Source organism: Ascaphus truei, chromosome 6 (assembly GCF_040206685.1).
Source record: "Ascaphus truei isolate aAscTru1 chromosome 6, aAscTru1.hap1, whole genome shotgun sequence".
Taxonomy (NCBI): domain Eukaryota; kingdom Metazoa; phylum Chordata; class Amphibia; order Anura; family Ascaphidae; genus Ascaphus; species Ascaphus truei.
In genome coordinates, this window is record NC_134488.1 from 24199992 (window position 1) to 24336175 (window position 136184).

At 48.6% G+C, this 136184-nt stretch overlaps 3 protein-coding genes across 6 annotated transcripts; all 3 read left to right on the forward strand.

The window, feature by feature from the left end:
- Window positions 1-6649: 6649 nt before the first annotated feature.
- TTLL10 (tubulin tyrosine ligase like 10) lies at window positions 6650-82531 on the forward strand. Its single transcript, XM_075603651.1, is given in 15 exon segments — window positions 6650-7028; window positions 14825-15357; window positions 33549-33644; window positions 35615-35783; window positions 37638-37756; window positions 41774-41894; window positions 54234-54319; window positions 57074-57245; window positions 68389-68468; window positions 68471-68541; window positions 68543-68560; window positions 77122-77262; window positions 79973-80089; window positions 80318-80411; window positions 80679-82531. Coding segments are annotated over 14 exon segments (2424 nt in total). The 5' UTR covers window positions 6650-7028; window positions 14825-14918; the 3' UTR covers window positions 81380-82531.
- A 138-nt stretch (window positions 82532-82669) lies between these two features.
- PLEKHN1 (pleckstrin homology domain containing N1) lies at window positions 82670-121577 on the forward strand. 4 transcript variants are annotated; one of them, XM_075603652.1, is made up of 12 exons: window positions 82670-83888; window positions 101188-101254; window positions 101597-101656; window positions 103073-103219; window positions 106022-106108; window positions 106560-106632; window positions 106764-106906; window positions 110566-110712; window positions 111722-111808; window positions 117170-117245; window positions 119035-119111; window positions 120290-121577. In XM_075603652.1, the coding sequence occupies exons 1-12, from the start codon at window positions 83800-83802 to the stop codon at window positions 120401-120403; spliced, it is 1167 nt and encodes a 388-aa protein (XP_075459767.1). In that variant the 5' UTR covers window positions 82670-83799; the 3' UTR covers window positions 120404-121577. The 4 variants fall into 4 exon arrangements, with proteins under 4 accessions (XP_075459767.1, XP_075459769.1, XP_075459768.1 ...); XM_075603654.1 differs by having other exon boundaries at window positions 120313-121577; XM_075603653.1 differs by having other exon boundaries at window positions 101600-101656.
- A 6186-nt stretch (window positions 121578-127763) lies between these two features.
- On the forward strand, window positions 127764-129170 carry LOC142496410 (uncharacterized). The gene is made up of 2 exons (XM_075603108.1): window positions 127764-127830; window positions 128196-129170. The coding sequence occupies exons 1-2, from the start codon at window positions 127782-127784 to the stop codon at window positions 129128-129130; spliced, it is 984 nt and encodes a 327-aa protein (XP_075459223.1). The 5' UTR covers window positions 127764-127781; the 3' UTR covers window positions 129131-129170.
- Window positions 129171-136184: the final 7014 nt, after the last annotated feature.

Here is a 136184-nt window from a genome sequence, read left to right on the forward strand (position 1 = left end):
GGGAACAACGTGATTGCAGCATATGGAATACACAGCTCTGTGCGCTATACACCGAAACTTTAACCGTGGATATGCCAAGTAGAAAGAACAGGAAATGGATCCCATGTGTGTGCTCAAAGAAAGTACAGATTACGTGGATACAGTGATGTGTAATAAAGATTGTATGGACAAAATTATAAATCATAAAGTCCTGATACGTGTGTGGTGCAGGTATAAAGCAGTGATATAAATATAAAGTCCAGGTCACTTGTATGCAGAGTAAGACGTAGAGAGAATAGGGCGTCAGATCTGTGTCTGTGAGGTAACCCCACCTGGAACTGTGTGAGCCTGTCCCGCCTGTCCGTTATGAACAAAACAACTAAGAGAACTATGATGGATTGAGTGTTGTTCCAAAGATGAGAAACAGTGTATACAGAGGCGAGCTCACCTAATCCAACATGGCTACATCACCAAAAGGCCATTTATGCCATATATAATTACATTTTAATATAGGGACGTCATAAGCTGGTTAACTATTATAGCTACACAGTATCAAGTTCCAGTCTGCTATTTTCTATCAGTATACTATCTACAACTAGCAGGCACATTTTTAAATATAAGATATAGGGCCTCATGCAGAGAGCAGTGCTAACAGGGAAAGCGGCATGTTTTGCCGAAATCTGCCTTTAGAAAGGCAGATAATGGCGAGTTTTTTTTTTTCTGAAACTCGCCGCGCGCCTGGAGAGAACCTAAATCTCTCCAGTGTTGAAAACGGCCGTATTCAGAGAGCCGCGAACGCCATCTAGTGGCTGTTCGCGCCAAAGAAATGGCGCGATTTTCAACATTTTGCTTCGCCAGCAAGAAGCTGGCGCTCGGCGGCCGGTGGGGGAGAGAAAAAAAAAAACGCGATTTTTTCCCCACTAGTTTCAACAGCGCTCATATTGCTGGTTGAAACTCTCCATATGCAGACAGGATTCTAAATGCAGTTTTATGCCCTTTCTGCATATGGAGAAAAAAACTCTCCATTAAAGCTACATTTTATTCCCCTCTCCAATTTTACATAGCGCTGCTCTCTGCATGAGGCCCATAGTCATTACTCACTATCCTTCCTATCGAAGCTAGTACTAGTACAGCGGTGCACAAACTGGGGGGCGGGGCGACTTTGTAGGGGGGGGGAGGCGCTGCTCACTTACCCGGCTTCCGTGTCCACTCTTCTCCATAACAATGCTGCGTCAAATGATGCCGTGGGGCCATGTGACGTCAAATGACCCCGCGGCTTCATTTGACGCCCGTTGCCATGGAGACGCGGCGTCACATGACGCTGTGGGTCACATGACCCGAGGCGTCATTTGACGCCTCAGGGGGGGTACGACACGGGGGGAGAGCGCAGTGCAGGAAATTTGCGCACCCCTATACTAGTATATATATTATACACTGGCTCAGCAATCCATTTGCAGATACCAGTGAGAAGTGGCACACACGATTTGTGTCTATTTCATTAGCTGGCTGTCTGTGGATAAATCACTGATTAACCTACAGTACATAGGCCAATCACCACGACCACATATCATCTGATTATACCCACTGCAGGCTACATCTAAGATCCTAGACCCTAAGTCCAGGTTTCACCATAGTGGTTACTGATACTGTACTCAGTGTGATAATTACATCGATAACGGTGATATAAACATTTATCGATTCCCTATTATTAATTGTGTTTTTTCACTTTGTTAATTCATGTCTGTATGTTTAGTCTTGTCCCATTTATTTTAAATATATACCCATTAAAGCTGCAGTTCAGTCAATATCCTGCAAGTGTGTTTTTTTTTTTTTTAATAAATCAGTTCTGTAGTAAGAAAAAATACTTTTAGCATTTTCTGTTTTAAAAAAAAACAATTTTCTTGTATTCTATTTTTAAAAGCATGCTTGTTGCTATAGCAACCATTTACATTCCCCATATTTAAAGATGTCGCCAAACTTTGCCGATCAATAGACGGGGAACGAATTGACCGGCAGCTATGCAGTTCTTTAGGTAATTAGAGATTGCCCACATGAAACTATTGAAGTAAAAAAAAAACCTAAAAAAAAAAAAACCTAAAAAAAACACAGGAGCTTGAACTGCAGCTTTAGGCTACATTTTAATTCAATCACATACCCAGAATTGAGTGCTTGTTTAAAAGGGGTTTCTTTCTTGTCTCGGCAAGTGTTTGTTTGCTCTGACCCTTTCTTTTAATCTGAATATTATGCCTTTTTGTGACCAGTGCATTGCAGGACATTTTAAGAAACAACGATGTTAATAATTAACTTTTATAGATCATATCTTGTCCAGCCCATAACACTGTAATAGCATGAGGGGAGTCACGAATATTTGCCATGCACATGCAAATACATGGTCCCTTTCTGCTGAGAAAATTATAATAAATAAACTATAGCACTACTAGGCACTGTCATACAACTGGTTAAGCAAATATTCACCCCAAATATTTTGGGTTGGCATATTGGGAAATGTATCATTTTAACACAGCTGCTAACAGGAAAATTTCAACAAACCAGTCAGTAGTGACCTCTAACACCATTACTGATTATCTCACATGAACCAGGGGCTTTCCAGATGCAGTTATACACTACAAGATGGCAAAACTGGACAGAGTGTCCAAATACAGCCGCTTATGTTCATGTTTGATTAAAGATGGCTTCGTAAAGACTTTGTAAACAATGGACAAAACAGAAAGAACAATTGGTTTTGAGGTCTCGCAAACAATCTTTGCACAAAAAGACATACGTAAAGATTGTACAAATACTCTAAAGCAGGGGTGGCCAGCTCCAGTCCTCAAGGGCCACCGTCAGGTCAGGTTTTCAGGATATCCCTGCTTCAGCACAGGGGGCTCAATCAGTGCCTCAGTCATTCTGCCTAACTGGAGTTGGCCGTCCCTGCTCTAAAGCATTTGTTTACCATGGAATTGTAAAAGGGATTTTAAAATATTTGACAATACTTACACTTGTCTTATTTTTTTAAAGGCATCTTGCAGCACATGGCCCTGTAATATGGAACATGCCGCCGTTAAAGTAGCAATCCTGACACATTAACCCATTTTTGACACCATTAGAACTGGACAGTTGAGGGCGGTTATACTCCCGATTTAAACCGCACTTTCTAGCTCTTGAAACCCCCTGGTAAGAAGGAATAGGATGAGTGGACGCGGCTGATTTTCCGCAGACTTTTAGCCGACGCTGTTCAGTCGCTGAGGGCCACTTGGCCACGGCCTTTTCGCCGCTTGCCATTTATGCCCCAGGGTAGGTAATTAGCGTTAGGGTTTTTTTTAGGGGAAGTGGATCAGGGTAAGGTTTTTAGGGGAAGGGCTAAGGTTAGGAGCTTACCTTGGCAGCGAGATGTCCCTGCAGCGAGGTGAGTGGTGGCTAAACGCCGGCGGCGACTTGGTCACGGTGAAACAGCCGCAACTAAAACTTCCTAGGCAGTTCCCGGGACACTTACCAGTTTTAGTTATTAGTGTTTCCTCTGGGCATTTAAACAGCCATCCAACAGGAAGCTGCAAATGATGATGTCACTTCCTCTCGGCCCACGAGAACCAATGACATTTAGCAGCCATATTAAATTCCCAAACCGGGAGAACACCAGTAACTAAACCGGTAAGTATATCAGAAACTGGGTTAAACCAGTCATGGCTTTGCTGCAGTGCGGACATTATTACCTGTGGCGTGCTCCACCTTCAGGTAAATTGGAGAACTGCAGCCAACCATAGTGCACCACAGTGTATTAGAGATGCGGACTTGACCCAATGTTTTGGTTCTGCCTCTAAAATAAAAATTGGATTGAGGTTCTGCCTTTGCCTAAAGCAGGCCTGCACAACTCCAGTCCTCGAGGGCCGCAAACAGGCCAGGTTTCCAGGATATCCCTACATCAGCACAGCTGGCTCAATTAGTGGCTCAGTATGACTGAGTCACTAATTGAGCCAGCTGTGCTGAAGTAGGGATATCCTGAAAATCTGGCCTGTTTGCGGCCCTCAAGGACTGGAGTTGTGCAGGCCTGGCCTAAAGTTTGTTGGCTGTGGTTTAAGTTCTGGCTTTGTTTTTTTGACGAAATAGGTGAATGTAATAAAAAAAATTTTTTTTTACATAAAACAAACAAATATATTGTATATAAAAAGACTAATTTTGAGGAGCTGTGTGTGGCTATCCCGGTGGGCTGCTCATTATGTAGCATTATTCGACAGCATAGATGGTCTGATGTTTCATCACCTTTTCTCGCACCCAATGCAATTTTGACTAATAAACACAATAGGATCAATTCAAAATCATTTGCTTGTTGTGATCTGTGAGTGCTGGGATTTTATATATTGTCTGTCTATTGTGTTCATATTGGTCATTAGCCCTAACAGCCACCTTTTGGCTAATACAGTAGGGTTAATGGCCAGTACTGTAGAGAGGGGGGAGGGATAGGTTTGGTGGGCGTTGGATTATTTGGTGAGGGAGGTTAGGCCATATGGGTGGGGGTGCCAAGGGCGGTGGTTAACCCCTTGTATACCGTAGTAGTAGTTGTACGTTTATGACACAATGGGTAGTAAGGTAGTTACAGTAGTGTTGGCTGTACCTTAGTGACAATGAAGGCATTCCTAATGCTGTGTAACATCTTAAGTGTCACGTATAAAGTGTCTGTGGGGTTAATTTTAGAGTTGAAATTGGAGGTGAACATTACAAGACGATCTGGACTTTGCACTTCAACAACAACAACAACTCTGCAGCTGTGAGAACGAAATGCTGTGATTATTTGTACTCTTCCTTTCCTGCAATCCCTGGGGAGTCTCTCCTCCTGCATCTCACTATGCCCTCCCTATTGCTTTTTCCATTTACTGTTTCCTCCCTCCTTTGCATGTGCCCATGCACTGCACAATTATTTATACACCTCTTTCCCAACAACTTCTTTAACCCTCAATAAAAAGCACCCTCACAAATCCTCTATCCACAACTTCTTTCCATCTACTTCTTCCTGCTGCTGGAAATCTCACCTAATCCTGGACCCAGCCATATACACACACCTGCTCCAACCCTCACCTCCCTGCCACCTCTTCCCCTGCTAATGGTGTTAACCTATCTGTTTTAATACGGACTAACCTTAAAACTCACCTCACAAATCAAGCATCCTAATATCCTGCACTCATAGCTATTGCCCCACTCTCACAGTCACTCCTACCCACCCTTGTGGCCAAGCACTGCCTACTGCAGCACTTATTCCCTCACCTGCTGTCTCTGTAAGTCTCCCATCATGCCACTTAAATTGTAAGCTCTTGGGGGCAGGGATTTCCTTTCCTATTGTCTGATTTTGCTGTGCTTATTGTATTTTAATAACCTGTACTGTATTCTTTGTGAAGCGCTGAGTACACTTTTGGCGCTATATAAATAAAGATATACATACATACACTATGGCCTTGAAGTGGTTAATTATTTTCGTTTTAAAGTCATTGCATTGCAATACAAACCTGGCATCCTCGTTAGAATACGCGAACGGGAGGCAGCGTCCCAGGCATGCTAGCGCTGGGGTTTGACCCGGGCATTAGCTGTATGCCACTGAGAGCCCTAACGGACGTTGTTTTTGCATAAAATGTGTGGATCTCCTTTAAACCCAAGTAAGCTAACGTCCATTACCTATTTAGATAATGCAACTTTAGTTGCCCTGATTTAACAGAGCTCTGTGGATCTGCCCCCAAGAAGTTACAAGCGTAAAGTGTGCATCTACTGTATAACTCAATATATGCAGTTGACAATGTGAAATATAATATTAAGTCACCAACGCTCTAAACGTGAGACCAAAGGAATACTATTGACTTCTGTCAATGATTACAACTCATTCCCAAGTCCACACTAAGGGGCTTATTCTATATCAGCCAAAGTGACCAATCCTGCCGTTTTCATCTGAAATTCCCCATTAACTTCCGTTAGCTGAAAACAATCCGGTCGGTTTGCGTCGGCTGATATAAAATAAGCCCCTAAATAATTACAACGCCATTACCATTATGACATAGCAAGAGATTGAAAACGCACGTATTCCATGTGCTAATTTCTAAAATAAATCGGAAAAGAAAGAACACGATATCTGCTGAAATTGAAGTGTTGAGGGAGGTACGTGGCAGGTGTGCTTCAGTGGAACGTGCGGTTCATTATATGTTGCTATAATATTAATGCGATCAAAGTAATGTAGGCAACATGTTCCCAGCAACATTCGGCAATAATGCAGGAGAATCTTTAGTTACAGTCTCCAGCATTATCCAGAGCACACCGTTTAACATTTTCACCTACTGAATACTAGGGGCCCATGCATATTTTATTACCTTATTATACCGAGGTGCAAGAACACAAAACTGACACACCCAAGATCACACAGATGGACAACAGCAGAGGCTGGGATTTGAACTCCGGTCTCTCCCGGGTCAAAGCCAAAAATATACCCACTCTTCCTGCTGCTCTCCCTTTGCAAACAAACTGAAACGGTTGTTAGGTACACACCAAAGCTGAAAGAAAAGCCTGTATCTGATCTGTGGACAGGAAATTATTCTGTCAAGTGGACATTGTCCCCAGACAGCAGTTGCTAGGGAACAGGTTGTTGTTAGTAATGAGGAGGGGGGGGGGGGAAGGAGATGCTCCACCCAGTCAAACCAAAACTGTGAAACTCCCCATGTGTCCTGGCAACCACAGGCAGCTTCAGTGAGAAAAATGACTCTCTGGATCTCTCAGTAGCACACTGGTGAAGCCAGGTTAGTGACTGCAGGAGCGAGGAGAAGACAGGAGACTCAGTGTGAGGGGAGTAGGGCAGAGCACCCCCCCTCCCCAGATGTGCCAGTTATTGGCCCAGCTGGCAATTCAGAAGAAGGAAAAGGGGGTAGGTAGCAGCTGCCCCATTTCGTCTAGTCACCCTAACACGAGGCAAGAAGGCACAAGTCAGTTAAACCCCAACATATGGAGAAAACTGTGACCTGGAGGGAAAAGCAATGGAAAGGCATTAACCACCTCTAGGATGAGAAGAGTCAAGTCCTGAGGTGAGCCTGGAACAGAGGGAGAGTGTGTGAGACTCTGGGACGAGTGGCATGGGGAAATATATAATACTACCAATAATAATAATAATAATAATAATAATAATAATAATAATAATAAATGAACCTATTACTGGGGAGAAAGATCAACACTCTGCTCTATTACCAAATTGCCTATCACAGTCTCTGTGTGTGTAAGTGTTGAGGCATTTTATCATGAAATTAGATGGTGTTTCTCGGCCACCATCTACAACAGGGGTGTGCAAACCGGGTGGGGAGGGGGGGTGCGGCTGTTACTGAGGTCCCGCGCTCTCCCCCCAAGGCCTTCAAATTAAATGCTGGGGGACTGCGCGAGGGCTCTGTAGCTTTACCCTACCTTAATTCACCTGGCTTGCTGGGTTCTGCGGAGACGAGTCTCCATGATACGTGATGTCACATGACCCTGCCGCGTCATTTGACGCCGGAGCCGAGCAGGGAAGGATACCAGGCAGTGGGCGCAGGAGGGAAACTTTGCGCACCCCTGATCTAGAAATATACTTAGCAGTTCATGGCAGATAATGTCCATCTTTCCCAGCTAGATGGGCCATTTTCGGGTACACAACCTGAACATGCAGTAAAGCACCAAAAATGTTCTCTCTCTTTGAACTGTAATATTTACACATATTCTCTCTTAGAAATTTGTTTGGCCTAATTAGTTTAACATTTTTAAATCCCCAAATAATTTGTTAAGATGCTGAATACAATGTATCAAAAGTTTGGCTTCTTGAGATGTGAAAATTCTTTGATGCTTCTTGTCAGGATCAAAAGAATACGTTCCCTGGAGCCTCAGGCATATTTCATGGCTGTTTCCATTCATGGTTTCTGAAACAGAAATTTGATTGGGGTTACATTGCTATGAAAGCCTTTGTCCCTATGATATTCTGCATATAAGGCCCTGGGGCGGGGATTTAGTGTCAGACGTTGCTCGTACAGATCCCTTCCGCCTCCCTCTGATCATATAATACCATTGTTAGGTTCATTTTACTCTGTGGTGTAGGTTTGATTTCATTATATATTGCAGGTTGTGATAACTGTTTCTGTAGCAATATTAATATTATAGTTTATTTGTAAAGCGCCAACATATCCCGCAGCGCGGTACAATGGGGGTACAGAGTTATGTATATGACATAAGCAGTTGCATATAATTGAGGATAAACATGCACAAACAGATACAAAGTGGTAATGAAGGCCCTGCTCGTGAGAGCTTACAGTCTACAGGGAATGAGGGACAATATTGAAACAAGGCAAAATGGCTGCCCATTGTAGGATGGAGTATACCTCAGGTTGGAGTATGACCCAGCGTAACAGCCGATCCAATGTCAACGATGTAACGATGTAACGATGTTCGTCTCAAGCAAGTGTAACGATGCCCGTGTAACGATGTTCGTCTCAAGCAAGAAACGGACCCGCAGGGCTGAGGTAGGAGGGTGAAAGAACCGTCCTGAGCGGAGGTACAGAGTCCTGATAGAGTAGTGAGTCGTAAGCCGCAGGTCAGGGCTGGCAGCAGAGTTGCGTAGTCGGTGTGGATGCAGAGGTCGAGGCAGGCTGAAATCAAAGGTTAGTCGAGGTACGTGAGCCGGGTCTGGTCAAGTGAAGACAATAGGAAAGCGCGTTGCATGTACTCAGCTTGAACCGAAACTTTGCTCGGCAACTTATTGCTTACAGGGCTGTCCTTTTAAAGGAAGTTGCCAGGAGCAAAAATGGATGAGGGTTGTGGGCACGCAACCAAGGGAGACCTAACACTATAGGTGCTGAAGGTGCGTTGATTACCATGAAAGGGAGTAGCACAGTATGTAGAACTCTGATGTTCACTACCAGGGAAAGGGACTCCTGGGTGATGGTACTGGGTCCTAAGGGTCTTCCGTTGATTGCTGCAATCTCTAACGGAATCTCCAAAGAGCGAAGGGGAATTACGTGCTGTTTGGCCAACAAAAGATCGAGGAAGTTACCTGCTGCTCTTGAATCCACGAAGGCCTGAGTGGAGACTGAGGCCGAACCCCATGAGAGGGAAACTGGCAGAAGAATCCGGGAAGGCACAGAGGAAGGAGGGATGGTAGTGATGTGCAGCGAATCCTCTTCCAACTTCACTGGACACAGGCGTTTTCCCGGCCCAGCAATGATCGGGCAGTCATGGATCCGGTGGTCCTGGGACCCACAATACAGGCACAAGCCAAAGGTACGCCTCCTACTTCTCTCCTGTTCTGACAGTCTGGTAGTACCCATTTGCACAGGCTCGTCATCTGGAGGGAGCGGAGAAACGAAGTTTGGGGCCAACCGAGTAGTTAGGCTCCTAACAGCACGGCACTGTAACGCTTGCGCTGCCCACGAGCAAGACAGGACCCTGGTACTGAGGTGGGGAAGTATCAAACCACGCACCTACAGCAGGGAAAGCGTGCCTGGCAGAGAGTGGGTTAGTCGATACTTGCCACGGTGTTGGAATGGAGAGTTTAGAATAGTCAAAGTCCGTTAGCCGTGGTCTGGGGTTGGAGAGGTCAGAATCGTGGAAGTCCTTATAGCCGTGGTCTGGGTTGGAGAGGTCCGCAGAGACAAGGGTAAGCCAGAGGTCAATATCAAGAAAGGTTCCAAGGTCAAGCCGGGTCAGTACATGAAGGGTTAACTGCAAGATAAACACAGGACAAGGAGCAAGGCACAACAGACGCAGGAGCTCAAGGCTACAACAAGTTATGCTCAGCAAGGTATGAGAGGAACTGCAGGGTTTATGTTGCAGACAGGAACCAGTAGCAAGGGAGGCAGAGCGGAGGTGCGGCCTCTGCGGAGGCAAGGATTGGCTGCAGGAGACAAGTGGGCTAAATGAATACTTGCTGGTGCAAGTCATCACGTGCACGCGCCGCGCGAGGGAAGAGTGGAGCGTCCGAGGGGGCGGAGCTAAGCTCCATGGCACACTAGAAGAGCTGCGCGTGCGCGCACGCTCTCTAAGCAGAGCGGGAGTGCGCGCATGCGCTGGTGCCAGAGCAGAGATAAGACAGGTAAGGAGGGAACACGTCGCAAAGGACGTGTTCCCCGATTCCTTACAGGCACTTCTCGGACAGGTGTTCCTGCATTCTGAGAACGATCCGTACGCCAAGAGAAATTAACTCCTCAACGTCCTTAGGGAGGTCCCGGCCGGTCAGCTCATCCTTTAAGTGCTCCAATAGTCCCTGCCAAAAGGCCGCTACTTGAGCTTCATTATTCCAGCCGGTCTCAGCCTGGAGGATGCAAAAATGAATGGTGTAATGGCCTACCATGCGAGATCCCTGGCGAATCCGCAGGAGTGAAGCTGATGCTGAAGACACTCGTACCATACCGTAGAGGAGTCGGGATCAGAGGATCTCTGATCGCTGGAGATAACGGAAGCAGTATTGGAACGCATCTGCAGCCTTCAAGTCCGGCTGATGGGTGCCAATGTGGGTAACGAAGTCCTGTACCGCTTCACACATCCATGCCAGTTGTTGATCGTGTAGGGCGAGGCATTGCTCATGATCCCCCAAGTACTGTCCTTGCAGGGTAACGGCTCATCCTACCTCAGCGGGGTCCATGTTTGGGCCGAGCAAAATGTAACGGTGCTCGTCTCAAGCATAAAACGAACCCGCAGGGCTGAGGTAGGAAGGTGAAAGAGCCGACCTGAGCCGAGGGACAGAGTCCTGATCGAGTAGTGAGTCGGAAGCCGAAGGTCAGGGTTGGCAGCAGAGTTGCGTAGTCGGTGTGGATGCAGAGGTCGAGGCAGGCTGAAATCAAAGGTTAGTCAAGGTACGTGAGCCGGGTCTGGTCAAGTGAAGACAATAGGAAAGCGCGTTGCATGTACTCAGCTTGAACCGAAACTTTGCTCGGCAACTTCCTGCTTACAGGGCTGTCCTTTTAAAAGAAGTTGCCAGGAGCAAAAATAGACATCCAGCCACAGAGGGCGAGCAAGAGCAAAATCCTGAACCGGAATATGAAAACCCGGAAAGGATTTTGCCAAACCTCATAGCCTGGGTCTAAGGTGGCAACATTTTGGGGCGGCAAAAATTTCCTCCCACATATAATTCTGCCATTCTCTCGAACCTACAGGGAAGCTACTTGCCTGTGTCGGGCGCCTCCTTTCTGCCGCCCTCCTGCTCCTTTGGAAATGACGCATCAGATGCCCCCATCGTGACATCACACAGCGTCTCGTTGCCATGGCATTGCATTTCTATGGTAACGCGCCACCGTACGACATCACGTTGGTGACTTTGTGGCGTCATTTGACACCGGGATTCCAAAGGAGCAGGAGGGCAGCAGACAAAGGCAAGTGCAAATTTGGAAGAGAAATGTTACATAGGATTGACATTGGGTTGTTACATAGGGTTGAGACTTTTTCAAAGTCACCTTTGAAAAAGTCACTGCAGTGTGACGAAACGCGTCAGGGTACGTTATCACGACATTACGTCATCACGCATGTGCGCGCTTTACGACAGGAGAGCGCATGGAGCTGGATTGAGGCTGTTACACTTGGAAATCGCATTACAAGCAGAGATACAGCTTTTTGTCCATCAGGAGCAGCTGAAGGTGAACCGGATAGGATATCGATCCGTTGGTGTGATCCAGGACGGTGTTACCCTGTTGGTGGTGATTATATCACAAATCGCTTGAATTTCTATTACTTTTGTGAGTCCTTAATCCACTTGTCCTCTTTTTTTACATTAAATGTACTTTTTTACACTATGGAACGTGCGCTCTCTGTTCTCTTGTTTGTATATATATATACTAGCTGAGAGACCCGGCGTTGCCCGGGAGTACAATTCCCCGCTCCCCTCTCTCTCTCCACTCCCCCTGTCTGTTTCTCTGCTCCCCTCTCTCTGTTTGTGTTCCCCCCCCTGCGCAGCTCCATTCCCCCCCCCCTACAGTGTTGTACACACACACACACAGGTTCCCCCACACACACTGTCCCCCCACACACACACACTGTCGTCCCCCCCCCACACACACACTGTCGTCCTTCCCACCACACACACACACTGTGTCCCCCCCCACACACACACTGTCCCCCCCCACCCACACACACACACTGTCCCCCCCACACACTGTCCCCCCCCACACATTTCCCCCCCACACACACACTGTGGTCTCCCCCCCCCCACACACACACACACTGTCCACCCCCCCCCCCCACACACACACTGTCTGTTCCCCCACACACACACACTGTGTCCCCCCTCTCCCCTCCACACACACACACACAAAGCCCCCTCCCCTGTTACAGGACCACAAAGCCCCCTCCCCTGTATTCTTCCGAAGGTACGGACCACAAAGCCCCCTCCCCTCTGCCAGGACTCACCGCTCCTTTCTCCCGTGCTCCTCCGATTGTCGCGCGCCTAGCCCTTCTCTGCTCTCCCTCCTCCCGTCCGGGGAGCGCTGCGCATGGGCCCCCTCTCTGCACCTGTGAGCGCGAGCCACCGGGAAGCTTGCAGCAGGGAAGGTGCGGGGCCTGTCCGGCTGAGGGGGGAGAGTGACGGCCACCAGGAGGGGGGAAGGTGAGCTGCAGTCCGGCTGACGGGGGAGAGTGACGGCCACCGGGGGAGCGAGGGGTTGGTGTGTGTGTGTGTGTGTGTGCGCTCACGGTGTGCGGTGTTGGTCAGAGGCGCACGCGGTCACGGTGTGAGGAGAGTGTGCGTGTGTGTCTCTTCTCCCTGCCTGGCTCCTCCCTGCCTGGCCCGCAGGCCAATGAGCTGTCCAGCAGACATACACACACAAACATTATTTGAGACTTACTGAATATGTATAGATATACACACACACACACACACACACACACACAAGAGTGTTATAAGATACATAGGTTGCCTCTCAAGATAAAACAAAAAGACAGCTGTCTAGCAAGTTCATGTAACATTTTGGTCCAATAAAAGATTTCAGAATCTACAAAAATGAAGTCGATCAGCTGCTGTTGACAAATTTACACAATAATATTGGTTTTAAGTTTGATCTGGAGCCCAGAGTTCTTTCAGACAATAGTTACTGCAACTGGAAAAATGATGAATGCTGAGTGTCCAGCTAATTTCTAATTTTAAGATGAGTGTATGTCGGTAGCCCTTTTTTAATCAGGAATCTGGCGCTACTGTTCTAGCTTTGAGAATAAGTAGGGTAATTTCTTCCAGTTCATTGTATTTTGCCCTTTTCTGTGTCCGTATAACAGCAAAACCTCAGATCATTCCTCCAGCAAAGGTATGACACCGTTAGCAATATTAGCATGTGAACTATCATTTCTTTGGTCAGCGAGTCAACTTATGCGTTGATAACCAAACTGTAAGGATTGTCATTTGCATTAACCTCTTTCTACAAGACTACCTGCCAGCTAGAAAGATATTTGCAGAGAAAAGTCCTGCAGGACTTGGGCTAAATGTACAGTACCTTGTTTAGTGGCCCTAAAATAAAATGGTTGTATTAGTAGGGTGAGTATCACTTGCTGCAGCCATAATAGGTTCAGATTCCCAGTAATAGCTATCTGCTTCCCCAAAAAAACACAGCAGCATAAACCCTGAATCAGTATGCTATGGAGCCACTTCCCTACGCTGCAAATTATTTTAGACCCCTTTTTGTTTAAAAAAAAAATGTCATTGAACTCTTCTGTAGCACAAGGAAGAGGTTCCATGGTCCATAAGCATTGGTTGTAGAAAAGAACCACCTTTCGAACCCATTTTTTTTATATTACCGTTATTACTGACCCCAATCTGAGTCATTTGCTTTTCTTCCTGATTCCCTAGCCTAGTGCATGTCTTATGTATTTTAAATTCAATTACCAAATTTGCCCCAACCATCTCTGCCTGGAAGCCTTCACCCTTTCAGAGAAGTAACATCTGCTCTTTCTCTTTGATCTGCCGACAAACGCTGCTGTATTCAGGTGTCTTGATTTATACAGAGAGAAGCTGTCCCTAATTGTGTTGTTGATTGTAAGCATTACATAGAGTTTTTCTCTTCGCTTAATATGTCTTCAAAGTGTCCTACTTTATTCAGTAATGCTGTTTGAGTGCAGTCATTCTTTTGGACACATTCTACTGCAAACCCATGCCACACAAAATCTTGTCTTTATCCTGAGATCTGTGATTGATGGCCCTCCCTGCCCCCAGGGGAAAAAAATAAATATATATATAGCCATGCTCAGCTTTCCCCATTAAATACATGACCTGTTTTTAAACTATTGTACTATAGGACTTTAAGAAAACGAATACCTGCTCCATTCAAAGACAAGCCTTTAGAATAACACATCTGTTCAGGGAAAATGGTCTCCTCTTGCATCAGGGGATTGAAAGAATTGTTTTGTTTTATTGATGATACTAAAGGTCTATCTAGGAGAATTATAGCGAGTGCTTTCTTTGGAAGGATTTCACTAGACAAAACTGACACCATTTACATTTAGCCACGAGAGTCTCTCTCGTAAATGGATAACCAATACAAGCAAGTGGCTGGATATTTCCTAGTTGTCGTGTTGACAATCCTGTATGATTTGGAGGAAACGATAAACAGAAGAATGTTGAAGACAGTCGAGGTAATTTTGTATAATGTATATCAATTCAAACTTGTATTATTTCCATGCTGTGGAAATCAGAAAGAGAAAATAATCCACAAAGATGCTAAAGCAAAATGAAAATAGTGCAGTGCTGATTGTGTAGGCAATGATCAGAAATGCAGTGTTGCTTTACAATGAGGAATTACCTTGGTTAAGACTGGTTTTGTTTATTGATAGTGGGGATGCAATAAATTCATTAAACAAGCAAGCAAATGACCATGACATTTTTCTATCTTGGCAGCCACTGTGTCGAGCAACATCAGAGCTTCATCTTCTACCATGATCATCTGAAGACGACCTGAATGGCACTTTAGGCTGACCTAGGATCTAACAAAATGCAGATCAAACTCAGCCCAGTAGAGAGGGACCGAGAGGAATTAAATCAAGATGTGTACAGGCAAATGGGACACCAGGTGGCAGGCTTGTGTGACACTCTGAAAAGTGGCACAGAACAAATGGAAAGTCGAGAAAATGGAGAGGAACCGACAAAAGACACAAAGGCGAGTGGAACAATATTACCAGCTACTGACCTTCGGAAAGAAGATTTGAGTGGAAGAAGTTCAGAAAGAGGGCTGCCTCTGGGAAAGTGTCCAAATGTCCCCAGCTGTCCAAAGAGATCTCTAAAAAAGGCAACTAAGCCAAGAAAAGCAAATGAGGCTAAAAAATCTGCCAGCGACTCCAGCTCTAAAGCACCTTTACTGGCAAGGAAGGAAAAAAGGAGTCAACCCACCACTAATGGAAAGGGCCTACAAGCGCCACCCAGAATGTCCAAAGGTGAATTATAGTTAAGGGAATTATGAGAATCAGAAAAATAAATTGTATCTGTAGGGTGACTGAAAGGAAACATGCTTATATTTGTGGGGTGAAGGAGGCAATCATACTGATTTTGAGTTACACACAGTACTATAGCTAATACTTAAAGTGTATAATAATAACTATTTCATATAGCACTTTTCTCCCAATGGAACTCAAAGTGCTTCACAATCACAGTGCGCGCGGTACACAGCATGTATGAATTTTACAGACACCGTCCCTGCCCAGATGAGTTTACAATCTATGATTTTGGTGCCTGAGGCACAGGGAGATAAAGTGATTCACCCAAGGTCACAAGGAAGCTGACACCAGGATTTGAACCAGGCTCCCCTTGTTCAAAAATCAGTGTAATTGTTTTGCAGAGTCAATGTCTTTACTCACTGATCCACTCATCCAGCCCAGTATCTTATCAGAATAAGGTTACCAGCTGACTCCACAAGTAGGTGATTGTGCATATCCCAAAATAATCCACTTTGCAAGTAGTACACCCAATCCACATGCAGGTCAAGGATTGGTAATCATGCCAAACAGACCTACCCTACTCTAACCATAAGCAATCTCTGGCAGTGCCCCAATGCCCACATGAACCCCATGTCTGCACACTGTACGAGTCTTCTAACATGTCATTTACACATTTGAAATGCAAATGATAAAGTCCAATGAGAGGCTTAATTTTGTTCACCAACCTTTTGCATGCCGCAATTCCAATAGCCGCCCAATTCACATCCAACCAGTTCTAGCATTAGTGACACTGCGACCTCAGACTTTTGGCCCCGTGCCTCGTTCATATGTCAGGGGGATTAGGTTTAATTGTAGAACGCAAGACATATATAAAAAAAAAATTGCCACTAAGTAAATCACACCTAACATGTTCCCAGTCAGGAAGAGACCCATGTTACTTTAACAAATCGTCTTCACATGTTGCCAAAGATGTGCTGTTTAGGTAGAAATAGATATTACTGTCTGCACAGTATCAGGCCCTTCATTCATAACCTCTCATTTCCATTTGTAAAGCAAGCTCAGTAAATTAAATCTAATTGTATAGGTCAGGAGTGGCCAACTCCAATCCTCCAGGGCTACCACCAGGATATCGGTCAACGACCGAGTCATTGATCGAACCCCCCTGGGGGGAAACAGGGATATCTTGAAAACCGGGCGTGTGGGTGGCCCTTGAAGACTGAAGTTGGCACCCCTGGTATAGGTATTGCATTTAACAGAAACAGAACCATAACTATTACGGGAGAGAAGGTCGTAAAAAGAACAAAACAAAAGAGGTATCTCTCCCCACAGGCGGCGAGAGTGTAGAATACCCAGAAGCGTGCACTTTGCTGGACTATCTGTTTGGCTTGATAACTGGACTAATGGCTAGCAGAGAGACACCTTCATATAGAGAATATATTGGGGGAGTAGCTGGGTAACCCTTTTTATTGTCAGTAGTAGTCTTAAGTAGGTTAAAAGACGGTTTCTTATATATGCCAAAATAAATCAAATAAATGGGGCAGGGTAAAACACACACTTTAAGGGGCATTAAAGGGTAATAAGGTGCAAGCCACCAAAAACATATAGCTAATTGGTGGCTAATAAAGCTCAGATGGCCATAAGTCCATTTATCAAGCCAATCAGCCCAGCGAGTGCACGCTTCTGGGTATTCTATACTCGCCCCGCATGTGGGGAGAGGTACCTCTTTTGTTAGTCCATTGACCCTGGAAGGAGGGGGGGGGCGGTGAGGATGTGGGGGAAAACGACCCTAATCAGCTTCACAGAAACTAAAGCTCAATATTTCTAAGCCCACTGATTGAAAACATGAGGAATAGAGCTGTTCACTTCTTTATATAACAAGTTGAGCCACCACAGGGACCACTGGTTAATAGGTTTTACAATGCGCAAGATCTAGTTCTATTTAGACAGTTTTTCTTCCTGTCCTGATTTCCTGGTTTTATACTTCTACATGACCTTGATGCCTGCGATGGAGCTCCCCCCTCCCAGAGTACATCTATAAACCCGTTATATAATATATAAACACAAAGGTCTGGAGGTACAAAGGCCATGACTTTTGGTAAATAAATAACATAACTTGATAAGTGCCAACTCTGCCAGAGTGCTCACCCTCCGAGTAAAGACCAATGGTACCCAAACCATGGCCTGCAACACCCACCAAGCCAGGCACCGCACAAGGCCGGCTGTTTAGCACCAGTCGGAACCCAAAGCACCCTGCTCACTTGCCAATCATAGCCACCATAGGGCCTTATCGTACCACAGAGCCCAGTCTGGCAAGGTTAACCCATACTAATCCCCCCCCACAGCTGCCACCAATGGGGCTTAACCCCCCTTAAATTAGCCCCGGTCTGCCTGACCCGTTAGCACCCTTTCCAGACCATCCTGAATCGTGATGTTAAATAAATCTAGCCCAATACCAGAGAGATGTACCCCGTCCAGCAGAAACAACCCGGGATGACAAACAACCCAGCCAACCAACTGCAAAATACATTTCCCTATCATCTTATTGATCTTCGTCCTCATCTGCTCAAGCCCTGGGTTAACCGGGTTCCCTTGCACACTTACCTATGCACGATGACAAACCAAATCCCTCGTCGCATAGATTAAATCCAGAGATTTTACCAAAACCGTATCATTGCCCCCAGCATGAAGTAACAGCACCTGTGGGGGTTTCCTATCCCAATCCAGGACCAAAAACTCTGGACACCTCTGGTCCCTCCCCTCAAACCTCACCCGCCCCACCAAAAAACACTACTTGGTCCCTTTGCAAGACGTCCATCCTCCCGTAAGGACGAATGGGCGCATGTTTTTCAGCACAGTGAACAAACAAATCCCCGCTGATCCAAATGCCCAAGGCAGCATAACTTAAAATACCAGGGGGCAAAACTAAGCGAACAACGCAACTATCCAAGCTAACAGCGTAGTCACAGAGCTGCAGTAATGGTTCGACTCCCATCGGATCACCTCAACGCCCAAATCCGACCAAGCTGTCTCGGTTGTCACCCCTATGCATGGGTGGGTAAGGAACTGAGAACTGACTAAACCCAAACTTCATAATTCATCATATGTCAGGGACATGGGATTGGACATATTTAACTAAAGAAATGGTAATGCAAAAGGTTACATCTTGGTGGGGTGGCAGTCTCAACTAAGGAAGGGGGGTGGCAGTCCAAATTAAGGGGTGAATGGGACCACCGGAGGGCGCATCAACCAGGGCCGTTCATAACAGTATTACTTTCTGATGAATTTGTCTATGACCATATTGCTGGCGAGGTGCTAGACTCTTCTCATCAAAATCTCGGACCCCTGACCACATTACCTTTATCCTGACGAAATTGGCCGGCATCATATCCCATTTGCCCGTAACTAAATGCCTTTGGCATATTTCTTGCTGATATTTACTGGTTTAAAACCAGAGACATAACATAAAACACAGACAAAGCTCAGTGCACATCCAGAAAAACTTATATACGGTACAGTGCCTAAATATACATGTATAAATAACAAATAATTAAAATGGTCTTTTAGTTTAACATTTTGGCCAAATTTTTGTAAGCCCTTGAGCCAACTGCACGGCACATTTCAAGGGTCCCTAACACTAATATAGATTCGTAATAACATGTGCATCGCCAGGAAGAATGATTTATAGTAAATCTGTCAATATTAGTTACAAAAGTTCTAAGTCTGATTGAAGCTTTTATTAACCTGTACATTACCAGGAAAAGCACTCTGTAATAGATTTGTCACAATCATACAGCAAGCAGGCAAGTTCCCCTGAGTGGGAGATACCATGGAGTGAGCTTTTAACCATTTATATGTGGGAAGGAGTGAGCTTCAATTAGGCAGGAGGTTGCCACCCTCCAATCAGCTAAGACTAGCTGAACAAGAATTATAAAACATACAGAACACCTACAAGCTCATATTGAACCCCCAAAATACCCACAACATATATATAAGCATATAAGTTTCACAGAGGAGTGCTACTGAGCATGGCAATATATATTTAAAACCAGAGACATAACATAAAACACAGACAAAGCTCAGTGCACTTTACTGGACATATTTGATATCCTTCCTTTTTTCCTTAAATACACCAATGTGGCCCTACCTGCCTTGCGAGTTGTTGACCTATGTATACTGCATGCTATGCGTTCTTCTATAATCATGTTTTTTTGAATAACTCTATTTTTACTCATCTTTGATGTTACCACCAGTTCTCCTATTCTGAAGGATCCAAAGACTGCTAATGTAAATTTCACTTGAAAGGAGCAATTAATGCATAGATGTGAAGCAGGGTGTCTCCAGAGTGGCACCCCGTTCATTCCAGGTCTGGGGACCCCCTGCTTCCTTTAATGAGTGCTCTGCAAAAAGCCGCATGTGAGAAACAGGAGGGGGATTTCCTTAGCTCACATTTGGGCTGACAGAAGGAGAGCAGAGAGGCCTGCACACAGACACTGTCTTGAGCACAAACGCTGTGCTGAGATCAAGACACCCAGACACCCAGAGACCTATATTTCCTGGACACAGAGGACCCAGGAACCTGCCAGAGACTGACATGGAGGGCCACCTGCTTAAGGTACTTCCTGAGACTTTGGGGTGCTAGACGGGTAATGGGGATATCCCTCCAGTCCTGCAGATAGGGTCTGGGGAAGTATGTTAGCCCTTACAAAGGGATGGGGGTTTGTTATTTTGTTGTTTTTGTATGTTTTGCCTGGATAAAGGAACAGGCTCAATAAAGCTAAGATAACATTTCACCCTAATCGGTCTCCATTATATGTACCGCTGCACACATCTCTTACACTCGCCCTCTACCGAGGTCTGTATCACCGGCAGCAGGGGGTCCACAGAGCTAAAATTAATGGGGTTGAGCTCTGGAAACACCCCCCCCCCCCCTTCTATGTAAAAAAAAAAAAAACGGGGGGAAAAAAACAGCATCTTGGATGTCACTTTAAATCACGTATTTTCCCATTTATTAGAGATGGGGTGCGCAAACTGGGGGGGAGGGGTGCAGCGGTTACAGGTGCCCCACGCTCTTCCCCACAACATTTATATTAACTGCCGGGGAGGCGTGAGGCCTCTGTAGCTCCTTCTTACCTGCTCTCAGCCGGTCTCCTCGGCGACGTGTCGCCACAACAACGTGGGGTCAAATTGCAACGCGACGTCACATGACATTGTGACGTCATATGACGCCACTGATGCAAGAGAGACGGTGAGGGGGGCGAGCAGAAAAGTTTGCACACCCCTGTATTAAAGCTTACTACTTTACCTGAGGGGTGGCTAACTGATTCTAGACTGTAAACTGGGTCACTGTTATCCCATCTCATGACTTTGGACCTTGACCACCCCGATCCATGTCTCCCTAACTATGAAGGTCTTTGTTGGGTCCTGCTTTCGCCATATCTGTACAAAAAAAAGGCAATCACTGATAACATCAGCCTGCCCTGGCTTTGGTTCAGCCTGCCCTGGCTTTGGTTCCGCCTGGCCTGGCTTTGGTTCAGCCTGCCCTGGCTTTGGTTCAGCCTGCCCTGGCTTTGGTTCAGCCTGCCCTGGCTTTGGTTCAGCCTGCCCTGGCTTTGGTTCAGCCTGGCCTGGCTTTGGTTCAGCCTGCCCTGGCTTTGGTTCAGCCTGCCCTGGCTTTGGTTCAGCCTGACCTGGCTTTGGTTCAGCCTGGCCTGGCTTTGGTTCAGCCTGCCCTGGCTTTGGTTCAGCCTGCCCTGGCTTTGGTTCAGCCTGCCCTGGCTTTGGTTCAGCCTGCCCTGGCTTTGGTTCAGCCTGGCGTTTTCAGCAACTGTACAAACTGCAACCAGTAGAAACCCATTTTTTTGGTCTGCCCTCTTTCCTTTCCCTCTTTCTTAATTTCCAGCCATTTCTGCTGTGCGTTGGTATATGCGGTGCTAGTGATGCTTTCGCCCTGCCATCTAGTCCGGGAAGCCGAGCTTGCCAAATATGGGGCGAGCGCGTTAAACCGGTGTGGTGCCTCGGGTGCCAGTTTCCTAAAAACTTTCCCATTTGCCTCTAGACAGAGAATCTGCTATGCCAGGGGTGCTCAACTCCTGTCCTCAAGCCCCCCCCCCCCCAACAGGTCAGGTTTTCAGTATATCCCAGCTTCAGCACAGGTGGCTCACTCAGAGGCACCGACTGAGCCTCTGAGCCAGCTGTGCTGAAGCAGGGACTGCTTGAGCCACCTGCACTGAAGCAGGGACTGCTGGAGCCACCTGTGCTGAAGCATGGATTTCCTGAAAACCTGTCCCGTTGGGGGGCCTGAGGACTGGAGTTGCGCACCCCTGTGCTACACTATTCTGTTTACCCGGCCCTCTTGTGTTCTGGGGCTTTTACTATATTTAAGCATAAACCGATGTCTTTTACCCCAATGTTCAGAATTGGGGTTTGCATTTTATATCTGGACTCTTCGTCATATTGTAGTCAAACTGTCCAAGTATTTTACCAATTAAATCCCGGGTTCTGGGTGACTTTTTTTTAAAAGTAGCTTCTGAATGTTCAGTTACCGATGTTCTGAGTCCTTCCTCTCCCGCGCCATTCCTAACTTTGTTACGTCTCTTACCTTTCCTTTCTAATTCGAAGAAATCTGTAAATGTATCATTCAATATTCATTTCTTTCTGCGGCTGGTCAAGTGGGAGCAGAGAGAAGACACTGATGAACGCCCAAATCCGGATGGGGAGCCGCTAGTATGTGGCTAAGAGTTGTTTTGGTGGAGGGTTTGTTGATACCCCCAGTGGAATTCGAGGTGCGAGTGGGGGAAAGCTTGCCTTCTGCAGCAGCACAGGCCTTCTTGGGTGTCCTGTTCATTTGAATTTGCCGGTGGGTCTCGCGGGGTCTCGACTTGTCTTCCGGGATGGACCCTGAAAACTTCTGTCAGTGCCGGATCCGGTGCATGCGAGCTGGGGCTCCATTCTCGACAGGATGGGGACCCAGGGGGGATGGGGACCCAGAAGGGAAGGGAAGGGGTGGGGGGTTGGGGGGTGAACAGACACATGGCCCCTTTTATTCCTCTTCCCCTCTTACTGATTGAGACTTTCCCCACACCTTTTCCTGTCGGCACCAAGGACGGAGGTTGGAAAGCCCGTTCATACAAGAGGTGACCTAGAAAAACGTCAGGTATTTTTTTTCCAGGTAAACAAAGGTCTCAACTATGACATCTTAGTTGAGACCTTTGTTTACCTGGAAAAATACCATATATATATTAATATATATATATCTTATGATGGGCACATGCCAGAGGGTATTCTGCACCTCCTAAAGCTACAGTGCTACTGCATTAATAATTGACCTGCTCAACTATTGTACCACTGAGGGCATTATTTGTATTACTAACCTTTAGTAAATCTGTAATCCCAGCCGAGGCAGAGGGCAAACATTGTCTCCATTCTACTCATAGAGGAGAATGACGTTTAGCGTCCCTGTGGAACTTGGCCTATCAGCTCAATCTGTGCTTTGTCAAGTGGTCACTGATTAGCCAATCACGTGCAAGAATCTGAACAGACTGCAAAAGAACCAATCTCCTTTCACGTTTTTTGCGAATACCACAATTATCATACTTACTCACCGTCAAGATGAAGAACATTTGTCTTGATTCTCTTCTACAGTATGAATATAATCATCAGAAGTAACCTGTGTCTCCCAGCTTACAACCAGCCTGTGTCATCATGACATCATATCAACATTATGACCAAAGCCAAAGCTCCAGAAGAGATGGCCACAAGGCAAGTTAAGCCTTGTGTTTCCTCTTCAAAAAGTATCTGGAAGAATAAACTAAATCATTTTCCAGTTCAGCCACCCACCACCCTACCTAAGAGACCCTTATGGTATTCAGGTAGGAGATAATTGTATATAAATAGTATAGTAGTAATGCAAGATAGCAGTGATTTTAGGGGTATTTGGTACTTCCTACTAGATTATTAGGGCATTTCACAATTTCCACATTAAATGAATAAGCTTGTTGCTATACGAAGTAATTATTGTTCTTTTAGCCTATCAAAGCGATGAGCTACTGTGTATTTGTACCCTACAAAGAAGCATTGTCATGGTCCTTTTGGTAGGCTTTTGGTGGCCTCCTTTCAAGTTTTGTTCTCGTGGCACCTTGGAATTTAGCATTGTCAGATGATAATAATAATAATGCCCCCAAGCATAATCCAGACAACCAGCTCAGCAGAACAGGTCTTCTCATTGATTGTCTATTACAGCAGTGGACAACTCCAGTCCTCAACTCCTTAAGGACTGAAGTTGGCCACTCTTGGTCTATTGCATGCCATTTTGGGCTGTCTCAATATTTTGCAAATGTATTCACAATTTTTTTTTTTAAAGAGGGGGTTGCTGGTGTGACTCCATAACAGATATTTGTAGGGAATAAGTTTTGAAATATAATGTAACTGAAGAACCAGGAAAACCCTGCCCCGAGGGAGCTACCAAAATATAATCTTCCACCAGCTCCGTCATTACCGGTACTCTGTCTTTATACAGTACAAGATCCCCCCCCCAAAAAAAAACCCAATACTACATCCAATATGACAAATGATATAGTTAAATACTATCTGTCTTCTCATAAGTAAGGGTCATTTAGTCCAATTCTTTGGCATAAGTATTTTTAAGCCTGTAACCACACATGTAATGTTAGGACCTGTAAAAAAGGGCATATCTTGGGGCGGTTAAAGGCTTAAAAATACTTTGCCAAAGAATTTTGTTAAATGACCCTTCCTTATTAGAAGACAGACAACACACAGAACCCCAGCAAGCTCATTTTAGGAACCCCTGAGCCCCCACAAAATATATATAACAAGTGTCAAAAAGGAGAGCTATTGAGCGTGGCAATTCTCTGTCGCTTATTAGAAGACAGATACGTTTTTAATTTGTCATATTCGATGTAGCATTTGGGGCTTTTTGTTTTTTATTGTACACATTCGGGCACAAACCCAGTAGCACTCCTTTTGACACAAATATATGGAGTGGTGGCTTTGGGTTCTGTGCTTGCAGGGGTTGGGTGTGTATAAGATCATTGTAGCTTTTAGAAATATCCATCAAGAAGCTGTCCAGGTTCTCCTTAGGCTGCGCTTATAGCGCGCGCGACAGCGACAAAGCGACGTCGCCGTCGCGAAAACTGGAAGCCGACAAAATTTGATTTTTCAAGGGCTGTCGCGTCCCATGATGGCCCTTGAACAAATCAAATTGCCGGAATCCCGCGCTGCCGCCCAGCGAAACATAACTTTTGCCGGTGGCGACGGCGACGGGTGACGTCACCCGTCGTGTCGCCATCGACGGCACTATAGGCGCGGCCTTACAGCTGGACACTCTCATTTCCATTGGATAGGAACTTTCACATTTACTGCTAACAGGACGACCTTTCTCATTTATCTCTGTCACATCTTCTTCATTTTAGTGATATTATGTATTTTGTTCATTTAGTGTAATTCATTGTATTTAACTGTGCACTTTCGTCAACATCACTATATATATTATTTTGGATATGAATTTAATTTGCTGGTGAACTAGTTTAATCAGTGTTATATACACAGTGTAGTTTACCTTCATACTGTAGAACTGCACATTTGGGTAATAGATAATAGGTAGAGCTGATTAGATCTGATTCTTTATAAGATCCTTTTGTAGTTACCCTAGTAGGGATACCAAAATATAATCTTCTACAATAGTTTCTTAATAATAATAAATAAATATATATACTATATATATATATATATATATATATATATATATATATATATATATATATAAACAGAAGAACAGAGAGCGCACGTCCCATAGTGTAAAAAAGGACATTTAATGTTAAAAAAGAGGACAAGGGGATTAAGGACACTCACAAAAGTAAAAGAATATTAAGCAGTTTGTGATATAATCACCACCAACAGGGTAACATCCTCCTGGATCACACCAACGGTTCGATATCCAGTCCAGTTCACCTCCAGCAGCTCTAGATGGATTAGAACGCCGTGTCTCTGCTTGTAGTGCGATTTCCAAGTAATCAGCCTCAGATCAGCTCCATGCGCTCTCCGGCCGTAAAGGGCGCACTTGCGTGATGACGTAGTGTCACGGTGACGTACCCTGACGCGTTTCGTCACTGCAGTGACTTTTTCAAAGGGAATAGTAACATGGTGGAGGACTCTGTCTTTATAGGCACACCCACAAAGAGGGGAGTGGTCACAGGAGCGACCAGAGGCCAATGGCCAGTGCCTATACAACAAGGCTAAGACACTGGAGATTAGCCAATAGGAACGCTGGAACCATCCCTATATATAAAAAACAATGCATTACAAAATACAATATATTAGTAGGCATATAAACCGCAAATAAAATTTAATAATTAGAATCATATTGCATATAAACGGACTAATTGACAAATAAAAATAAAAATAATTGCAACACACAATAATAAAATACTTTACATATGTATGTGTGTGTACATGCGAGTGGACACATATAGTCATGTCCCACATGCACACACATACACAAATGATGAAGGACCCACCATTATAATATCTATAATCAGAAAATGATAATAAAATATATATATATAAATAATAATAAAAACATGTCCATATGCATATACAAATATACATAGCCCAGGTCACCCATCATTCCATAAACGTAAAAGTACAGATAAATTCCATTTAATATATAGTGGAATACATACATGTGTAATGATGTATATAAAGGAGAAATGATCAACTCAATAAAACCACATGAGGAAACATATAGAATACTTATTCCAATATAACAATAGTACAAAATCTTATACTCCAAAAAGAAAAGGAATAAGGGGGTATTTTTTACCCACATGAATTCAGTGTTATTGACTTAATCATTGGTGTAGGCTTCAAGGCTAGAACTATATATAAAAAAACCTTAATGTGTATATTAATATGTTAATATATTAATATTAGACTTGGAGTAGAAGAAGGGGGGTTGGGGAAAGGAAATGGGAACAGAAGGGGAGAGTGGGAAAAAGGGAATGAAGAGGGAAAGGGGAAGAGGGGAGAGGAAAAAAATTAATTTCGGCGGCCATTTTTTTTCCGCGACCCCGTTTATAACGCGGTGGTCGCGGGTGGCCCCCCAAGGACCGCACTATAACGGGGTTAAGCTGTATATATATATATATATATATATATATATACACATACATGTAGAGGTATCAGTACCGTGTTAGCCGAGCTTCAATAATCAAAAAATAAATAGATGATACCGTTCTGTGGCTAACGAAATGCTTTTATTTGTGCGAGCTTTCGAGATACACTCATCTCTTCTTCCGGCGATGTTACAATGAATGAAGCAAAAGGTGTGTGTGTATATATATATATATATATATATATATATATATATATATATATATATATATAATCAAAAAATAAATAGATGATACCGTTCTGTGGCTAACGAAATGCTTTTATTTGTGCGAGCTTTTGAGATACACTGATCTCTTCTTCCGGTGATGTTACAATGAATGAAGCAAAAGGTATACTTAAAAACAGTGTCTCTTGGAATGTTATCTGTGCTGTTCCTTCCCCCGGTGTGGATGTGTTTTATGGCTAGAGGTGTCAAAAGGTTACTGTGAAAGCAAGTGAAGAAAGAGTGTGTATGTGTATCAGTGTGAATAAAAATGAATGGAGAGCCCATGGGACGAGAGTTCACTAGTGTCAGTAATGACTCATAAAATTTCGATCTCTGTTTAGGCCACTGCTAAGTGTCCCGAACAGTTGCATAAATTTGTATTCATGCAACCGTCTCTCTTTCGGGGTTTTAAGATTACCTTTGAGTATGGCAACCCTCAGATCGTTCATCTTATGGCTAGAGTCAGAGAAATGTTCGCCAACAGGACTGTCTCTTGTACCGCGTGTGATGCTGTGGCGATGCAGGTTCATTCTCTTGTTTAGCCCCTGCCCTGTCTCACCTATGCAACTGTTCGGGACACTTAGCAGTGGCCTAAACAGGGATCGAAATTACTGACACTAGTGAACTCTCGTCCCATGAGCGCTAAAGGCCATGTCTGTACATACTGTGCTATATGTATGCACACACAGCTGTCTCTCACACATACTAATACTCCTTGTTTTTCCATCCCTATACACCAATAGGGACCACTTAGTATCCACACACACTTTTAGTTGTGCTACAAACTCTCACATTTCCACACCCACCCACACCATTTATATCCACTCCCACTCCACACACACCTTGTGTAAAGCACTGTATATACTGTGGGCTCTCCATTCATTTTTATTCACACTGATACACATACACACTCTTTCTTCACTTGCTTTCACAGTAACCTTTTGACACCTCTAGCCATAAAACACATCTACACCGGGGGAAGGAACAGCACAGATAACATTCCAAGAGACACTGTTTTTAAGTATACCTTTTGCTTCATTCATTGTAACATCGCCGGAAGAAGAGATCAGTGTATCTCGAAAGCTCGCACAAATAAAAGCATTTCGTTAGCCACAGAATGATATCATCTATTTATTTTTTGATTATATATATATATATATTGTGACAAACGCCCCTCTTTTGTAGCGCTGACGTCTGTCTGGGTTCTTCCCGACACAGTCTTCTAGGGTTAATTATACAACAAACAGGAACATGCAAAGTATTACGTTGCTTAACTCAGGCTTCTGCCTGCTTTATTTTCATCCAAGTAAGGTACTGCAGCTTTAACATGTGTAGGTTAGAGGCACTCAGACATTTTCATTCAGCGGTTTATTCATATCAGTGTTATAGCATTTCACACAGTGTCACTTTTCAGAACCAAACCAAATCAAATAAACCAAATCCTATCCCATTCAGGGATCTAACTACACATCAGAATCAGCCTCTAACTGCTGCTGGGCCAACTAACCTGGTTCCCCAGTTTAAAAGAAGGCCCTCTCATTTAGGGTCACTAGATAAAGCATAGTCTTTTAGATACAGCAATAAAGATTTGTTTGTCTTATCTGTTCGTGGTGGGAACTCGGTCCCAAGTGTCCAGGCAAATCTTCTGGTACTGTGATACTTGAAGGGGCCGTCCACCCCGAACTGGATTCCGGGAAGCAGCGACACCCTCAGCCCCCAGGCTCTAAGGAGAGAGACTGAAAAGCAAACCTCTCTGCTTTAAATACCTGTTCTAGTGATTAGGAGAGCAGGTGAGGGAGAACTAGACCCATTGTAATCTGTGGTCTGGATTTTCCATCCAGCAGCCTGAGTAAATGTGAAGATGTGGAATGGATCATTAACTATTCCTGCACTTTCTGACCTAAAATGGGGCAGAAAGCTGCCTAACATCTTTGGACTATGTCACATACCCCCTCCCCAGCTCACACCGACTGGGGTGACCGGCCATGGACCTCACTGGGGTGAGCGTCCTACCTGAAATACTTGAGCTAACTCCTCAGTACAATATTAAACATTCACGACACGAATATTAACTTTTTTTTTTTTTTTTCCGCGGCAATTATGGACAATAGTTTTCATCATAAGAGACTATACTTGGCAAACATATTTTGTTGCTCAATATTAGGGAACTATTTTGAAAAATAGATGTCTAGCACACATTCTTATAACCCAGGATATGCTAAATATACTCACAAAACCAGACAGTTTCTATTACCTCCCTGGGTTTTTTCTTTTCTACTCTAGAATATGAACCTCATTATATATTTACCAACCAAAAGGGCCATCAACCCTGTATAGTAATTTGTAGTTTAGCTACATTTTCAACACAGAGAACCAATATAACATTGCAATAGTTACAAAATGCATATTCTAGAGGCCTAATATAGCATAACTACACTAGCTTATTTGCAAAGTTAAGTGTCCGTGACATAGTCCACACGTGTAGGAACAAAAAATATCGGTCAGTTCCCCAAACATTTTTTTATCTTTGACTTCCAGTCCATTACATCCCCTAACTTTATTTCATAGCCCGCTGCATCCTGCAAATGACTGGACTGTTTCTTCAGCTACTGATGAGACACTCGGACCGGATTCTCCTTGGCTCCACAGTATGGTCCAGAGAGGAGAGATCTGGAACTATTCAGGCGCCGTGTTGACCTTCGTTGCTTTTTCTTTTCAATCTTTGATTTCCCTTTTGGGGCCTTTACCAGGCATTTGGGTTTTGGAAACCTAGTTGCCTCTGTACAAACGTAGTCCATATTAACAACGTCATCAGGATCTGTCAACAAGTTTGTGTTTTCAGGAACTGCCACCCACTTGGCTAAAACATCTTCTGTGGTGGCCTGGGTGTGTTCACTAGTTTGATAATCATCTGGACAACATACATGAAATTGAGGATCTGGATTTTTGAATCCCAGATCAGGGAGTATATTCTCAGTATTCTCAGGAAGGTGCCCATCTGTTTCTGGAATAACAGCAGCACAATCAAAGTCAATTCTTTCTCCTTCCTCTTTGTTATCAGTGTGGGCATTGAGTTTACTTTCCCTTGTCTCCTTGTGTGACCGTGTCTCTTTTAGCCTTGGAATCTCTTTCTCCAACTTCATCTTTATAGCAAATCGTAATATTGCAACAGCATTGAAGATACACGTATAGGAACGTACAGCTTGCTTGGTTAGGAGGTAGGATTGATAGCCCGACTGAACCACTTTAGCAGCTTCTCTCATGTCCTGGTAGCGTCTTTGTTGCTGTCCTTCTGTATTTCTTTTTCCACTCAGTGCGGCTGCTAATTCAACTTCTTTGGAGTTGAGTCGCGATTACATGTCTGTCATCTGTTTCAGAGCAAGATTTAACTCGTGTTTCCTTTTCTCTATTCTTGACCTGCAGCTGCAGGTTCTCCTCTCGGGTCTTGTCCAGCTCCAGCTGCAGCCGGGCCCCCTCATTTGCCGTGTGGTCCAGCTGCTTGTGGATATCGGCCATCTCGCTTTCATAGCGCAATTTCAGGCAGACCACCTGACGGACACCTCCTCCCTTTCGGCGCACTGTATCTCACGCTCAGCCATCTGCTTCTGTAGCTCTTCTTGCATTTCTAACTTTTCCTTGATCAATTGCTTCTCCACTTTTTCTGCTTGGTGAAGCTTCTCATCACCTTCACTGATCTCGTCAGTCAAGTCTGAATTTTTCTGTGTCAGAATTACATTCTCTCTCTTTACAATCTCTAAATTAATCAGGGCATTCTCACAGGTTTCCTTCAACATTCCCAGCTCTGCGTTCAGACCGTGGCCCTCCAGGCGTGAGTTTTGCACCTCTGTGCTGAGCGCGTGAACCTCTTGTAGTGCTTTCCCGTATTTCTGTTTTAGGATAGCAATCACGGTGTTGGCCTTTTCCAGACTAGTCGTCACCTCTTCCAGCTCACTCCGTAAGAGAGACTCTGTTTTCTTCAAAGCCTCGTACTCCTTTAAAGCTGGAAGTATACACCTCTGTAACTCGGCGTTCGATTCTCGCTCCTTATTGTTAGCTTCTTGCTCCTTCTTCCAACATTCTCGCTCCTTCATCAATCCCTGCCGCAGGACTTCATAATCATGGCTGGCAGATTGGAGTGCAGAAACCAAAGCCTCTTTATCCTGGATCAAGGATTCAGCTTCCCTTTGCTCCTCCTTTTCCTTTGCCACTGTTCCCGTGACAATTCTGCCGGTCACTCCGGTCTGCAGCACATCTCTGCGCCTTTCTAACGCATGTCCTGACAGCGCAGGTTCAAGTGGCTCGGTCACTTCCCCTGTAACTTGAGGAACAGTTTTCTTTTTCTTCTTCTTTCTCTTTGCTTTATTAGCTCCAGAGAGATATCAGTGGTACTGGGCACACACTCACTGGTAGCTTCCACATCTTGCTTGCACTCACAGGGCGTTGCTTGCTTTTGCAGCTGTTTGTCTTTGAAAATTTTGGGGCACACATCTTCCATGTGACCTACTTCACGACAGGCCCAGCATAATAAATTCATCTGTGGGTACGGCTCTCCTCCAGGGGCCACATACGAGTCGTCGTCGTCATCATCGTATGGCCTGAAGGGACACTGTTTATCACGATTACGTGCATTACAAAACAAACATTTCACGTCGGTCATTTTAGAAACCCGGCAGGGACAATTTGCTAGCTGCAATTTCACTCACTTCAGCAACTTACATACAGCACTTGCTAGCTGCAAATTCACTCACTTCAGCAAAAGGCATTAGCTTTACAAACAGCACTTGCTAGATGCAGTTTTTTTCTCTTCAGCAAAACATTTTGGTTTTCTGTTTGGGTTCAGTGTGCTATTGCATCCACACTTCGCACATTCTCTATGTATGCTAGAAGCACAACTGATATACACAGTGGGACAGACTTCACTCATAGCATCTGTACTTTACTTCAGCTGGGCGGCCATTTTAAACCCCCGCATTTATTTGCAAACCCACAGACTTTTTTAGTGTCGACCCGCATTCTCCACCATATGTGACAAACGCCCCTCTTTTGTAGCGCTGACGTCTGTCTGGGTTCTTCCCGACACAGTCTTTTAGGGTTAATTATACAACAAACAAGAACATGCAAAGTATTACGTTGCTTAACTCAGGCTTCTGCCTGCTTTATTTTCATCCAAGTAAGGTACTGCAGCTTTAACATGTGTAGGTTAGAGGCACTCAGACATTTTCATTCAGCGGTTTATTCATATCAGTGTTATAGCATTTCACACAGTGTCACTTTTCAGAACAAAACCAAATCAAATAAACCAAATCCTATCCCATTCAGGGATCTAACTACACATCAGAATCAGCCTCTAACTGCTGCTGGGCCAACTAACCTGGTTCCCCAGTTTAAAAGAAGGCCCTCTCATTTAGGGTCACTAGATAAAGCATAGTCTTTTAGATACAGCAATAAAGATTTGTTTGTCTTATCTGTTCGTGGTGGGAACTCGGTCCCAAGTGTCCAGGCAAATCCTCTGGTACTGTGATACTTGGAGGGGCCGTCCACCCCGAAACTGGATGCAGGGGAGCAGCGACACCCCCAGCCCCCAGGCTCTAAGGAGAGAGACTGAAATGCAAACTTCTCTGCTCTAAATACCTGTGCATGTGATTAGGAGAGCAGGTGAGGGAGAACTAGACACATTGTAATCTGTGGTCTGGATTTTCCATCCACCAGCCTGAGTAAATGTGAAGCTGTGGAACGGATCATTAACTATTCCTGCACTTTCTGACCTAAAAAGGGCCGGAAAGCTGCCTAACATCTTTGGACTATGTCACAATATATATATTCTCTTGTATATTTGTTAAAGCTACCTGTTTACCACCGGAGTTATCAAAGCTGCTCATTGCGATATCTGAAGCTACCACACACGAGAGAGCTGTGATTTGGGCCCTATTGCTCGGAAACTCCAATTGCAGTTTGATGTACAACAGCCAAAGTCCACAAATTTGCCAAACAAAAACGCATTCCTATGTTTTATTCTCTGATGACGCAACCAGAGACGGCTGAACCAGTCAAAATGTTTTTCCCGGATTTTTCCAAATTTGCCATTCAAAATCTGTTCCGCCGTGTAAAATCCGCCGACTGATTGTTACAGTTTCAATCCGCGCGGATTCATTCAAAACCGCCACTGGATACAATCTGCTGGTGGATTTTAAGAATCCAATCCGCGGATTGCGGGGGGGAAAATCCGCAAAAGGCAAATCCCTATTTTTGAGACTGAAATCCGCGGACCAGAGGAACCAGCTGATCCATATCTGCCCATCTCTAAAAGCAAGAAGTACGTAAGAGGCGGAGTATTCTAATGGACACAAGAAAGAGCGCAACAAGAGATTGTACAAATACAAATTCAATTTAGAAACATAAAAACATGGAGTTAAAAACGTACATCTACATAGCAGTAATACATCAAGACTATCGTTATCGTCCCAAAACAGAAGGGCAGCTGAGCTAACCGCGGATCATGGGGAAGGAACACACAGGAGCACCACAAGAATGGGCACCAATCCTCGTATCACCCGATCCAGCTAGCATGTAAAGATGTCCACAACCCCGTGTGGGCGTCTGACGTCACGACGTGATGACCGAACACCTATTATAATGATAATCCTTGCGTAGACTTTTTATGTAGATGGTTTTGATTGAAACTCTAGAGTTTTGGAAGATTTGAAAAATTGGGCATGGTGTCATAAGGGTTACTGCAGCGATACTCAGTGCCGAGTGTGTAAGTAGTAACAGGCTGTCGTTGTGCTTTCTTTGTTCACAGATATTTCGTGGCTATGCAGTAGGAATGAAAAGCATAGCGGCACACGTGCAAGGAAATTGCGGCGGAGAATCATGGGTATTATATTAAGCAAAATCAGTAGGCAGCTTTTCTTTCTTTCAGCACTGTAAGATAGTGTAATGTGCGTGTTTATGGCGTGGTGATGTATTATGTATTTCAGCACTTTCATCCAAGAAGGTTAAAGGTCACAGCTGCAAGCTCTCGTGCTTTGATCAGCAGACTCTTGAAGGGCCAAAGCTCCATTTTCCTGTAAAACCTCTGGCATTTCTGCGTAACTGGTCAGCTGTTACCACCACCTTCCCTCTGCCTCTCTTCCTGATCCATTTCCATCAGTTGTCCCATGGGCTCACACAACTCATCATTAGGACGATCTTATGGGTTACCTGTGTTCCTCAGATGATACCCACTTCCTAAGTCAGGAGTGGCCAACTCCAGTCCTCAAAGGCCTCTTAACAGGTCAGGTTAAGGATATCCCTGCTTCAGTCTTCAACTGAGCCACCTGTGCTGAAGCAGGGATAACCTTAAAACCTGACCAGTTGGTGGCCCTTGACGACTGGATTTGACCACTCCCATCCTAAACGATCTTTAAATAAAAAAAGAAGGGGGAAAAAAAAGAACACTAACGCGATCACTAATATTCCTCCATCAAATGTTAGTGACAGTACAATGAAGCGCAGAATGCTAATTTCTGCGCCTGATCTCTACGACATAGGCAGCCCCCCCCCCTCAAATATGTTTAATAGTATAGTCCCACGTAGCACACAGTCACGTTACACCTGCTATACAATGTTTAATTGCTTCCTAATCCTTTGATAACTTTTCATCTAGCCCAAAACAAGTCTCATGAAATACATCCAGGTTTCCTTAGGGCCCTTTTTCAGAGCCAATAACTGAGTGAGGAAGGTATGTCTGCAGCAATTCCAAAGTAGCAGTGATCAGCGCTATGATCCATTGCACCTAGATAAGAAAATACCATCTGGGGCCTTTTTAAGAGGCTCAACAAAAAAAGTTCAAATCAAAATCTCTCCGCAACGGATCACCTTTAAACCCACAGCACTGTTCACGTTTTGCTGCTTGAAACAGCTGGCTGAAAATTTCCATAATAATGCAACACATTTCTTTGCGTGCTTTGTCCAATTAATATACGACAGGAAAAATATGCCCTGTATGGGCACAGGGTAATGTCACTAACCTATTATACGAGTTATTGAACTGCGATCCAGCGTTAACGGCCATTTAAGTCAACAACAGTTACCTCGGGGGGGTTAGTGAATCCCAGTAGAATTGTTCTTTTACACAATTACCCACCGTCTGGTGACTGAGGACCATATTTTCTAAGAAGTGCTATGTCAAAAAAGCCTTCCAGCTCATTCAAGTGAATGGTCTGTAAGGTGTCTTCTGGAGCCGGAAGGTGTTTTATGTCATAGCATAGCTTAGTAAACATGGGCTGGATTGACTGCTACGTTGAGCTATTGGTTTCCAGAATCCTGCCTTTTGCCAAACCCTGACGTCTCTCTCTAATCTGCATTCTATTACGTCACTCCGAGGGGTTGCAGAGATTCCTTCGTTGTATAATATACTATTATACTATTATACTGTTAATATACTATTAACCCTTCAGTAACAGAGGGAGTTGGCACCGTCTGTAATTGGGTAGCAAGTGGGTATAAGAAAAGCTGGCTGAAAACTTTGCAGTTCTCTACCCTCAACCGTCACCCTGGTCTCATTATTTAGCATCCTGGCACAGTTGCTGCTCTTCCCACGCAGACTTCTGCAACTTCCTTTTATTACATTTGGGCACCAACAACTCATTTTATTGCTGTTTTATTATAACTGTGTATTGTCTCTTGCTGACATAAACTACAATACGGAGGACAAATAATGGTTGCTTTACCAACAAGCTGGCACATGCAGATACGGGGGGTGGGGGGGTGGGGGATTGGGGAGAATTTGATCAATAACTATGCATAAGAGCTTTTCTTCTGTCCATAACTTGAAATGCTGGAGAACTTGGCACTGACCTTATCTCGCTGCTTCCCCCTGAACAGCTCGACTCGAATCCTTCGATTCAGAGCCTTTAGATGATGCTAACCCTGAAGCTCCCGCATTGGACCAAAGGCGTTCCTCAGAAGTATCCCAGCTGGAAGAGAAGAAGCTGGATGATCCACGGGGAGCAGGTCCCTTCTTTTATATCGGGGGTGGTAATGGGGCACACCTGTAAGTATCGCCAATTAAGATGGGGGGGGAGGAGGGTTGAAAACCATGTTGATGATGGTGAACACACTGTGCTTTTTTAACCTTAGTAGACTTTCAGATTGTCTTTTGAGTCTCTATCTATAAGCGGTTTATAGAGCCACTGCATTCATTTTTATTATCCGATGGTAACCCAAGGACTGCAACATCCCAATTTCCAACCCACACCGACCTACATAATTCTGCCCATATTTGTTATGGAGTATAAGGATTAGTTGTCAGTATTCTGTGGGCCAGGTGCACATTGAGGAGGACAGCAGGCCAAGGTCCAGGATGGGATCCATGCCAAACTGGCTCAGAGTCGTTTAACTTTACTGTAAGTGTAAAGCACTCCCAGTTACCTTTTAATTAACTGCCTTTGTTATCTCTCTTACTTAGAATAATAGCGTTTCTAGAGAGGCTGCTTAACCCTTAAGAGTTAGATCACTGCATTGCAGGTTACAAACATGTATGAACATGCATATTTATGTTTGTAAACTTGATAGATATGTCCCTGTTTGTGTGTCAAACTGCTCCCCAAAACAGGTGCAAATTGCATCCTTTTGACTCAAACTATCAATGTAACAATTACATCCATTTGCAGCAGTCAGCGTTTTTGGAAGTGATGGCAGAAAGAGGCAAGGGAAGTGATGTGAGTGCAATATTATGACTTGAGACGTGTCAAAATTTGTGCTGATAACTGGTACAGTTTCCCTGCCTCTTTGCATCAAATACAGGTAAATTGGCCAGGTTTATGTAGTGTTAACCTCTTCTCCTAAGACCTCTTCTTGGGTAGAAGACTGCTTAGTAAAAATGGGCCAGTATCCTATATAGAAACATCCATCGCTGAATAAGTGTTAAGGGTGCAATCGGAAAGTTGAATTTCTTAAGGCCCCTGAATGGGGAAGTGTTTGCCAATCAATAAAGATAAGGGGAGGTGGGACGCTGGCTTTCCAAGCACTTGCTGAACATACATTGTCATCACACAAAAGGGAGAAGCCAGGGGAAATCAAACGCCCCCCAAGTCTAACTTTAAAAAATACTTATAGGTGTCAGATATTTCGGTAAACAAAAAGGCATCACCCAGAGGAGGCCCCTAAACAGGTCAGTGGAATGAGTTCACTTTGGTCCTAGGAGAGAGTGTCCCTTTACCGATGCAGTCGCATGTTTACTAAGCAGACTTATTCTGGCACTGGAAGACTTTGCAGCCAGTTAACTGGAATGGGCGGTAAGATATCTTTCAGCGCTGGAAGGTGCCACGTGGCAGAAGACTACCCATTAAGTATGGCCCGCAGTTCCTTTCATTGAGGAATTTTCTGTTCTTATATGTTTTTATAGAGTCCATTGGATGGTGTTCTTCATCAGAAATGAAGCTTATGTTGTAACACATAAAATGTAAACAGTGTGCCGATTCTTAAAAAAAAAAAAAAAAAAAAAAAAGGACATGGGCATGACCATTGGCCAACTTCCTATCAGGCCGAGTAAGAACACATAAAGCCAATGAGAATAGCTCACGTAGCTGGCAGCCCATGTCTTCTGTCTCTGACAACTTGGTACCATGGGGAGCCGTACCTCCAAAAATAACTCTCATTTCATCGAGTTCCACAGTGACGCTGTGAATTGTCTCTCTAAGCATGGACTTGCAACTTTAATTAGTAAAAAAAAAAAAAAAGGACGCAGTAAAAGAGTGTCTGGGTCTGTACCTCTGAGCCTCTTGCAGGAATTAGCTGTTGCTGTGGCAATCCTGGAAGTAATAATTCAGGGAGGACAACTTTGCCAAGCGAATTGAGGCCTGATTAAGAGTGTGTCGATTAACAGAGCTGTGTTCCTCTTGTGCAGGGTAAACGCTTACTGTATGAGCAGAGGCTGGCTACGCATCCAGGACAGCAAAAGAGATGATTATAAGCTGAAATGGTGTGAGACCAAGTGCTCTGCCACTTATTACTCCTTTCGAGAAGGTAAGAGGCCCATTCACTGTGTGGGTCTCGCTTTCAAGTCACATGGGACAGTAAAGTGGTCTTTTGTACAATATAAAAATAACAGCGTTTATTAGCTTGGTATATTTCTACTAATTTAGGCACAGTGTTGTGCATGCGTTTCCGGCAAATGTAAGAAACGCACACAGCCCCTTTAAGCTCAGAACCCAAATTCATCACATCATACAGTATATATTTGCGTCAAAAAGAGTGCTACTAGGATTGTGACCTTGTGTATATAACAAAAGACAAAAAGCCCCAGTGCTATATCCAACTTGACAAATTATATAGTTAAATACTTATCTGTTTATCTTCTCATAAGCCAGGGTCATTTAGTTTAATTCTTTGGCCAAAGTATTTTAAGTCTACAGCCACGTCACAGTGCGGCCCATCTGTAGGTCCTAACACTGCCGCACCTGCAAAGAGCTCCCATAAACTCTAATGGAGGGAGAGCGGTCTCAAGAGACTGGTGCTGACAGTCAATATTACAGGAACTTAGCAAGAACTGCAAAACAACAAAAACAGAAAGTGGAGTTGATCAACTACGCTGCTCCCAGAATTTAACCTGGAGTGCAAGTACAAATACTCAAGCAATTCTGTAGTGATTATATAGTGGGTGCAAAGCTGTCAAAAGGGTGAAGAGCTGAAGATACTCTTCAAAGAAATTCACTTGTGCATGCCACTTAAAATAAAACTTAACAGTTAATTGTGTAACGTTAAAACATATATCACCAAAACAAAGAGCTAAACACCCACTGAAAACATGTGGGTGTATTGGGTAGTATAGAGTGAGAATGATCCCTCAATACGGATAGGGTACGTATGACTAGTGCTGCTAACAGCATGTGAAGGTGTAACCACTGTGGCTATGTTAGGAACGGGACATTAATAATAGATAGGAACAGGCCAGAGTGGGACTAACATGGTACGCAAAGCATAGCCAGCTCAGTATGAAGACTAAGACTGCAGTGTATAAGGAGGTTACCAAAGGGTTAACAAAACCTGTTAACTGCTGCCTGGGATCAGTACTACTCTGCTCTAAATGTCTGGCTCACTGAAATTCCCTAGAGAAGGAACATTAATCATGGGTTAGAACAAGCCAGAGTAGGTTAACACTACCTGCAAAGCATAGCCAGCTCCATATAATCACTGAGGCTGCAGAAGGGAGCTACCAAGGGTTAATAAAACCTAGTGACTGCTGGTTCTAGTCTGCTCTAAATCACTCTGTTCTCTTAAATACCCAGCTAGCTCATCCTTGTCATTCATTAATCACTGTAGTATCAGAGATAGAACATGAAACACAGACAGAGCCCAGTGCTACATCCAAAGACACAAATACACAGTACAGTGCCTAAATATATATATATATATATATATATATATATATATATATATATATATATATATATATATATAGATATCTTTTGAATAAAATGTTCTTTTAGTTTAACTCTTTGGCCAAAGTGTTGTAAGCCCTTGAGCCCCTCCAAGGCAGACCACATAAGCTCATATTGAACCCCCAAAATAACCACAACATATATATATGCGCATAAGTGTCAAAGAAGAGTGCTACTGAGCATGGCAATATATATTTAAAACCAGAGACAGAACATGAAACACAGACAGAGCTCAGTGCTACATCCATTGACACAAATACACGGTACAGTGCCTAAATATATATATATAGATATCTTTTGAATAAAATGGTCTTTTAGGTTAACTCTTTGGCCAAAGTGTTGTAAGCCATTGAGACCCTCCAAGGCAGACCACGTCTCAAGGGTCCTAGCACTAATATAAATTCTTAATAACATGTACAGGTTTCACTCCTGCTAAGGATCTTCCTCAGGGGAAAACCCCATACACCCACATGTTTTAAGTGGGTTTTTTTAAGCTTGTTTTTGTTTTGGGGATATATGTTTTAACTTTCCACAATTAAATGTTAAGTGTTAGCAAGAACTGCTATTAAAAAGGTGGGATGGGCGAGTTTGAAATAAGTTACATACTGTCAAATGTACTTCAGTCTCTTTCGATCGATTACCCCAGCATAACAGTACTCAGCATTCTGGTCTTAGCACATAAAAAGAAACACTTCTTTTTAAGATAAATACTCGCATTCAAAAATAGTACAAAATGGCGGCAACATCAAATAAGTTGGGATATCTACAAATATGGTTGCATATTATTCTGTTCCTGAGAAAAATACTTATGTTTCTCATCTTGATATCATGATGTTAAATCTGGTTCTTCCTCTCTCCTGGTGTTAACCTGTCTCTCTCAAATCCTTCTGGTGTAAACCCTCTGTCCTCCACTAGCTACACACTGCTGGATATTTAATAACCCTTAGTCAGACCTTGTTTCTACTAATTCTATTACCAGTTACAGTAAGGTCCTGCAGCTTAAAACTCATGTCATATAAGGAACTGCCAACCCTCCATACAGGTTTATTACCAAATTTGGCATGTCTTCTAGAATGATTTCAGAGCTTCTGTCAATCCAATTTGTCATACACTCCCACGATTACATCAGCCCCAACCACAGGCCTCCCTGCAATTCCCATTATAACTCCAAAAACTCTCCCAATGTAACTGAATCTACAAAAGATGAATTAACCACCATTACATATCCTATAATATCATATGTGCGATATAATATGCATGAAAGAATCGTTGCAAATCAGACAATATCATACTGTATGCTTGGTATTTTGTCTTTACAGACCGTATTCAAACCTAATTACAATATAATAATGTCACTGAACTGGACATTACACATACATGTGAAAGCATATTGTTAGCAAGGAAGTTTACACCATCTCAGACCGCTGCTAATTTTTTGTGTTACATTAGTATAAGGTGAAAACATGATGCACTGTGACAAATAATTTGTCGCCTGACACAAGCATTACAATGTATCAAATTCTTTGTCACCGTGCATCATGTTTTCACCTTATACTAATGTACAGCAAGGCCCTGCTTCTCGGCGATCCGCCGATACGGCGGTACCGAAAAGGGGGCCGCCATGTCTGCCATGTACCGAAAACGGGACGGCCTTGGGTCGCGCATGCGCAGAACGGGCCAGTCCGGGGGTCGCGCATGACTGGGGCCCTCCTGTAACGCAAAAAACTAGCAGCGGTCTGAGATGGTGTAACCTTCCTTGCTAACAATATGCTTTCACATGTATGTGTAAGAGTTCCAGTTCTGTGACATTATTATATGGTGATGCCTCCATTGGCATTGTCCAAACTGCAGGTTGACGCATGTGGCAAGAACGTTTGCATTGTATTTTTATTTCTAGAACTCCAACCATGTACAGAGCGATTAACAGCTTTTCACAATGCAGTAATGTATGTAGCTGCGGTGAAGGCAAAAATGGAAAGACAACCCATACTGTGTTTCCCACTTGCAGGCCATCACATCAGGACCTAAGTAGAAAAGATCCCCCTAATTCGATTTTATTTTTTAAACCCCCCCTTTTTTCCATGGATGAGAATCAGGGGGACGTAGAGTGGAAACACACTATATTCACCCCCCCCCCCGGGGTAGGTACCATCCTCTCCATGGTAAACAAAATAGTGATTTAAATCTCCGACGTCACAAGAATTCCTATTGGCCCGTATGATGCAAGGGATCTAAATACAAGAAAGTACCAGTGCAACCTTTCTGGTTCATTATCTCGGTACTTAGGGGGACCCTGAGCTGCAATTAACATGGTTCAGCTCTGGGGACCCCTCCTCCATGTACAAAAAGGGTGGAAGCCAGAGTGGGGAGGGGGGCGGGGGGAGGGGAGATCTGCTGTTTTAAGTACTTGTGCTATAGGCAGTTGCCAAGTTTGTCTATGCTTTAAACTCTTACTGATCCCTGGAAGGCAGTTTAATCTGGAACTCTGATTTTATTGTGGCTCAGTATCACAGTGGAAAATGGCACAGAAGAGACCAAAGCAAGTGTTCAAGAGATTGAACATAACTTCAAAGGTTCCATATCTGTTAATTTTTTTTTTTAGGTGAACAACTCTTGTACCAGATACCCAACAATAAGATACTCACCAGCAAAATTGGGCTCTTGAGCAGCCTTAGGGAATACGATCGAGTGATGCAGAAGGTCAACAAGATCTGGAACCCCAGGTGGGTTCCAAAAACGGTTTCCTATTATCTGCAAGAAAAACATGAGGCTTTCCATGAAAACGAACTTGCTGCTCACTGCAGGTGCATTGGGAATGTAAGGGAGACCACGGTGACTGGATACTAAAGTAAGCTTTCTATATTAATATATCCTTTCACGGCTGGCACAAATTCGCGGATTTTAGTTCTATACACAAAAAGAAGTGTTGCACACCAAAAACACAATTGCCACAAGGTCAAGCTCTTCTCCTAGTCAAATTGCAAGAATGGCAATGCATGTACAATGCAATACATACACACCTATACGGAGTAAAAGAGAAAAATTGTATTCAACAATGGAAAACTAATATTCTCAAATGTTGTCTTTAATAAGTAGAAACACTGTTCATAACGTGCACTATACATACAGAAGATTAATAGAGTCCACAACTGATTGCAAGCCATTCTTATCCAGCGGTTTAGCACATGCCTTGATAAGAGCCATAGGTGCATATACTTGTTGGTGGATGTCTAAAAGTTAAGAGAGGTTTGGAGTCCATCATACGCCCCTTGCTGAGTGTGATGCAATGACTTTTAGTTCTAAAACAAAAAGATAGAGGCCCAGTGAATACCAAAACCATTATTGAAACGTAATCATTGCTGTTGGATGGAGTCCAGCTGCTGGGATCAGGCTAGCAGGAGACGACAGACAGGCAAAAGCCAGAGGCAGGCAGCGGTGGTCAAAGGATAAGCAATGGTCAGAGGCAGGCAGGAGTGGTCAAAGGATAAGCAATGGTCAGAGGCAGGCAGCAGTGGTGATGATAGTAGAGAGGCAAACGTAGCTAGGGTCCGAATAGGGTTCTGGTACACGGAGAAACCGCAAAAAAGGATGTGGCAGTGAGCTCATTTAACAGAGTAAACCTCAATAATCAGGCAACCAGGGTTTGGAAAGGGGGGTTTATAAAGGCCTGGCTGTGGATTGTGACCAGGTGGTGCGAGTCATGAGAGGATCAGCCGCCTCGGAAGGTTCTCTGCAGAACACCAACATACAAGCAGCGGTGCTGGTGGCAGACAGGCAGAACTCCAGACTGGAACTGCCGAGACCAGGGTTCAAAACCCACCAGGCGTCCCTGTCAACTGCTCTCGTAACGGCAGAGGAACACACTTACCTGTGTGAGGAAAAATGTATCTCTGTTAACTTTAAACCCTCTCTCTTAGGCCGTGATTATAGCGGACGCGGCGGCACACACAAAACTCCTCTTCGGTGAGCGTGACTGCATAGCAGATCTTTGAAAAGACAACTCATTTTGTCATTTCACGCGATGGCCGCATCACGTGAGCGTTTCAGCCAATGAGGGCGAACCAGCCTTGTGACACGTCCGCCACGCCTCCCCATCGCCTCAAACTTCAGTGTAGGGATCATGCGCTCCATCGCACGCACCCGCCCACCATAAACGAGCCCTTCGGCTCTTTTCCCTTACTTTATAGAACCCCTAGAGAACAATGACACCTGCAATTTCTAGTGAGCATGGGCAGGTTCAACTTAATCAATTGGCTCAACTTTAGAGGTCACGAACGCAAAAGCTCTTACACGTTTGCAAATAAGTGTGCCCAAAGTGTGGCAAAAACAAAACAAAAAAACTCTGTTTATTTTGAAGTTTTTCCATAATGTTTTGTAAATCCAGAACCACAACGTGAAACAGTTTTTTGTTTTTTTTTAATTATTACCAACACACATGTGAATGTGTCAACGGTTTATTTCTAGGTGACCACTGAACTTAGCAAAGAATTCTCTCATCTTAACAGCTTTAGAATTCACCCACAAATATTAATCTATAAACTACCTTATATAATGATATGATAGGGATGGAATTTTCTTGTATAAGTTTTTAATATCTGCATTAAAAAGTTTAAGGACGTGTACAAAAGTCTGCATTACTTGTTAATTCTGCTGAAAAGTGAAAACTGGTGATACACATAATGTGGTTCCAAGGCAAAATTGGACTTTGTGGCACCTTTAATTTGGGGGACCTTTACGCCCAAGACAGGTTAGGTTAGTTAGAGAGATTGCTTCTTCTTTACCACACAGGCTGCTAAAGCCGAATACATTTTACACCTCCCTTATGCTTAGGGTGAGCACATTTACAAAAGTAAAGCCATCTTGAGCCCTGGCAGGAGACACTGGAAGCTCTCACTGCTCCGCTGACACTAACCCCGCCCCCACCCTCTGCAGCTAACCCCGCCCCCACCCTCTGCAGCTAACCCCGCCCCCAACCTTCTGCAGCTCAGACTCCGCCCCCACCCTCTGCAGCTAAACCCCGCCCCCAACCGTCTGCAGCTCAGACTCTGCCCCCACCCTCTGCAGCTAAACCCCGCCCCCACCCTCTGCAGCTCAGACCCAGCCTCTGCTTTCCTCACTGCATTCTTGCTCTCTGCTGCCCCCCCTGCTCTGATGGTCAAAACCGGGACAGCCACAAAAAACGAGACATATTAAAGAAAGCGGGGCAGTCGGGACAGGCATTAAAAACCGGGACTGTCGGAGAAATGCATCACCCAGGCCTCACTCAGGAGATCATGAAACCTCCTAGTTAGTGTGAAGGTCTGACATGTAACCAACTGAATATGTACTGTATATTTTGCATGCTGATTGACGCCTACACCCAAGCACACCCTATTCTACTCCACTCCCCATCCCCCACTCCCTCCAATCCCAACCCCTCCCCCCACCCCCTCCCCCCTCTCGCTATCCCTCCCCTCCTCTCCACACCCATCACACGGATTACATACCCCAAAAAAACGTCGGAAAATGTATACTTTGTGAATGTTGCACGGTAGCAATCATTACAAGATGACCCCCCCTCTCTGTCCTCCCCCCCCCTCCCTTCATCCCCCTCCTTTCCCTCCTTCCCTCTGAGCCCACCCTCACACCGGCCACTCAACCCACCCCAACCCCCCATTCCCATCCACCCACCCCCCACCCCTCCTTACTCCCAACAATGTCCTCCTCCCACCATTGGTCAAACTATGTACAACCCCTCTCCGCATACCCCCCCAAACACGGGGAAACAGGCCTAGTGTCTAACAGGCCTAACCTATCCCACCGGAGATATGGCACCCTGATACCCCGCTAACCAAGGTATCTCAGAGCGATTAGGCTCGGATGAAACCATAGACACCCAAGGGTCTCCACCCTGCCCGTGCCTACTGGAGACCGTTACCGGACCCACCCCCAAGGGTCTTATACCCCACCAGCCGGTCTTTAGTCCAGACCGGTCTTAAATCTTTTAGACCGCATAAGGGTCGACTTCCTTTCCCTCTTCTTTAACCCGCTGCCACTGTCCCAGCGGTCCCCCGTCCCACCTCCCCAACCCTGCCCACTCTGGCTGTCTACCCCTGCACTAGACCAACAAAAACACACACCGACCTTCATAAAGGAAAGAACCCCCCCCCCTCTTTATTGAGACTTAACCCAAAGTCTCCTCCCCCCTTCAAGAAGGGAAAGCCCTCGCAGATCAACAACTAAACCAGATAACATGGCTCAACAAAAGCACTAAAAATCGTTTCCTTAAATGTTAAGGGACTACATAACAATAGGAAGAGACGCCTAGCCCTCCAGGAAATAAAAAAGTCGGGTGGCGATGTTGTTTTCCTCCAGGAGACGCACTTCACGTCTCAAGATCCGCCCAAAACATTTCAACATGCGTACCCATTGAGCTATTTCTCATCATTCAGCAGCAAACGTAGAGGGGTTGCCATTCTGATTCGTCAGGGCACCCCATTTAATCTAACAAAAATCCAGGCAGATCCAGAGGGTAGATTTATTGTAGTCTACGGCTCTCTTTCAGGCTCGGCAATTGCCCTTATTAACCTATACGCCCCAAACGAAAACCAGACTGAATTTCTGAGAAAGGTTCTGGAAGAAATTGACCCACAGTACCTATCCTCGCTACTCATAGCGGGTGATCTGAATATGGCTCTCAACCCAAAAGAAGACAAATCGAGCCACTCAGGACGACTACACTCCACTCAGTCACAAAGACTGGGGAAAAAATTTAAAGACATCGTGGGTGACTTTTCTCTAGTGGACATTTGGAGAACACAACATCAGGGGCAACGGGATTATACCTTTTACTCGGCACCTCACCAGACCTATTCCCGTATTGATTACTTTCTTGCTACCAAGAACATCCTAGAGGCCACCACTAACTCTGACATCGGCCCTATCACGTGGTCAGACCACGCTCTCATCACCATGACCCAATCCATTCCATTCGTGAAATCAATCTCGTACAGCTGGAAACTTAACAACTCCTTACTGAACCACTCCGGGACAGTGACGAGCTCAAAAAATCCCTTAGAGAATATTTTAGTATAAACGCGGGCTCCGTCTCGTCTCCAGCAAGCCTGTGGGAAGCCCATAAGGCGACAATCTGAGGTAACCTTATCTCGATTGCCTCCCACCGGAACAAAACTAAACTCAAATTATCCAAAGAGCTTACAGATAAAATAGTCAATCTCGAGCAGCAGCATAAAAATAACCCCTCTCGGAGAATTTATAAACAGCTGACAACTGCTAGAAATTATTTGAAAGCAATCCAATTGGAAAATGTAGAAAAAGCTCTTAAATGGACGGGTCAGAGGTATTATGATAAAGGGAACAAGGCCGACAGACTTCTTGCTAGTAAGTTAAGAGGAATACAAAAAAGATCACAAATAACGACAATCAGGAATAACTCTGGTGAGATTCTATACAATGAGAAAAAAATAGCAGAGGAATTCACCAAATTTTATACTAAATTATACAACCTGAGGTCTCGCTCTGCTAACCCCTGTACAACTGACGTGACGTCAGCTATAGAATATCTAGATGACTGTGAACTTCCCTCGCTAACTGAGGATGAAAATACTAGTTTAAACGCAAAGATAACGGTAGAAGAATTGGAAGCAGCCGTCAAGGCGTCAAAAATCTCCAAAACGCCGGGCCCTGATGGTTTCACGAATGCCTACTATAAGAAATTCCTCCCCATTCTGTCCACTCACCTATTAAAGTTGTTCAACTCATTCCTGGAAGGTAGCCCTATCCCATCTTCAATGTCGTCCGCTAATCTGGCTATAATACTCAAGGAAGGGAAGGACCCCACCCATTGTGGAAGCTACCGACCAATTTCACTGTTGAACAATGATCTCAAACTGTATAGTAAAATTTTGGCGAACAGACTTAATCCTATCCTCCCGAGGCTAATACACATGGACCAGGTCAGGTTTGTCCTGGGGCATCAGGCCTCAGACAACACCCGCAAGATAATTAACTTAGTTGATCACGCCCATCAGACAGGCTCAAAGCCGATGTTACTCAGCCTTGACGCAGAGAAGGCGTTTGACAGAATTGACTGGCTATTTCTAGACCAAACGTTGGTTAAATTTGGGTTCAAGGACTCGTTCTTGAAGGGTGTCCGAGCGCTATATCAAAACCCGTCTGCCTCTGTACGTCTATCGGGTGGAGGCCCTGAACGATTCCAAATTAGAAATGGTACCCGGCAAGGGTGCCCCCTATCCCCCCTCCTTTTCGCCCTCACGATCGAACCCCTGGCGACCAAAATAAGACATAACCCGCACATCCAGGGTATCCCTATAGACAAAGAACAATACAAAATTTCCCTATTTGCTGATGATATCATTCTAACGTTGACTAAACCCCTCACTTCCCTCCCTAACCTTCAAAGGGAACTGACGGAGTTCGGAAAGGTATCAGGATATAAAATAAACAGCGACAAATCAGAGGCCCTAAATCTTAGTCTCCCAGATCCCGAAGTTAAACTACTTAAACTAAATTTCAGCTATAGATGGTGTCCTTCATACATTAAATATCTGGGAATTAATGTGTCTAGGCACTATCGGTATTTATACCGGGATAATTACCCGAAGTTATGGGATAAGATCAAAAAGGATCTAGATCAGTGGGAAGGTTACCAGATCTCGTGGATTGGGAGGATGATATCCACCAAAATGAATATACTCCTAAGAATGTTATACTTCTTTCAAACACTCCCAATCCATGTCCCGGGCACTGATCTGAAAAACATACAAAACAGATTGTTCCACTTTATTTGGCAGGGCAAAAGACCCAGAGTCGCCAGATCGGTCCTGTTAGCATCTAGATCCAGAGGGGGTCTGGGGGTTCCAGACTTACATAGATACTACCTAGCTGCTCAACTCAAGCAGGCAGTAATGTGGAACTCAGACCCGGCCCATTGTTGCTGGGTAAAAATAGAGACTCAATATACCAAGATGCCTTCTCTGCTAGCCTGCCTCTGGAGCCTGGACAGAGGAGATGGACACACACATAACCTAAAACTACAGGCCTCACGACATACGTGGGAAGTCTGGATAAGATGTAAACTCAAATATGGGCTCTCCTCGACAAGTTCCCAATTGACCCCCATCTTTAATAACCCGAAATTCCCACCGGGATGTGGTTCTAAACTGTTCGACCATTTCAGCACACGGGGTATAGGGGCGATTGCCGACCTACTAAGCTTTGGGAAGCTCCTGAGCTATCAAGAACTTAGGGCCAAACACAAAATTAAGGAATTGGACACATTCAAATACCTTCAAATTCGAAACTTTATTCGGACAACATGCCCACTCCCAGAATACCCCACTCTCACTAAATTTGAGCACCTCTGTAAGGTCAAGACCCATCAGAAAGGCCTAATTTCAGAGATCTACGGTGCTTTAGAGCACTCAAGGACCTTCCAACAGCATGACTACATGCTCAAATGGGCGGCAGACCTGAACATAAATATAGAAGGAGAGACTTGGGATGAAATCTGGCAGGCAGCATCAGAAACTTCCCTATGTACTACAATAAAGGAAAACATTTATAAAATTATGTTTGGCTGGTATCTTACCCCAGCACGTTTAAACCAGATCTACCCTTTGGCATCAGACCTATGCTGGAGAGGCTGTGGTCATAGAGGGGACATGGTCCACATCTGGTGGTCCTGTCCAGAAATTGTTAAATACTGGGCACAGGTCCAAATTTTGATAAAAGAGGTCACCGACCTGGATATTCCTATCGAACCACTGACCTTCCTATTGGCCGCATCAATGTCCAACATTGTTCGGCCAACCAGGAAATTAATATCCTTCATTCTTACCGCGGCGAGATGTTGTATTGCGGCCTCCTGGAGGAAAACAACCACGCCGGCTATGAGTACAATCAAAAACCGAGTCGGTGATGTTATGACCATGGAAAGGCTCACCGCCATGGTCCGACAAAAACTCCCCGCCTTTGAGGATGTTTGGGAACCGTGGATCTTCCTTAATAGAGAGCGACACACAGCCCCGGCGAGACCGAGAACCCCCCCCCCCCCCCCCCGCCCCATAGATGACTAAAAATTACCCGTGGAAAAGAATCACCAACAGCCAGGTGAGACACCCACTCCCCCACCCCCTTCTCCATCCCCCCCCACATCCCCTCCCTTACACCCCCTCCCCTCTGCCTTCTCCCTCTGAAGGCGCCCCCCCTTTCTTCGACAACTCAGGTTGTCACTCTGTTTCCCCAAAAAACGAGTTGTTAAAAATGTTAGGCAATGACGTTTGTTATGCATGTATCATTGTCTAAACGCCTAATAAAAACATTTGGAAAAAAAAAAAACCGGGACTGTCCTGGCTAAACTTGGACATCTGGTCACCCTACTTATGCTGCCAACCAGTGCAGGATGTAGAAAGATTCAAGTACTTCAAAATGTCTAGCTTTCAATAACAAAAATACTCAGAGGGAGCATGTGACTCCTCCATAACACTAAATCTACTATATATTTCTGAAAGCACTGTATGTCTGCGTCCCTAGCGGCAATCTCATTGGTCCCTTGGCCCGCCCACCCCCGGACACCTCTCATTGGCCTGAGGCGGAGTGATGGGCCAAAGGACACATCACACACACACACACACACACACACACACACACACACACACACACACACACACACACCTCTCTCTCTGTCCTCTCCCCATTCCCCATCACACTCACCTCCCTCTCCACTCACCTCCCTCCACCTCCCTCCACCTCCCGCTCCACTCACCTCCCTCTCCACTCACCTCCCTGGCGTGGGGACAGGCAGTGGGCAGGGCAGCCTGCCGCTGCCTCCACTCACCTCCCGCTCCCTCCACTCACCTCCCGCTCCACTCACCTCCCCGGCGCGGGGACAGGCAGTGGGCAGGGCATCCTGCCGCTGCCTCCACTCACCTCCCGCTCCCTCCACTCACCTCCCGCTCACCTCCCTGGCACGGGGACAGGCATTGGCCAGGGCAGCCTACCGCTGCCACGCGGCACCTAAGATGGCGGCGGACTGAAGGACCCCTTCCTCCCTCGCGGACTAACTAACATGGCGGCGGCCAGAAGGAGAGGTGTGTGTGTGTGTGTCACTGCGTGACAATGTGTGTGTGTGTGGAACACTGTGTGTGTCTGTGTGCGTGTGTGTGTGTGTTACACTGTGTCTCAGACACTGTAGAGTGGGGACCGGAGCTACACATGGGGGGGGGGGGTCACGAGCGGAGAAAGATACAGGGGGAGTGGAGAGGAGGGACCCGTCAATTTAAAGCAAACCAACCCCCTCCTGTCCACTGCCCCCCCCTCCTGTCCACTCTCACCCCCCCCGCCTGTCCACTGTCACCCCCCCTCCTGTCCACTGTCACCCCCCCTCCTGTCCACTGTCACCCCCCCTCCTGTCCACTCTCCCCCCCTCCTGTCCACTCTCCCCCCCCTGTCCACTCTCCCCCCCTCCTGTCCACTCTCCCCCCCTCCCATCCCCTCCTGTCCACTGTCCTTTCCACTGTCCCCCCCCCCTGTCCACTCTCTCACCCCTCCTGTCCACTCTCCCCCCCCTCCCATCCCCTCCTGTCCACTGTCCTTTCCACTGTCCCCACCCCCCCACCCGGCCACTGCCCCCCCTCCCCCCGGCCACTGCCCCCCCCCGGCCACTGTCCCCCCCTCCCCCCGGCCACTGTCCCCCCCTCCTGTCCACTGTCCCCCCCTCCCCCCGGCCACTGTCCCCCCCTCCTGTCCACTGTCCCCGCCCTCCTGTTCACTGTCCCCCCCCCTCCCCTCCTTTTCCCCCATCCCCCTCCCCTCCTTTTCCCCCGTCCCCCTCCCCTCCTTTTCCCCCGTCCCCTCCCCTCCTTTTCCCCCGTCCCCCTCCCCTCCTTTTCCCCCCCTCTCCCCCCCCCCCTTTCCTAGCGCTAAATGTAACTCACGGGCAACGCCGGGTCTCTCAGCTAGTATATAAATAAAGTACAAGAAGAAAGCAATATTAGTGAGAAAAAGAAATGCAAGAACAAAAGGTTGGGCACTGCAGCCCAGAAGGACATGCAGGGATCTGAGTCACTCCTCACTGCAGCCCAGAAGGGCATGCAGGGATCTGAGTCAGTCCTCACTGCAGGCTGGATGAGCATGCAGGGATCTGTCAGTCCTCACTGCAGGCTGGAGGGGTATGCAAGGATCTGAGTCAGTCCTCACTGCAGGCTCTAGGGGCATACAGGGATCTGAGTCACTACTCAATGCAGGCTGGAGGGGTATGCAGGGATCTGAGTCAGTCCTCATTGCAGGCTGGAGGGGCACGCAGGGATCTGAGTCACTACTCACTGAAGGCTGGAGGTGCATGCAAATAGATTTTCCAAATGAAAAACCGGAACACATTAAAAAAATTATTTATGAAACAAATTACATCACATCACGCCCCCCGTTGCCATGACAACGAGACACTGACGTCAGGCGGTAACATGTTGCCATGACAATGTGGCATCACGTCATGCCTCGGCGCCATAATGCGTCCCGTTGTCATGACCCACACACACCCAGAGCCACTGACCCACACACAGAGCCACACAGAGCCACACACACACAGAGCCACACACACAGAGCCACACACACACACAGCCACACACAGACACACACACACACAGACACACAGAGCCAGCCACACACACACACACAGAGACACACACACGCAGAGCCACACACACACACACACACACACACACACACACACACACACACACACACACACACACACACACACACACACACACACACAGCCACACACAGACACACACACAGGCACACACACACACAGACACACAGAGCCAGCCACACACACACACACAGAGCCACACACACACACACACACACACACACACACACACACACACACACACACACACACACACACACACACACACACACACACACACACACACACACACACACACACACTACCACTGACCCCCCCACACATACACACACACACACACACACACACACACACAGAGAACCACACACACACACAGAACCACACACAAAGAACCACACACACACACAGAACCACTGACCCACAAAGAACCACTGACCCACACACACACAGAGCCACATACACACACAGAGCCACACACACACACACACACACACAGCGAACCACACACACACAGAGAACTACACACACACAGTGAGCCACACACACACAGCGAGCCACACACACACTCACAGAGCTACACACACACACTCACAGAGCTACACACACACACACACACTCACAGAGCTACACACTCACAGAGCCACACACACACTCACAGAGACACATTCATAGAGCCACACACTCACTCACAGAGCCACATTCACAGAGCCACACACACACACACACACTCACAGAGCCACACACTCACAGAGCCACACACTCACAGAGCCACACACTCACACACACACACACACACACACACACACACTCAGCCACACACACTCTCAGCCACACACACACACTCAGCCACACACACACTCAGCCACACACACACACTCAGCCAACACACTCAGCCACACACACTCAGCCACACACACACTCAGCCACACACACTCAGCCACACACACTCAGCCACACACTCACACAGACACTCAGCCACATACTCACACAGACACTCACTCACAGACAGACACTCACAGACACAGACAGACAGACACAGACAGACACACACACACACACACAGACACACGACACACACACACAGACACACACACACAGACACACACACACAGACACACACACACAGACACACACACACACCTCTACCTGCTCTGAGAAGGAAGCAGCTCAGTGTCCTCTGTCCTCCAACCAATCCCCTGCGGCCCTGCATCCTACAAAAACCCGACCCCGGCATCCTTCTACCAATCCCCTGCGGCCGAGCCGGCATTCTCCAAAAGCATCCTGCTACAAAAAGCGGGACCAGGGCCAAAAACCGGGACATTACCGGGACGGACCAGCAACCGGGACAGGGATGAAAAAACCGGGACTGTCCCGGCAAAACCGGGACGAATGGTCACCCTAGCATGCAAGGATCTGAGTCACTACTCACTGTAGGCTGGAGGGGCATGCAGGGATCTGAGTCAGTCCTCACTGCAGGCTGGAGGAGCATGCAGGGATCTGAGTCAGTCCTCACTGCAGGCTGGAGGAGCATGCATATGGATCTGAGTCATTACTCACTGCAGGCTGGATGAGCATGCAGGGATCTGAGTCAGTCCTCACTGCAGGCTGGAGGGGCATGCAAAGGGATCTGAGTCAGTCCTCACTGCAGGCTTGAGGGGCATGCAGGGATCTGAGTCAGTCCTCACTGCAGGCTGGAGGGGCATGCATAGGGATCTGAGTCACTACTCACTGCAGGCTGGAGGAGCGTGCAGGGATCTGAGTCAGTCCTCACTGCAGGCTGAAGGGGCTGCAGGGATCTGAGTCACTACTCACTGCCGGCTGGAAGGGCATGCAGGGATCTGAGTCAGTCCTGACTGCAGGCTGGAGGGGCATGCAGGGATCTGAGTCAGTCCTCACTGCAGGCTGGAGGGGCATGCATAGGGATCTGAGTCACTACTCACTGCAGGCTGGAGGAGCGTGCAGGGATCTGAGTCAGTCCTCACTGCAGGCTGGAGGGGCATGCATAGGGATCTGAGTCACTACTCACTGCAGGCTGGAGGTGCATGCAGGGATCTGAGTCAGTCCTCACTGAAGGCTGGAGGGGTTGCAGGGATATGAGTCACTACTCACTGCAGGCTGGAGGGGCATGCAGGTATCTGAGTAACTACTCACTGGATGAATGTCAGAACTCAGAGTAAGACTTTGTTAAATTTAGATCACAATATTTTATAATGAGTATGTATCCTCATCAGCTCTTGTGACAGGGAAAGGCTTACAAGACAGTGCTTTGCAACCCGAGGTGACCTCAAAGGGGTTCATTATCATGTATATTATAAACAGGAACAAGTAAGCTGTTTTAGAGATGTCGTTTAATCATTCATCAGTTGAGCACTGCACTATTCCTCTATAGGTTGCTGAAAATAGATGATTTTTTCCCTGAGACATTACGTTTGGATGTGAAGGATGAGAGAGAAGCATTCTTCTCCCTTTATAGAGGTGAGAGCACTTGCCTTTATAAATCTGTTAAAATCTGCTTTTAAAGTGGCTACTCATATTTTACTTAGAGCAAACATCACCCACCATTAACATTTTGCATAGACTACTTTACATTGCTACCCCATGGATTTACAGTACCTCCTAATGCTAGAAAGAACCTATCCCATCTCCTAAAAACCTCTTGCTCCTACTATAATCCCTACGCTCACACACATTTTTAACTCCTCCCTCTAATCTGGTACCTTTCCCTCCTCCTTCAAACATGCAACAGTTATACCATTACTAAAAGCCAGCAAGCTTGATCCTACCTGTCTTTCTAACAATCGGCCTGTCTCCCTCCTGACTTTTGCCACTAAACTTTTTGAGCGTCGTGTATTCTCTCGCTTCCTCCATTTTCTCAACACCTATTCTCTCCTAGAACCTCTACAATCTGGCTTCCACACTGCTCACTCCACGGAAACAGCCCTCTTCTCCTTCACATTCTCCATACTCTTGGTATTCATAACAAAGCTCTATCCTGGATCTCCTCTTACCTCTCCCATCGTACTTTCAGTGTCTCTTCTGCTAACACCTTCTCCTCCTCTATCGATCTGTCTGTGGGGGTACCCCAGGGCTCTGTCCTGGAACCTCTCCTCGTTTCTCTGTACACACTTTCTCTAGGTGACCTAATCACATTTCTTGGGTTCCAATATCACCTCTATGCTGACGACACACAAATTTACTTTTCAACCCCTGACCTTACACCTGCTGTACAGACCAAAGTTTCTGAATGTCTCTCTGCGATATCATCCTGGATGGCCCTCCACTGACTTAAATTTAACACGGCAAAAACAGAGCTACTTATATTTCTTCCCAAACCTGGCCCCACTACCTCCTTCCACATTACTTTTGGAACAACTATCATACACCCATTAGCTCAAGCACGCTGCCTAGAGGTCACACTTGACTCCTCTCTCATATTCTTCTCTCACATTCAAAACGTCGCTTTTTCCTCCGCAATATCACAAAGATACGCCCTTTCCTCTGTTGCCCGACTGCTAAAACTCTGACTCAGGCCCTCATTCTCTCCCGTCTCCATTACTGTAAACTCCTGCTGTCCGGCCTCCCTGCCTCTCACCTGTCTCCCATACAATCTATCCTAAACGCTGCTGCCAGAATCACTCTACTCTTTCCTAAATCTGTCTCAGCGCCTACCCTGCTGAAATCCCTCTCCTGGTTTCCTATCAAATCCCATATCACACACTCAATTCTCCTCCTCACTTTTAAAGCTTTACACTCTTCTGCTCCTCCTTACATCTCAGCCCTAATTTCTCGCTATCCACCATCCCGACTCTTGCGTTCTGCTCAAGGATGTCTTCTTTCTACCCCCTTTGTATCTAAAGCCCTCTCCCACCTTAAACCTTTCTCACTGACTGCTCCACACCTCTGGAATGCCCTTCCCTCAATACCCGACTATCACCCCTCTATCCACCTTTAAGACCCACCTGCTTAACGAAGCATATGAGTTGCTCCGTGGCTAACACTATACACCTGATACATAAAGCTTGGCCCCCTGCAGACGCACTTACCAGAATTCCCTCCTACTGTCTCTGTACTTTCTTCCTACCAATTACATTGTAAGCTCTTCGGAGCAGGGACTCCTTTCCCTAAATGTTACTTTTATGTCTGAAGCACTTCCCATTATGTGTTATTTGTATTATTTGTTATTTATATGATTGTCGTGTGTATTACTACTGTGAGACGTTATGTACATTAATGGCGCTATATAAATAAAAAGAGCCTTCACCTTGACACAGACTGCGTGGCAGTCGAAACGTTGATCGGTTTCTAAGCTGAATAAATCACTGACTAAGAAGACCGTGTGCCTGGATATTTTCTCTTTTCCATGTGAATTTATTGGGGTCTGGCAGGACTATCCCTTATTTCCGTTAGTACCGGCAGTTGCTACATTTTTACAAACAGATGACACGTGTGCCAGTAATCCGCTTTGAATGGCTATATACATACATACATACATACATACATACATACATACATACATACATACATACATACATACATACATCAACCTCTGCCATAGGTAACATACAGAATCAGCCATCACCATGCCACTTAAGATAGTCTGGGTTATTTGAGTGTATATATTCCATGTAGCTCCTACCATTAGCTCATGTTCCGCCTCTGGCCTGTAGCATTTCCATTACATGCAAATTCCTGAAATTGACCTTCATTTTTGAGTTAAACTTGTTTACCGAAGTTATAAAAAGTGAATGCTTTGCGGTGTCGTGCTAAATGCAATACTTATCATTTTCATATGTGCAAAGTGACAAGTTGATGTAAATCGAAGCGTCTTCAAAGTGAATTTTAATGTCAATAAAGTACTATAACAGCCAGTATGGGAGATTGATTTTAGACTCCTGTATCAAGTAGAAATAGCCGCGTTAGTTCTGTTGCGATAGTGCAGAGTAAATAAGTACTTCAGTATTAGGTAACACCTTTTTTTATTTGGACCAACAATTATTGTAAGACAAGCTTTCGAGAGCTCTTCTCCCTTCCTCAGGTCAAGTAAGGAAAGCTTGCCTTATAATATCAATTGTTAGTCAAAATAAAAAAAAAGTATCAACTAAGACTCCTGTATCATACCCTTAATAAAAGACACAATGTTAAACTACAGCATGGTCAGTGCTACTGGGAGCGTGTGGAGTTGTGCTTTTTATATGTGGTAGGCACCAACTACAATATTTCTTTGTCCAGAGGGTCAAACGTGGATCTGCAAACCAACTGGGCTAAACCAGGGACGTGGCATCTTCTTGCTAAAAAGCCCAGAGGAAGTCAACGCCCTTTGCTGTCAACTGCAGGCCCTGAATGATGATCCAATGTATAGGAAGATGCCCTACAAGAGCCCGCAGGCCAGAATTGTACAAAGGTAGGACAGAGGAGTGTGTGGGCGTATGGAAGCTCGCTGTTTGGTACAACTTGCAGGAAATAGTGTAACAGTTACAGCACTAACTTATATTCTCCCCAAAGCACACGTTCAGTCAAGCTTTACAGCCCAGAGCTGCTTTGTGTTCGTTTTGTGTATTGATCCACTGTTTAGAAAAGCATTTCTCACAGGTTACTTTGAGTAACTAACTGTCAGGTACTGACAGTTTCAAAGGCTGTCTGAGGACGCTGGGGATGCCAGAGGCTCAGGAAGGGAGACTGTGGTTACAGGGGTAAGGACAGAGCAGAGTCCAAGAACAATCTAAGGTCATTCGCAGGTAAGCAGGCAATATAACTTGAAGAATGTAGGCAAAGGCAGAGCCCAGCACAAATCCAAGGTCATACACAGGAGGGCAAATACTTAGCTGACAGGATGCAGGAACAGGAGCTTGGACCATGCAGGAACAGAGTTGACACGCAAGTGTGAGTTCTATTTCTACAAGGACAAGATCTCTTAATGCTACATATCCTAGCCAGGCTCCGACCAACTGGTCTGACAGATTGGGTGAGCAGATATGCCATTTGTTATTTTCTTTAAAGTTCACCCCAACACATATCATCTACCAGACAATCTGCTCTAGTCCTGCTCTTCCAATCATTTATGATGTACAGTATAGATTTGCCCAGAGGAGTTAAAAAGCCAATAACACTTATTAACCTCTCGTTGACATGATAGTTAAAGGGGCTATCCCTGGTTGCCAACCAAAAAGCATTCTACGCGGATGCAGAGGTGGCCAATTCCAGTCCTCAAGGGCCACCAACAGGTCAGGTTTTAAGGATATTCGTGCTTTAGCACAGGGGGCTCAATCAGTGGTTGTCAGTTGACTGAGCCACTGATTGAGCCACCTGTGCTGAAGCAGGGATAGCTTTAAAACCTGACCTGTTGGTGGCCTTGATGACTGGATTTGACCACCCCTGCTCTAAAGGATATACAGTACCAATCTAATTGGCTCACTTGATGCAGAAATTTGTCGGCTTTTGTTCCTTTGGGAAGTAAGTACAAATTGCTTTTATTTAGGGCCTCTGGCTGGGTGAGTGTTTGTCGTAAACAAAAAATCCACAATGTCCTTAACAGAGAATCAATAAAGGTAAGGGAGGAGAGAGGATATATTTTGCCTATGCAAACTCTTGTAGGGTAGACAGTGACATCAGACAGAATGGAGTAGCCAGAAAAAAAAAAAACCCTCACCATGTTCACATACTAGCGGGGAAAAAATGATTTTGGTAATCACTCAGACAGATGTAGCACCCTAGAAGGGATGGCCCCCTTTAACTGAAACAGCGATTTTTTTAAAAATGAGCGTTAAGGAACCCTATAATTATATTGTGCAATTCTGATGAAAACCAACCCTCTCTAACAGTGTCTGAGATCAGATGCATTGTAAGGATCCCCAACCCTCTCTAATACCGCATCTGAGATCAGATGCATTGTAAGGAACCCCAACCCTCTCTAATAGTCCGTCTGAGATCAGATGCATTGTAAGGAACCCCAACCCTCTCTAATAGCGCGTCTGAGATCAGATGCATTGTAAGGAACCCCAACCCTCTCTAATAGCGCGTCTGAGATCAGATGCATTGTAAGGAACCCCCAACCCTCTCTAATAGCGCATCTGAGATCAGATGCATTGTAAGGAACCCCAACCCTCTCTAATAGCGCGTCTGAGATCAGATGCATTGTAAGGATCCCCAACCCTCTCTAATACCGCATCTGAGATCAGATGCATTGTAAGGAACCCCAACCCTCTCTAATAGTCCATCTGAGATCAGATGCATTGTAAGGACCCCAACCCTCTCTAATAGCATGTCTGAGATCAGATGCATTGTAAGGAACCCCAACCCTCTCCAATAGCGCGTCTGAGATCAGATGCATTGTAAGGAACCCCCAACCCTCTCTAATAGCACGTCTGAGATCAGATGCAGTGTAAGGAACCCCCAACCCTCTCTAATAGCGCGTCTGAGATCAGATGCATTGTAAGGAACCCCAACCCTCTCTAATAGTCCGTCTGAGATCAGATGCATTGTAAGGAACCCCAACCCTCTCTAATAGCGCGTCTGAGATCAGATGCATTGTAAGGAACCCCCAACCCTCTCTAATAGCGCGTCTGAGATCAGATGCAATGTAAGGAACCCCAACCCTCTCTAATAGTCCGTCTGAGATCAGATGCATTGTAAGGAACCCCAACCCTCTCTAATAGCGCGTCTGAGATCAGATGCATTGTAAGGAACCCCAACCCTCTCTAATAGCGCGTCTGAGATCAGATGCATTGTAAGGAACCCCCAACCCTCTCTAATAGCGCATCTGAGATCAGATGCATTGTAAGGAACCCCAACCCTCTCTAATAGCGCGTCTGAGATCAGATGCATTGTAAGGATCCCCAACCCTCTCTAATACCGCATCTGAGATCAGATGCATTGTAAGGAACCCCAACCCTCTCTAATAGTCCATCTGAGATCAGATGCATTGTAAGGACCCCAACCCTCTCTAATAGCATGTCTGAGATCAGATGCATTGTAAGGAACCCCAACCCTCTCCAATAGCGCGTCTGAGATCAGATGCATTGTAAGGAACCCCCAACCCTCTCTAATAGCACGTCTGAGATCAGATGCAGTGTAAGGAACCCCCAACCCTCTCTAATAGCGCGTCTGAGATCAGATGCATTGTAAGGAACCCCAACCCTCTCTAATAGTCCGTCTGAGATCAGATGCATTGTAAGGAACCCCAACCCTCTCTAATAGCGCGTCTGAGATCAGATGCATTGTAAGGAACCCCCAACCCTCTCTAATAGCGCGTCTGAGATCAGATGCAATGTAAGGAACCCCAACCCTCTCTAATAGCGTGTCTGAGATCAGATGCATTGTAAGGAACCCCAACCCCCTCTAATAGCGTGTCTGAGATCAGATGCATTGTAAGGAACCCCAACCCTCTCTAATAGCGCGTCTGAGATCAGATGCATTGTAAGGAACCCCAACCCTCTCTAATAGTGCGTCTGAGATCAGATGTATTGTAGGGGACCCCAAACCTCTCTAATAGCGCGTCTGAGATCAGATGCATTGTAAGGATCCCCAACCCTCTCTAATACCGCATCTGAGATCAGATGCATTGTAAGGAACCCCAACCCTCTCTAATAGTCCATCTGAGATCAGATGCATTGTAAGGATCCCCAACCCTCTCTAATAGCGTGTCTGAGATCAGATGCATTGTAAGGATCCCCCAACCCTCTCTAATACCGCGTCTGAGATCAGATGCATTGTAAGGAACCCCAACCCTCTCTAATAGTCCATCTGAGATCAGATGCATTGTAAGGATCCCCAACCCTCTCTAATAGCGTGTCTGAGATCAGATGCATTGTAAGGAACCCCAACCCTCTCTAATAGCGCGTCTGAGATCAGATGCATTGTAAGGAACCCCAACCCTCTCTAATAGCGCGTCTGAGATCAGATGCATTGTAAGGAACCCCAACCCTCTCTAATAGCGCATCTGAGATCAGATGCATTGTAAGGAACCCCAACCCTCTCTAATAGCGCGTCTGAGATCAGATGCATTGTAAGGATCCCCAACCCTCTCTAATACCGCATCTGAGATCAGATGCATTGTAAGGAACCCCAACCCTCTCTAATAGTCCATCTGAGATCAGATGCATTGTAAGGATCCCCGACCCTCTCTAATAGCGTGTCTGAGATCAGATGCATTGTAAGGAACCCCAACCCTCTCTAATAGCGCGTCTGAGATCAGATGCATTGCAAGGAACCCCCAACCCTCTCTAATAGCGCGTCTGAGATCAGATGCATTGTAAGGAACCCCCAACCCTCTCTAATAGCGCGTCTGAGATCAGATGCATTGTAAGGAACCCCCAACCCTCTCTAATAGCGCGTCTGAGATCAGATGCATTGTAAGGAACCCCAACCCTCTCTAATAGTCCATCTGAGATCAGATGCATAGTAAGGAACCCCAACCCTCTCTAATAGCGCGTCTGAGATCAGATGCATTGTAAGGAACCCCCAACCCTCTCTAATAGTGCGTCTGAGATCAGATGCATTGTAAGGAACCCCAACCCTCTCTAATAGCGCGTCTGAGATCAGATGCATTGTAAGGAACCCCAACCCCCTCTAATAGCGTGTCTGAGATCAGATGCATTGTAAGGAACCCCAACCCTCTCTAATAGCGCGTCTGACATCAGATGCATTGTAAGGAACCTCAACCCTCTCTAATAGCCGTCTGAGATCAGATGCAGTGTAAGGAACCCCCAACCCTCTCTAATAGTGCGTCTGAGATCAGATGCATTGTAAGGAACCCCAACCCTCTCTAATAGCGTGTCTGAGATCAGATGCATTGTAAGGAACCAAAACCCTCTCTAATAGTGCGTCTGAGATCAGATGCATTGTAAGGAACCCCCAACCCTCTTGTAATACCGCGTCTGAGATCAGATGCATTGTAAGGAACCCCAACCCTCTCTAATAGTGCGCCTGAGATCAGATGCATTGTAAGGAACCCCAACCCTCTCTAATAGCGTGTCTGAGATCAGATGCATTGTAAGGAACCCCAACCCTCTCTAATAGTGCGTCTGAGATCAGATGCATTGTAATGAACCCCCAACCCTCTCTAATACCGCGTCTGAGATCAGATGCATTGTAAGGAACCCCAACCCTCTCTAATAGCGCGTCTGAGATCAGATGCATTGTAAGGAACCCCAACCCTCTCTAATAGCGCGTCTGAGATCAGATGCATTGTAAGGATCCCCAACCCTCTCTAATAGCTCGTCTGTGATCAGATGCATTGTAAGGAACCCCAACCCTCTCTAATAGCGTGTCTGAGATCAGATGCATTGTAAGGAACCCCAACCCTCTCTAATAGCGCGTCTGAGATCAGATGCATTGTAAGGAACCCCAACCCTCTCTAATAGCGTGTCTGAGATCAGATGCATTGTAAGGAACCCCAACCCTCTCTAATAGCGCGTCTGAGATCAGATGCATTGTAAGGAACCCCAACCCTCTCTAATAGCGCGTCTGAGATCAGATGCATTGTAAGGAACCCCAACCCTCTCTAATAGCGTGTCTGAGATCAGATGCATTGTAAGGAACCCCAACCCTCTCTAATAGCGTGTCTGAGATCAGATGCATTGTAAGGAACCCCAACCCTCTCTAATAGCGCGTCTGAGATCAGATGCATTGTAAGGATCCCCAACCCTCTCTAATAGCTCGTCTGTGATCAGATGCATTGTAAGGAACCCCAACCCTCTCTAATAGCGTGTCTGAGATCAGATGCATTGTAAGGAACCCCAACCCTCTCTAATAGCGCGTCTGAGATCAGATGCATTGTAAGGAACCCCAACCCTCTCTAATAGCGTGTCTGAGATCAGATGCATTGTAAGGAACCCCAACCCTCTCTAATAGCGCGTCTGAGATCAGATGCATTGTAAGGATCCCCAACCCTCTCTAATAGCGCGCCTGAGATCAGATGCATTGTAAGGAACCCCAACCCTCTCTAATAGTCCATCTGAGATCAGATGCATTGTAAGGACCCCAACCCTCTCTAATAGCATGTCTGAGATCAGATGCATTGTAAGGAACCCCAACCCTCTCTAATAGCGCGTCTGAGATCAGATGCATTGTAAGGAACCCCCAACCCTCTCTAATAGCGCGTCTGAGATCAGATGCATTGTAAGGTACCCCCAACCCTCTCTAATAGCGCGTCTGAGATCAGATGCATTGTAAGGAACCCCAACCCTCTCTAATAGCGCGTCTGAGATCAGATGCATTGTAAATTCTTCTGTATTTGGTACACTTTTCATATTACCTGAAAATTGCCGGGAAACCTATAGGGGTGTCCGGGGATCCCCTGTTGAAAAACACTGCTGTAGATGTAGCGGTGTTCCCCTGGTCTCCCCCCTGTTGTACCTCCGTTGCGGGTGCTGTAGTGACAAGCGGCAGACCCGCTGGCAATTCAGGAGGGTGGGGGCAGAGCAGAGAGCGCTCCGGTGCCTCGGAGGCTCCGCGGCGGCCCGGAGAGCATAGGGCGCCGCCATGTTTGATAGTTGCACATGCGCAGTGCAGATGTGCGGCGGGGCGCACCTGGTAGGTCGCGCATGCGCAGTGTAAGCGCGCGAACGGCTGGCCAATAGAGAGGAGGCTCTGAGGTGGGACTACAATTCCCATGAGCCTCAGCAGAGCCACATGACACCAGGGAACAAATAGGAGTGCAGGGATTGCTGGCAGGCAGGAAAGGGAAACGTGGAGGGGGGAGAGACCACGCTAGCAGAGGGTCCTGGAGGAGCAAGGGGAGAGGAGGTGTGTGTTGCAGGGGGTCAGTGACCCACTGCATAGGCCAGAGATTCCCCTTAGGCCCCAGTGCAGACCCTGAGTCACCACCAGCTTGTGGTACTGCAGGGAACAGCCATAGATAGGGACAGCATACCCTTTACTGTAGTAGCAGACAGGGACACAGTATTCTTCCTGCGCTGCTGTGCTGCCAGTGGTTTGGGATCAAGCTGCTGGAGTCAAGCAACTACTCGTGAGAGGCTACGCTGGATCGGCGGATCCTTTGCGAAGTACTGTTACCGGCTGCTGGAGCGGTCGGAAGGTAGTATATAAGTGCACCAACCCCGGTACCTGCAGGCGCTGATCCCGCCTTGGGGAGGGTTCTTTGGGGACATTGAGGGTTAAGTGACCAAGGGACTGGTCCAGTACATTGAACACATTGGGCGCACACGGTGGTGGGTAAAGGACATTATTCCAAGGTGCAGTGTGGCAAGGCCACTGATATCTCATTATTGCATTGCTATATATATGTATGCACTGTGGTTATATGGGTGATACTGTATGTGTATGTTCATGCTCTGCATTCAGTTACTAGTAAAAGGTTACAACGTTGTGGATTATTATCATTATTCTTGTCCAGGGGAATCTTACTTATTGGGGATCCTGGGCAAGTGGAGGCGCTGCCAAGTACATATTGTTACCCCAGGCTCCCAGTTAGTGAAGGCCCAGATCTCGCTGAGCCAGCAGGTATATACAGCATTAGTAGTCTCTCTATATCAGCAGGAAAGAGGGCTACATAGAGCAGGCCTGCACAACATGCGGCTCGCCTGGTCTCTGTGCAGTCCACGATGACTCCGGTGCCGGTCGGGTGCCAGTTAATTAATTAAATTTAAAAAAAAGTTTAAAAAATGGCGATTCCACCTCCCGGCGCGCATGCGCAGGGCCCGCTCCCCCCCCCTGCTCCCTCCCCCCCCTTCCATACCCCCCACCCGCAACGTGGGACGGAGGGGGAAGTAAAACAGCCAGCTCCTCTGCGGCAGAGGATTGGATTGCCCCCAACTCGCAAGTCAAGTCACTACTGCAGCCAGGTACATGTCACTGCCTCACCTGGTACTGTCCTGTCCTCCATTGCGGTGCCACGCTGCTCACTGAGTCTCACTGTGTGTGTGTGTGTGTGTGTGTGTGTGTGCCCTAGGAATTATACATTCTTTTGGTTTGAGGTGCAAGGGGGGGTGATTTGAGGTGCAAGGGGGGTGTCATTGGAGGTGTAAGGGGGGTCATTGGAGGTGCAGGGGGGGGTCATTGGAGGTGCAGGGGAGGGTCATGGGAGGTGCAGGGGAGGGTGATTGGAGGTGCAGGAGAGGGTGATTGGAGGTGCAGGGGAGGGTGATTGGAGGTGCAGGGGGGGGTGATTGGAGGTGCAGGGGAGTGTGATTGGAGGTGCAGGGGGGGTGATTGGAGGTGTAGGGGGGGTGATTGGAGGTGCAGGGGGGGGTGATTGGAGGTGAGGGGGGGGGTGATGTGAGGTGCAGGGGGGAGTGATGTGAGGTGCAGGGGGGGAGAGTGATATGAGGTGCAGGGGGGAGTGTGATGTGAGGTGCAGGGGGGACAGTGATGTGAGGTGCAGGGGGGAGAGTGATGTGATGTGCAGGGGGGGAGAAGGATGTGAGGTGCAGGGGGGTATTATGTGTTTGATATGGAGGGGGAGTATTATGTGTGTGGGTGAGGGGGAGAGATGGGGGTATGAGAGATAGATGGGGAGTATCGCAAAGGTTGATAGTGAGGGGTTCTGGGGGAGATATATGAGGATGACGATGATGAGAGGTGCTGGATGAGAGATGATGATGATTTTTATCCGTGCGGGCCAAAAATGTTTTCCTTGGAGCAGTTCAGCTTTTCTCGCTTTACGAGTTGTGCAGGCCTGACATAGAGAATGCTGGCCTTACAAAACAGCTGATAAAAAAACGTTCTCCCTTTGTAAGAGCACCCCCTGGTGTCACACTGTGATTTATGTAAATTACTATGTATCTACATCAGTGTTTTTCAACCAGAGTTTCTAGGAACCTTTGGGTTCCCCGGGCATCCCGACGGCTCCCTGCAATTTTCAGGTAATTTTAAAATTGTACCTGTAGCCATGCATGTAAAATGGTCTGCAGTTGTCTCCCCTGCTGGCAGTAAACCTGGTAAGTTACAGGGATGCCAGCAGTAATCATGGAGGTTTGCCCTCACACCCTGGTGAGGTGCCCCATGTATGGGTGGGAGTGGCTACATGCTCTGAGTCCACAGTTAGTGACATCAGAGCTGTGACAGCTCCTACAGTACATAAGGCACAGCACTGCCCAAAGTTAGTTTGTTGCTGCGTTGTTGGAGTGCGTTAGGAATAAAGGATCCACTAGAGCAGTAACTAGTTGTCCATTTCTACATCTAAGCTGAATAGAGCCGCACTGTGTCCAGGGACCTGGCGCAGGGGTGATCTCCCTACGGGGAGAGGGGATCCCACTCCATTGGGAGGGCGTACCTGTCAAAGGGACAGCAGAGAAATATGTGCGGCTGAGACAGCTGGCTGTGAAGGGCAGCTTGCCCATACATCAACAATAAAGATGCCCTGTTCAAAGATACCCCCACTGTGTGAGTGTGAAGTTACTCGCCAGTGGAAGGCACCACCAAGAAGGAGTTCCTCATCAGGACCATCTCCCTGCGGACGCAGAGATCCTGATGGGGTGGAGGTGTTGCACGTGATATATGTAGGACTCGCACACACTACCTCAGCTGCCTGTCTGGCTTGACAATCCCCGAATACCATCATGCGGGAGACTCTGCAGTCCTGTTGCTTACAGGTGCACCACCAGACACGAACAAGTAATGAGGGCTGGTTAGACCACACGGGCCAATATGAGATTGGGTGGGTCAGGCTAGAGGGAATACCCGCTACATACCAAATACAGAAGAATTTACAAGGGAGCCATATTAAACCAAAATCTCCTATTCAATGTAAATTCCTTTAGAGAGATTTTGGTTTAATATAGACCATATGTACACTTTGTACTGCTATATAAGTTATAAGCGGGAATCATTCCCAGTACCAACTAACATCAATCGGTATAAATGGTGGTTATACTGCGCAATTTAGGAGTCTATGCTGGCTAATAGAGGACCATCAATGTGATACATGGTGTCACACTAAAACTTTACTGTGACATATAGACTCAATATTGTGCTTGTATTTACCTATGTGATATCGCACGATTAATCAACTGCAATTATCCGCTGTACATAGCACTAACAGTTTTGGGATAGCCATACAGGCATAATAGGCAGACAGAGCTATTTATATACTGTGACATAATATGTGTTAAAATATTCTGTCTTGGTTATTACCTATCCCACATATTTTTGTCAATACGCTCCTAGATATAACTATATAGAATATATAGAGATACAAATTCACCCCAGGTGACTGCTCTGTGATTGACATACATCACACACCTGTAAACCCGTTGGTTTTGAGACACTAAAATCAGCTGTGATTTAGAAAGTCAGGATATGTCTGTACATGGTATTATACCGATTTAATTTGACTGATACATATCTACCACTCAAATAACAAGGATTTTTAATAATGTATATGTGTTTTTAATATCTATGTAGAATTAATAAAATTTTATTATTTTTGATTTCCTCTGTGATTCTGGGAACTTGTCAGACATACAGTATTTTACTGCAGGACCATTTATGTCCAATAAATATGATAATACATGTATGACACGCGATTGCTACATATGAGGGAATCTTCTCTGATCAATCTTTTGATCACCACCGATACTATTGTATTTATTACCCTTACAGCACCTGTCATTGATCCCTATTTGTTCAACCTAACAATGGTGATAGCGGTCTCATTCACTTATCTGAAGTAATAGCTAGCCATGAATGAAGGCATCGATACATAGTGGATTAAGTTTGATTTATAGTCCTGTGGGGTTCTAACCTTAGCAGCGTTTGGGGCACTTGGGAAGCGGCACTATCAGTTGGTGGGAGCGACGAGCTTCATGCTCTGAATGGTTCAATGCATTGCTAGGAAAAGCACTTGCACGTGGTCAGGAAGCTAGAAGAACAGGACCTCTGAAGAGATGCACCAGCCCCTTATAAGTAAAACTATGTCCTTCCCGGAGGGGGCACTGACATATTGTTCTGCCAATGTGGGTATTTTGTATAGGTGTCAATGTGTATGTATAGATATTTTGTGTGTGTGTGTGTGTGTGTGTGTGTGTGTGTGTGTGTATATGCCCTAAATGTGTATGTATTAAAATAGATGTGTGTGCATGTCTTTGTTAGAGGATTTATGAGTATGTGTCTGCTAGTTGATGTTTGTGGTGGTATTTCAGAGAAGTGGATGCGAGTGTTGATGCAAGTGAATGTATGTGCATCTAACAGGGGGTTAATTATCAAGCTTTGTCATGGGTAGGGTGACCAGACGTCCTGGTTTAGCCGGGACATTCCCACTGTTTGGCCTGGATCCCAACTTTTCTGCCCACGGTCCCGGTTTCTCTGTGCGCCAGCCGATTGTGTCCATCGGCGATCTGTGCTTGTCGGCCGCACGTGCAAGCGCTCATTGCACAGTCCGTGCTTGCCGTTCACGCATGCGCAGTCTGAAGTGCCAGAACGTGACATGTGGAGTAGTATCGTTTAGTAAACATGGATTTGTATATCACTGGACTTACAGCAATTACAGCCTTATCAATGAGGGTTGGGTATGTAATTGCCCAATTGTACTGTAGCCAATGCTTTCTTCCCCCTGCCTCACTCAGTTTATTGTTGCTCTGACATTGCAGATATCTACACAATCCTTTACTTCTGGATGGCCGGAAATTTGATGTCCGCTCCTATCTGCTCATAGCCTCCACCGTACCTTATTTGTGTTCTTCCGCCATGGCTATGTGCGCCTCACCTGTAATCACTATGATCCCAAGTCAGACGACCTCACCGGGGCACCTGACCAACCAGGTACTGTACACTTTGTGCTGTGATGTCCAGCTGGTCTCTGCTCCCGAGGTTCTGACTCAGGGCACCCATACCACATGTCCACAACGACTGATTCCACATGCATTATTTCTACATAGTAACCATCTATTTCAGAGGTTCTCAACTCCAGTCCTCAAGAACCTCCTAACAGGTCAGTTTAAGGGTACTCAGCTTCAGCACAGGTGCTCAATCAGCTGCTCAGTCTTTGACTGAGCCACTGATTGAGCCACCTGTGCTGAAGCAGGGATATTTGAAAACCTGACCTGTTTGGGGGGGTGGGAGGGGACGACGACGACGACTTGAGGACTGGAGTTGAAAAGCCCTGAGCTAAGGCCTAACTGATAAGCAATAAATACATAAGAGATCCTGTAGTAAACACAACATATCTATTAATGGAAACAATAGCAATTTTTAAATGGAGGATCAGGTTGAGTACAATCACATTAATGTAAATGGGGATTTAGGTCAAAAACAGCCCGAATGATCACTTTGGGCTCTATAGAATGACCCCCTTATTGTGGGCGCTCACTTTTTGTCAGGGAACATTTTCATGTTAGATTGTAAGCTCTTCGGAGCAGGGACTCCTTTTCTTAAAGTCACTTTTATGTCTGAAGCACTTCTGCCATTTATGTGTTATTTATATGATTTGTTATTTATATGATACTAGCTGAGAGACCCGGCGTTGCCCGGGATGTAAATGCGTAATAGGTAGTATTATTTATAAATCGTGGAACAATAGGTGAGTATTTGTTGTAAAGGTGGATAATAATGTTGAAAAGAAAGATGGAATAAAATGTAATATGATGTTGTTTAAAAATGGTTTATTGTAAACACACCACAGTACAATGTATATTTTGATGACATAACAGATGTAAAAATGTGAGGCGTGTGTCCTGCTAGGGTGTGAGGCGGCAGGTGGGCGCGTGGGTTGTGAGTGCTGTCTGTGAGTGGGGGTCCTGCTAGGGTGTGAGGCGGCAGGTGGCACGTGGGTTGTGAGTGCTGTCTGTGAGTGGGGGTCCTGCTAGGGTGTGAGGCGGCAGGTGGCGCGTGGGTTGTGAGTGCTGTCTGTGAGTGGGGGTCCTGCTAGGGTGTGATGCAGCAGGTGGCGCGTGGGTTGTGAGTGCTGTCTGTGAGTGGGGTGGGGTCCTGCTAGGGTGTGAGGCGGCGGGTGGCACATGGGTTGTGAGTACTGTCTGTGAGTGGGGTCCTGCTAGGGTGTGAGGCGGCAGGTGTCGCGTGGGTTGTGAGTGCTCTCTGTGAGTGGGGGTCCTGCTAGGGTGTGAGGCGGTGGGTCAGTGACGTCGGTGCGTAGGGGCGGGAGGCAGCAGGTGTGTGTGGTGGCAGGTATGTGTCGAGTGTGGCGGGAGTCTGTTGAGTGCATGCAGCGGCTGTGAGGCGGTGGGTGAAAGGCAGAGGCGGGCGGAGTAAGGGCGGGTGAAAGGCAGAGGCGGGTGGGCAGGAAGGCGGGCAGGGAGGCGAAGATTGTTGGGAAGGGGGTGGAAGGGGGGGAAGGGGGTAGGGTGTGGGAGGGGGGAAGGGTGTGGGAGGGGGGAAGGGGGAGGGAAAGGGGAGGAGGGGGCAGGGAAAGGGGAGGAGGGGGCAGGGAAAGGGGAGGAAGGGGGGAGGGAAAGGGGAGGAGGGGGGAGGGAAAGGGGAGGAGGGAAAGGGGAGGAGGGGGAGGGAAAGGGGAGGAGGGAAAGGGGAGGAGGGGGAGGGAAAGGGGAGGAGGGAAAGGGGAGGAGGGAAAGGGGAGGAGGGGGAGGGAAAGGGGAGGGAAAGGGGAGGGAAAGGGGAGGGGGAGGGAAAGGGGAGGAGGGGGAGGGAAAGGGGAGGGAAAGGGGAAGGGGAGGAGGGGGGGAGGGAAAGGAGGAGGGGGGGAGGGAAAGGGGAAGGGGAGGGGGGAAAGGGGATGGGGAGGAGGGGGGGGAGGGAAAGGGGGAGGAGGGGGGAGGGGAGGAGGGGGGAAGGGGGGAGGGGAGGAGGGGGGAAGGGAGGAGGGGGGAGGAGGGGGGAGGGGGGAGGGGAGGAGGGGGGAGGAGGGGGGAGGGGGGGAGGGGAGGAGGGGGGAGGGGGGAGGGGAGGAGGGGGGAAGGGAGGAGGGGGGAGGAGGGGGGAGGGGGGAGGGGGGAGGGGAGGAGGGGGGAGGGGAGAAGGGAGGAGGGGGGAGGGGAGAAGGGAGGGGAGAAGGGAGGAGGGGAGAAGGGAGGGGAGGAGGGGGGAGGGGAGAAGGGAGGAGGGGAGAAAGGGGAGCAGGGGGGAGAAAGGGGAGCGGGGGGGAGGAGAAAGGGGAGCGGGGGGAGAAAGGGGAGCGGGGGGAGAAAGGGGAGCGGGGGGAGAAAGGGGAGCGGGGAGCGGGGAGAAAGGGGAGCGGGGAGAAAGGGGAGCGGGGGGGGAGAAAGGGGAGCGGGGGGGGGGAGAAAGGGGAGCGGGGGGGGGGGAGAAAGGGGAGCGGGGGGGGGAGAAAGGGGAGCGGGGGGGGGAGAAAGGGGAGCGGGGAGAAAGGGGAGCGGGGAGAAAGGGGAGCGGGGAGAAAGGGGAGCGGGGGGGGGGAGAAAGGGGAGCGGGGGGGGGAGAAAGGGGAGCGGGGGGGGGGAGAAAGGGGAGCGGGGGGGGGGAGAAAGGGGAGCGGGGGGGGGGAGAAAGGGGAGCGGGGAGAAAGGGGAGCGGGGAGAAAGGGAGCGGGGGGGGGGGGGAGAAAGGGGAGCGGGGGGGGGAGAAAGGGGAGCGGGGAGAAAGGGGAGCGGGGGGGGGGAGAAAGGGGAGCGGGGGGGGGAGAAAGGGGAGCGGGGGGGGGAGAAAGGGGAGCGGGGGGGGGGAGAAAGGGGAGCGGGGGGGGGGGAGAAAGGGGAGCGGGGAGAAAGGGGAGCGGGGAGAAAGGGGAGCGGGGGGGGGGAGAAAGGGGAGCGGGGGGGGGGAGAAAGGGGAGCGGGGGGGGGAGAAAGGGGAGCGGGGAGAAAGGGGAGCGGGGGGGGGAGAAAGGGGAGCGGGGGGGGGAGAAAGGGGAGCGGGGGGGGGGAGAAAGGGGAGCGGGGGGGGGGGAGAAAGGGGAGCGGGGAGAAAGGGGAGCGGGGAGAAAGGGGAGCGGGGAGAAAGGGGAGCGGGGGGGGGAGAAAGGGGAGCGGGGGGGGGAGAAAGGGGAGCGGGGGGGGGAGAAAGGGGAGCCGGGGGGGGGGGGAGAAAGGGGAGCGGGGGTGGGAGAAAGGGGAGCGGGGAGAAAGGGGAGCGGGGGGGGGAGAAAGGGGAGCGGGGGTGGGAGAAAGGGGAGCGGGGAGAAAGGGGAGCGGGGGGGGGGAGAAAGGGGAGCGGGGAGAAAGGGGAGCGGGGGGGGAGAAAGGGGAGCGGGGAGAAAGGGGAGCGGGGGGGGAGAAAGGGGTGCGGGGAGAAAGGGAAGCGGGGGGGGGGGAGAAAGGGGAGCGGGGGGGGAGAAAGGGGAGCGGGGAGAAAGGGGAGCGGGGAGAAAGGGGAGCGGGGAGAAAGGGGAGCGGGGAGAAAGGGGAGCGGGGAGAAAGGGGAGCGGGGAGAAAGGGGAGCGGGGAGAAAGGGGAGCGGGGAGAAAAGGGGAGCGGGGGGGGGGGGAGAAAGGGGAGCGGGGGGGGGGGAGAAAGGGGAGCGGGGGGGGGAGAAAGGGGAGCGGGGGGGGAGAAAGGGGAGCGGGGGGGGGGAGAAAGGGGAGCGGGGGGGGAGAAAGGGGAGCCGGGGGGGAGAAAGGGGAGCGGGGGTGGGAGAAAGGGGAGCGGGGAGAAAGGGGAGCGGGGGGGGGGAGAAAGGGGTGCGGGGAGAAAGGGGAGCGGGGAGAAAGGGGAGCGGGGGGGGGGAGAAAGGGGAGCGGGGAGAAAGGGGAGCGGGGGGGGAGAAAGGGGTGCGGGGAGAAAGGGGAGCGGGGGGGGGAGAAAGGGGAGCGGGGGGGGAGAAAGGGGAGCGGGGGGGGGAGAAAGGGGAGCGGGGGGGGAGAAAGGGGAGCGGGGGGGGAGAAAGGGGAGCGGGGAGAAAGGGGAGCGGGGAGAAAGGGGAGCGGGGAGAAAGGGGAGCGGGGAGAAAAGGGGAGCGGGGAGAAAAGGGGAGCGGGGAGAAAGGGGAGCGGGGGGGAGAAAGGGGTGCGGGGAGAAAGGGGAGCGGGGAGAAAGGGGAGCGGGGGGGAGAAAGGGGTGCGGGGAGAAAGGGGAGGGGGGGGAGAAAGGGGAGGGGGGGAGAAAGGGGAGGGGGGGGAGGGGGGGGAGAAAGGGGAGGGGGGGGAGGGGGGGGAGAAGGGGGAGGGGGGGGAGAAAGGGGAGGGGGGGGAGAAAGGGGAGGGGGGGGAGAAAGGGGGGCGGGGGGGAGAAAGGGGAGCGGGGGGAGAAAGGGGAGCGGGGGGGAGAAAGGGGAGCGGGGGGGAGAAAGGGGAGCGGGGGGGGAGAAGGGAGCGGGGAGAAAGGGGAGCGGGGAGAAAGGGGAGCGGGGGGGGGGAGAAAGGGGAGCGGGGGGGGGGGGAGAAAGGGGAGCGGGGGGGGGGAGAAAGGGGAGCGGGGGGGGGGGAGAAAGGGGAGCGGGGGGGGGGAGAAAGGGGAGCGGGGGGGGAGAAAGGGGAGCGGGGGGGGGAGAAAGGGGAGCGGGGGGGGGAGAAAGGGGAGCGGGGGGGGAGAAAGGGGAACGGGGGGGGGAGAAAGGGGAGCGGGGGGGGGGGGGAGAAAGGGGAGCGGGGGGGGGGGAGAAAGGGGAGCGGGGGGGGGGAGAAAGGGGAGCGGGGGGGGGGAGAAAGGGGAATGGGGGGGGAGAAAGGGGTGCGGGGGGGGGAGAAAGGGGAGCGGGGGGGAGAAAGGGAGCGGGGGGGGAGAAAGGGGAGCGGGGGGGGAGAAAGGGGAGCGGGGGGGGGAGAAAGGGGAGCGGGGAGAAAGGGGAGTGGGGGGGAGAAAGGAGTGCGGGGAGAAAGTGGAGCGGCGAGAAAGGGGAGCGGGGGGGGAGAAAGGGGAGCGGGGGGGGGAGAAAGGGGAGCGGGGGGGAGAAAGGGGGGGGGAGAAAGGGGAGCGGGGGGGAGAAAGGGGGGGGGAGAAAGGGGAGCGGGGAGGGGAGAAAGGGGGAGGGGAGAAGGGGGGAGGGGAGAAGGGGGGAGGGGAGGAGGGGGGAGGGGAGAAGGGAGGAGGGGGGAGGAGGGGAGAAGGGAGGAGGGGGGAGGAGGGGAGAAGGGAGGAGGGGGGAGGGGAGAAGGGAGGAGGGGGGAGGGGAGAAGGGAGGAGGGGGGAGGGGAGAAAGGGGAGCCGGGGAGGGGAGAAAGGGGAGCGGGGAGAAAGGGGAGCGGGGTGGGGAGAAAGGGGAGCGGGGGGGGAGAAAGGGGAGCGGGGGGGAGAAAGGGGAGCGGGGGGGGAGAAAGGGGAGCGGGGGGGAGAAAGGGGAGCGGGGGGGGGAGAAAGGGGAGCGGGGGGGGAGAAAGGGGAGCGGGGGGGGGAGAAAGGGGAGCGGGGGGGGAGAAAGGGGAGCGGGGGGGGAGAAAGGGGAGCGGGGGGGAGAAAGGGGAGCGGGGGGGGAGAAAGGGGAGCGGGGGGGGAGAAAGGGGAGCGGGGGGCGGGGAGAAAGGGGAGCGGGGGGGAGAAAGGGGAGCGGGGGGGAGAAAGGGGAGCGGGGGGGAGAAAGGGGAGCAGGGAGAAAGGGGAGCGGGGGGGGGAGAAAGGGGAGCGGGGGGGAGAAAGGGGAGCAGGGAGAAAGGGGAGCGGGGGGGGGAGAAAGGGGAGCGGGGGGGGAGAAAGGGGAGCGGGGAGAAAGGGGGAGCGGGGGGGGAGAAAGGGGTGCGGGGAGAAAGGGGAGCAGGGGGGGGGGAGAAAGGGGTGCGGGGAGAAAGGGGAGCGGGGGGGGAGAAAGGGGAGCGGGGGGGGAGAAAGGGGAGCGGGGGGGGAGAAAGGGGTGCGGGGAGAAAGGGGAGCGGGGGGGGAGAAAGGGGAGCGGGGGGGGAGAAAGGGGTGCGGGGGGGGGAGAAAGGGGAGCAGGGGGGAGAAAGGGGAGCAGGGGGGGGAGAAAGGGGAACGGGGGGGAGAAAGGGGAGCGGGGGGGAGAAAGGGGAGCGGGGGGGGGAGAAAGGGGAGCGGGGGGGGGAGAAAGGGGAACGGGGGGGAGAAAGGGGAGCGGGGGGGGGAGAAAGGGGAGCGGGGGGGAGAAAGGGGAGCGGGGGGGAGAAAGGGAAGCGGGGTGGGAGAAAGGGGAGCGGGGGGGAGAAAGGGGAGCGGGGGGGGGAGAAAGGGGAGCGGGGGGGGGAGAAAGGGGAGCGGGGGGGGAGAAAGGGGAGCGGGGGGAGAAAGGGGAGCGGGGGGGAGAAAGGGAAGCGGGGTGGGAGAAAGGGGAGCGGGGGGGAGAAAGGGGAGCGGGGGGGAGAAAGGGGAGCGGGGGGGAGAAAGGGGAGAAAGGGGAGCGGGGGGAGAAAGGGGGGGGAGAAAGGGGAGCGGGGGGGAGAAAGGGGAGCGGGGGGGAGAAAGGGGGGGGGAGAAAGGGGAGCGGGGGGGGAGAAAGGGGGGGGAGAAAGGGGAGCGGGGGGGGAGAAAGGGGAGCGGGTGGGGGAGAAAGGGGAGCGGGTGGGGGAGAAAGGGGAGCGGGTGGGGGGAGAAAGGGGAGCGGGGGGGTGAGAAAGGGGAGCGGGGGGGGTGAGAAAGGGGAGCGGGGGGGGGGAGAAAAGGGAGCGGGGGGGGGGAGAAAGGGGAGCGGGGGGGGAGAGCCGGCGTTGGCCGTGAGTTACATTTAGCACTAGGAAAAGGGGGGGGGAGAGGGGGGGAGAGGGGGGGAAAAGGAGGGGAGGGGGATGGGGGAAAAGGAGGGGGGGACAGTGGACAGGAGGGAGGGGACAGTGGACAGGAGGGGGGGGACAGTGGCCGGGGGGAGGGGGGGGGACAGTGGGCGGGTGGGGGGGGGACAGTGGACAGGAGAGGATGGGAGGGGGGGAGAGTGGACAGGAGGGGGGGGGAGAGTGGACAGGAGGGGGGGGAGAGTGGACAGGAGGGGGGGAGAGTGGACAGGGGGGAGAGTGGACAGGAGGGGGGGTGACAGTGGACAGGAGGGGGGTGACAGTGGACAGGAGGGGGGGGTGACAGTGGACAGGAGGGGGGGAGAGTGGACAGGGGGGGGGACAGGTGAAAGGACAGTGGACAGGAGAGGATGGGAGGGGGGAGAGTGGACAGGAGGGGGGGGAGAGTGGACAGGAGGGGGGGGAGAGTGGACAGGAGGGGGGGAGAGTGGACAGGGGGGAGAGTGGACAGGAGGGGGGGTGACAGTGGACAGGAGGGGGGTGACAGTGGACAGGAGGGGGGGTGACAGTGGACAGGAGGGGGGGAGAGTGGACAGGAGGGGGGTGACAGTGGACAGGAGGGGGGGGCAGTGGATAGGGGGGGGGGGCAGTGGACAGGAGGGGGGTTGGTTTGCTTTAAATTGACGGGTCCCTCCTCTCCACTCCCCCTGTATCTTTCTCCGCTCCTGACCCCCCCACCCCCCCACATGTGTAGCTCCGGTCCCCACTCTACAGTGTCTGATACACAGTGTAACACACGCACACAGACACACACACAGTGTCACACACACACACACTCACACACTCACACACTCACCTCTCCTTCTGGCCGCCGCCATGTTAGTTAGTCCGCGAGGGAGGAAGGGGTCCTTCCATCCGCCGCCATCTTAGGTGCCGCGTGGCAGCGGTAGGCTGGCCTGGCCAATGCCTGTCCCCGCTCCAGGGAGGTGAGCGGGAGGGAGGTGAGTGGGAGGTGAGCGGGAGGTGAGCGGGAGGGAGGGGAGGTGAGTGGAGGGAGCGGGAGGTGAGTGGAGGGAGCGGGAGGTGAGTGGAGGCAGCGACAGGCTGCCCTGCCCACTGCCTGTCCCCACGCCGGGGAGGTGAGTGGAGCGGGAGGTGAGTAGAGGGAGCGGGAGGTGAGTGGAGGCAGCGGCAGGCTGCCCTGCCCACTGCCTGTCCCCGCGCCGGGGAGGGAGTTGAGCGGGAGGGAGGTGAGTGGAGAGGGAGGTGAGTGGAGCGGGAGGTGGAGGGAGTTGAGCGGGAGGGAGGTGAGTGGAGAGGGAGGTAAGTGGAGCGGGAGGTGGAGGGAGTTGAGCGGGAGGGAGGTGAGTGGAGAGGGAGGTGAGTGGAGCGGGAGGTGAGTGGAGAGGGAGGTGAGTGTGATGGGGGGGAGAGGACAGAGAGAGAGGTGTGTGTGTGTGTGTGTGTGTGTGTGTCTGCTGTGCGGGGGCGGGTGGCCAAGGGACCAATGAGATTGCCGCTTGGGACGCAGACATACAGTGCTTTCAGAAATATATAGTAGATAGAGCACCCCTCTAGTATGTCTGTATAGAGTACATTATATTAGCAGAGCGGGGGCCTTCCTCTGTGTTCTAAATTTTTATTTATACGATTGTCACGTGTATTACTGCTGTGAAGCGCTATGTACATTAATGGCGATATATACAGACATACATACTGTACAAACATACATTATCCATTTCCTAAAAGCTGCTTCAGTGAACCAACAGGTGCTTTAGAAGGCTGCAACAAATGACTCACTGATCCTTATAATCCTCTCCCATAACTGTTCCTTTTGTCCCAGTACATGCAAAAGAAGAACCCACTTTACAGTGAGTTAAAGGAGGAGACAGTGTGGGGCATGGAACGATTCAACAGCTATGTAAATGAAAAGTTTGCTGCAGCCAAAGGGCTCCCCCTTGACTGGGTGCTGAGCGTTTTCACGGTGAGCCAGAAGTGAATGGCGTCTGCTCATACTGTCTGTCATTGGTTTCCAACCTTTTTTTGGCTAAGGAACCCTATGTGAAATTCTTCGGAATCATGACCCTCTCTAATAGCGCGTCTGAGATCAGATGCATTGTAAGGAACCCCAACCCTCTCTAATAGCGTGTCTGAGATCAGATGCATTGTAAGGAACCCCAACCCTCTCTAATAGCGCGCTTGAGATCAGATGCATTGTAAGGATCCCCAACCCTCTCTAATAGCGTGTCTGAGATCAGATGCATTGTAAGGAACCCCAACCCTCTCTAATAGCGTGTCTGAGATCAGATGCATTGTAAGGATCCCCAACTCTCTCTAATAGCGCGTCTGAGATCAGATACATTGTAAGGAATCCCAACCCTCTATAATAGCGTGTCTGAGATCAGATGCATTGTAAGGAACCCCAACCCGCTCTAATAGCGTGTCTGAGATCAGATGCATTGTAAGGATCCCCAACTCTCTCTAATAGCGCGTCTGAGATCAGATACATTGTAAGGAATCCCAACCTCTCTATTAGCGTGTCTGAGATCAGATGCATTGTAAGGATCCCCAACCCTCTCTAATAGCACGTCTGAGATCAGATGCATTGTAAGGAACCCCAACCCTCTCTAGTAGCGCGCCTGAGATCAGATGCATTGTGAGGAACCCCAACCCTCTCTAATAGCACGTCTGAGATCAGATGCATTGTAAGGAACCCTAACCCACTCTAATAGTGTCTGAGATTGAATATCGTTTTGAAATTACCTGAAATTTGCAGGGAAACCTTTAGCGAAACCTGGTTGAAAAACACTGCTGTTTGTACAGTCATGTGAAAAAGAAAGTACACCCTCTTGAATTCCATGGTTTTACATATCAGGACATAATAACAATCATCTGTTCCTTAGCTGGTATTAAAATTAGGTAAATACAACCTCAGATGAACAACAGCACATGACATATTACACCGTGTCATGATTTATTTATCAAAAATAAAGCCAAAATGGAGAAGCCATGTGTGAAAAACTAAGTACACCTTATGATTCAATAGCTTGTAGAACCACCTTTAGCAGCAATAACTTGAAGTAATCGTTTTCTGTATGACTTTATCAGTCTCTCACATCGTTGTGGAGGAATTTTGGCTCACTCTTCTTTACAATGTTGCTTCAGTTCATTGAGGTTTGTGGGCATTTGTTTATGCACAGCTCTCTTAAGGTCCAGCCACAGCATTTCAATCGGGTTGAGGTCTGGACTTTGACTGGGCCATTGCAACACCTTGATTCTTTTCTTTTTCAGCCATTCTGTTGTAGATTTGCTGGTGTGCTTGGGATCATTGTCCTGTTGCATGACCCAATTTCGGCCAAGCTTTAGCTGTCGGACAGATGGCCTCACATTTGACTCTAGAATACTTTGGTATACAGAGGAGTTCATGGTCAACTCAATGACTGCAAGGCTCCCAGGTCCTGTGACTGCAAAAAAAATGCCCAAATCATCCACCCCTCCACCACCGTGCTTGACAGTTGGTATGAGGTGTTTGTGCTGATATGCTGTGTTTGGTTTTCGCCAAACGTGGCACTGTGCATTATGGGCAAACATCTCCACTTTGGTCTCGTCTGTGCAAATGACATTGTTCCAGAAGTCTTGTGGTTTGTTCAGATGCAACTTTGCAAACCTAAGCCGTGCTGCCATGTTCTTTTTAGAGAGAAGAGGCTTTCTCCTGGCAACCCTTCCAAACAAACCATACTTGTTCAGTCTTTTTCTAATTGTACTGTCATGAACTTAGAGTCTGAGATGTAACTCTTGGGTATTTTGCAATTTCTCTGAGCATTGCCCGGTCTGACCTTGAGGTGAATTTGGGGGATGTCCACTCCGGGGAAGATTGGCAATTGTCTTGAATTTTTTTCCACTTTTGAATAATCTTTCTAACTGTAGAATGATGGACTTTAAATTGTTTGGAAATTGCCTTTTAACCCTTCCCAGATTGATGGGCAGTAACAATTGCTTCTCTTAGATCATTGCTGATGTCTTTCCTCCTTGGCATTGTGTTAACACACACCTGAATGCTCCAGACCAGCAAACTGCTAAAACTTTGGCTTTTATAGAGGTGGTCACACTTGCTGCTGATCAATTAATCAAGGGCATTTGATTAGCAGCACCTGTCTGCTACTTAGCATCGTAATTCCTATGGAAGCAGTAAGGGTGTACTTAGTTTTTCACACATAGCTTCTCCATTTTGGCTTTATTTTTGTTAAATAAATCCTGACACGGTGTAATATGTCATGTGCTGTTGTTCATCTGAGGTTGTATTTACCTAATTTTTAGACCTGCTAAGGAACAGATGATTGTATTTATGTCCTGATATGTAAAACCATAGAATTCAACGAGGGTGTACTTTCTTTTTCACACAACTGTATATAGGTGGAGGTTTGTGTGTGTTCTCTATGAGTTCTCCTGTGCTTGTATGTGAATCGATGACTCTGCAAAATCCTTTCCAGTTTTCCCATTCTGTCAGTGAAGTGTGTAGCAGATCTTTGCGTTTCCCTTTCTTTAGCAGAGGATGATGTAGGAAATAATGTTTGTGTGTGTGTGTGTGTGTGTGTGTGTGTGTGTGTGTGTGTGTGTGTGTGTGTGTGTGTGTGTGTGCGTGTGTGCGTGCGCATGTGATTATGTTAGACTGATAGTCTTCCTGTCTCTGGCAGAAAAGGATGCAGCAGATAATGATGCACTGTTTCCTGGCTGTTAAATCAAAGCTGGAGTGCCGCATGGGATTCTTTGACCTCATTGGCTGTGATTTCCTGATCGATGTAGACTTTAAGGTAATGATCCAAAACACAAACACCCAAACACAGATTGCACTTACGATTCCAAGGGTGCTTGCTTTCTGATCCAAGTAGCTGAAGTTTAGGCAGTTCCAGGTAGAATAATTATCCTCGCACACCTTGGATCACTGTCATCATTTGGATCAAATTGGACTGCATATGGCCGGGTTGGGGCCAGAACCAATGTTGGCCGAGGAGTATACCAATGTTGGCTCTTTGTTTCAGGTCTGGATCCTGGAGATGAACTGTAACCCAGCCCTGCATACCAACTGTAGGGTGCTGAAGGATGTAATCCCCAGCGTGGTCAGTGAAACTCTGGGTATGTTCTTGCTGTTCCAAACCAAATTACACCTTTTGACTCTTGACTACCATGTTTTATCTCTCTTTGCCTCATTTACAAAATTACATTGTAAGTTGGGTAATTTGTTTAGGCACGGGTATTTACCCTACATTTTAACTATTCTTCAGGTCATATATTATTTTTGTTGTGTAGACACATAATGTTACAGGCCTTTATAAAAAATAAGTAAGTATACAGTCCACCACAGGAGTTTGGTCACATACGTATCTTTATCTGCTTTCCTAGACCTGGCTCTTGAAATCTTCAGTAAGAGTCTGAAAAGCCAACGGATTCTTCCCTTAAATACTCAGAGCATGTTTGTGTTATTGTATAATGGGGACCTAAACGAGCAGGCAATGAAGTTTAATCGGGCCAAAACCACCCTGAGTCCTGTTAGAGTCCAGAAGACACTGCAGGCAGACAGCAGCCACGAGCCAGCGAAGAATGGTGATAAACCTGCTAAGAAAGTTAAAGTTCCCTCAGATAATGGAAACATTAATGGAGCAAAACTAGCCACCTCCAGGGTTACTCAGAGGACAACGTTGTCCATGTCCCCAGTTCAGGTGACTGATATTCCCAGTGGCATTGCACCCTGTGCAGTAAAACCCAAACCCAAGAGTGAGCCCATACTCAGCAGTGTGTCTGCGAGTGATGTGACATCAGAGGCTGGGCAGAGGCCGAAAAGATCAGAGCATCCCACACCTATAGTTGAAGTCTCCTTTCCAAGCCCTCAGAGAATCCGGATCCTTGGAAGCAAGTTTCCGCAGTACAGCAAAGGGAACCCATATGCTCCACCTCGCAACTGTAATCAAGAACCCACTTCAAGCCGGAAAACCCAAATCTTACACATCAAACCCTACATAGAGCCTGGTGACCTCATGGGACTTGTTCCTATTGAAGGAACACACAACAAAGCAGAAAAAAACGCCACGGTCCCAGGGGAATGAAGATGTGTCTACAGTACATCTGCATTAGAAAAATAACAAACTTCCTCATCTGGAACTTCTTCCAGGGTTGTCTATGGTGCTCTCTGACAAACACCCCCCACCCCTCCCCCCAAAGCCAAATCAAAATCTCATGACCCAATTTAACAATATTTATATTTTGTCATTATTTTGCTGCATTCTTCATGGTGATTTGATTCATGCTAGAAAAAGAAGGTCCAATGGGACAGAAATGCAACCGTCCCGTCAGGCCAAGATTTTTCTGAACTGTAATGTTGAACCCGATCTTGCTACAAGAGTTTGCATAGCAATGTGTTGCAGGCTCTTCAAGCAGTGAAGGTGATAATACCTTTCTGTGTGTGTAATGGCGCAGTGTGCAAATTAGTACTATATATATATACACACACACACTGCGGTGTGTTCTGTATATTTTAGAAACATGAATGATATATTTTTTACGTCTATACAGGATTTTTATATGTATAGTTGCAGTCAAGATATTAAATGGGATTGACTAATTCACAAGACAATTAATATTAACATGTTCACTGTTAGAAAGACCTACACAATGCTGGCTTGTGGCTATCCATCGTGGGATTTAAAGTTGTATTCATCTGTATAAGCATATATTATGCTTTAGAGTCAAAATCTCATGGAGCCAGCTATATTAAGTACTGTATCTCTGTCTTTTTTCCCTCGCTCTCTTGGGATTATTCATTAAACTGCAATAGTGCCGATCGGGGAACTATCGCATGACAAATCCGATTGGCTTTAATGGGAGTTTCTTTGTAATAGTGCCTTGATCTGCACTATTGAAGTTTAATGAATAATTCTCCCTCTCTCCCTCTCTCCCTCTCTCCCTCTCTCCCTCTCTCCCTCTCTCCCTCTCTCCCTCTCTCCCTCTCTCCCTCTCTCCCTCTCTCCGAATGGAAAGAGTCATTAGTGTATTTAATGACAATATAACTTGTACTATGAGTATGAATAAATATAACTTTGGCAACCACAGGAACCTCTTCCTAATCCACGATGGACCGCAGGTCTCTGGCAGTCAATGACACTGAACACCTTCTCTGTTTATTTTTGGTGAACTGGGTCAGCGATCTGACATTTCATCTAGCTCAATATTCTCATTAAAATGATTTGCCTTATTTTTAATTTGTATGTTTCATTCAATGTGTGTGCAGGACAGCATCAGTTTAGCTTGTTCGTGTTTACAAATATCCTTTGAACCGGCAATGCATTTATACTGCTTATACTTTCATTTATTGATTGATTTCTGTGCTTATGTACGTACAGCTCAACCCCCTTATAACGCTGTGCTTGGGGTCCAAAGAATCACATCGCGTTATAAGCGGATCGCGTTAGAAATAATGTACAATTGTATGCATTGTACAATAAAGTATTTAAGATACCAATAATTGTGTTGTAAAGTATTCATAAATACGAAAATTGGGAGCCACGCTTGCATCGCGTTATAAGCGGATCCGCGTTGTAACGGATCGCGCTATAACGGGGTTGAGCTGCATATTCATCCATCCACCCATTTATTTACTTAATATGAAGGTGCCGTTTTGTTAAAGTAGTAAAATACTATCCCACAAGCAGAATAGGCGTCATTAACCTGAGTTGAATTGGTATTTTCCAAGTACCCTTTCTATATTTGAAAGCTTTGCAAATGGTGACCTCCAATCACCGAAGGGTTTGAACTTGCCAATGCCATAAAATACGATAGAGGTCTAAGATCCTGCACAGCAATCCATCTATGTGTCATAAACCATCCATTTAAATGGAGCTCAGTGTCGTCCCTGGCATGGAGAAGCAGCTATAACAAAAGAACATGGTACCGCTATGCACACTAACAAAAAGTATCAGAACCACGTAACGGCCAACTTCCCACAGACTGTAGAGTCCAACAAGAAAAACAAAAGCCAGACAGCACACCCAAATATCATTGCACACAATAGTTGGTTTATTGACTAATCACAAAAGATGCCGTAGAATGAAATAGCAGCGTCAATTGTAAAGCACTGCAGGTCACTCTGGCACCACGAGGGTTAATCTCCTTTCATTATCTCTTTTGTCAGTCTCTCTTCTCTGTCTCTCCCCTTTCCCCCTTTGTCTAACCTCTTTTCTTTCTCTGAAACTGAGAAACTTGCTGAACCTTCCCTCCCCCCCAGCCATCTACTTGAGCAGGAAACAGAGACATGCTTTAACCTAACAGGAAGCTTTCTGCATTTCACACTACCGGTTTCTAACTGGCTAGCATATTGTATCTATCCACCTCCCCCCTGTGCACAGGACAAGGATCTCCTGGTCTTTAAGAGGAAGGATGTGGGAGTACTCTACACATCTTTAATTTGTGTACTTGTGATGTTGGGTGACCACACTGTGAGGTATAGCGGGCTCTGACGCAGCTGGCATAGATGGGGTGCTGCAGTGTGACAGCCAGGGGTGCCAACTCTAAGGGCGATGGGCACGAGGAGGTCGAACTGCTGCAAAAAGAGGAGAGCAGGTAAGTCATCTGACTGCACCCAACACTTTACTCATGATAAACCCTAGTGGTTTATTTCAGTTCTCTTCTGGTGATGGACCTACCCAAGCACGCAAGACACTTGTCATCTAGTCTTGGTGAATTCAGGAGCAGATTCTACCTCGTGCTTGTATGTATGTCTTTATTTATACAGCGCCATTAGTGTACATAGCGCGTCACAGCCGTAATATACGTGACAATCATATCAATAACAAATAATACAAATAACAGATCAGGGATGAGTATTACCCTACTCACAATAAAGAAATCAGAGTGACACCTTCACCCACTCCAGCACATCAGAGATGTCAGTGATACGTCATACTACCCAAACACCAGTGACACTTCATATACCGTTACCTGGGAGGTCGGTAACACTCGCATCAGTCCAAAAAGATATCAGTGATATTGCCACCTCAATCAGAGATATCTTCTCATAGCATAACTTCCCCCGCCGACTTCAGAGACGCACCGCTTAGGTTGTAAGCCCTCCCTCTCCTATTGCCTGGATTGATGTTTGTTGCACTTGTGTTGTAATTCACTGTATTCTTCTGTCTTATTTGTAAAGTGATGTGCACATGTTGGCGTTTGATAAATAAATATACATACTGTATTATGCACCGTCTTCTGTACAGAATTGTCAGCAATACATACAGCATCTGTTTTCTAAATGCCCATTACGATGGGCAAACGTGTCAAATCTATCACATGAAGCGCAGCGTCACGAGTGCCCTAACCACGGAGACCCCAGTAACACAAATAGCTCAATTCCCTCCCACAAATACATAGGACTATTAGCTCTTGTCACTTTACCATGAACACATGTTGCAGCTCGCATTCCTCTCCTGTAGAGACTCAGCACCTTTCAGAGATACACAGAGACACAGTACTTCCCCCTCACAGAGACATCAGGGGGTGGGGGGGGAGGCAAGGTCACTGCTCTCCACCACAGAAACATTAGGGACACACACACACACACAATTACAGCACCCCCCCACAGAGACATCAGGAGGTGGGGGGAAGGGGGTGGTGGGGACACGGTCACAGCACACCCTCACAGAGACATCAGGGACACACACGGTCACAGCACCCCCCCCCCCCCCCCACAGAGACAACGGGGGAGACACAAACACGGTCACAGTACCCCCCCACAAAAACATCAAGGGGGGAGCACACATGGTCACAGCACCCTCCCCCCCCACAGAGACATCAGGGGGGAACACACAGTCACAACACCCCCCCACCTAGACATCAGGACACAGCACCCCCCCCCCCACAGAGGCATCAGGGACACATTCACACACATGGTCACAGCACACACCCCCACAGAGACAACGGGGGAGACACAAACACGGTCACAATACCCCCCCACAGAGACATCAGGGACACAAACACGGTCACAGCACCCCACCCCCCCCCCCCCACAGAGACAACGGGGGGGACACAAACACGGTCACAGCACCCCCCCACAGGGACATCAGGGGGGGGACATGGTCACAGCACCCCACCGCAGAGACATCAGGGACACACACACGGTCACAGCACCCCCCCCCCCCCACAGAGACAACGGGGGGGACACAAACACGGTCACAGCACCCCCCCACAGGGACATCAGGGGGGGGACATGGTCACAGCAACCCACCGCAGAGACATCAGGGACACACACGGTCACAGCACACCACCACAAAGACATCAGAGGGGGGGGCACAGTCACAGTACCCCCCCCCCCCCCACAGAGAGTTCAGTACAAATCTCTATCTCCCAAAGATACAGCATGACGCATCCTTAAACCTGCTGAGACATCAGGAATGATTACACATATTTGTACCTCCTCTGACTCAAATAGATGTCTGGGACATCAACAACTCACGTCTCCCAATGAGACACCCGGGACGCACTGTGACAGTTCCTGACGGTTCTATATTTAAATATTGTTGCTAAAAAAAAACAACAACCTCTGGGCCACAAATGTGCAGCGGTCAGTTTGAAACAAACGAATGTAGTATCCATCAAACTGTACTGTATGTACCTGCAACATGTTGCATTTTGCAGCCTCTAAGGGGGGGGAAAGATTTCTTTTGGGGGGGCACAACGGGTACAGAGGCCCCGCGCTCTTCCCCAAAGCATTTAAATTAAAAGCCGGGGAGTGTACGAGGCCTCTGTAACTTACCTTGGCTTCGGGCGACGCCATGGCAACGCACGTCAAATGACGCCGCGGGGTGACGTGATGTCACATGACCCAGTGACATCATTTGATGCGGGTTCCTAGGTAAGGGGGGGGGGGCGTGGGTGCGAGCAGGGGGGGGGGCGCGGAAAGTTTGCGCACCCCTGCTCTAAGGTATTGGTGGGCAACAGGTGGCCTTGGGGGATTCACCTGCAGCGCGTAACCACTGCTCCTCCCTGCACCCCGTAACCACTGCTCCTCCCAGCAGCGCGTAACCACTGCTCCTCCCTGCACCCCGTAACCACTGCTCCTCCCTGCACCCCGTAACCACTGCTCCTCCCTGCACCCCGTAACCACTGCTCCTCCCAGCAGCCCGTAACCACTGCTCCTCCCTGCACCCCGTGACCACTGCTCCTCCCTGCACCCCGTAACCACTGCTCCTCCCAGCAGCCCGTAACCACTGCTCCTCCCTGCAGCCCGTAACCACTGCTCCTCCCTGCAGCCCGTAACCACTGCTCCTCCCTGCAGACCGTAACCACTGCTCCACCCAGCAGCCCGTAACCACTGCTCCTCCCAGCAGCGCGTAACCACTGCTCCTCCCTGCAGCCCGTAACCACTGCTCCTCCCAGCAGCCCGTAACCACTGCTCCTCCCAGCAGCGCGTAACCACTGCTCCTCCCAGCAGCCCGTAACCACTGCTCCTCCCAGCAGCCCGTAACCACTGCTCCACCCAGCAGCCCGTAACCACTGCTCCTCCCAGCAGCCCGTAACCACTGCTCCACCCGGCAGCCCGTAACCACTGCTCCTCCCAGCAGCGCGTAACCACTGCTCCTCCCTGCACCCCGTAACCACTGCTCCTCCCAGCAGCGCGTAACCACTGCTCCTCCCAGCAGCCCGTAACCACTGCTCCACCCAGCAGCCCGTAACCACTGCTCCTCCCTGCAGCCCGTAAACACTGCTCCTCCCTGCAGCCCGTAACCACTGCTCCTCCCAGCAGCCCGTAACCACTGCTCCTCCCAGCAGCCCGTAACCACTGCTCCTCCCAGCAGCCCGTAACCACTGCTCCTCCCAGCAGCCCGAAACCACTGCTCCTCCCTGCAGCGCGTAACCACTGCTCCTCCCAGCAGCCCGTAACCACTGCTCCTCCCAGCAGCCCGTAACCACTGCTCCTCCCCGCAGCCTGTAACCACTGCTCCTCCCAGCAGCCCGTAACCACTGCTCCTCCCCGCAGCCTGTAACCACTGCTCCTCCCTGCAGACCGTAACCACTGCTCCTCCCAGCAGCGCGTAACCACTGCTCCTCCCAGTAGCTCGTAACCACTGCTCCTCCCAGCAGCCCGTAACCACTGCTCCTCCCAGCAGCCCGTACCCACTGCTCCTCCAAGCAGCGCGTAACCACTGCTCCTCCCAGCAGCGCGTAACCACTGCTCCTTCCTGCAGCCCGTAACCACTGCTCCTCCCTGCACCCCGTAACCACTGCTCCTCCCTGCACCCCGTAACCACTGCTCCTCCCAGCAGCGCGTAACCACTGCTCCTCCCAGTAGCTCGTAACCACTGCTCCTCCCAGCAGCCCGTAACCACTGCTCCTCCCTGCAGCCCGTAACCACTGCTCCTCCCTGCAGCCCGTAACCACTGCTCCTCCCTGCAGACCGTAACCACTGCTCCTCCCAGCAGCGCGTAACCACTGCTCCTCCCAGTAGCTCGTAACCACTGCTCCTCCCAGCAGCCCGTAACCACTGCTCCTCCCAGCAGCCCGTACCCACTGCTCCTCCCAGCAGCGCGTAACCACTGCTCCTACCAGCAGCGCGTAACCACTGCTCCTTCCTGCAGCCCGTAACCACTGCTCCTCCCAGCACCCCGTAACCACTGCTCCTCCCAGCAGCCCGTAACCACTGCTCCTCCCAGCAGCCTGTACCCACTGCTCCTCCCTGCACCCCGTAACCACTGCTCCTCCCAGCAGCCCGTAACCACTGCTCCTCCCTGCACCCCGTAACCACTGCTCCTCCCAGCAGCCCGTAACCACTGCTCCTCCCAGCAGCCCGTAACCACTGCTCCTCTCTGCAGCCCGTAACCACTGCTCCTCCCTGCAGCACGTAACCACTGCTCCTCCCTGCAGCCCGTAACCACTGCTCCTCCCTGCAGCCCGTAACCACTGCTCCTCCCTGCAGCCCGTAACCACTGCTCCTCCCTGCAGACCGTAACCACTGCTCCTCCCAGCAGCGCGTAACCACTGCTCCTCGCAGTAGCCCGAAACCACTGCTCCTCCCAGCAGCCCGTAACGACTGCTCCTCCCAGCAGCCCGTACCCACTGCTCCTCCCAGCAGCGCGTAACCACTGCTCCTTCCTGCAGCCCGTAACCACTGCTCCTCCCAGCACCCCGTAACCACTGCTCCTCCCAGCAGCCCGTAACCACTGCTCCTCCCAGCAGCCTGTACCCACTGCTCCTCCCTGCACCCCGTAACCACTGCTCCTCCCAGCAGCCCGTAACCACTGCTCCTCCCTGCACCCCGTAACCACTGCTCCTCCCAGCAGCCCGTAACCACTGCTCCTCCCAGCAGCCCGTAACCACTGCTCCTCCCTGCAGCCCGTAACCACTGCTCCTCCCTGCAGCACGTAACCACTGCTCCTCCCTGCAGCCCGTAACCACTGCTCCTCCCAGCAGCCCGTAACCACTGCTCCTCCCAGCAGCCCGTAACCACTGCTCCTCCCAGCACCCCGTAACCACTGCTCCTTCCTGCAGCCCGTAACCACTGCTCCTCCCAGCACCCCGTAACCACTGCTCCTCCCAGCAGCCCGTAACCACTGCTCCTCCCAGCAGCCCGTACCCACTGCTCCTCCCTGCACCCCGTAACCACTGCTCCTCCCAGCAGCCCGTAACCACTGCTCCTCCCTGCACCCCGTAACCACTGCTCCTCCCAGCAGCCCGTAACCACTGCTCCTAACAGCAGCCCGTAACCACTGCTCCTCCCTGCAGCCCGTAACCACTGCTCCTCCCTGCAGCGCGTAACCACTGCTCCTCCCTGCAGCCCGTAACCACTGCTGCTCCCTGCACCCCGTAACCACTGCTCCTCCCAGCAGCCCGTAACCACTGCTCCTCCCGGCAGCCCGTAACCACTGCTCCTCCCTGCAGCGCGTAACCACTGCTCCTCCCTGCACCCCGTAACCACTGCTCCTCCCAGCAGCACGTAACCACTGCTCCTCCCAGCAGCCCGTAACCACTGCTCCTCCCTGCACCCCGTAACCACTGCTCCTCCCAGCAGCGCGTAACCACTGCTCCTCCCAGCAGCCTGTAACCACTGCTCCTCCCTGCACCCCGTAACCACTGCTCCTCCCAGCAGCCCGTAACCACTGCTCCTCCCAGCAGCCCGTAACCACTGCTCCTCCCTGCAGCGCGTAACCACTGCTCCTCCCTGCACCCCGTAACCACTGCTCCTCCCAGCAGCACGTAACCACTGCTCCTCCCAGCAGCCCGTAACCACTGCTCCTCCCTGCACCCCGTAACCACTGCTCCTCCCAGCAGCCCGTAACCACTGCTCCTCCCTGCACTCCGTAACCACTGCTCCACCCAGCAGCCCGTAACCACTGCTCCTCCCAGCAGCGCGTAACCACTGCTCCTCCTTGCAGCCCGTAACCACTGCTCCTCCCAGCAGCCCGTAACCACTGCTCCTCCCAGCAGCCCGTAACCACTGCTCCACCCAGCAGCCCGTAACCACTGCTCCTCCCAGCAGCCCGTAACCACTGCTCCACCCAGCAGCCCGTAACCACTGCTCCTCCCAGCAGCGCGTAACCACTGCTCCTCCCTGCACCCCGTAACCACTGCTCCTCCCAGCAGCGCGTAACCACTGCTCCTCCCAGCAGCCCGTAACCACTGCTCCACCCAGCAGCCCGTTACCGCTGCTCCTCCCTGCAGCCCGTAAACACTGCTCCTCCCTGCAGCCCGTAACCACTGCTCCTCCCAGCAGCCCGTAACCACTGCTCCTCCCAGCAGCCCGTAACCACTGCTCCTCCCTGCAGTGCGTAACCACTGCTCCTCCCAGCAGCCCGTAACCACTGCTCCTCCCAGCAGCCCGTAACCACTGCTCCTCCCCGCAGCCTGTAACCACTGCTCCTCCCAGCAGCCCGTAACCACTGCTCCTCCCCGCAGCCCGTAACCACTGCTCCTCCCAGCAGCCCGTAACCACTGCTCCTCCCAGCAGCCCGTACCCACTGCTCCTCCCAGCAGCGCGTAACCACTGCTCCTCCCAGCAGCCCGTAACCACTGCTCCTCCCAGCAGCCCGTACCCACTGCTCCTCCCAGCAGCCCGTAACCACTGCTCCTCCTCGCAGCCCGTACCCACTGCTCCTCCCTGCAGCCCGTAACCACTGCTCCTCCCAGCAGCCCGTAACCACTGCTCCTCCCAGCAGCGCGTAACCACTGCTCCTCCCAGCAGCCCGTAACCACTGCTCCTCCCAGCAGCGCGTAACCACTGCTCCTCCCAGCAGCCCGTAACCACTGCTCCTCCCTGCAGCCCGTAACCACTGCTCCTCCCAGCAGTGCGTAACCACTGCTCCTCCCAGCAGCCCGTACCCACTGCTCCTCCCAGCAGCCCGTAACCACTGCTCCTCCAAGCAGCGCGTAACCACTGCTCCTCCCAGCAGCCCGTAACCACTGCTCCTCCCAGCAGCCCGTAACCACTGCTCCTCCCAGCAGCGCGTAACCACTGCTCCTCCCAGCAGCCCGTAACAACTGCTCCTCCTAGCAGCCCGTAACCACTGCTCCTCCCAGCAGCCCGTATCCACTGCTGCTCCCAGCAGCCCGTAACCACTGCTCCTCCCAGCAGCCCGTAACCACTGCTCCTCCCAGCAGTGCGTAAACACTGCTCCTCCCAGCAGCGCGTAAACACTGCTCCTCCCAGCAGCGCGTAACCACTGCTCCTCCCAGCAGCCCGTAACCACTGCTCCTCCCAGCAGCCCGTAACCACTGCTCCTCCCAGCAGCGCGTAACCACTGCTCCTCCCAGCAGCCCGTAACCACTGCTCCTCCCAACAGCGCGTAACCACTGCTCCTCCCAGCAGCGCGTAACCACTGCTCCTCCCAGCAGCTCGTAACCACTGCTCCTCCCAACAGCGCGTAACCACTGCTCCTCCCAGCAGCCCGTAACCACTGCTCCTCCCAGCAGCCCGTAACCACAGCTCCTCCCAGCAGCGCGTAACCACTGCTCCTCCCAGCAGCGCGTAACCACTGCTCCTCCCAGCAGCCGGTAACCACTGCTCCTCCCAGCAGCCTATAACCACTGCACCTCCCAGAAGCCCGTACCCACTGCTCCTCCCTGCAGCGCGTAACCACTGCTCCTCCCAGCAGCCCGTACCCACTGCTCCTCCCAGCAGCGCGTAACCACTGCTCCTCCCAGCAGCGCGTAACCACTGCTCCTCCCAGCAGCCCGTAACCACTGCTCCTCCCAGCAGCCCGTAACCACTGCTCCTCCCCGCAGCCCGTAACCACTGCTCCTCCCAGCAGTGCGTAACCACTGCTCCTCCCAGCAGCCCGTACCCACTGCTCCTCCCAGCAGCCCGTACCCACTTCTCCTCCCAGCAGCCCGTACCCACTGCTCCTCCCAGCAGCCCATAACCACTGCTCCTCCCAGCAGCCCGTAACCACTGCTCCTCCCCGCAGCCTGTAACCACTGCTCCTCCCAGCAGCCCGTAACCACTGCTCCTCCCCGCAGCCTGTAACCACTGCTCCTCCCAGCAGCCCGTAACCACTGCTCCTCCCAGCAGCCTGTACCCACTGCTCCTCCCAGCAGCGCGTAACCACTGCTCCTCCCAGCAGCCCGTAACCACTGCTCCTCCCAGCAGCCCGTACCCACTGCTCCTCCCAGCAGCCCGTAACCACTGCTCCTCCCCGCAGCCCGTACCCACTGCTCCTCCCTGCAGCCCGTAACCACTGCTCCTCCCAGCAGCCCGTAACCACTGCTCCTCCCAGCAGCGCGTAACCACTGCTCCTCCCAGCAGCCCGTAACCACTGCTCCTCCCTGCAGCCCGTAACCACTGCTCCTCCCAGCAGCCCGTAACCACTGCTCCTCCCAGCAGCGCGTAACCACTGCTCCTCCCAGCAGCGCGTAACCACTGCTCCTCCCAGCAGCCCGTAACCACTGCTCCTCCCCGCAGCCCGTACCCACTGCTCCTCCCTGCAGCCCGTAACCACTGCTCCTCCCAGCAGCCCGTAACCACTGCTCCTCCCAGCAGCGCGTAACCACTGCTCCTCCCAGCAGCCCGTAACCACTGCTCCTCCCAGCAGCCCGTAACCACTGCTCCTCCCAGCAGCCCGTAACCACTGCTCCTCCCAGCAGCCCGTAACCACTGCTCCTCCCAGCAGCCCGTAACCACTGCTCCTCCCAGCAGCCCGTAACCACTGCTGCTCCCAGCAGCCCGTAACCACTGCTCCTCCCAGCAGCCCGTAACCACTGCTCCTCCCAGCAGCGCGTAAACACTGCTCCTCCCAGCAGCGCGTAAACACTGCTCCTCCCAGCAGCGCGTAACCACTGCTCCTCCCAGCAGCCCGTAACCACTGCTCCACCCAGCAGCCCGTAACCACTGCTCCTCCCAGCAGCCCGTAACCACTGCTCCACCCAGCAGCCCGTAACCACTGCTCCTCCCAGCAGCGCGTAACCACTGCTCCTCCCAGCAGCCCGTAACCACTGCTCCACCCAGCAGCCCGTAACCACTGCTCCTCCCTGCAGCCCGTAAACACTGCTCCTCCCTGCAGCCCGTAACCACTGCTCCTCCCAGCAGCCCGTAACCACTGCTCCTCCCAGCAGCCCGTAACCACTGCTCCTCCCTGCAGCGCGTAACCACTGCTCCTCCCAGCAGCCCGTAACCACTGCTCCTCCCAGCAGCCCGTAACCACTGCTCCTCCCCGCAGCCTGTAACCACTGCTCCTCCCAGCAGCCCGTAACCACTGCTCCTCCCCGCAGCCTGTAACCACTGCTCCTCCCAGCAGCCCGTAACCACTGCTCCTCCCCGCAGCCCGTAACCACTGCTCCTCCCAGCAGCCCGTAACCACTGCTCCTCCCAGCAGCCCGTACCCACTGCTCCTCCCAGCAGCGCGTAACCACTGCTCCTCCCAGCAGCCCGTAACCACTGCTCCTCCCAGCAGCCCGTAACCACTGCTCCTCCCTGCAGCCCGTAACCACTGCTCCTCCCAGCAGCCCGTAACCACTGCTCCTCCCAGCAGCGCGTAACCACTGCTCCTCCCAGCAGCGCGTAACCACTGCCCCTCCCAGCAGCGCGTAACCTCTGCTCCTCCCAGCAGCCCGTAACCACTGCTCCTCCCAGCAGCCCGTAACCACTGCTCCTCCCTGCAGCCCGTAACCACTGCTCCTCCCAGCAGCGCGTAACCACTGCCCCTCCCATCAGCGCGTAACCACTGCTCCTCCCTGCAGCCCGTAACCACTGCTCCTCCCAGCAGCCCGTAACCACTGCTCCTCCCAGCAGCCCGTAACCACTGCTCCTCCCAGCAACCCGTAACCACTGCTCCTCCCTGCAGCCCGTAACCACTGCTCCTCCCAGCAGCCCGTAACCACTGCTCCTCCCAGCAGCCCGTAACCACTGCTCCTCCCAACAGCCCGTAACCACTGCTCCTCCCACCAGCCCGTAACCACTGCTCCTCCCAGCAGCCCGTAACCACTGCTCCTCCCACCAGCCCGTAACCACTGCTCCTCCCAGCAGCCCGTAACCACTGCTCCTCCCTGCAGCCTGTAACCACTGCTCCTCCCTGCAACCCGTAACCACTGCTCCTCCCAGCAGCCTGTAACCACTGCTCCTCCCTGCAGCCCGTAACCACTGCTCCTCCCTGCAGCCCGTAACCACTGCCCCTCCCAGCAGCTTGTAACCACTGCTCCTCCCAGCAGCCCGTAACCACTGCTCCTCCCAGCAACCCGTAACCACTGCTCCTCCCTGCAACCCGTAACCACTGCTCCTCCCAGCAGCCCGTAACCACTGCTCCTCCCAGCAGCCCGTAACCACTGCTCCTCCCAGCAACCCGTAACCACTGCTCCTCCCAGCAGCTCGTAACACTGCTCCTCCCAGCAGCCCGTAACCACTGCTCCTCCCAGCAGCCCGTAACCACTGCTCCTCCCAGCAACCCGTAACCACTGCTCCTCCCTGCAGCCCGTAACCACTGCTCCTCCCAGCAGCCCGTAACCACTGCTCCTCCCAGCAGCCCGTAACCACTGCTCCTCCCAACAGCCCGTAACCACTGCTCCTCCCACCAGCCCGTAACCACTGCTCCTCCCAGCAGCCCGTAACCACTGCTCCTCCCACCAGCCCGTAACCACTGCTCCTCCCAGCAGCCCGTAACCACTGCTCCTCCCTGCAGCCCGTAACCACTGCTCCTCCCTGCAACCCGTAACCACTGCTCCTCCCAGCAGCCTGTAACCACTGCTCCTCCCTGCAGCCCGTAACCACTGCTCCTCCCTGCAGCCCGTAACCACTGCCCCTCCCAGCAGCTTGTAACCACTGCTCCTCCCAGCAGCCCGTAACCACTGCTCCTCCCAGCAACCCGTAACCACTGCTCCTCCCTGCAACCCGTAACCACTGCTCCTCCCAGCAGCCCGTAACCACTGCTCCTCCCAGCAGCCCGTAACCACTGCTCCTCCCAGCAACCCGTAACCACTGCTCCTCCCAGCAGCTCGTAACACTGCTCCTCCCAGCAGCCCGTAACCACTGCTCCTCCCAGCAGCCCGTAACCACTGCTCCTCCCAGCAACCCGTAACCACTGCTCCTCCCAGCAGCCCGTAACCACTGCTCCTCCCTGCAACCCGTAACCACTGCTCCTCCCAGCAGCTCGTAACCACTGCTCCTCCCTGCAACCCGTAACCACTGCTCCTCCCAGCAGCTCGTAACACTGCTCCTCCCAGCAGCCCGTAACCACTGCTCCTCCCAGCAACCCGTAACCACTGCTCCTCCCTGCAACCCGTAACCACTGCTCCTCCCTGCAACCCGTAACCACTGCTCCTCCCTGCAACCCGTAACCACTGCTCCTCCCAGCAGCTCGTAACCACTGCTCCTCCCTGCAACCCGTAACCACTGCTCCTCCCAGCAGCTCGTAACACTGCTCCTCCCAGCAGCCCGTAACCACTGCTCCTCCCAGCAACCCGTAACCACTGCTCCTCCCAGCAACCCGTAACCACTGCTCCTCCCTGCAACCCGTAACCACTGCTCCTCCCTGCAACCCGTAACCACTGCTCCTCCCAGCAACCCGTAACCACTGCTCCTCCCTGCAACCCGTAACCACTGCTCCTCCCTGCAACCCGTAACCACTGCTCCTCCCAGCAGCCCGTAACCACTGCTCCTCCCAGCAACCCGTAACCACTGCTCCTCCCTGCAGCCCGTAACCACTGCTCCTCCCTGCAGCCCGTAACCACTGCTCCTCCCAGCAGCGCGTAGCCACTGCTCCTCCCAGCAGCCCGTAGCCACTGCTCCTCCCTGCAGCCCGTAACCACTGCTCCTCCCAGCAGCCCGTAACCACTGCTCCTCCCTGCAGCCCGTAACCACTGCTCCTCCCAGCAGCGCGTAACCACTGCTCCTCCCAGCAGCCCGTAACCACTGCTCCTCCCAGCAGCCCGTAACCACTGCTCCTCCCAGCAGCCCGTAACCACTGCTCCTCCCAGCAGCCCGTAACCACTGCTCCTCCCAGCAGCCCGTAACCACTGCTCCTCCCAGCAGCCCGTAACCACTGCTCCTCCCAGCAGCCCGTAACCACTGCTCCTCCCAGCAGCCCGTAACCACTGCTCCTCCCAGCAGCCCGTAACCACTGCTCCTCCCAGCAGCCCGTAACCACTGCTCCTCCCAGCAACCCGTAACCACTGCTCCTCCCAGCAACCCGTAACCACTGCTCCTCCCAGCAGCCCGTAACCACTGCTCCTCCCAGCAGCCCGTAACCACTGCTCCTCCCAGCAGCCCGTAACCACTGCTCCACCCAGCAGCCCGTAACCACTGCTCCACCCAGCAGCCCGTAACCACTGCTCCTCCCAGCAGCCCGTAACCACTGCTCCTCCCAGCAGCCCGTAACCACTGCTCCTCCCTGCAGCCCGTAACCACTGCTCCTCCCAGCAGCCCGTAACCACTGCTCCTCCCAGCAGCCCGTAACCACTGCTCCTCCCAGCAGCCCGTAACCACTGCTCCTCCCAGCAGCTCGTAACCACTGCTCCTCCCAGCAGCCCGTAACCACTGCTCCTCCCTGCAGCCCGTAACCACTGCTCCTCCCAGCAACCCGTAACCACTGCTCCTCCCAGCAGCTCGTAACACTGCTCCTCCCAGCAGCCCGTAACCACTGCTCCTCCCAGCAGCCCGTACCCATTGCTCCTCCCAGCAGCCCGTAACCACTGCTCCTCCCAGCAGCCCGTAACCACTGCTCCTCCCTGCAGCCCGTAACCACTGCTCCTCCCAGCAACCCGTAACCACTGCTCCTCCCAGCAGCTCGTAACACTGCTCCTCCCAGCAGCCCGTAACCACTGCTCCTCCCAACAGCCCGTAACCACTGCTCCTCCCACCAGCCCGTAACCACTGCTCCTCCCAGCAGCCCGTAACCACTGCTCCTCCCAGCAGCCCGTAACCACTGCTCCTCCCACCAGCCCGTAACCACTGCTCCTCCCAGCAGCCCGTAACCACTGCTCCTCCCTGCAGCCTGTAACCACTGCTCCTCCCTGCAACCCGTAACCACTGCTCCTCCCAGCAGCCTGTAACCACTGCTCCTCCCTGCAGCCCGTAACCACTGCTCCTCCCTGCAGCCCGTAACCACTGCCCCTCCCAGCAGCTTGTAACCACTGCTCCTCCCAGCAGCCCGTAACCACTGCTCCTCCCAGCAACCCGTAACCACTGCTCCTCCCTGCAACCCGTAACCACTGCTCCTCCCAGCAGCCCGTAACCACTGCTCCTCCCAGCAGCCCGTAACCACTGCTCCTCCCAGCAACCCGTAACCACTGCTCCTCCCAGCAGCTCGTAACACTGCTCCTCCCAGCAGCCCGTAACCACTGCTCCTCCCAGCAGCCCGTAACCACTGCTCCTCCCAGCAACCCGTAACCACTGCTCCTCCCAGCAGCCCGTAACCACTGCTCCTCCCTGCAACCCGTAACCACTGCTCCTCCCAGCAGCTCGTAACCACTGCTCCTCCCTGCAACCCGTAACCACTGCTCCTCCCAGCAGCTCGTAACACTGCTCCTCCCAGCAGCCCGTAACCACTGCTCCTCCCAGCAACCCGTAACCACTGCTCCTCCCTGCAACCCGTAACCACTGCTCCTCCCTGCAACCCGTAACCACTGCTCCTCCCTGCAACCCGTAACCACTGCTCCTCCCAGCAGCTCGTAACCACTGCTCCTCCCTGCAACCCGTAACCACTGCTCCTCCCAGCAGCTCGTAACACTGCTCCTCCCAGCAGCCCGTAACCACTGCTCCTCCCAGCAACCCGTAACCACTGCTCCTCCCAGCAACCCGTAACCACTGCTCCTCCCTGCAACCCGTAACCACTGCTCCTCCCTGCAACCCGTAACCACTGCTCCTCCCAGCAACCCGTAACCACTGCTCCTCCCTGCAACCCGTAACCACTGCTCCTCCCTGCAACCCGTAACCACTGCTCCTCCCAGCAGCCCGTAACCACTGCTCCTCCCAGCAACCCGTAACCACTGCTCCTCCCTGCAGCCCGTAACCACTGCTCCTCCCTGCAGCCCGTAACCACTGCTCCTCCCAGCAGCGCGTAGCCACTGCTCCTCCCAGCAGCCCGTAGCCACTGCTCCTCCCTGCAGCCCGTAACCACTGCTCCTCCCAGCAGCCCGTAACCACTGCTCCTCCCTGCAGCCCGTAACCACTGCTCCTCCCAGCAGCCCGTAACCACTGCTCCTCCCAGCAGCCCGTAACCACTGCTCCTCCCAGCAGCCCGTAACCACTGCTCCTCCCAGCAGCCCGTAACCACTGCTCCTCCCAGCAGCCCGTAACCACTGCTCCTCCCAGCAGCCCGTAACCACTGCTCCTCCCAGCAGCCCGTAACCACTGCTCCTCCCAGCAGCCCGTAACCACTGCTCCTCCCAGCAGCCCGTAACCACTGCTCCTCCCAGCAGCCCGTAACCACTGCTCCTCCCAGCAGCCCGTAACCACTGCTCCTCCCAGCAACCCGTAACCACTGCTCCTCCCAGCAGCCCGTAACCACTGCTCCTCCCAGCAGCCCGTAACCACTGCTCCTCCCAGCAGCCCGTAACCACTGCTCCACCCAGCAGCCCGTAACCACTGCTCCACCCAGCAGCCCGTAACCACTGCTCCTCCCAGCAGCCCGTAACCACTGCTCCTCCCAGCAGCCCGTAACCACTGCTCCTCCCTGCAGCCCGTAACCACTGCTCCTCCCAGCAGCCCGTAACCACTGCTCCTCCCAGTAGCCCGTAACCACTGCTCCTCCCAGCAGCCCGTAACCACTGCTCCTCCCAGTAGCTCGTAACCACTGCTCCTCCCAGCAGCCCGTAACCACTGCTCCTCCCTGCAGCCCGTAACCACTGCTCCTCCCAGCAACCCGTAACCACTGCTCCTCCCAGCAGCTCGTAACACTGCTCCTCCCAGCAGCCCGTAACCACTGCTCCTCCCAGCAGCCCGTACCCACTGCTCCTCCCAGCAGCCCGTAACCACTGCTCCTCCCAGCAGCCCGTAACCACTGCTCCTCCCTGCAGCCCGTAACCACTGCTCCTCCCAGCAACCCGTAACCACTGCTCCTCCCAGCAGCTCGTAACACTGCTCCTCCCAGCAGCCCGTAACCACTGCTCCTCCCAGCAGCCCGTACCCACTGCTCCTCCCAGCAGCCCGTAACCACTGCTCCTCCCTGCAGCCCGTAACCACTGCTCCTCCCTGCAGCCCGTAACCACTGCTCCTCCCAGCAGCGCGTAACCACTGCTCCTCCCAGCAGCCCGTAGCCACTGCTCCTCCCTGCAGCCCGTAACCACTGCTCCTCCCAGCAACCCGTAACCACTGCCCCTCCCAGCAGCCCGTAACCACTGCTCCTCCCAGCAGCCCGTAACCACTGCTCCTCCCTGCAGCCCGTAACCACTGCTCCTCCCTGCAGCCCGTAACCACTGCTCCTCCCAGCAACCCGTAACCACTGCTTCTCCCAGCAGCCCGTAACCACTGCTCCTCCCTGCAACCCGTAACCACTGCTCCTCCCAGCAGCCCGTAACCACTGCTCCTCCCAGCAGCGCGTAACCACTGCTCCTCCCTGCAGCGCGTAACCACTGCTCCTCCCTGCAGCCCGTAACCACTGCTCCTCCCTGCAGCCCGTAACCACTGCTCCTCCCTGCAGCCCGTAACCACTGCTCCTCCCAGCAGCCCGTAACCACTGCTCCTCCCTGCAGCCCGTAACCACTGCTCCTCCCAGCAGCCCGTAACCACTGCTCCTCCCTGCAGCCCGTAACCACGGCTCCTCCCAGCAGCGCGTAACCACTGCTCCTCCCAGCAACCCGTAACCACTGCTCCTCCCTGCAGCCCGTAACCACTGCTCCTCCCAGCAGCGCGTAACCACTGCTCCTCCCAGCAACCCGTAACCACTGCTCCTCCCAGCAGCGCGTAACCACTGCTTCTCCAGCAGCCCGTAACCACTGCTCCTCCCAGCAACCCGTAACCACTGCTCCTCCCTGCAACCCGTAACCACTGCTCCTCCCTGCAGCCCGTAACCACTGCTCCTCCCTGCAGCCCGTAACCACTGCTCCTCCCTGCAGCCCGTAACCACTGCTCCTCCCTGCAGCCCGTAACCACTGCTCCTCCCTGCAGCCCGTAACCACTGCTCCTCCCAGCAGCCCGTAACCACTGCTCCTCCCAGCAGCCCGTAACCACTGCTCCTCCCAGCAGCCCGTAACCACTGCTCCTCCCAGCAGCGCGTAACCACTGCTCCTCCCAGCAACCCGTAACCACTGCTCCTCCCAGCAGCCCGTAACCACTGCTCCTCCCTGCAGCCCGTAACCACTGCTCCTCCCTGCAGCCCGTAACCACTGCTCCTCCCAGCAGCCCGTAACCACTGCTCCTCCCAGCAGCCCGTAACCACTGCTCCTCCCAGCAGCGCGTAACCACTGCTCCTCCCAGCAACCCGTAACCACTGCTCCTCCCAGCAGCTCGTAACCACTGCTCCTCCCAGCAGCCCGTAACCACTGCTCCTCCCAGCAGCCCGTAACCACTGCTCCTCCCAGCAGCCCGTAACCACTGCTCCACCCAGCAACCCGTAACCACTGCTCCTCCCAGCAGCCCGTAACCACTGCTCCTCCCAGCAGCCCGTAACCACTGCTCCTCCCAGCAGCCCGTAACCACTGCTCCTCCCAGCAGCCCGTAACCACTGCTCCTCCCTGCAGCCCGTAACCACTGCTCCTCCCAGCAGCGCGTAACCACTGCTCCTCCCAGCAACCCGTAACCACTGCTCCTCCCAGCAGCTCGTAACCACTGCTCCTCCCAGCAGCCCGTAACCACTGCTCCTCCCAGCAGCTCGTAACCACTGCTCCTCCCAGCAGCCCGTAACCACTTCTCCTCCCAGCAGCCCGTAACCACTGCTCCTCCCAGCAGCCCGTAACCACTGCTCCTCCCTGCAGCCCGTAACCACTGCTCCTCCCAGCAGCCCGTAACCACTGCTCCTCCCAGCAGCCCGTAACCACTGCTCCTCCCTGCAGCCCGTAACCACTGCTCCTCCCAGCAGCCTGCTCTACGCCTCCCTCCACCTCAGAGGTTTGTTGGTGTGAATCACAGTTTCATCAAAAAATTGAATACAGAGGGAGCAGGGGCGTAGTTAAATCTCGGGGGCCCACACTCTTGAGGAGCCCACTCTAAACCCCCCCCCCCCCCCCGCGCGCGTGATGCAGGAGCATGAAATCCACCATTTTGATAGCCCCAAATAACACAGCCGGAGCAGCTACTGGTACCCCCTACGAAGGTAAGTGTCTCGGGAAGCAGGGGTCCCCCAGAGCTGAAATTAACAGTTCTGCACCGGAGACCCCCTGCATCAAACCTATAACTATAAAAAAAAGGAAAGCAAAATTGCTGCTTTAAGTTGAATGTTAACGTTCCACCTGACGCCTCTTAGTCCAGTGTTAAAGAGATTCAATTATTTGATGACTTTTCTCCATCCAGGAAACAGTCAGAATGTGGGTCTCCGACTGGAGGATCTTGCTGTATCCCAACCCAGCAGAGAGGGGCAGTAAGTGTTTGAAACAGTAGGACGCGGAGAGATGGAGGAACCCTGGTATTTCTTTACTGACTTTAAAGAGATCGCTTCTTGCTCTTTCCAAAGATCTTTCTACTTTATAAAATCGTTCAGGAGATACTCTTGAAATGTTATGGCCCATATACTCAAGGGGTGCTGTTTAAGTAGTCAGTGTGATCCCCTTCCTGTTAATTACATTTTTGTTGCCTTTGTGGCTTGTATAATTTTAGGGAATTAATCCCTTCTCCTGCATTACCCCTGTGGACATTAAATGGCAAATAAAGCGCCTCTAACATGTCATTAAATGGTACCAATACTATTGGTAATTTGTGCCAGCAGGTCGTGACCTCAGAAGAATCTGCCTCCCACGGAATAATTAAACAATCCAGCTCAAAGGTAAACCATTAAGATGCATGTGTGCATGTGATTAGAGACGTGCCAAATGTTCTCAAAAATTCGCAAACCAGGCAAGGTTCACCGGCAAGCAATAAATAACATTTTTCTGAAAACCGCAAAATTGCCCAACAATGTTCACCGAACATTTAAAGTCCACATACAAGGGAATTTATATACCGTACTTCCATTTACTGCCATATTTCTCCAAATACTATCGAAAAATAGTGGGACTGGCGAATTCATGAAATGAATCTGGTGAAAGTGTTGCATCAAAGTGTGTTTTTGAATGTTTCCCAGCAGCGTAAACTTTAGCGAACATGCGAGACCAAAGAGAAACTCGCAAAGCACTTCTAAAGATATTTACACACCTCTACCTTCTGTAGGACACAATTTAGAGATACGTATTGTTGTTAACATAATCACTTGTGCAAATATCTCTGCCAAAAATTAGGTATTATATACACATAACTATATTTCATATAGCGCTTTTCTCCCAATGGGACTCAGCGTGTCACAATGACAGTACAGCGCGCGGTACGCACCACATAGGAATGTTACAGACACAGCCCCTGCCCAGATGAGCTTACACTCTGTTTTTGGTGACCGAGGCAGAAGGAGATAAAGTGACTCGCCCAAGGTCACAAGGAGCGGACACCAGCATATGAACCAGATTCCCCTGCATCAAACTCAGTGTTGTTGTTTATAGAGTGAGCGTCTGTACTCACTAAGCCCCTCCTTCTCCCGTTATAAATCTCCATTACTGCCAGAGGTACAATGCATTAAAGTCTCCCTGGCAATAATGTGGCAAAGTGAGACAGTGCAGGGTACACGAGTACAAGTTCTGTGGCTGCTGGAGCCTTTTTTTTTTTTTTTTAACAGGGAGACTTGATAAATAAACCTTCATTGAAAAACCTGGCAATCGAAGAGGAAAAGAATGATTATCTCAGAACAGGTTATTACTAGAGCTGGGCGAACCAGTCCAAATCCATTTCCCGGGTTTTCCATTGTAAAATCCGCCGATGAATTGTTACAGTTTCAATCCGTGCGGATTAATCCAAAACCCGCTACTGGATACAATCCACTGGGGGATTTTAACAATCCACGGATTCCGCGTTCCACGTGAGCATTGGAGTCTTAAAATCGGATTCTGTGGATGGATTGTCGGCGTAAAAAAATGAAATAAATAGAAATCTGCAAAAGGCGAATCGCCATTTTTTTTTAGACTGGACCAAAGGAACCAGGCGATCCCAAAAAAATGAGCCCATCTCTAGGTATTACCCAGTAACCACGTTCACTCTTTCTGTATGGTATTAACACTTAGTATTGTTGCGTTCTTTGGGAATTACTATTTATTACTACAAATTATGACGTCCGTTTTTGTTGTTGTTATGGCTATTAATCTCTTTTGTATTTTAGCCACTGCTGTTCTGGGGGAGAACCCTGGAGGACTTCAATAACATGATACTTTTAGAGCCAATCCGGGGTTGGGAAGGTCAGGACATCCAAGCTTATGGGAACGTCATCATGTCTTCGTTGGTGGTCATGCAGATAAGTCACACACAGGTAACTAATCGCCTTTTTGAGGGACCTTATTCTTCTAACATGACCACTCTACTGTACCTTGAGCCCTTGTGCAGCAGTGCTTAGCAAGATTTGCAGCTGATGTCCCGACACACTGACGTCACTCAAGCCAATGTCATGTAGTAGTCAGGCATCACCGGGTCTGCTTTTATCGGAGCTCTATTACCTCCACACACTGAAGCAAGAACCATTGTGAGAACCAGGATGGTTTGCAGTTAGCAGATTGATGGCAAACTTTGTGGTACAACCGGCGGCCCAGGGGCTGCATGTGGCCCTCGGAGGTTTCTCCTGAGGCCCCCAGCTGCTGGCCACCCCTGTAGCCCACTTTCCCCAGTGCAGAGAGTGGAGATGTTGCTGGTGTGAGCCAGGGCCGGCCTTACATTTGGCGGGTCCCAAGTCAGCATGCCGGCAGTGGTGCCCCCTCCACCTGCAGGTTGATTTACGTCACGGCGTAACGGCGTCACGTTGTCATGAGAGCGCAACACTGCAGAAGGAAGGCCGCTCCACATAAGGGAAGACTTCCTCCAGCTACAGGCACACCCTCTATCCCCCCCTCCCTACCTTGGGGTGAGCAGCGGTTTGGTCCTGGTCCCGGTTCAGGGACTTCCCAGCTCCCTCCTCTTGTCAGGCAGAATTTGGATCCGGGCACTGACAGGAGGAGGGAGCGCGGAGCCATCTCCGAAGGTGTGGGGCCCAATCCCCTTGCCCCATGGCTGGCCCTGTAAAATGAGCCTAGCTTTTTCAGCTGCCTAATGACCGTGCGCTAATAATTAATGTACTTCTCACATCTCTCCTGTGCTAATCACTAGTTTCCAATGTAAGGAGAGTAGTGGGACTGTTTTCCTCAGCACGCCAGCATGAGTGGAAGTGGCAGCGAGAACATATATATAGATATAGATGTGTGTGTATGTATGTACAGTATATATGTACAGTATATGTATATCTACAGTATATACAGCACCGACATTGTTTATTGCACTAAATCACGACGGCACACCGAGATCTACCCCAGCTGCCGCCAGTAACAACCGCGCGCCGCCGCGTTTCCCCCACGCACCCCCCCTCCACTTCGCGCGCAATTTAAATCCCTTCCCGACCCCGTACAAGGCTCCTGCTATGCCCCTCTGCTTCCCCGCACCCCCGCTTACCTTCATTTGATCTCCAGGGGTGTCGGGGAAGCCAGGGGAAGACGGGGAAGACGGGGAAGCCGGGCGCGCATGTTACTGTGACGTCACAGTGCGCCGCCACGCGCCGCGGCTACCCGCTTCCCAGCCGCATGGAGCCGGCGGCTTTTGCTTCAATAAGCAATGTCGCTACTGTATATATTTATATCTATACTATATTTCTAAGTTTGTTATTCCGTTTGTTTGTTTGTATGTCCGAAGCATTGAAATCTCACAAACGGCACAACGTACCTCAACAAAACTTTTACTGGACATTGTGCTGCAGATTTGTAGACCAACGCAGCTATTTTGAGCTTCCAATATGACTCACCTCAAATTATGGACATTCTAAGTTTCCATCAGGTGTCCTGCAAAAATGTTAGAGGGGGGGGAGGATGGCTACTAAGGGAGGGTGCGTGTCCTTGGCTGGATCGGGGCTGTGTGTGTCTGTGTGTGTCTGTGTGTGTGTGATGTGAGATCTGCGGGGGAGATGTACCAGCGGGGGGGGGGGGAGGGGGCGGGGAGATGTGCTGGCAGCGAGGGGAGATGCGGAAGCAGTGTGGGGAGATGTGCCAACAGCGGGGAGGGGAGATGTGCCGGCAGCGGGGGGTGGGGGAGGGGAGATGTGCCGGCAGTGAGGGGAGATGCGGCAGCAGCGCGGGGAGATGTGCCAGCAGCGGGGAGGGGAGATGTGCCGGCAGCGGGGGGGAAGGGTGGGGTCGGGGAGATGTGCCGGCAGCGAGGGGAAATGCGGCAGAAAGTGCCGGGAGATGTGCCGGCAGCGGGGAGGGAGATGTTCCGGCAACGGGGGGAGGGGTGGGGGCGGAGAGATGTGCCGGTAGTGAGGGGAAATGCGGCAGAAAGCGCGGGGAGATGTGCCGGCAGCTCCCCGGGCGAAGCCGGGTACAAAAGCTTGTATATATATAATCTGGGTAATGTGTGGCCATTTTGAGAATTTAAGGCAGCAATCCAAGTGGCCTTTTTTCTTCTTTTTAACATTTGATTGAAGCAGTGGGTCTGTGGAGCTGAATCCCATTCATTTCAGCTCCGGGGACACCCTGCTTCCAGAGTATAATGATGCTCATCTCCGAGTCAAGGCAGGTGGCAGAGGTCCAGCCAGGCGGCAGAGGTCAAGGCAGGCGGCAGAGGTCAAGGCAGGCGGCAGAGGAGCAAGGCTGGGTTCGGCAACAGGGCACAGGAACACACAGAATATACCATGCTCGGGCCAGGGCTGGGAGTACCTTGTTGTATATTTAAAGCCCTGGAGCAGGTGCAGCCAATTACTAACTCCAGGAAGAAGTTTGCCAGGATCAAAGATGGCTGCAACGGAAAGTTCCTGCAACAGTGTACCCGTCGTGTCACTTAGTTGTCACGGTTTGCCTGTTGTGTCACTTGGCTGTCCAGTGTATCTGTGGTTTCTCTGCCTACAAAAATGACACAGTATCTGATGTTGCCATTTATTGACAAAGCATGTCTCTCCGGGTCTGCATCGCTCTTTGTCCATTAGTGTCTCGGTCTCTCACTATCTTCTCTGCTTGCTTTTGTGTCACAGGGTGTCTCAGTGACACTGGACGTCTTTCGGTCTCTGTGTTGGTAAACAGATTTGTGCCATTTTCCACAGGAGATGTCAGAGCGCTTTTTGGTTCTGTTTCCGCTTCACCTGCTGATTTTATCTATGGATCATCAGGAGAGAAGATTTATTTACCAGGTGAAATTCTGTGTGTGTGTGTGTGTGTGTGTGTGTGTGTGTGTGTGTGTGTGTGTGTGTGTGTGTGTGTGTGTGCTGCTTCCTTGGGAAATGAGTAGTGGTTAGGCTAGTTTTTTTTTTTAGAGGGTATGGGTTAACTTTAGGGGTTTTAGCGGTAAGGGGGTAAGGTTTTTAGGGTAGTGTTAGTATTAGTTAGGGGTTAAGATTAGGGGGTTTCGGGTAAGTGCTAAGGTTAGGGACTTACCTTAGCAGCAAAGTCACCAACGGCGACAAGTCCTGGCGGCGAGGTCACTTGCAGTGAAATGCGGGCGGAGATTTGGTGGCAGCGAAATGGCTGTGATCAAATGTCCTAGACCGTCGTCAGGGATATGTCAGTGTTTATTTAATATATGTAGCGCTCCAATACTCTATTCTTGTACACATAATGAAATATCGTCTGCCTGTTCTGCAGGGACTTCTGCCTCTTTCAGGAATGAGTGTGATTCATGCACAGACAAGTTCAGGACATACTTTTCAAATCAGTGGTAAGAGAGCACATTAAACCCTTCATTCTATCTCTTCCTCCCTCGCTCCCTGTGGCGTTCTCACATCTCGCTCCACTAGGTTGACGCTTCCACTGAAACCCTGGTGCTCTTTGCTGTCCTTTCCTCTGCAGGGCCAATGATAGAGCCACGAGGGGTGTCCTGTAGGAGTCCCAGTGAGGGCAGTCTCTGGATATCATCCCTGCAGTGCCACATCCTGGAGGCAAATGCTCATTGCCCACCTGCTTCCCCCTCTGTCAGCATCTTGTCCTACTTGGTAAGTCCAATGAGAGCAGAGGAGTAGAAAGCCCAGGACACGGGGGTTGAAGTGTGGCGGCACTTGTCAGTGGTACTTAACTCCACTACTTGTCTATTTAGTGCAGTTTGTGACAAGCGCAAATGATACTTGTTTAACCAATATTAAGGACCATATAATAAGAGGTCCTAATTAATATACACACGTAAATGGTAAAGTGATTAACCATACGTGAATATATATTCAAATATGCAGCTCTGAGAGAATGTTGTTTTCAAACAACACAATAAATGCAGCAAGAGAACAAAGCGCAAGACCACCAGAGGATGTGTCACTGACACACACAAAAACACAAACACAAACCGTGATTGGGATGGTCTGATTTTCCTTTCACAGTACACTATTGCATGGTTAAAGAGGATTGGATTCTGTTGGGACAAGAGGATAGGATACAATCTATCAAGTAATGGTTGCTAGATTTTAGATTTCTCCGCGTGGGTTGGGAAGTTAGTTGGGTTAAATTAAGTGACTGGAATTGTGTCCAGATTTTACTGTTTTTAGGGTCAAGCGAATTGAGGTTAAAATCACATTCACATTCAGAGAAGAAATTATGCCAAGAAACTGAGTGGTATCTGTTTGGGATTGTAGTGGGGCTTATGGAGGCGGTAGATGCCAGCAATAAGAATAGGCTTGGAGAAGGGCAGACACATTTTATCAACTAGTATTTAAAAAGTGGATGGCCTTGAGGGACAATTTAGCAGCATAAATTGTAAGGTGCCTGCAATATAAAATAACCCCTCTCCTCCTCTCATTGACCTATCTTTCCTAGAAACGGAGTATCTCTGAATGGAGATAGATGCATCAAGGGTTTTAGGCCATGTTTCGGTGAGAATTATGGCTTTAAGCCTATGCAAAAGGCCCCGTGCCCTTAGTTCATCCAGTTTGGGCATTTATCGACAATTATCTGGCCCAAAAGTAGTAAACGTTTGCAAAAGCTTGCTGACCATTAGCAACTCATTATACACTGACGATTCCATTGAGCATAGAGCCCTCTCATCAAATATGCATGATATTCTCTTACAGTAAATACAGTAGGGCCCCGCTTCTCGGCGACCCGCCAATCCGGCGGTACCGAGAAAGGGACGCCATGTCTGCGAATGCGCAGAAAGGGGGAGCAGCCGAGTTCGCGCATGCGCAGAACGGGGAGACTGCAAGTCTGCCCATGTGCAGAAGGGTAGAGGGCGCCAAAAATCACAGGTTCTGCTTTTCAGCCCTTTTCGCTTTGCGGCGGCGCCATGGAACAGAACCCGCCATATAAGCGGGTCCCTACTGTACCCTAAATAGGGGCACAGTCACCTTCACACATCTCTGGTTATTTAGCAAATGATGGAGCAATGCTGCTTAATACCACTGGGTGGCACAATGAGCATGTTATGAGTAGACTAGTACAATATACAGGTTGTTGACTGAGCCATTGATTTGAGCCACCTGTGCTGAAGCAGGGATATTCTGAACCTGACCTTGGTGTGGCCCTTGAGGACTGGAGTTGGCTACTCCCGGCTTAGCACACAAGCCCCTAATTTATATTGAAACAGCCTATATTAAATAATGAGAGCGTCTGACCTCCGTGAAATGTAAGAATAGCGGTGTCAGCGCCAGCAATGTCTGGTGCAGCAGAGCAGCTGTTTAGCTGGAATTCTGCATTCAGGTGCCAGGATTAATATGTGCTCCTGTTATAAGGATAAGAAGCTGCTACTTTATCTAAGCAACAACGTCAGAACTAGGAACCAGACCAAAACCTAAAACCAGTGATTCAAGTGTGATGGTACTAGGAGGTGCTGGGAACCACTATTTTTTTTAAAAAAAATGTTATTTACAAACTTACAATTCCATGTTGTTTTCAAAGAAAAACGGGACATATTTTGGACATTTTTCCGTCTCCTATTTTTTACAGCACAAATATTTCTTAAATCTCTACAAAATACAGGCTATGGAGCTTTCTCCTAATGTTTAATAAATACAGATGTTTTTTTTTAAATCAGGTGCAGTAGGCTACTATTTTTAAGCCTCTTCTATCACTGCCTCAGATTAATATTTACAATAGCTAAAGACGCCTACCCTCAATTAATTTCAACTGAAATCTGTTGCTGGCCATTTGAAAACTGAAGAGGAGAACTTAGTTCTTCTTAGGAGCCACCCAGTAAACCTTCTGAAAAGACTTAAAGCTGTGGAACATGTGGCTTTGAAACAAAATAGCAGGGGGTCTCCAGCTGGTGGATTTGGCTCCGTAGCGGATCAGCCGGTTCCTATGGTCTGCAGATTTCAGAGGATCAGTGTCAAAAAGGGCGATTCGCATTTTGCAGATTTTAAAATGATTATTATTGGAACCAATACACTCCGTGGATTCCGCAAGCCGTGGACGGATTTGTAGAATCCCAATCCGCGGATTCAGCCATGCTTAAGAATCCGCCAACGGATTGCAGAATTGGCGGATTGGGATTCTACAAATATGTCTGCGGCTTGTATCCAATGGCGGTTTTTGATGAATCTGCGCAGATTTTACAACGCAAAACGCATTTTGGGGGTAACAGCGGAAATCCGGGAAATGGATTTGGGCGGGGTAACAGGGACGTATCCCTGATTAAATAGAGCAGCCTCAGAGCTCTGAGAATCCATCAGAGATAGTTAATTGCAGCCACTCAACTAACTAGTCTCCACCTGGACTAATGAAAGCTCTGTAAAAAGCCGCATGTGAGACACAGGAGAGAGATTTCCTACGCTCACATTTGGGCTGACAGAAGGAGAGCAGAGACGCCTGCACACAGACACTGTCTTGAGCACAAAGGCTGTGCTGAGATGAACACACCCAGACACCCAGAGACCTATATTTCCTGGGCACAGAGGACCCAGGAACCTGCCAGAAACTGACATGTACACTACCGACACACTTTATTGAAGTGTGGTCGGTACCGCAAGCCGGGAAATCTCCCGGCTTGCTAGTGGCCGCCCCTCGGCGTGCCGCGCGTCATAGACGCTCGGTCACGCGTCATCGGGAGCGTGCGCCCCCTGCACGCGTGTCCAGGGGCTCCCCGAGGGAGCCCTGGTGTCCCGCGATCGCGGGACAGCGGCAGGGGGTTCCGGGGGACCAGGCGGACCCGGCAGCGGTAGGGAGAGCGCCCCGATCGGAGGGCGCTCTTCCGCTGCTTCGGCGCGCGCCCGTCACACTCGGGCGCGCGCCAGGCTACTGCTGCGGCACAGAACGGGCAAATGCTCGAATAAACTGTGCCGCAGCAGTAGGGCCACCAGCTTGAGGTACTTCCTGAGACTTTGGGGTGATATGATGGTAATGGGAATATCCCTCCAGTCCTGCAGATAGGGTCTGGGGAAGTAAGTTAGCCCTTACAAAGGGATGTGGGTTTGTTATTTTGTTGTTTTTGTATGTTTTGCCTGGATAACGGAACAGGCTCAATAAAGCCAAGATATCATTGCACCCAAATCGGTCTCCATTATATGTACCACTGTACACATCTCCTACAGGCGGATTCACTCATCTGTAGTCATGAGCTTCATGTGCTCTAACTACTAAAATCGGCCTGAAAATAAATATACTTTCTAAAGGAATTCCTCCCACTGTGACTGTGCTAGTTCTCTACGTGTCTTTACTTCTGTCCTCCCTGAAGGTGCCATGCGACAAATTGTGGAAGAAGAAGGAACTCATGAAATATTTGACTTCTTGCCCCATTCAGAAGTGGGAAGGGAAATCAATTCAGCACTTGGGAAGTGGCACCTTCCTGTCTGCAGTGCAAGTGTCTCACACTATTGCTGGGGTACGTATCTCACTGTACCGCTACATCCAATGCTGATCGATGGTTTACAGATATTACGCTTCCTGGTTCACAATGGCAGAGAGATGGAGCCTACTTAGCAATGGAGAGTTCTACATGAAGAGATATTTAACCTATTTATCACATTGGAGATTTAAGGTAAAGAAGGGTGGGCTGGCCGCGTTTGTCCTTTCTTCCCTGGAGTAAAAAAGGAGAGAGAGGGAGTAGGTGGTATGATGCTTTTATTGGACCAACAAGCTTTATCGGACCAACTAGTTACAAGATTTCGAACCTGTCAAGGTCCTGCAATACCCGATGAACGACCCTGAGAGATTTGAACGCTTGTAACATGTCAACTACTTGTTGGTCCAATTAAAGGTATCATACCCCCTCTCCCTTCCTTGTTACTACATTTGAGATGTAATGAAGAGATTGAATTCATACATTGTGAATACAAAATAACACCATAGATCAGCATAAGCTTTGAAGCCGATTACCCTTCCTATACATGAAGAAATGATTAACATGGCCACAAGCACATAACAAGTATATACATACACATATAATTGTTACTTATGCTAACATGATACAAATAATCTAGTTTGCTATTTTGTTTGTTGTTGGGTTGGAATCACTGTTTCTGGGTATGCCCACACGCAAACCGATATGCTTTGTCCTAGAAGTGCTCTAATAATCTTTGCGTATGAAATAGATGCTGCTATGATCAGCCTTCCTCCATCTGGGAGGTTTGTTATGACAGCAACTTAGTGACAGGAACATAACATCTACATGCCTCACGGGAACACACAGCCCTGATAGTAATAGGTGGTCTTCAATAATATGTCAACAAACTCAATGGGAAACCCTGATGATAATGAATTTGTTTACATGTTTAGCCTTTTTATGTGGAAGTTATGAAGTGCTGGTAATGGTCACACAGGATGTTATAGTTTCTAAGACCCCTGCAGGCTGCCTGTATAGAATGATGGGTTTCTGCTCCCCTACTCTGAAGGGCTTTGAAGATCGACTTCTCCTGCTCTTTCCTGACGACTTGGTCTTCCTCTCAGTAGACCCTAATAGGACAACAGTGATACATCAGGTGAGCATTCAGCATGAAGCCCTCAGTCATCAAATGTATAGAATAAAACAAATTGGTCAGCTCTACCTCAAATATACAGGCATACCCCGCTTTAAGGACACTCACTTTAAGTACACTCGTGAGTAAGTACATGTCACCCAATAGGCAAACAGCAGCTCACGCATGCGCCTGTAAGCACGTCCTGAACAGCAATACCGGCTCCCTACCTGTACCGAAGCTGTGCGCAAGCGGGGAGACTATAGAGCCTGTTACACATGTGTTATTTACACCAGTTATGCACGTATATGACGATTGCAGTACAGTACGTGCATCGATAAGTGGGGAAAGGGTAGCGCTTCACTTTAAGTACAGTTTTGCTTTACATACATGCTCCGGTCCCATTGCGTACGTTAATGCCGGGTATGCCTGTATTGCTAGTTTTGTCTATTGTTTAGAGTTACCATACGCCCGTATTGTCTCGGACATGTCCGGATATTTGATTGAAGGTCGCTGTCCGGGAGGAATTTTGAAATAACTAAAAATGTCCAGGAATGGCGACCGCACATGCGTGAATGAATGTGGGCCGCACATGCACGAGCAATGAGCGCCGACCGCGCATGCGCAAACCCCGTCCAACACTTGCGCTTTTGATGTCCTCTTTTGTGAATACGGACGTATGGTTGCTATCACCATATATTTTATGTACCAGTAGGAGGACTGCAAGGAAAACATTTTTAGCCACGAAGATCATGTAAACAAAGAAAATGTCCGCGCACTGTCCTAACCTCTGCCCCAAAAATACTCAGTGTAATTATACATGCCATCTAAAAATGAGTTACATTTTCGGTTTTCGTTATATAATCCTACCCTCCTGTATCAACTCAACCTCAGATGAGATCAGTCCCTAACCTTGAAACCCCAACCTTTCTTTGCGTCCCCCTAAAAGAGGGTCCCACGAGAACCACAACATTTAATAGCCTAAAAAATACTAATAATCCAATATGATTTTCTCTTCTTTATTTCACCTATGGAGCTTATGTACTAAGAGTCCCAAATGGCTTTTTTGTTGGTGCAAAATTGGAGCGCAGAAATTTAGTTTTAAATTGCGCTTGTGTGCGCCTGTGCGTCTGTGCACTCACCTGATAATTCTCAATCTGCGCCACTAGCATCAAAAATGATTTTCTTCACAAACGGACTGCACACGGTGTACAGATGTTAGTGGTAATTACTCATAATAAAGATTCTGTGTACCCAAAACCAGGAAAAAAGTGTGCAAAATCCACCACCAAAAATGTATTTGACGCAGCGCGGAGATTTCATTATATTATTATTTTTCACAGTATGGCTATTATAAATAATATAACACTAATGATGTATATTTACTAACACTATTTATAAATAACAAATACACCTATTTGTGTCTTAATTTAAATATTATCAACCAGGTATTCAACAAGACGACATGCATTAAAACGAACGACGTGTCATATTAAGGAAGCCTCCATACACACAACACACATTTTATGAAGATTTGTACAACTTTTTAGCACTAACATTTTGACGCATATTAGAAATCTTAGTATATACTGTGTAATAAACCAGAGATATTTAAAATCAGAGACAGAACATAAAACACAGACAGAGCTCAGTTTTTAGCACATCCAGTGTTAAACCTAAAAGACCATTTTACTTGATATTTATACATATATATTTAGGCACTGTACCGTGTATGAGTTTCACTGGATGTCCTAAAAACTGAGCTCTGTCTGTGTTTTATGTTCTGTCTCTGATTTTAAATATATATTGCCATGCTCAGTAGCACTCCTCTGTGACACTCATATGCTTATATATATGTTGTGGTTATTTTGGGGGTTCAATAGGAGCTTGTTAGGTGTCCAGTATGTTTTACAATTGCTGTTCAGCTATTCTTGGCTGATTGGAGGGTGGCAACCTCCTACCTACTGTAATTGTAGCTCACCCCCTCCCACATTTAAATGGTTAAGGGCTCACTCCATAGCATCTTCCACTCAGGGGAACTTGCTGGCTTGCAGTATGGTTGTGACAACTCTAATACAGAGTGCTTTTCCTGGTAATGTACAGGTTATTAAAAGCTTCAATCAGACTTAGAACTTTGCAACTACTGTAATATTGACAGATTTACTATAAATCATTCTTCCTGTTACTACACAGGTTATTAAGACTTTATATTAGCGTTAGGGACCCCTGAATTGTGGTCTGCCGTGCAGTTGGCTCAGGGGCTTACAACAATTTTGGCCAAAAATGTTAAACTAAAAGACCATTTTACTTGATATTTATACATATATATTTAGGCACTGTACCGTGTATGAGTTTCACTGGATGTGCTAAAAACTGAGCTCTGTCTGTGTTTTATGTTCTGTCTCTGATTTTAAATATATATTGCCATGCTCAGTAGCACTCCTCTGTGACACTCATATGCTTATATATATGTTGTGGTTATTTTGGGGGTTCAATAGGAGCTTGTTAGGTGTCCAGTATGTTTTAATAAACCAGAGAACCTGAATTCTTATTTTTGTACTCAAACTCCTCCTTTTGAAAGTCAAACATTTGCCTCCTCTGTGACAAGGGCAGGCTGAACTTTTGTGGTTGTTTCTTATCTCCCACTCATCAATCTGTGGTGACTTTTAATGGCTGGGAGAGGGAATAATTTTAAACCCAAATTAATTTGAGAGTATAATATATCCTACTAGCTGAGAGACCCGGCGTTGCCCGGGATGTAAATGCGTCATAGGTAGTATTATTCCAACGCAACTTTTGGTTTTGAGATAGGGAACAAATATCTGATATATGCAACCAGGAGAGCCAACAGATTTCCCGGGACCAACTAAACCTCTGGCCGGGCCCAACTTCTTTGTCCGGCTGCCGGTCCTCTCGATGCTGCCAGTCCCATGCTCTGCTCTGCTGTGCGCATGTCTCACGGATACTGTCCCATGCCGAGCCTCCGATGCTGGCATGCGCCAGGCTTCTCCCATACCGGTACGCGCCGGAAGCTGAACCCAGCTTTCTGCAAGCGCTATCATCTGAGAGGCCAGCGGCATCAGAGGCTCGGTGTGGGACAGTGTCAATGAGAAAGGCCCAAAGCTGGGCAGAGCCGGGGCCTGGTCACAACAAGAGGACCAGTATCTGGGCAAAGAAGTTGGGCCCTACTGGGCCCGCCACAGCCACCAGGACAATTGTCCTGGCTCTCCCCCCTTCCAACATACACACCCCCCTCACATTTGATATTGTTGCATCCACCTAATTTTCCCCATCACAAATCTACAGTGGTGAGAAAAAGTTTGTGAATCACTTAGGATTTTCACATATTTCACATATTTGAAACCTAAAATGTTATTAGATCTTAATCTAAGTCCTAATAATAGATAAAGATAACATGATCAAACAAATGACACAAAAACATGATACTTTTTCAACATTTATTTTTACACAAATGATTCAACATTCAATATCCATGTGTGAGAAAGCATGTGACCCTTTAGATTCAGTACCTGGCGGCGCCCCCTTGAGCAGCAATGACTTCAACAAAACGTTTCCTGTCACTGCTGGTCAGTCTCTCACATCGGTTTTGAGGAATTTTGGCCCATTCCTCCTTACAGAAATGCTTCAACTCAGTGACATTTGAGGGCTTCCTTGCATGGACAGCTCGCTTTAGGTCCTGCCACAACATTTTGATGGGGTTTAGGTCCAGACTTTGACTAGGCCATTCCAAAATGCAGAGTTTCTTCTTCTGCTGCCATTTTTTTGTAGATCTGCTTGTATGTTTAGGATCATTGTCCTGCTGCATGACCCACTTTCGCATCAGCTTCAGCTCACGGACAGATGGCCTGACATTCTCCCCTAGAATCTTCTGATAAAATGTAGAATTCATGGTTTTGTAAATAATGGCAAGCCGTCCAGGTCCTGAGGGAGCAGAGCAACCCCAAACCATCACACTCCCACCACAATGCTTGACGTTTGGGATGAGGACCTTCTGTTTGAATGCAGTTTTGGTTTTCGTCAAAAGTAACGTTTCTGATTGAGGCCAAAAAGTTCTACCTTTGACTCTTTTGTTCCAGAAGTCTTGTGGATCATTTATGTACTTTTTGGCGAAATTCCGTTCTGACAGCAGCAATGTTCTTTTTAGAGAGCAGTGGTTTCCTCCTGGATATCCTTCCATGATCACCATTCTTGTTCAGTGTTTTACTGACAGCTGAGTCATGAACACTCACATTAGCCAAGGCGTGGGTGGCCTGACAATCCTTGGATGTTACTTTGGGGTTCTTTGTGACTTCTTGGTTTATTTGCAGGTTTGTTCTTGAAGAGAGTTTGGTAGGATGACCGCTCCTGGATAGAGCGACTGTGGTCTTGAACTTTCTCCATTTCTCTATAGTGGGTTGGTGGAGCCCCAAATCCTTATACATGGTTTTGTAACACTTTCCAGACTGATGACCATTAACTGCTTTTCTGAGGACCATAGAGATTTCTTTTGATTGTGACATGACGTGTTTCTACATACCTGTATGGTGAAGACCAAGCGCACAAAGTTTCTGATCTTTATATGGGGTCGGGCCTACCATACTCACCCCTGAAGCTCTACCTAATTTAAACACATGATTCTAATTATCACCTTTAATTTAGCTGATAAAACCAGGGTTTCACTTACTTTTGCACATACCCTGATTCTTAATTATTTATTGTTTGTCTAATTCATACATCATTTTATTTCAAAAGACATGGAATCGGTTAATATAAACCCCATTGGATATTTAAGAAAAGACTGGTTTTGATTCATGAAGGTTATCATGGAAAAACGATGACATGTCTGTAATTATCATTGCGGTGCCACTATATACAGTATCTCTTATCATTGTGAATTGCCTCAGATTTTTATTATCATACATTTTTAATTCTGTAAGGAAATAGAGAGAGCCCTTTCTGTCACCTTTTGTCTGCTAATCAGAAGAGTGTCAGGAATGTACACGTTGCCTTTGAAGATAGCCTAGGGATCAGGTCAAATCTCTGGTACACTGTCACCGGACACTATTATTATAAACATATCGTTTTTTCAGTGTTTTATTGTCTGATTAACCCTGTTGACCCAGGTAACCTCACTGGAGACAGAGAAAAATAGGTATGTAAAAAAAAATGAAAGTTAACCCCTTGGTTCCTGTATTTTGTTACCACAACTGAATAGGTTAAAGGCATTAATGTAACAGCTAATGTGAGGCTTTTACTGCCTCTAATAATATTGAATATTCATAATCTTCATTGCTTTTCTCTATGTATATTATAAGCCGAGTTGGTATTTTTCAGTGAATCTCATTTATTTTGGATTTTATGTTTTTTTTGTTGTTGTTTTTTCAGGGTACACTCCCATTAAATGCAATCCAAGCTAAGGAGAGCATAACGTGGAACGGGAGGCTGGAGTTTCAGATTACAGGTAGGCGCAAACACATTTAAGAGGACGCTTATTGGGTCCTCAATAATTTGTGACCAACCCCAACAGAGGGCCCTGCTACTAATGTGTCCTGGGACTCCCACTACTTAGGCTAAGGCCCCGCTCCCTCCGTCAGCGCTCCCACACTGCAGACAGGCAGGGCGCTGACAGACACAGACCGCGATATGCGGTCTGTAGGGAGCGGGAGGTGGGCGGGAGTGGGAGGTTTGAGCGGGAGGGGGGGCGTGGCTTGAGCGGTGGGACCCGCTACTCTCCCCCCCCCTCCCTCCACGGGCTCGGGCTGGCACTCATACACACACGCAGACACACACACACACACACTCACACTCAGGCACACACACACAGGCAGGCACTCACGCACTCAGACACACACATACACACACACAGACAGGCACTCACGATGTTTTCCCCCCACACTCCTCCCCGCTCCCCGAAGCCTCTCCTCCTCCCGAAGCCTCCCCTCCTCATTGGCTCACAGCCACACCACGTGACGCGTCAACGCTAGGGATCACCATTCTCTTGTATCCCGTAGCGGCTGACGCGTCACAGCATGTAGTGAGCTGTGCAGCCAGGGGAGACCGGGACCGGCTCGGGAGGATTCCCCTGCTGGTGGGGAACTTGCGTGTGGCCGCCCGCGCCGCCGGGCGCACCGGGTCCCAGGCCTTACACAGGAGCTGCTTCCCTTCCATGGAGTTTCATACTAGTGTCTTGTGTCCTGTCCAGGGCTTGTCATTCATTCTAGGTTAATCCAGTGGCAGATCAACTTCTAATGTGCTTTCCATGCATGCATTTACCGGATCTGCAAATAGCAAACATCCTGGAGTTGGATCTAGTTAACAGCTTTGGGCATGGTTCTTGCTGCCCTCTCTCAAGTTCTTATATTAAGAACAGATGTTTAACTTCAGTCCTTGACTGTTTTATAAAAGTGTATAGTTATTCAATACAGTCTCCCTGCTGCACAACAGGGGGGGTGCGAAAGCAGTGACGTTTTCCATTTGATAAATCTGTTGCAATTCGATTGCACTGGTTTGACAGTGGAGAAACTTCTGTAAATAACTTTTGGTGACCCCGGTAACTCTATGGGGATCTGCATATCAGAAAGACTGGATTAAGACCACGCAGAACATTCACTGTTTCATATTTAGTGTGCGAAATGAAGAAACGTGTACAGCACGTCAAATATATTTGACTTTTAGACAAGTTTAATTCCACTTCCTTAACACCTAGTCATTATATTGCCAATCAAAGAGTGCCAGAAAACTATGGCAAGAGATGCAGGAATGGATACAATTCATTTTCACGTGTGTCAAACAACTCCTATTATTGCTTGTTGTATTGTTCCACTTATATACCAATTACAAATATTGATTGACGAAACATATCCCACTGTGAAAACAAAATAAGAGATTCTGTAAATTAAGTTTCCTTAACTCCATGGCTAACGTCTTGTTATAATATGTTCTTGTTTCCCTTGTCCTTCTTAGAGAGGGAAGGAGAGTCGTTATTAAATAACGCATGCACGATATTACATATTACCTTGTCTGTGTTGATTAACCAAGAACAGGGTTTATGAATGATGACCACACTGAAGACCTGATACATGAATGGCAGACAATCTGTTCTCCAGTTGGTTCCTTGTTCAAAGTTCAGCACCCATTTTGTTATTAAGTTTAAACTGCCAGTTTGGGTAATTATCCGTGCTACATTATATCCGTAGGTATGGACGTACAAATGCCAGCATTATCTACATGATTGTTTTTCTGCCCCTTAGGGGATCTTATGGAACCAATCTTGATTTCTTGCATCACTGCTGAGGATTACAATAATTGGATTTTTCATCTACAAAAGGTACAACATTAACAGGAGAGCACATATTTCATTTAGATGTCCTTACACACCACACACACACACACACAGAAATAACATGGGTTTATATTTGTGGTACTGCACCTATCCTTAAAAATACAGATGTTATAACATATAGACACAGGGGGACAACGCTCTCCCCTAACTATGGTGGTAATAAAACGTAGCGCACAACTGAATAAAGTTCTGCATTTATGAAACATTGGGGTAAATGTTCCATATTTCTGAACTATGTAAACTATATTTATGGTTTAAAGTTGAGAAAGCTTTTCTAAAATAAATCTATGGTTAAGAAGGAAACTGTTAAACAATTAGTGGTCCTCTGGGTTATTAAAAAAAAAGTGGTACTCTCTGTACCCCCATCACCATCTCACATGGACCGTTGCTAAGGTGGTACATGGTTTGTACAGTATGTTGTATTCTGCAATGATTCTTCAACATACACTTACTTTGTTATATTGCACACAACAATAGAAAAAGAAACCCCTATAACGAGAGCACTCTGAAAAGGCTACTCCACTGATAACACCGGAAGGAATCTAATATTGTAATGTAATGATGAATTGTTTAAAATAATCTTTATTGGGAGATACCTCAAAATTTAAATAATACAGGTAAATGAACCTATGCCTCAACTGAGGCTAGCCTATAATCTAAGGTGCGAATTAAAATGAAGTGGGTGTGGGCTGGGGTATAAAGCCCCAACTGTAACGTAGAAGTGGGACTATAAAGCAGGAGCACATATATATAAATATAGCTAATCACCAAACTCTGAATGGTTACTAAGTGACCTATACAGGGTATGGTAAGGATCCGCTGTTCAGTGGGGCTTTATACCCCAGCCCACACCCACTTCATTTTAATTCGCACCTTAGATTATAGGCTAGCCTCAGTTGATGCATAGGTTCACTTACCTGTGTTATTTAAATTTTGAGGTATCTCCCAATAAAGATTATGTTAAACAATTCATCATTACATTACAATATTAGATTCCTTCCGGTATTATCAGTGGAGTAGCCTTTTCAGAGTGCTCTCGTTATAGGGGTTTCTTTTTCTATTGTTGTGTATCCTACATTGCCCCTGATTGTAGCACCTCTAGCCAGGCTGTAGCGAGGGTCAACCTTTCCTTTTCCCCTCCCCTCCCTCCCCCCTTTCCTTAGGTGTTTGCTTTGTTATATTGCAGCCAGAACAACCCAACGGTGGCATTGGCCGGTTCCCCCTGCCCTCCGTACCCGCCAAACACAGGAGACGATAAACAGAATTCCGGAGTTTGACACAGGTTGAGTGTGTTATTTACCATGGGAATCATGTAATCTGTGACTAAGTGCCGGCGTAAACGGCATGTGAAAAGACATAGGCGGTGCAAATGAGGTCAGCGCAGTGAAAGAAAGTGGGACAAAAAGGCATTCAACGGAAAGAGAGAAGGATACGACAAAACATACAGCTGGAAGATGGAATAAGAGAGAGAGTAATAAAGAGGAGGCTGTTTGTAGCTTAATGGTTAAAGTGACTCATTCAATTACAAGATGAATTCTACATGCACCAATTTAGATGACCAGATGTTCAAGAGCACATCTGCTGGAAGACTTTCACATTTCAACCAATTTGTCATGATTTAAGAATGTGCTACTTAAAAATGACTACGTGTTGCAACTTGCAGGAGCTTTTAGCACCCACGGGTTAAGAAGCGGGTAATGAACCACCATTGTTTTGATCATACAAGATGACGTTTAATGACTCTTGGCACTTTTATCACATTGTGAGCTCTAGAGAGCGGTGTCTATCAATGGAATGAAAAGTAAAGTGTCCCGTGGAAGAAGCTTGTTCGTTTCTTGCAATGGGCACAAAGTATTAGCTGGATGTTCATGCCACCGCTGACGTGGCTAAATATTTGAGGCAAAGGAGAACAACAAAGGTTCAATAAAGATATTGGTACATACCGTTATTATGTGGGTGCCTGCAACTCCTCCAGTTGAAACATCAAAAAGCTGGTGCACAGGGCAAAACTGGAGCAAAGTACGTTAATAGATGAAAGCAGGGGTGGCCAACTCCAGTCCTCAAGGGCCAGTCATTATGACCGAGCCACTTGTCCTGAAGCAGGGATATCCTGATTATCTGACCTGTTGGTGGCCCTTGAGGACTAGAGTTGTTTATCCCTGCAGTAAAGGAAAGACTGTATGTATTTAGCAGATATAGTACCTGTTTCCTCCATAAGGAGCAGCTGTACCTGTCATATCCATGTCTGCCCGTGTGTGAGTGCAATGGAGAACCGCGCTGTCTGTTTCATTGGTTTAAGCAGAGAGACTTCAGGTCACAAGAGCAGCTGGCCACTGATGGCAAAGGTCAAATGAAAAGTAGATCGGATAAGTGTTTTGTTGTTGTTCTACTCTTACAGTGTGTGCTGTGCATATAGGTATATACGAATAAATAGTATATGTTATACTATGATATGATAGACTCAGGGCTGCTGGTAGCTATCCTGGGGCCAAGGACTAGAGTTCACACTGGGCCCCCCCACCTTGTTTCGGAGGCCTTGCGAGCCACCTTTTTCTCTTGCACATGTTCTCGCTCTCTCAGCCCCTCTAATTCCCCCTTTCTCACACTCCCCCATGTATTTCTCTCCCTGCCTCTGTCTCTCACTATTCCCCCCTCTCTCATTCACTCACTCTCCCTCTCTCTCTCACACTCACTCCCCTCTTCTCTTGCACCCCGTCTCTCGCTCACTCCCCCTCCACTCACTTCCTCCCCCATCCGCTATCACTCAATGCCCCCTTCTCTGACACAATTCCACTAACTCAATCCCCTTCCTCATACTCAACCCCCTACCCCTCCCCCAATCACTGGAAAGACAAACAATTTCTCCCCTCCCCCAGACACACACACACACACAATTCCACCCACCGCACACACTCGGACACAATTCCAACCACACATAAAATTCCACCCACCACACACAATTACAACTCCACACAATACCCACATAATCGCCCCCCCCCCCCTACAGTACACACCCAATAACCCAGACATGCCCTGCTGCTCCCCAGCACAAAATGTTAGCTCTCCTGAAAGGCCAGCCTTAGGGCAAAGCAGCCATCTTGGGTCCCTCACATTCTCGGGCCCTGCGCTCCCTCCTCTCCCTCCTGCCCTTGATGGGATCCAACTTTCACCTGACTTTGTGGGGAGGGGGAGAACTGGAGGAGGGAGCACGGGGCCCCCCCTCCTCCAGCCCCCCCCCCTCCTTTCGGAAGATGGAGGGAGCATAGGGCCCCCGGAACGGCAGGTGGGAGTGGGGTATCTTACCTTCTCTGCAGCGGGCCACCTCCTACAGCGCCACATTGCCATGGCAACACACCGTCATGACATCGCATTGACATGGCAACGTGGCATCATGCCACCGCGACGCTGCCGGATGAAGGCTGCTGGTCTAGATAAGTCCCTTGTTTTTTTTAAAGGGGGGACCTCGCTGCCAGGGTGCCGTTTTGGGCCCAGCAAAGCCTAAGGCTGCCCCTGCTGAGCTGCAGCTATAGCACTGTGAATGCAAGTACTGTATAGTGTGAATTGATCCTGCAAACTGTGAAATAAAGTTATACTTCAGAGTAACTTCCACCTCCAGTCCCACCCAGCAGTACTACAGGCTGATGAGCTCTGCGCAGGGGCGGATATACAGTACCTGCCAGCCCGGGCGATTCGTGAAGAGCAGCCTTCCTCCTGCAGCATCACGGGCGTCATCTGACGTCGCTTTATCCTGGCAACGCCTCATCGCATTGTCATGGCAACACTTCAGCATGTGATGTTGTGTCGCCATGACAATGTCACGCTGCAGGAGAAGGTAAGACCTCCCGCCCCACCCCCTCTCACTCACTCCAACACACACACCTTGGGGTGAGGAGCAGTCGTGCGCCTTCCTCTCCCAGCTCCTTCCTCCGGTCGGATGGAAATAGGATCCGGCACCGACAGCAGGAGGGAGAGAGTATTGCAGGTGGTCAGGGAGCCGAGGAGCTGCAGCATTAGCCCACATCACCAACCCACTGATGTATCGGGGCAACCCCGATCACACGGGTCTCCTCCCTGTATCTAGGACTAAGGCACATGACATCCATGAGGGATTGGCAACATTAAAAAAAAAAAGAGCCCCTCAACAGGTCAGGTTTTCAGGATATCCCTGCTTCAGTACAGGTGGATCAATCAGTGGCTCTGTCTTTGACTGAGCCACTAATTGAGCCACCTGTGGTGAAGCAGTGATATCCTAATAAAGACTGAGCCACCTGTACTGAAACAGGGATATCCTGAAAACCTGATCTGTTGGGAAGGGAGGGGGGAGTGGGGGGGAGTAGAGGGGGGGGAGGGGGGAGTGGGGGGGGAGTAGGGAGGGGGGAGTGGGGGGGGAGTAGGGAGGGGGGAGTGGGGGGGAGTAGGGAGGGGGGAGTGGGGGGGGAGTAGGGAGGGGGGAGTAGGGAGGGGGGAGTGGGGGTGGTGTGGGGGGGGAGTGGGGGGAGGGAGTGTGGGGGAGTAGGGAGGGGGGAGTGGGGGAGGGGGGGGGGGGAGTGTGGGGGGAGTGTGGGGGGGAGTGGGGGGGGGGGAGTGTGGGGGGGAGGGGAGTGTGGGGGGGGGGGAGGGGAGTGTGGGGGGGGGGAGTGGGGGGGGAGTGGGGGGGGGGGGGAGTGTGGGGGGGGGGAGGAGTGTGGGGGGGAGAGTGGGTGGGGGGTCGAGGACTGGAGTTGGGATCCCCTGCATCAACTGCCAATGTGACAAAGGAAAGATGGCATGTAGGTGAATGTGCACTGCAGATCCGATTAATATGCTAATTTGCTCCGTTCCCTAATATCGTTTGATTAGCTTTAATGAGAAGACATTTGCTTCAGATTTGGCTTAATTGGACTATAAAACGAGCGCCCGGCGAGCGCGTCTCCCCCTGCCTGGAGATATTGCATAAAACGGCGACATTATTACAGGCCCACTGAGGCCTGGCAAAAAGATTAACGAGGAATCCGATCTGGAAAAGAAACGCATCAAAGTTCGCCAATGCTTTTTGGACACTTATGCAGATTTCCACTCTGTTTGAGACGCCCCCCCCCCCCCCCCCATAGGGGGGATTGTTCTTTTGTATGGTACGTGGTGTTTCTGAGCGGCAGAATCTTCTCTAGAAGAAGTTATTGTTATTTGTATGCATTTTTTTTTTACAGACGTATCAAATCGGTGTCATCTCAAAAGTGGGCAATAAAAGTGGGGAGGAGCGGCTCAGTGAGTAAAGGCACTAACTGCAAATAATGACACTGAGTTTAAAGCAGGGGAACCTGGTTCAATTCCCTGTGTCGGCGCCTTGTGACCTTGGGCAAGTCACTTGAGCTCATCTGGGCAGTGACTATAACAATACTATGTGCTGCGTAGCAGGCGCTGTGCTGTAATTGTGACGGGGTTTGAGTCCCATTGGGAGAAAAGTGCTGTATGAAATAAAGTTATTATTATTAATCCAATCCTATAATGATTCAAGACATTTCTACATTAAAGCTGTGGTTTCCCCTAGGGGTTTGAATGGTCAATTTGTATGACTACGGGCCTCATGCAGTAAGCGACGATTATGTGAAATCGGCAAGCTTATCGATTAGTCATGTTATTGGCGTTTTTCCCTCTCCGTATGCAGTAAGTGCCGAATACATTCAAAATCAAGCCGAAAACAAATCCGACCACTCTCACGATGATGAGCCGATCACACACAGGTGTATCGGCGTGCGTGGCGGGGTGCTGTTAGGTTGCACAATCACAAATCTTGCTGAATCAGGCGAAACAAGCATGTTTTTGATTGCGCGCCATATTTAAAGGCAACGTGTACTGCTAATCATTCTCTGTGTTGTTGGGAGTGAGAGAGAGAGAGACGCACAGAGCTGGACGATTGAAGATTTGCATATTGACTGAGAGACTTGTTGTGTATTGGGTGAGCTTTGTCCTTTGTTGTTTTGTTTACATCTTTGTCTTGTTTTATATGTGGAAGTGGTTCGTGTGATTGCCTGTACATTTCTTGTCTGTTTTTTGTGAGTGCTGGAAGTATGCCCGCAAAGCGTGGGAAGAGTGATGCTGGTGGGAGTGGGACTGCTACTCGTGCGAGTACGCGTCGGAGTGAACGTTCTGTTCAGGGGAGTGATGTTGCTGGTGCACCGAGTGGTGTTGCTGAGAGTGGGAGTGCTGTTGCTGGGAGTGGGAGTGCTGGTGCTGGGAGTGCTGTTGTTGGGAGTGGGAGTGCTGGTGCTGCGAGTGGTGTTGCTGGGAGTGGGAGTGCTGTTGTTGGGAGTGGGAGTGCTGTTGCTGTGAGTGGGAGTGCTGGTGCTGGGAGTGCTGCTGGTGGTGCAGTTGCTGATGGGGTGGATGGTGGTGGCGTGCTTGCTGGTGGCCAGCTTTTGGAGGCTCTTCCATTGGAAGAAGGAGAGTCCAGTCAGCACCAGCCAAGCTCTGACCCTAAACCTGCTCGGAAGAAACGTGTGGAGAAGCCACGTAATCCTCGCTTCAATGACCAGGAAAATACAGCTCTTGTCACTGGCATTCTGGAGCACTATGACAGTATCTATGGACATTTAGTAGGTAAGTGTACCTTTACATTTATTATTCAAATACATGTGATCCTAGGTCATCTGAGTTTTGTTCATATGCAAATATGGGTACACAATATCTTTCTATGTTCATTAGTGTGGAAACACAGCTTTTTATCATGCCTTACAAGGACAAATAAACACAGCCGGTCAATTTGCCAGAACTGCATACAATATGAATGCAACCTTGCTTACATGTATAGGTTTAGTAGTGAATGCTCATGTGCTTCACATATTACACATAAAACAGCATGTTTGCTATCTCTTGGAACAGCTAGCAGTGTAGGAAACTGATGCTTATATTATTATTAATTCACCTCATATCTTTTATATGTTTTTCAAGGGCGGACAAGTGCAGCAAGCAAAAAAGAAATGTGGGACACAATAGTCATTGGTGTCAATGCCTGTGGGAATCGTGTCAGGGACAAGTATCATTGTCGGAAAAGATTTGATGATATTAGGTCCAAATTGAAAAAGAAAATACAAGACCAACGCGTGCATGCTACTGGCACTGGAGGTGGGCCCACACCACAACGTCTCATATTGACTCCATTGGAGGAGCTGCTTCGGCCAAAATTACTTACCGTCGTCGTGGAAGGCTTGGCTGGTGACCGTGACATTGGAATTTATCCGTCACAATTTCCAGCAGGTGATAAATATTACTGTACTAGGCGTGTCGTTGCTTACAGTTATTTTGCATATTTACACTGCTTTTTATACTGTCTTCACAATATAAGCATACCTGCATCTATATATGTATATGTCTGATTCTGTATATATATATATCTCAAAATAGACATATATGTAGTAGTCCTACTAAAAGCAGTAACTAATATAGCACGTGCCATTGCGTGCTCATTTACATGTGAATTCCCAAAATGCATAGCTGCAGTGGAAGCAATTGATGGTGGGCGAAGATGGGGAACAACAGGGTAGTACACATGTGTAACACATGTTAATCAGAAATTATTACTAGCTACAGGTACAGAACAGAAATATGTAGAATATTATTGTGTATTTTATTTATTTTACTCCGACAAACATGACATTACTGCCTATTTTAAGCATGCATCAAATATATTGCATGCAACGGCCTACAAACATCACTTGCACTAACACATCTATAGTTGTTTATGAAAAGGTCCATTTTTGCTTTAACTCATATACAGACAGCATAATGAGGCACACGTATCATATTTTATGTCATTGTTTTCATAACTTAAAAACTGCACACGACTATTTAGCTCATCTACCATTGTGTTAAAGCAGCTGCAATTAATATCTCATCACAGCATACACTTCAACAGAGGGGGTGGGGTTCAGCACACACACTAATTGCAGCCTCATTTTAGGGTCAACTTAGTTCACACCATTTTCACCTGTTTCAAGTAATTGAAAGGTGTGGCTGATCAGGCTTTTTGGGGAAGGGAATACCGTTATTACAACCTGACTAGCACAACTGAAGTTAATCACACTCATTTGAAAGCTTCACTTTAGCTACTAAATGCCCCAACAACTCATTACTTATCAAAGCGTACGTCACACATTAGTTCACTCATATCTATAGTTGAACTACTATCAAAGACACATTATCACACACTGCATGTGTTGTCTTGTTGAGTCACAGCCACATTCAGGTGTGCCACATCTTCGATTAATGTACCACACATATCCTCTACCAAAAACAACACTTTTTGCAATATGACCACCTTCATGATAACCATTGTGAATGGTCATCTCATGATAGTTATGTACATTATGATACTGATATCACTACACAACATATGATTTTAAGGTACAAATTTAATCTATTTATCCTCACGCATTACTGCAGAAACATAGTATGTTGTATGTTAGGGAACTCAAAACTTCTAAGTACACAGGCATGTACAGTGTTATTACAACTATTTATGTTCACTTTCACACACATTTTCGGTTAAGCAATTGATGTTGTTAGTTAATCATAAATACAGAACATACAATAAGTGTTTGTTCAATATTTACACATGTAAATGTCAAACTTATGTTATTGTTATATATAGTTGCCCCTGGAGGACATGTGTCACCTGAGATGGAACAAGTGTCTTCACCTGGGTCAGCCAGCTCAACACAACTACAAGGTGAGTGTATCAGTTGGTGGCCATATAATATGTGCTCTTCTATATGTTATGTTGTCATGTTCATTATTTGTTTTGCACATCTTCTTTAAATAGGATTACTTAGTGTCAGTGAAAATTAAGTGTAAGGCAACATGTATTGTGTTAGTGATGTGAACTATCATGTAGGACTTCTGAGTTTAGAGCAACTTTTCATTCATTCATATTTCATACTGAGTCCAAACATTATTCGTAAGTCAAGGTAGTTTTTAATGTGAGGTTATAAAACGTATGCTAACATGTTAGGTGTTACTTAGGACACAGTACAATTACATAGTAACACAGCATACATTAACATGCCATTTAATAATGTGTACATTTCTTTTTAGAACATCATGGTGATGAGGATGATGAGGATGATGAGGATGACGCCGCAGAAGAGACTGAAATACAATCAAGTGACCATGAAGAGGTGCCAATAGAAACTGTTGTACCGCCAAATCGTCCATCAACTTCCACATACGATGCAATTGTAGCTTCAGAGGGAAAAATAGTGGACGCAGAAAATCGTCGCCATTCAGACATGATGACAGTGCTGGAAAGGATGATTGGACTGCAGGAAGAAACAGTATCACAATTGGCACATCTCCACAGAGTCTTCATTGAAGTGCCTAAACAGTTGCAAAAAATCAACACCTCATTCGAAGCATTAGTTGTTCAGCAAACCCAAGCTAATTACTGGAGAATGACTAATGTACCCCAATTCAACACCTCACAGGCTGGATCATTACATGCTGGCCACTTCTCACCACATTCATCTGATCTTCAGTCACCAGGTCCCAATGTTACCGGTCAAGTAGCACACATTGGTGTGCATGTTCCTGACGACATCCTACCGCTGCCATCTGTACTACATCACCAGCTGACACCTACAAAGGAGGCCACAAAAACACAACAGCACAAGCAGTTAGTACTGACCAGGAAAGATGAAACGGACCAACCATGTGTTGTGCACGGTGTACCAACTTGCTCACATGTGTCACTGCCCACAAGCCCTGTTGGTGAACAGTCACTGCCCAAAAGCCCTGTAGGTGAGTCACTGCCCACAAGCCCTGTAGGTGAGTCACTGCCCAAAAGCCCTGTAGGTGAGTCACTGCCCACAAGCCCTGTAGGTGAGTCACTGCCCATAAGCCCTGCCCGTGAAGTGCCAGAGGCCACTCAAAGTGGCTCTGTTGTTGCGAAAGTTGGTGGCAAACGAAAAAAAAAAATGCAAGAGACAACAAGCAGGCCTGTTACTCGCTCACAAAAGGAACAAAAAAAATAAATGTTATAATTCACTCAATATGTCTCTGCCCTTGTTTTGTTGACTTCACATTATCTAATTAATATTGTATGTATGCTGAAGACTGTGTTGTTTCCAAACTTTCAACTATGTTCTTGTACACGTGAAGTTTTGGAAATGTTAACACTCAATTAATGAATAGTGTTATAAATATTTATGTATTAATCGTCTGTTCAGTAATGGTCCACCTCGAACCAGTTGCAAAGTTTAGAGAAGCTGCCATTGACTTTGCAGCAAAACATTGCATTTGGGTGTGTTAATTGATGTAAGAATTGCATATGCATATTAGTCACATGCATTTATAAAAACACCTAAGTAACTGCAAACATCTTTCTTGTACGTGTACAGCAGGATTATGTGTAAATTATTACTTACCTTTGCCTTGCTTGGGCATTCTAATTTTGTCCTTTAATCATTTGTGTGTTCTTGTTTCAATAACATCTCAGAATGTATAATAATATATATACACACACACACACACACTGAGTGTGTGTGTGTGTGTGTGTGTGTGTGTGTGTGTGTGTGTGTGTGTGTGTGTGTGTGTGTGTATATATATATATATATATATATATATATATATATAGTACTATATAAACTGGTATACATGTATTTTACAAACTAATACACTTCATGCTTCCTTGTGAAAGCACACTATTTTAATAATACAGGCATAATGTTTGAGAAATATCCTAAGTATGAGACTCTAACAGTATTGTGCTTAAACAAATGTTTATTACTTCATTCAATCATGTTTCTCACCATTTAAATAGGTTTCATACAAGGTATACTTACTGCCATCAATGTTGTGTGTACTCCTGCAATATTAAAAAAAATAAAATATAATATATAAATATATATATATTTTTATAAGAGAGATATATTTAGATATATATATATACACACGTATTTAAACTCATGCAGACAGGGAGTTAACCAGACTTTCACATACACACAGAAATGTAAGCGGGGAAAAAACATTTCTTTTTGCAGGTGTGTGTTTTTACTGATATGCCTGGCTAAGAACTATTTTCACACAGTGGTCTTTGTTAGTTTTCAAAAAAACACTATGTGAACGAATTCAAAGTCTAGGGATGTTTTTCAGAAACGAGATAAAAGAAGGAGAAATGTTTCTCCCACAGTCCCATATCACTAACCACAACTGTTAACCCAATTAGATTTACAAAGCCAATTGGCGTTTGAAATAAGGAGTCAAAGTAGTTAGTTTTGATGACCTTGAGAAGGAAAAACAGGAGTTTGTTAGCCATTCAGCACATTCATTTTGATGAGCAAATAACACAGACCTGCACACAGCTTTTGTGCTACTCAGACATGGCTGATGAATTCGTTACCAATATTAATCCCCTTTTAGGGTATAAGTACATGATCTGTGAAGCCATCTTGAACAGTCGCGGACAGAAAGCAAGCACACGCCAAATCGATGATTTCATTCGAGCAAAATATCCTTATTACCAAGACCGTAAGCATGCACGGAATTTTAATTCCTCAATAAGATTCACTTTATCAAGTAATGACTTTTTTGAACGTGACCAGGATAAGCTACAACACACCTATGGTTTCTGGAAGATTGCCCAGGAAAAACAATTTCTCCTGAAAGACGGCACTTATATTGTCGTGAAAGGCATATTTATTCCTAATGGCAATAGCAATGTATCCGCTACTACTGATCCGTTTGAATCGATACGTGCTGCAATATCTGCAGCCTCCATTCCTGAAACCCACATTGTACAAGAACAAAAGTACTATGATTATGTACCAAGCCTTTCAGCTGAAAATGCATTGGAATGGGAACCCGAAGAAATGAACCTACCTCCCGACCAATTATTTGAAGAAAGCAGTGGCGATTCCTATGAGCGCTTCCTGGAGGAGATATGTGTCATACTGGATTCAGCGGTTGGGTCAAGCGTGGATGAAAATGCCTTGCATTTCTGGAGCGACCAGTTGCAGCCAGGCGAAGAGTTAATTCTAGAAGAATGGTAAATATAACAATCGTTATGCGTTGACTCTGCGTTTAATTTTTTTTTTTTTTTGTAACCACCATTTTCACTTTCAATGCGTGGATACAGCGTAACATTGCAGACTGCATAACATGTAGCGATCACAAACAAATTGTTTCCTAATACAATATAGTAGAACCTGAAAGAGTAGTACACATTGCTGACGGTATACATATACGTACTTTCCTATCCCTTTAAACATATTAGCAACATTTTTCCATAACTCTAACACATACCTGTTTTGTTATCATGCAACATCTACAACATTGAAAACCGGGTCCACCACGTATGACGTGGGACCCTTGTCATGGGCCAAGGCGTCCTTAAAAAGGATTACGGATGTAAGTCCCGCCCCCAAGCGACGTGCGCGCCTCAAAGCCTATTGGCTGTCATGTTTTGTTATAGTAACGGTAACTGCAGTGTGTGATGCGTGCGGCTCAGTGTTTGTAGGCGTACCCTGGGCGTTAGCCGAATGTTAATTGAGTGGGAGGAGTGTTAGCGTGCGTTTCACGCTGGCTTAACATGACGTCACACGTATTGCATTTGCGCATTGTGTTATCGGCCGTCCTTTCTGTCCAAACACGTCTGGTTTAAAAGAATACAGATGTACTCGTTTAGAATGATTTTAGTTTCATCTTCATTGTATTTGAAATAAAGATGTGATGTTTACTGGTATTTTCTACATGTATTGAACGCACAACGTTCGCTTTGTTTTTCGCATGCGCTAACAGTTAGTGGAGCCAAGCGTGAAGTGCGTGCGCACACTAAGATGTGCGCGCACATTTTTCAGTATACAGGCAACGTTCACTTCATATACATAGTTATGGCTGCTACAAATGATAATAAAAATTACATACTGATGTACACTTGTAGTTGTAACATATAAATGAGTGACGTGTGTATGTACACAATCATATAGAGCTGTGTAACGCGTTGTCACGGATACATATATAGTAAGGTGCCATATTTGACCATCATGTGTTTGCTGTATTTCAGAGATGTCGGGGAAGATACAATCGGATCAATGTATGATTTCAGAAGAGTCTACCTTTATATGAGATGATTGTGAGGAGGAGCCACCGACTACTATACTACATATGGAACTAATTTTATATTGCTTGCAGCGCTTATTAACAAACAATTAAAAAAGTGATACCCTTATGCCTATATTGCATAAGCACTTAATTAACATAATGATGTTGCAAAATAGTGCCTCTTGAATTTTTCTTGAGTGTTCTTTAATGACTACTAACATTTTATGACATGGTGTGTTTTTTATATAACAACCATTCCCACTCTGCTAACACATTTGTGTATTCTATTGTGTAATGGAACGTATGACTGTCGAAACTATGTAACAATAATAATAATAATAATATGAGCATGTTCATGTATAGGGCTGCTAGTTGTACGCAGCGATTTACAGACATGTTTCAGCCTGAGGTCCCTGGCCCGTGGAACGTACAAATGTTTTTTTGCCGCATGAGGCACAGGGAGATAAAGTGACTTGGCCAAGGTCACAAGGAGCCCACACCGGGAATTGAACCAGACTCCCCTGCTTCAAACTATCAGTGCCAGTGTGTGTCTTTACTCACTGAGCCACTCCTTCTCCCAATGTAAAGGACACTTACAACCAAGTAGCCATTTAAATTTAAAATCTCTTGTTACATGGGTATGTAGATAAAATGGTTTGGGACTGTAGCAAATAATGTTACTGGCCAGATGTTATGGTCCCCTCCAATGCATGATGTTCTGAATATGACATCACCATCATGTTATGAAGTACGTTTCTGTGTATATTTCATTAACCTAACTAACTATAGTTTACGGTGTTTATTAATCGTTTAAAAATACATAGTATAGTCAATATGATGATATAAGCTACCATAATAAAGCTGGTGTTATCATTTGTCGGTGTTATACATGGATCCTACACCAATTGATAGAGACACAAACAGTTGTCTTAAAAAGTGTGTCTATGCTAGTGATGAATGTGCTCCCGTAAGTAAACAAATAAGTACAGTTATCCCCTTTTCTCCAAACACCTCTATATTACATTAATGGAAATTATAAGGAAACATACATAAAATGTGATGAAATGTGAGTAATCATTTTGTAATACAATGCACATGAAACCTCAAGAGTAGCTACATGCATATACATGATACAGAAAGTACATATATGTAACATTTGTGTTTAAACCAATATGTTGTGTTTTTAGTTCAAATAATTATAGGAAGATTGAGGTAGCCACATCTTATGAGAGATGTCAGCAAATATACATACCATGATCAGTCATACTGCAAATATACCTATAATGCAAAGGAACAATATATAAATTGCAAACATTGACATGCCATCTTCAGTACCGTAAACAACACATCAAAGTGTGTATTTGGTGTTAAATGTGCAACACCATGTATATTTAATGACATTCAAAATGTAAATCAGCCTGGTGTACACATCATCTGGATGTACATGTTACACTGCACCAATAACATTGTATGTAAGCATACTAGAAGCATGAATGAGTATGGGCATAATATGTGTTTTGTCTTAGCATAAGGAATAACACAATGCTAAAATATTATTGCTTTGTTACCCAAGTTGTATTGACATACACACAACTAAAGTACAATTGAAGAGGGATTCTATAACCTGTGCAACAATAACATACCGGTGCAAAATCCCTTTGTGCACACAGCAGAGAAAAGAAAGGTGTGCAACCCATATTCATCTGTGTCCTACCAGAAGGGTATATAAAAAAACATTGTTGTTAAGATAACATAATGTAAGTATAAAAGTATAACTTGGAACATATCTGTTTGTACTTACAAGAAAAAAATGAATTGATGAGATTCTGGCGTGTCTGGCCACCACTGGCTGTTTGTTCATTTTCAGCAGCTACATGGGTGGGATGCTCGTCTACCAAAGCCTCAGCTAGGTCTGACTGTACATTGTGCCTGAGTGCAACATTGTGCAAAATGCAACAGGCAAGGATAATATCAGACACTTTTTGAGGCTTGTATAGAAGAGCCCCACCAGTTCTGTCCAGACACCTAAACCTGGTCTTGAGTAGGCCAAATGTCCTCTCTATAACAGATCTTGTAGATATATGGGCTGCATTGTACCTCTCCTCTGCTTCAGTTTGAGGGTTTAGCACCGGAGTCAAGAGCCACGGCCTAATTCCGTATCCTGAGTCACCTATAATGAATGGAGCACACATAAGCTGACATTAGTGATGAAATTGTACAATGCCAACATTCCTAAATACAAATGTGTTTTGTGTTAGAACATGTAAATGTGTACTCACCCAGCAGCCAACCAGGTTCAAAATGTCCCTCTTCGAACGCATGGAAGACTGAAGAGCTCCTCAGGATAGAGGAATCGTGACTGGAACCAGGGAACTTGGGTACCACATGCATTATCCTCATCGTGGCATCACATACCACCTGTACATTGAGTGAATGGTAGTGCTTACGATTGCGGTACACATGCTCACTCTGACTAGGTGCAATCAAAGCAACATGTGTGCAATCGATTGCACCCAGCACAGATGGTATCCCTGCTATATTATAAAAGCCAGTCCTGACTTCCAGCCACTCTGTTGCCTCTGTAGGAAAATGAATATAATTCCTAGCGCGTCTATTGAGTGCATAGAGAAACTGGGTTAAGGCCCGCGAGAATGTAGATTGCGAGACCCCGCCCACTATGCCCACAGTTGTCTGGTATGACGCGGAAGCAAGATAATGTAATGAGCACAGCATTTTAACAAGCCCAGGGACTGCACGACCTCTGGCTGTGAAAAAATCTAAATCTCCCCTTATCTCCTGATAAAGAGATAAGATTGCTGCTGAACTCAAACGATAGCGACTAACAATCTCCTCCTCACTCATCCCATCTAACAGGGTTCTCTCCCTGTACAGACGCGGACGAGGCACAACTTGTCTCCTCTGTCTTCTCCTCTGATCTCCTGTCCCTCTACCTGTCCCTCGGCCTGTCCCTCTCCCTGTCCCTGTCGTATCCGCGTCACTGTCCCTGTCACTGTCCCTCGGTGTGTCCCTTCCTTGCCCTATATCATTCTCTTGATCATCAAGCATGTCATAGAAAAGAATGTTCCTGCGTCTCCTAAACATTCGCAACATTTTGAAATGAGTAGCTGTGAATGAGCAGGTAATGGGCGTCCTTTAAATAGGTATGTGATGATGTCAGGTGACATAGTAAAATGCAAGGTGTTACATTAACATAATAAAGTACTTGTGTGGCAAGCTGTGTGTAGTTGTTGTTATAAGTATTTGTTGTGTGTATTCTGCAGGGAATGATGATATTTGGCAATGATGTGACGTGAAGCTTTGTACAAAGATTGCTTGCAAATAAATAGTTGCATGTGCAATGCATGTAAAACTTCTGAACGCAAGAGTCAGTCATGTAATGAGACAAAAAGGCTGAGATTGACGTGGGAAAAGTTTTGTGTAACATGTGTAATTATCCATGTTATTGTCACATGTTGGCAACAATGAATAGTCGTGTGCATATGCATGCATTTCTGTAATGAGGATAGTTGGTATAGAATGAGTTTACAAGGTGTCCAAATGATGAATTACTGTACATGTGTGTATAAGTTAGGTTGAAGTGCTTGTAATGCTACGGTTACAATGTAAACATGCAATGTGATTGAGCATCCAATAAGTGACGTCATGAAAATAGGGAGGACCCAAACCTAGATGTAAACATGAGAAGACAGATGTACATGAAGGTTTAAAGATGCGTGACACATTACAAGCATTGTGTAATGTAAAGGAACATGAATATACGGTGAATGTGTGACATGTGTGACATGTGTAACATCATGTAAATAATTGTCGCTCAGTTCAGTAAAATGTGTGATATGATGTGAGGTTCTCCTTTAAGAGTGTAGTATAGTATTTTCCCTTGACACATCATCACATGATGAGTAATGTGACCCGCAAATGCTGAAAACATGTAAAAGTCGAATGTTATGCAAATAAGACACGTCAGCT

Bases quoted from the DNA above. Each gene is read 5' to 3' on its own strand.
- PLEKHN1 (XM_075603652.1), top strand. From the start codon at position 83,800: ATGGGGTGCTGCAGTGTGACAGCCAGGGGTGCCAACTCTAAGGGCGAT. The intron at 106,907-110,565 runs GTAAGTCCAATG...TCCTCCCTGAAG, and splicing joins TCAGCATCTTGTCCTACTTG to GTGCCATGCGACAAATTGTG. The intron at 111,809-117,169 runs GTGAGCATTCAG...TTGTTTTTTCAG, and splicing joins GGACAACAGTGATACATCAG to GGTACACTCCCATTAAATGC.
- LOC142496410 (XM_075603108.1), top strand. From the start codon at position 127,782: ATGGAACAAGTGTCTTCACCTGGGTCAGCCAGCTCAACACAACTACAA. The intron at 127,831-128,195 runs GTGAGTGTATCA...ATTTCTTTTTAG, and splicing joins CAGCTCAACACAACTACAAG to AACATCATGGTGATGAGGAT.